The sequence below is a fragment of the Hordeum vulgare genome, chromosome 6H, assembly GCF_904849725.1.
Source record: "Hordeum vulgare subsp. vulgare chromosome 6H, MorexV3_pseudomolecules_assembly, whole genome shotgun sequence".
NCBI classification, from domain to species: domain Eukaryota; kingdom Viridiplantae; phylum Streptophyta; class Magnoliopsida; order Poales; family Poaceae; genus Hordeum; species Hordeum vulgare.
Window position 1 is genome coordinate 167619157 of NC_058523.1, and position 144179 is coordinate 167763335.

Sequence of the window (144179 nt, forward strand, 5' to 3'; positions counted from 1 at the left end):
ACCCAAGTGGAGTGTCAGCTCCCTGAAAATCAATCTTGAGAAATGCCATGAATTCACGCCAGGAACCTGTCATCTTCTGAGTCCCAGTCATCCAAACCAAGGAGCGCTCGTCATCAGGCGAGAAGTGAACCGTGACATAGAACTGGGAACAACATCTGGATCAAAGTCTTTCTTGAAGGAGATGATCTCCTTAATGCCCAGCTTGTCAATCAGAGAGAGAGCGTCACCAAAGTAATCCAGGTTCCGCTGAAGGTGAGCCAAGTCAATCCACTGAACTAGAACAAAACTCTTCTTTAAATGCTTGATGATGTCATGGTACATCCTGCAGTGATCCGTTGTCCAAACATGCTCGACATTCCTGATCACAACCTTCTCTTGGAGATAGTGATTTTGGGTGCGGAACCGCAGAAAATCCTTAGGGGGCATAGTACCAACATTGACCCCCTTGTCCTTGTGAGCGGCCTTTTTGAAGGACTTATTTTTGGGTTGCAGACAGAAAGTGGCGGAGCCCTCTAGAGCTTCTAGATTGCGATAATGCTTCGACTGTGTGTCCCGTGGGGGGTTCGAGCGGCGAGCACCACTTGTGACACAAAACACACATCGAAAAAGAGCGACAGAAAGAGTCAAGGCAATGAACAAAAAGAGGCATAAAAAGTAAACACACATTGCCAAGCAAATGAAAAGAAGAGACAGAGTATCCTCCTGGCGGTAGTACCGCTACCCCTGGCGATAGTACCGCTGGGGTCCAAGCGGTAGTACCGCTACCCCTGGCGGTAGTATCGCTGGGGTCCTGGCGGTAGTACCGCTACCCCTAGCGATAGTACCGTTGGGGTCCTAGCGGTAGTACCGCTACCTCTGACGGTAGTACCGCTGGGGTTTAATTTTCAGATCTGAATATGAAAAAAAACCATAGAGACGGCTACATGGAATTTACAAGGGCCATGGGCTGTGTATGATCACTAAGAACTCCACCACATCCCTAACCACATGAGGATCACAAGTACCATCTAAATAAGGACATTCCTAGTCAAGAGAATGCAAGTTTTAGATCTAATCCAAAAAATAGAAGAAGTGCTTGATCTAAATCATGAAAATCCTAGGGCATGGCAATATAGAAGCAAAGAATCATAGGACCTACACTCCCCTCGAATATCTCCTTCATGTCATCCAAGAACAAAGCACAATATCAAAGACATGGATCCAAACCACCAATGCTCCTAACCCTAGAACAAGAAAACATCAACCAAGAGAAGAAAGGGAGGAGCTTTACCGGGGTCCATGGCACTTGGAGGAGGAAGGAGAAGTGGAGCAAACCCTCCAACTCAACGGAGAGAAGGGGCTCCACGGATAGAGATCCAAATAGGGGGAGTTCGGGGTTGGGGAGGGAGGAGCCACGAGGAAGAAGAAAGAGGCAGGAAAAACGGGCTCCCCCTCCTTTATATAGCCCAAGGGGTACTGGCCAGCGGTAGTACTGCTGTGGTCCTGGCGGTAGTACCGCTACCTGGCGGTAGTACTGCTCCCCCTGGCGGTAGTACCGCTCCCCGTTGGGACAGCCCTAAAAATGTCCTAGTTAGGTCGTGGTAGACTGGGGTCCTGGCAGTAGTACCACTATCCCTAGCGGTAGTACCGCTGGGGTCCTGGCGGTAGTACCGCTACCCCTGGCGGTAGTACCGCTGCAAATGTCACAACGGGTCCTAGGAGATGAGAAGGACGTGGGAAAATGACAAGTTAGTGAAAATAAGAAGATAGCACCAGCAAGATATATTGACTTGTCATTTTGTATCCTTTCTTCCATATGAGAGGAAGGTGGGGGCCTGTGGCCAAGGCCACCTATGTTTGAGACAAAGGTATGACACCGCGAAGAATTATCCTTGGGTTCATGACCAACGCTCGTCTTTGAAGCACAAGTGCCACTTGGCAATGGCTAAAGTGAAAGACTAGATTGATTTATGCATAATGGGGGGAGGAAGAGTTCATTGAGAGAACAACACTCCCCCTATGTCCATGCCTACATCTGGAACAAGTTTGAATGCATAGTAAGGTGCAGCGTCCCTAGCTTTAATCCACATTACTTGAATCAATGATATTTAGCTCATGCCTTAACACCCGGAACCTTGCTTCATCTAGGGGCTTAGTGGAAATATCTGCAAGTTGCTCTTCAGTGTGGATGAAGTGAACCTCAATATCACCTAGCTTGATATGTTCACGAATGAAGTGGTGGCGAATATCAATATGCTTGGTTTTGCTATGTTGCACTAGGTTGAGGGAAATCTTGATAACACTTTGATTGTCACATAGAAGAGGCACTTTCTCACAAGTGACATCGTAATCCTTTAAAGCTTGCCTCATCCATAGCAATTGTGCACAACAACTTGCAGCTGCCACATACTCAGCTTTGGTGGATAATAGAGAGACACTATTCTGCTTCTTTGAAGACCAACTTACCAGTGAGAGACCAAGGAATTGGCATCCTCCAGAAGTTGACTTCCTCTCCACACAATCTCCTGCCCAATCTGAGTCAGAATAGCCTAATAGGTTGAAGTTTGCTCCTTTGGGATACCATAGGCCAAAGTTTGGGGTATGAGCCAAATATCGAAAGATTCGCTTAACAGCCATATAATGACTTTCTTTTGGTGCGGATTGAAACCGTGCACATATCCCTACACTCAACATAATATCTGGTCTAGATGCACAAAGGTAAAGGAGGGATCCAATCATGGAGCGATATACCTTTTGATCCACTGCTTTACCATTGGGATCACTGTCAAGCTTGCATCTTGTTGGCATGGGGAACTTGACCGGTTTGACATCTTCAAGCTCGAACCGTTTGATCATGTCTTGAGTGTACTTGGCTTGTTTGATGAAGGTCCCTTCTAGGCCTTTTTTAATCTCGAACCCGAGGAAGAACTTCAACTCTCCCATCATAGACATCTCAAATTTCTCAGTCATTAGTGCAGCAAATTCTTCGTTGTAAGAAATGTTAGGAGAGCCAAAGATAATATCATCAACATATAGTTGGCATATGAACAAATCCCCTTTAACCCTCTTAGTAAAAAGAGTGGGATCTATCTTCCCAATTTCAAACCCACGATCTTGTAACAACTCAGTAAGATACTGATACCACGCACGTGGGGCTTGTTTAAGGCCATAGAGTGCCTTATTAAGTTTGTACACATGATTGGGGTTCTTGGGATGTTCGAATCCCGGGGGTTGTTTGACATAGACCAACTCATTTAAAGGACCATTAAGAAAGGAACTTTTCACATCCATTTGTTGTAATTTGAAGTTATGATGAGAAGGAAATGCAAGCAACATGCGAATAGATTCTAGACGAGCAACAGGGGCAAAGGTTTCACCGTAGTAAATACCCTCGACTTGGGAGTAGCCTTGAGCCACCAATCTTGCCTTGTTTCGAATCACAATCCCATTGGCATCTTGCTTGTTCTTGAATATCCATTTGGTCCCGATGACATTATGTTCCTCCGTTGGCCTTGGCACTAAATCCCAGACTTGGTTAAGCTCGAAGTTGTTAAGTTCTTCATGCATGGCCATAAGCCAATCCTCATCATCGAGCGCTTCCTGTACCTGTTGAGGTTCACAATACGAAACAACCGCGTGATGCTCACAATAATTCCAAATCTGTTGACGGGTGGATACTCCCCTTTTAAACTACCAAGTACATTCTTCATAAGATGTGACTTGACTCTCAGCTTGTTCGCAATCTTGGCTGCTCGACGCTCCAAGGGTTCTTCATTGGATAACTGGGGAGTATCGACTTGTTTACCTTGCTTGCCCTTGCGTCTTGAGCCTCCACTGGCACCGGCTGTTGGTGCTGTAGAAGGGAATTGTGAGACAGTATCCTCATCATCTTGACTTTCGACTTGAGCAGGTTCACTTGTTTGTCCTTGTACTTGTGGTTGCTCTTGATCTTGATCTTGTGCTTCTACTTGGTCTGGATCTCGTGGTTGCACTTGTTCTTGATCATGAGCAGGTTCGGAGCCTTGGGTGAGTTCTTGAATATCATGGGACACATCATCATTATTGGGCAATTCATCTTGACCTTGAGCTTGTTCACTTTGTTGAGAGTCTTCTCTTTGTTCATCGGAAGCGTGTGGGGCTTGTGGGGGTGATGGCTCCATTTGAGTAGAGCATTGTCCTTCTCCTTCGGCCACAAGGGGTTCCTCAATGGGGAGTATTTGACCAATCCCCATTCTTCTTATGGCTTGGGGAGGAATTTCATCACCTACATCACAAAGACCACTTTGCTCCACTTGGGAGCCATTATTTTCATCAAACTCCACGTTACACGTCTCGTCAATGAGTCTGGTGGACTTGTTGAGGACACGGTAAGCATGAGAGTTTGTAGCATAAACAACAAAGATGCCCTCATGTGCTCTAGAATCAAATTTAGCTAAACGTGCACCTTTCTTGAGAATGAAACACTTACAACCGAATACCCGGAAGTACTTGAGATTGGGTTTGTTTCCAGTTAGAATCTCATATGGAGTCTTGTTCAAGCCTTTGCGGATATAGAGCCGATTGGACGCATGACATGTTGTGTTGATGGCCTCTGCCCTAAAGTTATATGGAGATTTGAATTCCGCCATCATTCTTCTTGCAGCGTCTATCAAGGTCCGGTTCTTCCTTTCTGCCATGCCGTTTTGTTGAGGGGTATATCACTACTGAAATTCAGAAATTTGCCGTCTGCCAAGGCGGACGGCAAAGGGGGCAACCACGGATCCACCCTAGAAGTCCTCCTGTGCTCAGGTAAATCAGCTTGGGGTGGTGGCGGAGACCGTGTAGCCCTACCTCTCCCGCGGCCACGTGTACCTTTAGTACAACATAAATACCAACATGAGTAATAAAATGTATGTAAATACCAATATGCATACAACATGAGTACAACATAAATACCAACATGAATACAACGTGTACCTTTAGTGCCTCTCGGCTTCGCGGGTGGTCGACCTCCTCTCACGGGGGGCGCTCCTTGCATAGTAGAGAGCAACACTCTCCGAAGAGGCGAGGCAGGAATGGAAGTACCCATCCCATCACCCGCCGACGAAGAAGCAGCCGCGGCGTGCTTTCGACCCATTCCCACCATCTTTCAACACGTGTCATGACAAAGAGTAAATGAAATTAGTACAACATAAATACCAACATGACTAATAAAAATTGAATACCTAACATGAACTCAAAATTTATATATAGTCTAATAGTTGAATACCTGACATGAACTAATAACAATCGTCCTCGTCTATATATGCTTCGAGGTCAATAAATGCATCATGATCATCACTATCATCAATAAATGCATCATCATCATCACTATCTAGAAGAACATGTGGAAGGCCACCATTATGTAATCGGTCAAGAAGTGACAGGTCATCCGCAACAGTAACCTCTTCTTCTTCCAGCTCGTCATGTTCGGGCTCAGGGGTTAAGACGGATTCACTGTCGTTGTCTACTTCAATGTTCTGGGTGAAGTAGAGCGGTTCTTGAAACGTTTCTTGGACATACGTGTTTCTTGGACATTTCTGCTCACCAACAATGCAAGGGCGGAGCTCGTCCAACGCACGTGGAGGTCGTCGAACAACTGCACATTGAAATTCACCCGATCAACACAAATATGATGTTTTTATAATTAACATAACTATATGACCTAACTCATAACTATGTGGGTCAGTGTCATCGGGGGTCGAAGGTCACTAGCGTCGGGGATTGGGGTCTTTTCGGTCAACAAGAGGCCGAAGAGGTGTCGGGGCTCGGGGGTTGGGGGTCAGTGGCGTCGGGGGTCGGGGTAGGGGGTCGGGGGTCGAGGGTGAGTGTTGTCGGGGGTCGGGGGTCAGGGGTCGAGGGTCAGTTGCGTCGGGCGTCGGGAGTCGGGGGTTAGTGGCGTCGGGGGTCGGGGTAGCGGGTCGGGGGTCGAGGGTGAGTGTTGTCGCGGGTCGAGGGTCGGGGGTCGAGGGTCAGTGGCGTCGGGCGTCGGGGGTCGAGGGTCAGTGGCGTCGGGGGTCGGGGTAGGGGGTCGGGGGTCGAGGGTGAGTGTTGTCGGGGGTCGGGGGTCGGGGGTCGAGGGTCAGTGGCGTCGGGCGTCGGGGGTCGGGGGTCAGTGGCGTCGGGGGTCGGGGTAGGGGGTCGGGGGTCAAGGGTGAGTGTTGTCGGGGGTCGAGGGTCGGGTGTCGAGGGTCAGTGGCGTCGGGCGTCGGGGATCGGGGGTCAGTGGCGTCGGGGGTCGGGGTCGGGGGTCGGGGGTCGAGGGTGAGTGTTGTCGGGGGTTGAGGGTCACTAGCGTCGGGGGTTGGGGTCTTTTCGGTCAACAAGAGGCCAAAGAGGTGTCCGGGCTCGGGAGTTGGGGTCAGTGGCGTCACGGTCGGGGTAGGGGGTCGGGGGTCGAGGGTGAGTGGCGTCGGGGGTCAGGGGTCAGTGGCGTCGGAGGTCGGGGGATCGGGGGTTTGCGTACTACGGCATCTCCTCCAACTTCATCAGCTACCTGACCGGCCCGCTCGGGGAGAGCACGGCCGCCGCCTCCGCCGTCAACGCCTGGTCCGGCGCCGCGTCCATGTTTCAAAATTTCATTGCTTTTGTCCGGTGGAAGCACACACACCACAACATAGTGCTTCCCACGTCGCTGTGCTCATGAATCAGCTGGACCGGGTCGATCTTTTTTTTTGGGAGGGTACCGGGTCGATCTTCGAAGATAGAATAATGTGCTCAACCCTAAACCTTTTTCTTTTCTAATGACACCACTTTTTTCTTGAAACACATCATCAGTACTCCCGAGTCAAAAAAATATATTGTTTTTTAGCCATTCCGATGAAAAGGTACTATCAGAAAAAAATATTTTTTCTACATAATAAGTATCACATGTGTGACACAGAACACATCGGCGTTTTCAAACTACAAATACCATTAAATAGAAACAAAACCAAAAAAACACATCATGCTTGACAACTAATGTTATCATCCTCGTGTCATTAATTTTACCATAAACAATTAGCATATATAGTATAACCTAACAAACTAATTACCACAAACTAATTACCATGAACCTAAAAATGACAAAAGAGAAAAAAACAAAAAAAAACAGAAATAAATTTACCTAGGGAGGAAGGGCGGTGCAGGGAGGAGGGGCGGCGCAGGGAGGAGGCGCAGGGAGGAGGGGTGCCGTAGGGAGGAGGGGCCGCGCAGGAGGGGCGGTGTAGGAGGGGCGGCGCCGGGAGGGGCGGCGCGGGGTAGGCGGCGGCGCGGGGAAGGGAGGAGGAGCGGCGCGGGGCAGGCGGCGGCAGGCGGCGGCGCGGGGCAGGGAGGAGGAGCGGCGCGGGGCAGGCGGCGGCACGCGGCCGCGCGGGGCAGGGAGGAGGAGCGGCGCGGGGCAGCGGCGGCGCGGGGCAGTCGGCGGCGCGCGGCAGCGGCGGCGCGGGGCAGCGGCGGCGCGGGGCAGTCGGCGGCGCGCGGCAGCGGCGGCGCGGGGCAGCGGCAGCGCGGGGTAGGCGGCGGCGCGGGGCAGGGAGTAGGAGCGGCGCGGGGCAGGCAGCGGCGCAGGGCAGGCCGCGGCGCGGGGCAGCGGCGGCGCAGACAGCAGGCGCAAGGCAGGCGGCGGCGCGGGGCAAGGATTCGAGCAGCGGGCGGGTTGGAGGGAAGGGTTGGAGGGGGGCGGGGGTGCGCGTGGACGTGGCAAGGCTGCCGGGCCTTTGCCGTCCGCCGCGCTCCTAGGCTGACGGCAAAGGCCCACAAGGCCGACGGCAAAGGTCCCGGGGGGGCACCGGGTGGGGGGTTGGATTGGTGGGCCGCCATCACCTTTGCCGTCCGTCGCGCTCCCAGGCGGACGGCAAAGGGCCCCAAGCAGACGGCAAAGGGGAGGGGTGTGTGGGGTGGCGTTTCGGCCGTTGGGGGGGGCTTTGCCGTCCGCCCTCTCTTTGCCGTCCGCGTAGGGCTTCTTTGCCGTCGGCCAGCGGACGGCAAAGAAGTGGCGGACGGCAAAATTATCTTTTTCCATCTGCCACCTCTTTGCCGTCAGCACTGCGACAGCTGAAGGCAAAGAATACCTTTGCCATGTGTCAGTTGACGGCAAAGTCCAAGCAGACGGCAAATTTATGAAGTCCAGTAGTGTATGGTGCTGAATATTGATGTTTGAGTCCCTCATCACCTAGAAACTCATCCAAGGTCTAGTTCTTGAACTCGGTGCCGTTGCCTCTTCTAATCATCAAGATCTTTGCTTCATGTTGACGTTGAGCTTCATTGGCAAAGTTGATGACAGTTTGTTGAGTTAAACTCTTCCTTTTGAAGAAATATACCCAGGTGTATCTTGAGTAGTTGTCAACAATCACCAAGCAGTACTTTCTGCCTCCAAGACTGTCAAATGATGGAGGGCCGAAAAGATCCATATGGAGGAGCTCCAATGGCCTCTTAGTGTAAATGAGAGTCGTTGGACGATGAGCAGTTTCATGAATCTTTCCTTCAATGCAGGCAGTGCAAGCACGATCTTTAGCAAAACTCACATTTGTTAGTCCACGAATATGGTCCCCTGTTAGAAGACTTTGCAAAGATCTCATATTGACATGAGCTAATCGGTGATGCCAAAGCCAGCCCACATCAACTTTAGCCATTAAACACGTCGCGGTCTTAGTGGGTCGCTTTGAGAAGTTTACCACATAAAGACCATTTTCGACATATCCAACATGGGCTACTTTAAGAGTCCTGCTCCACAGGAGGACCACAGTATCAAGGTTAAAGAATGTGGAAAAACCCATAATTGCAAGTTGACGAACTAAAAGTAAATTGTAGGCAAGAGACTCAACAAGCATGACCTTCTCAATAGATAACTCTTGAGAGACGACCACCTTACCAAATCCCAATACCTTTGACAAGGATGCATCGGCGAATTAGACATGGGTGGGCATAGATGGAGAAGGGTGCACATCCACCACTAAGTCCTTGCTTCCGGTCATATGATTTGTTGCTCCACTATCGAGTAACCATGACACCCCACCGGAAGCAAACTCCTCCAATAGATCAAGGCTTGGTTTTAGGTACCGGTTTTTTAATGGGTCCTTTCATGTTAGAGACAAGGGTCTTAGGAACCCAGATAGCCCATTCAATGTACTCATAGTAGGAACCAACAAATCTGGCATAAACATGCCCATCACTAGCACGACATAAGACATAAGAAGAATTGAGTTTGTCGGATGTGTTAGTAGGAATGGTTTTGCCCTTCTTGACGTTTCCATCGTCCACCTTGTTCCTGTTCACCTCCTGAGTCCCCTCACCCTCTTTGACAAAGATGTCCATGAGGGTAGGAGATCATTTGTTCCTGTTCCTCCTTTTTCCTTTTGACTTGGAGGTAAGTCCAAGTCCCTCCTTTCCTACAACACCCTTTTGAGTGCTCAAGAGGTTGTTCAGGCTCTTCTCACCTACTATGCATGCCACAAGGCCCTTCTCAAGTTTCTCCTTTAACTTGGCATTTTCCTCCACAAGATGTACATGCTCACAACAGGGATTAGTTGCACAAGCATTATCAATTAACACAAAGGGAGGACAAATAGAGATCTCCTTGGTAAGCTTTGCTTGGAGTTGATCATGAGACTCTTTCAGAGAGAAATGAACACCTTTCAAGACCTTGTGGGCCTCGTCAAGTGTGTCAAAGTCCACTTTGAGTTTGTCATGGCCAACCCCAAGCGCATACTTCTCAGACTTAAGCATACGAGTAAGAACAATATAATGATCTAGTTTCTTTTGCATTTTAGCGCAGTCATCGTTCTATGACTCCTCAAGAGCCAAACGAAGAGTGCGCTCCTTTTCTAGAGCAATAGATAATTCAGCAATTTCATCGGCATAGTCACGACCGCGTCCCTGAAGCTCACAGATGGTCTCCTCATGAGACTCAATGAGGTCATCGGCCTCACCCAGTTGTTCCAAGAGAGCAACAAAGTGCTTCTTGGATTCTCCCTTAATAGTGCACAGAAACTTGTCAAGATCATGCTCATTAAGTTCCCCAACATCACTATCATCAACACAATTTAACAATGAAGGAGAAGTAGCGATGTTGGTCTTAATGATGGGGATTACCTGATTGATACCTTTTGCCATGAGGCACTTGGTGATGTGGTTCTCGTTGGGGGCGTTGAAGAGAGACACAGAGTTGCCGTTGCCACTGTATCATCATCATCGTCATCATCGGAAGGGTACTCTTCAAGGGCCACCATCCCCTTTGGGTGGGGTTTCTTCACAAAGTTGTTCTTGATTGGAAATGACTTGGTTTTGTCTTTGCGAATGAGCTTGCCCCCGTTGTCTTCACTTTTCTCATAGGGACATTCGGCCATGAAGTGGCTCACGTTACCACAGTTATAACATGTCCTCACTCGTTGCTTTGGTTTGAACCCACTCGAGTTGTTCTTGGTGAAGGTGGGTCTTGAGTTCCTCTTGTTGCCCCAGAATTGCCTTGATGCAAGACCCATGTGCTCATGATAGGCATACTTTGTGTCTTCAGGGCAGCTCTCCTCTTCCTCATCCTCTTCTTCTTCTTCAAATGTTGCTTTTTCTTTTAACGCAAGGTCGGGTGAAGTTGTCTTTGAGCGAACACGAGCAAGTGCATTGTCAGCTGTTTCGTTCATGATTGACATTGCAATAAATTCATCCAACACTTCACTGGAAGACAAGGAGTGGAAGTCTGGTCGCTGACGAATGACAGATGACATGGCTTTATTGAAAGGCATGATGGCTTTGAGAAACTTGCACTTGACCCATGTATCGTCCACATCCTTGCTCCCATGATTCTTGAGTGCCACAGCAATAGCAGTCACCCTCCAATAGAGATCACGAGGGTCCTCGTCTTCCTTCATCACAAACTCATCGGCCTTATCAAGTATCACTTCATAGTTGGATCGTTGAATGCTTGAGCTTCCCTTGTACAGCACCATAATGTGCTCCCAACAATCCTTGGCCAAAGTGAAGGGACGCAAGTGAGGAAGATCTTCAGGTGACACTGCGGACTGGAGAATAAACAGAGCGGAGTGATTGTATTGATTGTCTGCATCCTCTCTTGGAGTGAGGTTGCTTGAATCATGGGGATAATATCCTTGCTCGATGATTCTCCACAAGCTTGTTGAGCTGTGATTCAAATGAGACTTAATAGAAAATACCCAGTTAGCAAAGTCACCTTTCACAAGCTTAGGAGGAGGACCAACAGGGTTAAGACGCGGTGTGGGAATGGGTCCTCCATAGACCATGGGAGGAGGAACTGAGGCATAGGTTCCAGTCCCATCCTTTTCGTGATATGAGGAAGGTGGCATACCTTTAGCCTCTTCCTTAGAGGAATTGGCCTCTGAATCGGTGATGGTGGGTTTAACCACTAACGCCGGTTCGGGTGGACTTTTAAATCCCTCAATTAACTCTTTAAGCATGGTCTTGACTTCGTTCGTCAAGGACGTCTTGAGGGCGTCCATAGCCGTATTCAAGTCGTCCCTTGTGACCGAAGTCAAGTCCATGGCCTCGGGTTGCCCATGGGTAATTTCCTCTTCGCCTTCCATAATCTTCGGGTGGTGAAACCCTTAATAAAGAGACGTGGCTCTCATACCAATTGAAACGATCGATATGGTTGACTAGAGGGGGGTGAATAGGCAACGACCACTTTTTAATTAATCTTAGCAAGTTAGGGTAAACAACATACATGTTCACAAATATAACAACAATGGGGTGAACCGTAATGAAGCTAACAACAAGAGCTACTAAGACAAGTAAGAGATAGACAACAACATAAGCATTCACAAAGTAAAGGTTAGAGATAACCACAAGTGGAACCAATGAAGACGAGGATGTGTTACCGAAGTTCCTTCCCTTTGACAGGAAGTACGTCTCCGTTGGAGCGGTGTGGAGGCACGATGCTCCCCAATAAGCCACTAAGGCCACCGTATTCTCCTCACGCCCTCGCACGATGCAAGGTACCATGATTCCACTATAGGTGCCCTTGAAGGAGGCTACCGAACCATTACAAACAAGGTTGGGGCAAACTCCACGCAGAGCTTGGAGGCTCCCAACAAGACCACGAAGCTTCACCACAATGGAATGTGGCTTCGAGGTGACCTCAACCGTCTAGGATGCTCAAACACCCAAGAGTAATAAGATCCGCAAGGGATTGGTGGGGGAATCAACTTTTCTCTTGGTGGAAGTGTAGATCTAGGCCTTCTCAACCAATCCCTAAAGAATCAACAAGTTTGATTGGCTAGGGAGAGGGATCGGGCACTTTTGATCTTAGGGAGCAACAATGGAGCTTGCGAGGGTAAGAGATGAGGTTACCAACCGTTTTCCCACTCACAGCCCGTGCATGGCGGTACTACCGCTGGCACTCGAGCGGTACTACCGCTGGCTGCAGCGGTACTACCGCTGGCACTCCAGTGGTACTACCGATGGCTGCAGCGGTACTACCGCTGGGCCCATGGTAGTGCATAAGCACTACCGGGCCAACCACCGCCAAGAAAGTCTTCGCAAAAAGGTCCGTCCAAGTACAACCGCTAGGAAGGCGGTACTAAGCTCCTGGAGCAGTACCACCGCTGACCAGGGGCGGTACTACCTCCAGCTAGCGGTACTACCGCTGGCTGCAGGGGTACTACCGCTAGCACTCCAGCGGTACTACCGCTAGGGCTAGCGGTATAACCGCTAGGCACAGCGGTACTACCGCTGAAGGACCATTTGCAAAGAAGAGAAACACACAAAGGCGGGAGCCACTCCAAAGTTGCCGGCAAGGGGGAAAGGAGGTTAAGTGTGCACGTGCAAGATTGATTCCACCCAAACCTTTCCACTACAGTTCCCCTCTTAATAGTACAGCTTTCCTATGACTCAAATAAAGAGAATCGTAGTGTACACCATGCTTCTGTTCCATGAAAGAGGGGGCGAGTCGTCTTGTGCCGTTGACGTGTGTTATCTGAAATCTTAACACACACGGTTAGTCCTTTGCGGTATTGTCATCAATCACCAAAATTACTTAGGCATAAACTATGCCCTAACAATCTCCCCCTTTTTGGTGGATTGATGACAATACCGGATTTGCACAGTGAATAACATGTGAACAAAAAGATAGAGATATATGAAAATAAGGAGCATATGACTCACAGCATATGATGGAAATAAATCTCACACTAGTTCATGTCTCACGTCACAGAAAGCAAAGATAGCAAAATAGAAGCAAACCAAGTTCAAAGCAAACACGAAAGATAAGCAAAGCTAAGCAAAGTTCAACTCTCAAATCAAATCCAGCTCCTAGACTCTCTCCCCCTTTGGCACAAGACACCAAAAAGGGGTACACCTAACGACACAGGTGGTCACTCCTCATCCTCATCATCCCCAGACTCGTCCGTAGCATCTGGATCGTCCTGCTCCTCTTCATTGTCCTCCTCCTCCTCTGCATCAGACCACTGGTAACCTTGAGCCCGCATCCAAGCAGACTCTAGAGTGATTTCGTCCTCTAATCCACTGGAGATGTCAACATCAAGTGTCCTCAGGACACGCTTGTGCCTCTGACGGTTCTCCTTCTGGGCCACGTGCGTCTGATACATAAGCATTCACAAAGTAAACGTTAGAGATAACCACAAGTGGAACCAATGAAGACGAGGATGTGTTACCGAAGTTCCTTCCCTTTGACAGGAAGTACGTCTCTGTTGGAGCGGTGTGGAGGCACAATGCTCCCTAATAAGCCACTAAGGCCACTGTATTCTCCTCACGCCCTCGCACGATGCAAGGTACCGTGATTCCACTATAGGTGCCCTTGAAGGCGGCTACCGAACCTTTACAAACAAGGTTGGGGCAAACTCCACACAAAGCTTGGAGGCTCCCAGCAAGACCACGAAGCTTCACCACAATGGAATGTGGCTTCGAGGTGACCTCAACCGTCTAGGATGCTCAAACACCCAAGAGTAATAAGATCCGCAAGGGATTGGTGGGGGAATCAACTTTTCTCTTGGTGGAAGTGTAGATCTAGGCCTTCTCAACCAATCCCTAAATAATAAACAAGTTTGATTGGCTAGGGAGAGAGATCGGGCACTTTTGAGCAAAGGGAGCAACAATGGAGCTTGGGAGGGTAAGAGATGAGGTTCCACATGATAGTAGCTAGATGGCTTATTCTCTCTCTTGGATCTTCAATACAAAGTTCTCCATGATCTTCATGGATATCTATCCGATGTAATCTTCTTTTGAGGTGTGTTTGTCGAGATCCGAGGAATTGTGGATTTATCATCAGATTATCTATGAATCTTATTTGAGTTTCTTCTGATCTCTCTTATGCATGATTTCATATCCTTGTAATTCTCTTCGAGTTGTGGGTTTTGTTTGGCCAACTAGATCTATGATTCTTGCAATGGGAGAAGTGTTTGGTTTTGGGTTCATACCGTGCGGGGACCTCACCCAGTGACAGAAGGGGTAGCGAGGCATGCATCGTGTTGCTGCCATCAAGGGTAAAAAGATGGGGTTTTCATAATTGGCTTGAGATCATCCCTCTACATCATGTCATCTTGCTTAAGGCGTTACTCTGTTCGTCATGAACTCAATACACTAGATGCATGCTGGATAGCGGTCGATGTGTGGAGTAATAGTAGTAGATGCAGAAAGTATCGGTCTATTTGTCTGGGACGTGATGCCTATATGTATGATCATTGCCTTAGATATTGTCATGACTTTGCACGGTTCTATCAATTGCTCGACAGTAATTTGTTTACCCACCGTGATATTTTCTATTTTGAGAGAAGACTCTAGTGAACACTATGGCTCCCGGGTCTACTCCACACCGTATTTTCAGCTTTACACTTTTTACTTCGTTGCACTCTCCGCCTTCAAATCTCACTTTGCAAACAATCTTGAAGGGATTCACAACCCCTTTGAAGCGTTGGGTGCAAGCTCATTTGTGTTTGCGCAGGTACTATGGACTTGACGAGACCCTCCTTCTGGATCGATGCCTTGGTTCTCAAACTGGGGGAAATACTTACTGCTCCTGTGCTGCATCACCCTTTCCACTTCAAGGGAAAACCGACGCAAAACAAGAGAAGTAGCAAGAAGAATTCATGGCGTTGCTAGGGAAGGACTTTTGTTGCCGTAGCACGCCGCACCTCCCCGACCCACTGCGACCCGCGTCGTCCAACTGTAAGGGCACCGCCCCGACCCACCGCACTCCGCGCCACCGCCCCGTCCTAGCCGACGGGCGACTCAGATAGGGAGAGGCATGGCCACCTGCAGTGGTGACCACTAGTCACCACGCACGACCTCTGACCTCACCGTCATCCCCTCCTAACCCGAGGCAAGCCCCCCTCTAAACCCTAGCCGCCTGCCTCCTCGTTCCTTCTCCAGATCTATGGCCCGCCCCTCAATCGATCTGGGAAAACGGATCTAGGAAATCTAGCTATCTCTCCTCTCCTCTCAATTGGGGAACTAGAGAGTCCCTGAACCTGATACATGGCATGGTGTGGAGGCAACCCGTGGTGGAAATGAGTGGGGCACGGAGGCCAGATCTAGGACATGTGCTGCTATGGATGGTGTTGTGTGGACACCTAGGTGCCGCCCTGGGAGGTGACCGACTGCAATTTGCTGCTACGGTGAGACCGTGAGAGAGTGAAAGAATGACACACAAAGAGAGAGGGAGAGAGAGAAATGTCGTGATATTGGGACGTGGTTGGATGTATGGTTTCTTTTGATTAGATATTATTTTTTATGAGAGAGAAATAGAGAGGTGTTGATTACTGTAATTTCTGATGTTGGTGTTGATACCAAATGTTTATATTTTGATTCATATTAACTTCTGTGATTTGTCTCCACTATTATGTGAAAAATCATGTTCTAACATGTGTCATTTGCACAGCAAGAGCAGACGGAAATAGGAAAATAAAGTGAGGTCCCTGTGTACGATGATGGCCTGCCAATGTTGCAGAAAATAAGGTCTTAGGTGAGCTTTCATGGAACCAAAAAATAATACTTGAATAGGGAAATATAAGGGTCACTCGGGAAGTATGTGGGTCATCGCGGCCACCCAAGAAAAAGAAAATGATTGTGTACTTGCAATAATTTACATTCAACACTTCATCATTATATATACCATTTGTTAAACAAATATTGATGTTTTTTAGTCAAAGAACGGCATAAGTGAAGCTATAAATGAAGGACGTGACGGATAGGAGTTTTGCTCATGTTAGTAATTGAGTGGTAAACTTTTATAGAATGCTAATTCTCACATGTTGATGTCTCTTCCTTTTTACTTATTTAGAACACCATGTATATAGCAGTATTAGCTCTGTACAAGCTACTAAATGATAAAAAAGTTGGAGTCAAAATTTATAAAATCTAATGATTGGATCCACATTAGTACAAGGTCTCTATTCAAGCTTGAGGTTATTTTTTTGAACTGACCATGAGAGTGTTGAAGTTACTCTAATGGAAATGGCAATGAGAATATAGTAGCAACTACTTCGACATGCCAAATTTCTAAAAGTTTAACTCTAATTTACAGAAAAATTTTACTCATCTTTACATTAAAAATTTGAGTGTTTGTTTACCGAATATTATACTTTTGTTTTTTTAACTTATACTCAGTTCCTACAACGCATAAGCGTAACTCTAAAAGATGGTACATGTATCCTAGAAAATGAATGTCTTATTAGTATTGGGAAAATATTGTTATACCTACAGTTACGGTACCAATGTATGACATCTAAATTTAGCAATGAGCAGATACCAGCATCTGCTTGGACATGCCAAATGCCTAAAATTTTAGCTCTACCTTATAGAAACATTTTACTGATCTTTACACTGAAGAGTTGAGTGTTTGTTTACCGAATATTATATATTGTGTTTTTAACTGATACTCTATTCTTGCACCGCATCAGTGTCACTCTAAAAGATGGTACATGCATTCTAGAAAATGATTGTCTTGTTAGTCTTTGGAAAATATTGTTATACTTACACTTACAGTACCAATCCTGACATGTAAATTTAGTTGGCGATGTGGAAATGTGTTAAATAATTTATTGTCAGGTTTTCGTGTCAATCCTACATTTTGTATATGTGTAGCAGCACCCCCACTATCATGGCAGCTAGCACGCCCACTATCATGCAAAATTGTATGTGTGTAGCAGCACCCCAAAGAGAATGCTAGATGATAGCATATATCTATTTGTTCGCTAATTGAACAATCTCAATTGAATATCTCTAAAAATTAAGTAAGCACTCCTGAAATTTAGAACTTGTGTAGGATAAATCACCATAAGTGTGCTGTTCCTAGTAGCTATAAACTAAATCTTCCTATCTTTTAAAGATCAGCCACAAAATAATACTTGGCCATTATTTTTCTGGGAAGCATATTTAGCTGAGCACCACAAATCAAGATTACACCTAGCTCTATTTTTAGACAAACATAGATGTTGCAGTCTATTGTAGCATATGTTTAGTTTCACAATTTTAACCATAGTAGAATACAACATATGCAAATCTCTACTGTATGCCACACAATATTTCATAGCATGCATGAACCGCAACATAAGCAATGTCCTATAAATGGGTTTTTTTAATCATTAAATGATTTTTTAGGATTAAATGGATTTTTGAGGATTAAATGATCAATAAATTGAAAAAGGAATTGCCTCCAGCGGCGAAAGGTGACCATTGTTACTTGTAGCTTCTTGAGAGCCTTTACAATTGCGACTTCATTAGTAGCTTCTGGTTTCACCACACAAAGGGTACTAATTAGCCTTGCGAACCCACTAGTGACTTCATTAAGGACATGCCTTTATCAAGCATTCTTTATATATAAACCATAGTATAAAAATATATATACCGCATGCAATCTATTTCGTGAAAACCTATCATTTTGATGCAAGTTTCACCACTTATGCATGGTTTTTAAGTTATATGTTTCATCACTAGAGCATTCCTATTGTTATTTGTGTAATGGAGAGTATGCATTAACTCTTTAGTTTATGATTATATATGCTACCAAAGACAAACGTGACATCTCGTCGCCTTCTTGTCAATTAAATTTGCTTGCCAAGGAGCTTATTGATCCCCAATAGCAATAGTTGGTGATAGTATATTCTCTTTTCAGAAGGTTTTACCCATGTACTTCCAGGGATGAGTCATTGAAGGAGCGGAAAATTTAGAGCATCAAGTAATGGTGGGTGAACCATTACAACCTCCTTGTTTCCAACACAGCCAAAATGTGAAATTTATACGACTTAATTAATTTTTAGTATGTGAAACCTATATCAACTAAATTCTTCTTATGCTAATAGTCTACATGGTACTTTGATGTTAATGATGCATGCCTGATACCAATTTGATTCTGCATTCAAAACTATGTGAGTGAACTAAGGAAGTGTTGTTTCTTTTCGGGCTAGTAAAGTATCGTTGTGCACTTCTCGAACAACTACCATGGAAGTATGGAACTAATGCTAGCAAAGCTCCATCGTGTAGTTGCTTCAAGGAAAAGATGAATTTTATTTCCCTGTCCATCATTCTTTTCGAATATACTTTGTTCCATGCTTTTTCGAGCTAGTACAGATAGAGATCTAGCCTCTAAGACAAGGTAAATTGTTTCTAATCTACTATATCTTATATGTTCAGTGGTATAATGCTCAGGGTTAAAATCGAAATATATGCAAATGTTCTCAATAGTAACATAATTGTTCGGTTGAGCTACTGAACTTGCTGACACGAAAATGCTCGGGGTTAAAACTAAAAAATTTCTAGTTAACTAAATAAGATATTATAATTGTTTAAAAGTTGTTGTTTCAGCCATACCACATCCTGTTTGTATCATTCATAAGTATATTTTTCTAGTTACACTAAGTACATAAGTGCGAGTTGTTTAGGCCACTACAACATAAAATAATTTACATCATAAAATAATTTGTCATGTTAATGTTTTATATGCTTGCATATGTTCCAGCTTACATCCATATTTGTTTTTCCTTATGCTGAAACTACTGGATACTTTACATCAAGCTAGACCAAGTATGTTCCTTATTGCTTTAGACATTAGTTATCTTCCTGCTGTTATTATACCAGGCGATAGGGCCCCATTAGTTTCTTCAAAGGTGACATGTCCTGATATATTTATTACTCTGTAGAGTGCGTAAAGGTTTTTATTTTATTTTATGACTGTTTGGTGTTTTTATCCAACAAGGCAGTATATTCTTTTGCAGGGACAAATGGCAGAAAATAGCATGGTTGACACCTTGTATTCATACGGAGGTTGATGTAGGCTTGGTGATCGAAGACTTGGTCTCTCCCATGATATTTTGTAGTAGTCCAGTGATAAAACATTTGGTCTCTTAGGATCTTACCATCAAATTGTGTAACTTGTCTCATATGTCAACTTATGTATTTTCTAGATGGTTGTAGCTAACTTGAGCGAAGAAAACAAATGAATCTTTATATATGTTGAATGAATGTATGGATGAATGATATTTTGTGATGAATAGAGGAGTGCAATATTTTGTAGATGCACTGTGTATTGAACATGAATTAAATATTATGAATGTGATTTAATGTTAAAACATATTTTATTTTCACTTGTGCTGAAATGTAGAACCCTAGCAACAAATGTGTTGGTAGAAGAATTGGTCGCCGCACTTTCTATCAGCACATGTTGTATCACATAAACTATCAGCGTAGATATGGTGTCATAGAATCTGTCGGCCTTGGACAGTGTCAGATCAACCGTCGGTATAGATTTGTCTGTCGGTATAAAAATGTATGTCGCCATAGATCTCAGCAACACCGTCATACTATATGTCGGAGTAAGTTGTTGTGTCGGCAAAGACCTTTTCCGGCAGGACTATAGGGGACACCTCTTTTCTGTTGGAAAAGGTCTTTGCCGACAATAATGTGTCGCCTTAGGTGACCTATACCAACACATTGTTTGATGCTGCTTTGAGTGTCGTGCTGTAGTGGCATCAGGGAAAAAACGCTATCGAATTGAATATGCCTCTCCTGCTTTAAAGAGAGGTGGGCGCAATGTAGCAAAATGGCGGTTGGGTGCGGGATAGCAGGGCGGTTGGGCGCTCACCTAGTCAGCATGGCCCAGGACGATGGAGAGGCAAGGCAGGCCAGATGCAGGGGCGGTTGGGCCACAGGCACGGCTGGGCCGATGCGGTGCATGGGTTCGGTGGGCACCAGGCCCATGAGCGGGCGAGTGCAACGTGCAGTTGGGCCTAGAGGAGGCCGCGGTGTGGCTGAGGGGCTGGGCCGGCTCGGCGATGGGCAGATGCATGTTGGGCCTTGGTCAGAGCGGCGGCCCACCCATGCATGAGTGAGGTGCTCCTCCCCTCGTCTGGTCGCCCAAGGACAAGCCTAGCAGTGCGACGACTCAGGACGGCAGCTCCGGGCTCCGACGACACGAGGAGGACGACGGACACCAGATCCATGTTGGGGACGGGCGGATCCAGGCGACATGGCCCTATTCTCGGTGTCGGGCAGAGGTATGAAGGTGCGATGGTAACCGACCATGGGTTCGTGTACATGGGAGAGAGCGAGAGAAGTTATGGGAGAGAGAGAGAAACAAGAGCAGGGAGATGAGGGGCAGCGCAGAGTCCGGCCTAGGGGTCATCGGTGCCGACCGGTCCCGCAGGGTAGCGACGAGCTTGAGGCACGGGCGGTGCCGGTCGGGAGAGAGCTCGAGATCGAGCTCCTCTCAATCTGGAGCAGGGAGCAGTGGGGAGGCGGCGTCGGGCAGCTGTGTGCTGACATGGCCCGCTTCAGGACCGGAGCGGGCCCGTGATGGGCCTCCACGACCGTGGGAAGGTGGAGGAGCTATGCGCCGGCGTGAGCACGTGGCGTGCTCCCAATGGCTGCATGCAGCGACGCACGGGCGGGTGGCGAGCAGGCGGCATAAGTGGAGGTGGCTAGGTTGGCCGACATGGAAAACGAAGTTGCGAGCAGCGGCTGCGGTTAGAACGGCTAGGCTGCCAAATTTGACGAGGGGGTGTCCATTTATAGGTGTTTTGGCTAGGGTTAGAGGATTTTGCCCATTTTCATACCGTTTGATCTCGATAGGACAGTCCAAAAGCGGAGGGGGCTAGCTAGGTTAGTGGGCTGTGTAGGAGATGTTGGGTTGAGATGAGAGGGACAAATGAGCAGATCAACAACAATTTTAAAACAATAAACATCCGAGAAATAAAACGACTATAGTGTCGCTATAGTTTTATCCGTTGGGGTATCAACCAACCTCCGATTGCAACAAAATTTGGCAAGCGGTCTACATACCCGATACCAAGAGAGTGATAACCCACAAGTATAGGGGATCGAAATAGTTTTCGAGGGTAGAGTATTCAATCCAAATTTATTGATTTGACTCAAGGGGAGCCAAAGAATATTCTCGGGTATTAGCAGCTGAGTTGTCAATTCCACCACACATGAAAGACTTAATATCTACAACAAAGTATTTTGTAGCAAAGTAGTATGGAAGTAACAGTAACGGGGGGAAACATGACAGAAGCAGTTTTATAGTTATTGTAACAGTAGCAACGGAAAAGGAACTTAGCAAAGATCAATATGTGGAAAGCTTGTAGGCAATGGATCAGTGATAGATAATTATGTTAGATGGCATTCATCATGCAACAGTCATAACATAGGGTGATACAGAACAAGCTCCAGTTCATCAATGTAATGTAGGCATCCATTCCATATATAGTCATACGTGCTTATGGAAAAGAACTTGCATGCCATCTTTTTCCTACCCTCCCGTGGCAGCGTGGTCCTAATGGAAACTAAGAGATATTAAGGCCTCCTTTTAATAGAGAACCAGACAAAATAATTAGCTCTTAGTGAATAAATGACCTCCTCATAATACGGTAATCACCGGAAAGAATCCCAGTTATTGTCACCCTGAGGGGTGCGGATCATAGCTCGTAATAGGTGTCTAGAACTTGCAAGATAGTATCAACAACACATATATATTAATGAAAACATAAAAGGTTCAGATCTGAAATGATGGCACTCAGTCCCTAGTAACAAGCATTAAGCATAACAAAGTCATAGCAACATCAATCTCAGAACATAGTGGATACTAGGGATCAAACCCTAACAAAACTAACTCGATTACGTGGTATATCACCCAACCCATCACCATCTAGCAAGCCTACAATGGAATTACTCATGAACAACAGAGAGCATCATGAAATTGGTGTTGAAGGATGGTTGCTGATGACAATAGTGTCGATTTCCCCTCTTCGGAGCCTAAATCAGACTCCAGGTCTGCCATCCCGAGGAAGAACATGAGGTGGCGGCTGCTCCGTATTGCAAAACGCGATGAACTCTTCTTCTTACAAAAAATTCTCGCCAAATAGGAATATATAGAAGTGGAAACGAGGTCAGAGGAGCCACAGGGGCCCCACAAGCCAGCGGGCGCTCCCTAGGGGGGCGCCCTGCTGGCTTGTGGCCAGGTGGTGTCCCCTTTGCAGATGATTCTTTTGCCAATATTTTTTATTAATTCCAAAAATATTCTCTGTAAATTTTCAGGTCAATCCGAGAACTTTTATTTTTGCACAAAAATAACACCAAGGCAATTCTGCTGAAAACAGTGTCAGTCCGAGTTAGTTCCGTTCAAATCAAGCAAATTAGAGTCCAAAACAAGGGAAAAATAGTTTGGAAAAGTAGATACGTTGGAGACGTATTAACTCCCCCAAGCTTATACCTTTGCTTGTCCTCAAGCAATTCAGTAAAGAAAAACTTTTACAAACTCCGTTTGATCTTGCTGTTGTAAATATGTCTAACTCATGCTCAGATTATACACTAACCATATTCACAATAATAAGTAGGTCTTATATTTGCTTATATAAATGACATAATCAACTAGCGAGCAATAATGATAAGTCTTGGATGATAACAATTTTATCAAAAAGATCGTAATACATTATGATAAACTGGTATCTCGCTAGCCCTTTCTGAGACCGCAAAACATAAATGCAGAGCACCTCCGAAGAACAAGGACTGACTGGACATTGTAATTCATGGTAAAAGAGATCCAGTCATACTCATACTCAATATAAATTAATAACAAAGCATACAAATGATAGAGGTGCTCTCTAACTAGTGCCCTTTTATAAGAAGAGGATGACTCAATAATAAAGTAAAATTGATAGGCCCTTCGTAGAGTGTTGGGGATATTACCTGCGGTATAACCCGCCCTAGATGGGTCGGGTCATCAAAAGGGCGACTCAACCGTTGGTAGTACATCCCTTGGCCCAGGAGCCGGATGGCGGTTCAGGAGCTATACAGAAGATAGACTGCCAAGGAGGTTTCTAGTCTTGGAAAGCACGACGACTTAGAGATAGGGAAAGCTACAATTTGTAGCATAGCTAGGACTCTTGTAAACCCTAAGGCCTCGACCTGTATATAAAGGCGAGTCCGTGGGAAAGATAGGGCAAGTTAGAAATCATCGAGCCAGGTCAGGTGAGTTACGCCCTCCTTGTAATCGAAACCATCATCAATCTACACAAAGCAGGACGTAGGCTTTTGCCGCCACACGAGGGGCCGAACCTGGGTAAATCTGAGTCTCGCTTTCGCTCACCATCTTTGAGTCGCCACCAAGGTGTGATGGCTCCATCTTTAAGTCCTTTCACGAGGACATCTGCCGTGACAAAACCACGACAATTGGCACCCACCGTGGGCTAGCGCACGGTGGAGTTGAGTTCTCAAAGGGAGCCCTACCAGGGTCAGAAAGCTATGCGGTCGGCATCATGATGAAATGCCGCTGCGGAAGGTACTACATCGACAACTCGCTGTGGGGGCCAGAAGCCAATTCAGTCGAATCTGGTTACAGAGTCCCCTTCGGCAAAATCAACATCTTCATCAGCATGATTGGAACACCCGTGCATGAGCCGGACATCTCCACCAACATCGTCGAGCCGGCTAGGTACATCCTCCCCATCACATGACAGGATAGGAGTCGTCGTGCTTTCGTCGGTTTTACGCAGGGAAATAATGTACAAGACGAACCGGTGGCCCAGGAGGTTACACCCGTCAATTCTAACGGCAAGTCATCCATAGGCAAGACAGATTCAATCCATCCTCTTCACGAAGGACAACTCGGAGGGTTGTCACTGGCAATGGACCCCGAGATCCTTGAGAGATCCCATCGACAAAAGCGCCATCTATATGGCAGGGGTGGCACATCTTCAGCAAAACACGACTGGCAACAATGAGACCGGCGGGACGTCGAAAACCCCGACTCAAGCCATGGCGGAGTTAGCGAGAGAGGTCACCAGGCTCATGGAAACTGCCGTGACACCCGAGAATCAGGAGTCGATCAACGCCGAGCTGGAGAAGCTACGGGAGGCAATGGCCAAAGCTCAGCGGGACATGGAAGCAGAAGCCGCCAGGGTAGAGACGCAGCAGGCTGCGATCGCAGCAGAGACGGGACGGCTGAATGCCGAAGGCTGGCGGCTCAAGAGACAACAACATGCATCCGACGCCGTTCACCAAAGGAGACACCACGGATGCATCCCGGTCGACTTACACCCAACTCGCCTCTTCGACACCTCGCGCACCCCTAGGGCAGGTCTTGATCGACCTTACAAGCTGTTCCGAGGGGAGGTCCGGTTCAACCACCTAACCCGCCGCCGCCTCAACCAATGTATGCCCATGCGACTCGTTTCCAGACGCCATGAGGCCACTTCTCAAATCCCGTGGATAATGTGCTGGCGTCAACCCGCCATCTGGAGTCCCTCCCGATTTATGGAAACTCCCCGGCCGAGATAGAGGCGAGAAACGCCATCGAGATGCTAAAGACGGTCGTAGTCCAACACGCGCAATATTCTCATAGCCTCGATCGGTTACACTCCACGCCCCAGGCGACTCACACCAGAAGTCGCCACGAGGACTTACCCGCAGTAACCAGCGGGCAACGGCACCTTCCTCAAAACGACCCACTTGGGATGCCCGACACATGAGCCCAAGACATTGTCGACGCAGCGCGAGCCACGCGTCAGATGGAAACGGCAGCCACGGTGGGTCAGGGTTATCCGGCTTACACCCAGACGCCTCCCCCGCCTCTCGACGCCGGAGGCAAGCACATTGGAGTGTCATGGCTCGCACCCGCTCTACGCAATGAGCGGATGTCGAAGGACTTCAATGGACCCGGGAAGGTGCCTAATTACTCGCCAGATCTCGAACCAAGGTCATGGATCGAGAGTTACAAACTTGCGATGGACATGCTCGACGTAAATGAGGCAGTTTGCGCCAAGTATTTCACTATGATGCTCGAAGGAACGACACGTGCATGGTTAAAAAGCTTACCGCCTAACTCCATCAACACCTGGGCAGAGCTAAAAGACCGCTTCATCAAGAATTTCAGAGGGACTTGCAAACGCCCGATGACCATTGTTGACCTGCAACACTGCGTTCAGCGGCCGGATGAGTCGGCCCATCATTGGACTCGGTGAGTCGCATAAGTTATTCATTCATCAGAGGGCATCTCGGCGGCTCAGGCAGTGTTGATCCTGGAGAAAAACTGTCATTACGAGCCTCTGGTACTAACGCTGGGGCGACTTAAGCGAAAAGTACACGACATGGCCGAGTTGATGGATACCCTCACTAGATATGCCGAGTCAGATGATACGAAGGATCCTAGAGAGGACGACGACAAAGCTATCACCGCTAGGAAGGGCGAGTCGTCGAAGGGCCATTCTCAGTTTCAGGGCCGGGGCAACCACCATCATGGTGGGTAAGGCAAAAAGAGACAACAGGAAGGTCCTACAGATTTCATAGCTAATACCAATACCGGCAACGGAAACCAGCGGCAGAAGAAGCAGGGCTTCAGTGGGAAGAAGCCACGTAATTATCACGAGATGCTCAAAGGCCCTTGTTCGCAGCATGCTACGGCTGAGGGACCGGCGACTCACTCTTGGGAGGATTGCTACATGATGCATGAGTTCTGGGCCGAGGCGCTCAGAAGAGGTCAGGGCGGTGATCAGGGCTAGCGACAGGAGCAGCCCGGCGCGCCCGGGTCATGCCACGGCCCGTTCGGCGGCTTTCCTAACCTGGGACCACACGGCAAATCGCAACCCAACACTCGACAATACCAAGTTCACAACCAACAGTACAACCCGCCAGGAGTGTTTCAGCAACCACCTCCGCAAGGGGATCTCCAGCGACAGGATGATCGTGACAGTTTCCAGAATAACCCTAAGCAATTGAACAGCAGGCAGTACCATGTGTTTACCACCAGCACGTGCAAACGGGATCAGAAGGTGAAACATAGAACCTTCAGCGTGGTTGAGCCGACACTCCCCAGGTACCTTCACTGGTCTGAACATCACATAACCTGGAGCAGGGAGGATCACCCACCTCGAGTGGATAACCCTGGCGACTTGGCTTTGGTCGTGGCTCCCCAAGTCACAGGATACACCCTTGCCAAAGTCCTCATGGATGGAGGCAGCAGCATTAACATCCTATACTTCGATACTTTCCGACGGATGAATCTCTTGGAGAAAGACTTGATGCCATCATCCACGGTCTTCCACGGCATCGTCCCCGGTAAGTCGGCATATCCAATTGGGCGGATTAAACTTAATGTGGCTTTTGGCACAAAATCCAATTACAGGAGCGAGTCTCTCATGTTTGAGGTGGTCAAAATCAAGAGCCCCTACCACGCATTGTTTGGGAGGCCGGCTTATGCCCGGTTCATGGCTCGCCCATGTTACGTTTATCTCAAGCTCAAGATGCCTGGTCCTAAGGGACCTATCACAATCAGCGGAGACAGGAAGATAGCTCAAGAATGCTAAGAGGGAGACGCAGCTTATGCCGAGTCGGCTTGCGCGACCGAAGAGCTCAAGTTTCACCAAGCCAATGTTGATCCGGCAGACATGACGCCGCTCAAAAGGCCAACAATCAACTCTGAGCCGCCCCTCAAGTTTAAACCGACAGACGATACCAAGGTCATAGACTTCACGCCCGGCGACTCCACCAAGCAGTTCAGTATTGGGACGGGTCTGGATCCCAAATAGGAAAGCGCGCTCATTGAATTCATCCGTGAGAATCGGGACATCTTCACATGGAGACCTTCTGACATGCTAGGTGTACCGAGAGAATTCGCTGAGCACCATCTTAATACTGACCCAATGTAAAGCCAGTCCGGCAGTACCTCCGCAGGTTTAATGAAGAGAATCGTAAGGCGATCGGAGAGGAAGTCGACTGGCTTTTGGCCACCGGGTTTATCATCGAGGTTTTCCATCCTGAATGGTTGGCTAACCCGGTCCTGGTGCTCAAAAAGAACGACACTTTCCGCATGTGCATCGACTACACGGACCTCAACAGATCCTGTCCGAAGGATCCCTTCGCCTTTCCCCGCATTGATCAAATCATTGATTCAACAGCGGGTTGCGAGCGTTTGTGTTTCTTGGATTCTTATTAAGGGTACCACCAGATCAAGATGGCGGTGGCGGACCAGGAGAAGACCTCCTTCATAACCCCTTTCGGAGCCTTTTGTGACGTGTCTATGCCGTTTGGGCTCAAGAGTGCGGGGGCGACTTATCAGCCTTGCATCCAAAATTGTTTGCATAACCAGATCGGTTATAATGTCCACTCTTATGTGAACGACATCGTGGTCAGATCTCAGAAGAAGGCGTCACTCTTGGAGGATCTCAAGGAGACTTTCGACAACTTGCGCATCTACGAGATGATTCTTAATCCCACCAAGTGTGTGTTTGGTGTTCCTGCAGGAAAGTTATTGGGTTTTTTGGTGTCGGAACGCGGCATTGAAGCTAACCCGGACAAAATTGAAGCAATTACTTCACTGGGGAAGCCGGCTAACATTAACCAAGTCCAGTGCATGGCGGGTCGTTTCGCAGCTCTAAGCCGCTTTATAAGTCGCCTCGAGGAGAAGGCCATCCCTCTCTATCAGCTGCTCAAGAAAAATGATCAATTCATACGGACAGACGAAACCAACGAAGCCTTTGAAGCCTTGAAGCAACAATTAGTTAACCCGCCAGTATTGGCGGCTCCGATGGACAAGGAGCCTATGCTCCTGTACATCACGGCCAATTCCAAGGCAGTTAGCATGGCAGTGGTTGTCGAGCGGAAGGAAGAAGGAAAGGAATATCTCCAACGACCAGTGTATTTTATCAGCGAGGTCCTACGCATTGGCAGAAGCTGGTCTTTGGGGTGTTTATGGCAAGTCCTAAGCTGAAGCACTAATTCCAGGGACATCCCTTCATGGTCGTCAGTTCTGCCCCCTTGGCGGCATCATACAAGATCGAGAAGCAACCGGATGGATTGCCAAGTGGGCCATCGAGTTAGGGACCCATCACGTGCGGTATACTCCCCATACGGCCATTAAATCTCAAGCACTAGTGGACTTCATCAATGATTGGACCGAGTTGCAAATCCCAGAGGATAGGCCCGATCATACCTATTGGACCATCTATTTCGACGGATCCAGGCAACTGAAGGCTCGGGGGCTCGCGTGGTGATAACTTTGCCTCAGGGTGACAAATTTTTCTATATCCTTTGGCTCATGTTCCCATGTACCAACAATGCAGCAGAGTATGAAGCCTTGCTCCATGGATTGCGACTCGCCAAAGAGATGAACCTCACGCGAGTCAGATGTTTCGGCGACTGACATTTGATGGCACAACAGGTTTCTGGCACCTGGCATTCAAGAGATCCCTTAATGGCGGCTTACACGCGAGCTATGTCAGATGTAGCGGGTCATTTTCATGGCTATCAAGTGGATCACATCGACCGGCGACTTAATGAAGCAGCGGATGCTCTTTCCCGTCTCGATTCACGGCGTAAGCCGGTTCCTCCCAATGTCTTTTTGGATGTATTACATAACCCTTCGGTGAGACTACCTTTAGAGGAAGACTTGGCGGTGCCGGACCCCGAGTCTCAACTCGTGGCGGCTCTTCGTGCTACTCCGGATTGGGCGGCTCCCTATGTGGCGTATCTCACCCGAGGCGAGTTACCCGCAGATGAATTATTGGCTCGCCAAATCGTCCGTCGGTGCAAATCCATGGTCATACACAACAGGGAGTTTCCCAAACGAAGCACTCCAGGGGTATTTCAAAGGTGCGTCTCTCCTGAAGAAGGATGTATGATCCTTAATGAGATTCATGCAGGCGACTGTGGTCATCATGCTGGGTCACGATCTTTGGTTTCTAAGTCCTTCAAACATGGGTTCTATTGGCTGACGGCTCATGCAGACACGGAGGAGATAGTTCGCAGATGTGATGGTTGCCAAAAAATTGGACGTGAGATGCACGTGCCGGCTCAGGAGTTGTGGATGATACCAATCACTTGGCCGTTTGAAGTCTGGGGGCTTGACATGTTTGGCCCTTTCAGGATGTCGTCCAATAAAAAGACTCACCTATTGGTGGCAATTGACAAGTTTACTAAGTGGGTTGAGGCAGAGCCCGTTAGTAGCTGTGATGCAGATACGGCTGTCAAATTCTTGAAAAAAATGATTTTCCGGTTTGGAAACCCTCATAGTATCATTACGGACAATGGTACTAATCTATCGAAAGGTGCAATGCAAGAGTTTTGCAGTCGAGAACATATCCGGCTTGATGTTTCTTCGGTCGCACATCCCCAGTCTAATGGGCAGGTAGAAAGGGCGAATCAGGAAATATTGCGGGGAATCAAGCCTCGGCTCATGGTACCTTTGGAATGTACTCCAGGGTGTTGGGAGGAAGAATTGCCCTCAGTGTTATGGAGCATCACGACCACTTCAAATCGCTCCACGGGTTTTACTCCTTTCTTTCTGGTCTACGGGGCAGAGGCAGTGTTACCAAGCGACATCAGACACGATTCACCGTGAGTCACCGCCTATGTGGAATAGGACAACGAGTTGGCACGACAAGACTCGCTGGATGCTTTGGAGGAAGAGCGTGACTTGGCCGCGTCACGGTCGGCGATCTACCAACAAGACTTGCGACGCTATCACAACCGCCATGCGAAGAGGCGGACTTTTCACGAGGACAACTTAGTGCTCCGGTCGATTCAAGATCACACTGGTATGCACAAGCTATCACCTCCATGGGAAGGACCGTTTGTCATCAGCAAGAATCTTCGAAACGGCTCATACTACTTGGTGGATCTTCGCCCAGATCTGCCAACTAAAGAGGTTGAGACAACTCTCCCTTGGAATATAGCCCACCTGCAGCCTTACTACACTTATAGCCATGGGCTCCTTTCTTTTTTCCAAATTTCAGAAATTGTAATCCATTATTTATAAAAGCAATAAAGCCGGCACCCACGAACTTCGGGGTCCTTTGCCATTTCAGCTTCTGGAAAGCATGAGTCTTTATTGTTCTATGAGTCATCCAAACATGGACGCTATCAGGGCCAAAGAGCATAAGTCGCCATGCTGCACTTATTTCAAAACTGGGCCCTGGTAAGCCAAAGAGGACCAGTCACCATGTTGCACGGTTCAAACATAGGCACCTTATATGATTTTGAGAATTAAGCCGGCTTACTTGGGGGCTACTAGTTCCCAAGTCGTTTTGAAGTAAGAGCGTACACGCTTCTGCAATCCTATGCCCGACTTTTCCTAAATCATAGGTCACTTAGGGGCTTCCACTCACTGAGTTTAGCCTGAATACCCTCTTGGCTATTAAAAAATTACCGCATTACAAATGGTTGTACTGGACTATGTGTTGGACAAGTCGCCACATGGACCTATGTACTCTGGGCGAGTCAATCCGTCATTTGGACCATGAACTCGCCTTGGTTAAAACATAAAAGGTATCGGCCGGAGCCACACGTGGAAAATAGAGAAACCATTGGTTCACTAAACCTGCTTCACTGAAGCTTGACTCGCGCCTGATCAGCCGGTCTAAACAATATAGGCCGTTGCAAAAGCCTTCTAGGGGTAACACTAGAGTTTTGCAAACTCGTCTTGTCCTATCGTCGCTCATTGAGCCGACGAATTTTATTTTTTGATGGCACGACCACAAGGTTCCATAATATCATTGAGTCGGCTTTTGTTCATAACTCGTCACCACTCATTGGGCCAGTTTTTAACTCCTATTTGCCATAACCCAAAGGGCTGGTTTATCTTTTGCCATAACCCCGGGGGCTGGTTTATCCTCTTCCATAACTCACTGAGTCGGCTTATGTTTTTCCTGACACACAGTTTGAAGGCTTTTATGTCAAACTGTGACACTTCCTCGTTTATCAAAGCTGAAGATTTTTAAAGTGTGATTCATGATACACTAAAGGGATAAGTTATTCAGAGATGTCAATCAAAAGGCACGAGTGACAGATTGTTTCCCTACAAAATCTAACAAACTATTACATGGCTCACATGGCCAAGTCGGCGTCATCCCCCGATAAAGAAAGGATCAGATCGTCTTTTAAAGGCAGTGGTTACATCTTGAGAAGACTCAAGCCACCTCCGGGTCACCTTGCCTCGAGCTCTCTCCATGTTCAATTTGTAAGTCGCCTAGTTTCCATTTACACTTGGATAAGGCAACGAACTCATCTTCATCATTACGGAAGAGGGATAGATCTACGTCAAGATCAAAGGGAGTCTTGGGCCGGCGAGGAGCCAAGCTAGTAATTTCGTACGAGGGAGGAGTCACCTTCCTGTTCTTATCATCATATGCGTCTTGGTATTTCTTTAAATCCAAGCCGGCTTCCAGCTGAGTCGCCACAAAGAGGGATTCCTTGATTACTCGGTGGTAGTCCTCCTCGGTGAACTCCGACCCATCGTCTTTCAGTTTAGGATAGCCAGCAGCTACCTCTTCTGGTTTCAGCTTCGGAGCATAGGCCAAACACTGGCTTAGGGTATTCACGGCTCCCTTCCGGGCGGCTGATCTCTTCAACTCCTCTATTTGAGGAGGCAACGTGGACAGGTAGCTGAGCATGATCTTGATGGATTTAATTAGCGCTTAGCTGCCCATCACTACTTTAATCGTCAGCACCCTCCCTGTATATAACTGCTCGGTGAAGGTATACATAGCTTTTAGTCTCAGCATGCAGTCATCTTGGAGATTGGCGGCTCGTGAACCTACAAAGGATACATCCGTGTTTGTTAGCCCTGGGAAACTAGACTGATTTTTCAATGAAGAGGTTTAATACTTACCAAACATGGCCACAGTCATGTTGGAGATGCGTTTTTTCAAGCCGGGGAGCTCTTGCTGGGCGGCTTCCAGTTTTCCCTCGGCTTGCTCAGCCCGCTTCAGGATGGCGGCTTGGTCGGCTTTGGCCTTATTTTCCAGTTTCTCGTGATGAGACTTCATTCTTTCTAGATCAGCAAGAACCAAGTGATATTTCTTCTCAGACTCAGACCATGCATTTTGTTGTTCGGCTAGATTCTTCCTTAAGTCGGCTAAGGCTGACTAAGTCTGGATCACAGATTCCTGCAAAAAACAAATTGGGGAGAGAAGTTTCAAAACAATTGCAAGCAATATTCCTGACACTTGGGGGCTAACGTATGATTCTATTCGAAGTCATACAAAATTCAAGACCCGACTCATCTTTCAAAAGATGACCCGGCCCTTGGGGGCTACAGGTTGAAGATTTTTTCTAAAATACAAGACCCGGCTCATCTTTCAAAAGATGACCCGGCCCTTGGGGGCTACAGGTTGAAGTTTTTAACTAAATACAAGACCCGACTCATCTTTCAAAAGATGACTCGGCCCTTGGGGGCTTCAGGTTGAAGTTTTTAACTACATACAAGACCCGACTCATCTTTCAAAAGATGACCCGGCCCTTGGGGGCTACAAGTTGCACTTTTTAACTAAATACAAGACCCGTCTCATCTTTCAAAAGATTACCCGGCCCTTGGGGGCTACGAGTTGAAGATTTTAAACTATATACAAGACCTAGTGCATCTTTCAAAAGATGACACGGCCCTTGGGGACTATGGACAGATACGGGTATGATAGACATTGCAACAAAAATAATTTCATCAAGCAAAGACTAGTCTATTGGAAGGCTAATGGGTGGAAGAGAATACATAATAGATGTACCTCATGTTTAACTTTCATCACGTGGATCAAGCTTTTGTTCATTTCGTAACTCGTCTCTAGGCGACTTGCGAAGCTAGAGCAGTGTTGATCAAATTCCAGCTTCTCATACTGGGGAAGTTTCAACTTACTGACATCTTGTTCGGTGGAAGGATGGGATTCCTTTGAGGTGTGCTTATATAACACCGCCGCCGTAGGTGTGGAGTAGCTAGTACCAGTGATTATGATGACATTTGGGTCTTCACTTGCCTTGAGAGGGCTCGGTGGGTTAACCTTGTCAGCAATTTCCTTCAAAATGCCTGGCGAGTCATCCCGGACGTCGGGGATATCATCCAGAGGAACATCATGAGCCGCCACTTGGTCCTCATCAAGCTATGGGACAGAGGCGCTCATGCCTAAGACCTCAGTCGTCTTAGGAACAGAAGATGAGTCACCAGTCTTTCTTTTCTTTGCTTGTGCTCTGAGATGAAGGCACCAAGATTAGGGAAAATATCATTATTGGGAAGAGAAAGAGTTAATAAAGGAACTCACCCTTGTACACGAATCATTGGCGGGAGAGCTGACATTGCTGAGTCACTAGATGAAGGGGGATAAGTCTGAAAGAATAAAAGTTTGAAGACTCAGGGAGTTGCGAATCGCATTTTCCACAAGGAAGAGTGTGTTTGAACGAGAGTATACCTCGCTTGTGCGCTGCCGACCGGTTTTCTTCTCAGGCAACCCGAAAATTAAGTCGCGAGAGCGGCTCCGTGTTTTGCGCTTGGGAGGTTATGTGCCTTCTTCAAAAGGAAATCAGGGTCCATATAAGCATCTGGGTGAGAAATGGGAACTTTCCCACTCATCCGCCTAGCTGGCCTAGGTGAAGAGGAAGTTGAGTCAAAAGAAATGGAAATTTCCTCAACCGCATCATTTTGGCTCTCGTCATCGTCACCCCACACATAAGGACATAGGGTCTAAGCATGAGTTGAAACATAAGGATGATAAGTAAAGGGGAAGTTTTACCTCTGACTGTTCTTCTACAGCTTGTGACTCGCCGACAATGGATGAATCCTTGACGGTGGCTTTGCCTTTGCTTGCTTTCTTCTTCTTCTTTGGTGGTGGTTTGGTGTTTTTTTGGGCTCGCCAAAGGGATCACTTTTCTGATGGACAGAATAAAATTTCATACCCGGAGCGTTGGCACGTGTATTTATAAGGTAAAGGAAGGCGGCTCGGATTCTTACCTGCGGAGCCGGGTTGGAGCGGCAGAAGGCCTTAAGCCCGATTTTGGCACAATCTTCCAAAGACTCACCGGTTAGTTTCTTAATTGTCCCAACAATGTCCTTCTCTACAAGTTTTTTTATGGTGGAAGCATTGCGGATGGTCCATGCTACCATCGTATTCACACATCAATCCGTCCCGGCGACTCAGAAGAAGAATGTTCCATTCCAGCCAGCAATAGAACAGATCAATTCCAATGAGCCCGATATTGGTCAAGGACCATAACTCGGAGAAGATGGGAATGAACTCTGATTCTTCTTCTTCTCTGAGCTTCTCGGGTAGCTTCAAATCCTTGGGCAGGCGATCTTCTCTATAACCCGGAAGTGGGTTCTCCCCAGTAGGAGAGGTGTCGCGACAGTAGAACCATGACTCGGCCTAGCCTTTGGGATTTCTGGGCAGAAGGACTGATGGAAACCCACGATCACGGCGTCTTTGGATGTTGACCCCTCCGAGATCATGATTGGGTCTGGTAGAGAATTCAGTCTAGCGATTCAAATGAAAGAAGTTCCAGAACAAAGGAACTGTGGGCTCTCTTTGCAGGTATACCTCGCAAAACACTTGGAACTGGCAGAGATTGCTGATGGAATTGGGTCCCAGATCTTGAGGATGAACGTTAAGAAAATGCAGAGTGTCTCTGAAAAACTTTGACCCGGGCGGTTTAAAACCTTGTTCAAGATAGTCGGTGAAAATGACTACTTCTCCTTCGGCAGGGTTGGGGATCAACTCGCCTGGGGAGGTTCGCCAACCGATGACTTCCTTACTGTCGAGGTGACCCGACTTAACAAGTTTCCCAAGAATAGCATCATCAATCTTGGTTGGTAACCAATCGCATTTTGAAACAATGACCATGACTACAAAAAAAGAGAGAGAGGAAACAAGGCGGTTCAGTGGGGACCATGAAGTACGGTAACTCCCCAGTTCGGGATCTACGTTGTCTCTGTGAAGGATTTTATGACTCGCCATTAGGTGGCAAAATATGGATGTGAAGGCATTCTAACTCGCCAAATGGGTGATTTATGAAATATCTTTAAAGTATTGTGACCTGCCCCTCGACCAAACAAAGGGCGTAGCGATGGTGATAATCTAACTCGCTATGGTGGAAAGAACTGAGCGGCGACTCTCAAAGGTCTTTTTCCTTAGGGATATTCCCAGGAGGAGGACAAACATGTTTCTAAAAACGGGCAGTGAATTGCGGATCTACGGGCGGATCAAATTAAAAGGATAATACTTGATAAAATGGCGAAGGCTATGAATGCAAAAGATGCGACAGTACTATTGTTTGGATCTACGGAGTAAAAACTTAAAGTGGCGGAGAGATGCAATGAGGTTACCATGATTTTCTACTGCAAAGATCTACCCCAAGAATATGAAGCAGATCCGGAGTGAAAAGGAACGTTCGTTGCATTTCAAAGCTAACTTGCAGGAATAATGGCGTTCTCAGTCTAACCCTATTGGGGAAATGCGTTTACCTAGGAGAGGAGAACGGCGCCAGAGATGGACGCGGAGAACCTCGCGCCTTCAGTTGGCTCGGGGACGCCCAGGAAGCCACGACTAGTGATGAAGCTTCGGGGGCCGGTGAGGAAGCCGAGGCGCTGGCATGAGGGAGAAGAAGGATGCGAGGAAGACGAAGGTTGCAAGGAGTCCGAAGTGGGGTAGGTGACGGTGCCCCCACTCCCCCCTGCGGCTATTTAAAGAGCCAGAGCAGGAATCGAGGCGGCCAGAGCGGGAATCGAGGCTGCCAGAGCGGGGATCGAGGCGATAGATCGAGAATCTGCAAAGATGGCGCCTGGATTTTTGGGATAAGTAAATGTGGAGCAAAAGATCCGTTGGGTGGTTACGGCATTAAAATCCCGGAATTAAAGGGATAAGGTGATGTCATCAAAGATTACGTGGCGGGTCAAACAAATTCATGATGAATGGTGGCTTATCATTCGTCAAAAAGTAAGGGTGGTATAAGTCGCCCCAAGTGGGTGAAGGTTTATTGGCGTGAATGAATTCAAGACAATCTGGGGCCTAATGTTGGGGATATTACCTGCGGTATAACCCGCCCTAGATGGGCCGGGTCATGAAAAGGGCGACTCAACCATTGGTAGTACAACCCTTGGCCCAGGAGTCGGATGGCGGTTCAAGAGCTATACAGAAGATAGACTGCCAAGGAGGTTTCCAGTCTTGGAAGGCACGACGACTTAGAGATAGGGAAATCTACGATTTGTAGCATAGCCAGGACTCTTGTAAACCCTAGGGCCTTGACATGTATATAAAGGCAAGTCCCTGGGAAAGATAGGGCAAGTTAGAAATCATCGAGAGCCAGGTCAGGCGAGTTACGCCCTCCTTGTAATTGAAACCATCATCAATATACACAAAGCAGGACGTAGGCTTTTACCTCCACACGAGGGGCTGAACTTGGGTAAATTTGAGTCTCGCTTTCTCTCACCCTCTTTGAGTCGCCACCAAGGTGTGATGGCTCCATCTTTAAGTCCTTCCACGAGGACATCTGCCGTGACAAAACCACGACACAGAGGGAAGCATTTATTTATAGAGGTGCCAGAGCTCGAGCTTTTAAAACAGGGATGAATCAAAATTTTGTGTGGTATGCTATCATTGTCAACATAGTAAGTAAGGGATCTCAATATCTTCCATGCTAAATACATTATAGGTGGTCCCAAACAGAATAGTGAAGTTTTTACTCCCCCTCCACCAATCGATTACACTCCACGGCGGGCCGAATCCACGGGTACCGTCCATACAAAAAACAATCCAGGGGGAGTTTTGTTTCATTATATTTGATTTCACATTTGAACATGGAACTGGGCATCCCGATTACTAGCCACTTTCTCATGAATCATAGTGAATCAACACATATCTTTAGAATAACCCACCTAGCATGGAAGATACTGACAGCCCCTAGTCGCTTCATGAGAGATTCGGGCATACTAAACAAAATATTTATTTGAAGGTTTAGAGTATGGCACATGCAAATTTACTTGGGACGACAGTTAAATACCGCATATAGATAGGTATGTTGGACTCAAGTGGAACAATTTTGGGTTTATGGAAGTGGATGCACAAGCAATATTCCCGCTTAGTACAAGCTGAGGCTTGCAAGAGACTGGGAAGCAACCAACTAGAGAGTGACAATAGTCATAAACATGCTAGATTAACCAACATTGAATGCAAGCATGAGTAGGATATAAATCGCGACGAACTTAACATCATAGAGTCTATGTTGGTTTTGTTTCAACTACATGCGCGAACATGTGCCAAGTCAAGCCACTCGAAACATTCGGAGGAGGATATCATCCAACCATATTACATCACAACCATTTTAATATGCATGTTGGCACTCAAGACAAACCATTACTCACTCCTAGCTAATTAAGCATGGCATAATTAACTATAATCTCTAATCGTCATTGCAAACATGTTCAATCCATAACGAGGTGAATCTAGAATGATGATCTAATCATATTTACAAAAAACAATATAGCTTGAGTTCATACCAACCTTTATCCATCTCCGTCACTTCATCCTATATCGTCATTATTGCCTTTCACTTGGACGACCGAACGGTGTGGAAAATAATAATAAGAGTGCACATGCATTGGACTAAGCTGGAATCTGCAAGCAATAACTCAAAGCAAAAGACAAGGTGGTAGGGGCTCTCTGATAGATAAACGATAATGAATATGAGAGCCACTCAGCATGTCATCGTGGTCTTCTCCTTATGACCCAAATAATAAAGAAAAACTATTTACACGGGAAAGCCTGCAACAAGCAAAAGAAGAACGAAAAATCTTGTTGGGTTTTATTGCAACACTATGATACGTCTCCAACGTATCTATAATTTTTTATTGTTCCATGTTATTATATTATATGTTTTGCATGTTTTATATGCATTTATATGTTGTTTTATATTATTTTCGGGACTGACCTATTAATCTAGAGCCTAGTGTCAGTTTATGCTTTTTTCCACATTTTTGAATATTCCAGATAAGGAATATTAAACGGAGTCCACACGGAATAAAATCTCCAGAACATTTTTCTTGGACTAGAAGACACGTAACAGACTTGGAGTAGGGGGCAAGGCAATTGCCGGGAGGCCACAAGCATGCAGGAAGCGCCCTGGGGGTGGCCGTGCCCCCTTGCTTGTGGGCCCATGCAAGTCTCCTAGCTCTAATTCGTTGCCTATAAATTCTCAAATATTCATGTATCGCCAAAAATAGCCATGGAAATACTTTTACGCCATTGGGAGCCTCTGCTCCCGAGAGTGCCAATCTGGGAGCCTTTTCCGGTAATCTGCGGGAGAGGGAAATGATCCCAGAGGGCATCTACATCAACTCCATTGCCCCTCCGATGATGTGTGAGTAGTTCACCACAGATTACAGATCCATAACTAGTAGCTAGGTGGCTTCTTCTCTCTCTTTGATCTTCAATGCCATGTTCTTCATGATCTTCATGGAGATCTATCCAATGTAATACTCTTGCAGTGTGTTTGTCGACATCCGATGAATTGTGAGTTTATGTTCATATTAGCTATGAATATTATTTGAGTCTTTCCTGAATTCTTATATGCATGATTTCATATCTTTGAAAGTCTCTTCGAATTATTTGTTTGGTTTGGACAACTAGATTGGTAATTCTTGCAATAGGAGAAGTGCTTAGTTTTGGGTTCAATCTTGCGGCGTCCTCATCGAGTGACGGTAGGGGTAGCGAGGCACGTATTGTATTGTTGCCATCAAGGGTAAAAAGATGGGGTTTTCATCATATTGCTTGACTTTATCCCTCTACATCATGTCATCTTATTTAATGTGTTACTCTGTTCTTCATGAACTTAATACTCTAGATGCAGGCACGAGTCGGTCGATGTGTGAAGTAGTAGTAGTAGATGCAGAATCGTTTCGGTCTACTTGATACGTATGTGATGCCTATATGCATAATCATTGCCTTAGATATTTTCATGATTATTCACTTTTCTATCAATTGCTCGACAGTAATTTGTTCACCCACTGTATTATTTTCCTTTATGAGAGAAGCCTCTAGTGAAGCCTATGGCCCAGGGTCTATTTTCCATATTATATTTTCAGATCTATAAACCAAGAATACCAAAAATACTTTTCTGCAATTTATTTAATTTTTCTTTACTTTCAGATCTATCAATATTTTATATCTATCTCTATTAGATCTCATCCTTGCAAATAATTGTGAAGGGATTGACAACCCCTTTATAGCGTTGGGTGCAAGTGTTTGATTATTTGTGTATGTACTACTATTGGGGACTTGCTTGTTCCTCCTACTTGATTGATATCTTGGTTCTCAACAAACTGAGGGAACTACTTATCTACTTCGCTGCATCACCCTTTCCTATTTAAGGGAAAACCAATGCAAGCTCAAGAGGTAGCAAGAAGGATTTCTGGCGCCGTTGCCGGGGAGGATACATAGCAAGATCATTCCTAGTACCCATCACAAAATCATCTCTTGCATTTACTTTCTTTGCCATTTGCCTCTTGTTTTCCTATCCTCCACTTCTAAAAAGATTTTCAGGAAATACCAAAAAGATTTGCCCTTTTTATTCGCCCTTTTTTGTTCGTCTTTTTGTTTGCTTGCTTGTGTTCTAGATTGCTTGCTTTGTCACGATGGCTCAAGAGAATACCAAGTTAGTTGATTTTCCACTACTAATAATAATGATTTTATTAGTACTCCGATTGCTCCCGCCACTAGTGCGGAATCTTGTGAAATTAATGCCGCTTTGCTCAATCTTGTTATGAAAGAACAATTTTCTAGCCGTCCTAGTGAAGATGTCGCATCCCATCTAAATAATTCCGTTGAGTTGTGTGATATGCAAAAGAAAAAATATGTGGATAATGAAACTGTTAAATTAAATCTATTTCCTTTCTCATTATGAGAGCATGCCAAAACTTGGTTTTCATCTTTACCTCAAAATAGTATTGATTCACGGAGTAAGTGTAAAAATGCTTTTATTTCGAAGTACTTTCCGCCCGCTAACATTATCTCCCTTAGGAATGATATAATGAATTTTAAGCAACTTGATCATGAGCTTGATGCACAATCTTGGACAGGATGAAACTAATGATTAGGAATTGCCCTGTGCATGGTTTGAGCTTATGGATGGTTATACAAATTTTTTACGCGGGATTGAATTTTTCTTCTAGAAATCTTTTAGATTCAGCCACGGGTGGTACTTCTATGGAAATCACATTAGGAGAAGCTAGTAAACTCCTAGATAATATTATGGCAAATTACTCTCATTAGCATACCGAAAGATCTCCTACTAGTAAAAAAGTGCATGCTTTGGAAGAAATAAATACTTTGAGTGGAAATATGGATGAATTAATGAATTTTTTTGCTTGTAAGAGTGCTCCTATTGATCCCAATGATATTCCTTTGTCTTCTTTGATTGGAAATAATAATGAATCTATGGATCTAAATTTTGTTGGTAGGAACAATTTTGGCAATAACGTGTATAAAGGTAATTTCAATCCTAGGCCTTTTCCTAGTAATTACCCTAATAATTATGGTAATTCCTACAACAATTCTTATTGAAATTATAATAATATGCCCTTATATCTTGAGAATCACATTAAAGAATTCATTAGCTCTCAAAAAGGTTTCAATGCTATGATTGAAGAAAAATTGCTCAAGATTGATGATTTGGTTAGGAACGTTGATATAATTTCTCTTGAGATTGATTCTTAAAAAATTAGATCTATTCCACCCAAGCATGGTATTAATGAGTCTTTAAAATATACGAGAATTTCTATTAATGAGTGCAAGGAACGAATCCCTAGAATACGTGCTAAGCATGAATGGCTTGAAAAAGTGTTTTCTCGTGATAATATTGACGAAGATCAAAAAGTGATTGGTGTGACACCTATTGAATCTTTGTTTTATAGCATAATTCTTGAAAAGTATTGGACTCTATATGAGTCAACTTTAGCGAAAAGGCGTCCCAATGATTCGGAGTTCATAGATCTTAGTGATAAGATTGATAAAAGTGGGATGGAAGAGGTCAAAACTTTAAATAGCAATGAGCCCGCTCTTTTAGATTTCAGGGATTTTAATTATGATAGTTTCTCTTTAATTGATTGTGTTTCCTTGTTGCAATCCATGTTAAATTCTCCGCATGCTTATAGTCAAAATAAAGCTTTTACTAAACATATTGTGGATGCCATGATGATATCTTTTGAAGAGAAACTTGAGTTGGAGATATATATATACCTAGAAAATTTAAGATAAGTGAGAACCTACCATTAAGATTGAAATCAAAGATTATGAGTGCCATGCTTTGTGTGATTTGGGTACTATCGTATCCACAATTCCAAAAACTTCATGTGATGTGTTGGGATTCCATGAATTTTATGATTGTTCCTTAAATTTGCATCTAGCAGATTCTACAATTAAGAAATGTGTGGGAAGGATTAAAGATGTTCTTATAGTTGCTAATAGGAATTATTTGCCCATAGATTTCATTGTCCTTGATATAGAATGCAATCATACATGTCCTATTATTCTTGGTAGACCCTTCCTTAGAACGATTGGTGCAATTATTGATATGAAGGAAGGTAATATTAGATTCCAATTCCCATTATGTAAAGGCATGGAGAACTTTCCTAGAAAGAAAATAAGATTACCTTACTAATCCATAATGAGAGCTACATATGGATTGCATACTAAAGATGACAATACCTAGATCTATTGCATTATGCCTAGCTAGGGGTGTTAAACAATAGCGCTTGTTTGGAGACAACCCAATTTTATTCGTTTTTCTTTTTTTTCTGTTTTTGTGTGCTGCACACATTATTACCTTTGTAATAACTGTGTTTTCTTGTTTTAATTAGTGTTTGAGACAAGTAAGACCTTTGGAATGGTCTATGGTGTTTGCGAGTTCATTTTGCTGAAAAAGAGAAAATTTCGCTCTCAGTCAAGGAATTTTACAAATTCACTAGAACGTGCTTTCGATCTGAATTTTTTACAAAAGACTGGTTTACAAATTTCCCAGATCTTCCTAATTTTCAAATTTTTTGGAGTTAAAGAAGTATTCGAAGTAAACAGACTGCTATAGACTGTTCTGTTTTTAACACATTCTGTTTTCTTTGTGTTGTTTGCTTATTTTGATGAATCTATGGGTTGTATCGGGGGGTATGAACCATGGAGAAGTTAGAATATAGTAAATATTACATCAATATAAATAAAGAATTTGTTCACAACAGTACCTAAGTGGTAATTTATCTTTCTTATACTAACGGATCTCATGAGTTTTATGTTGAGTTTTGTGTTGTGAAGTTTTCAAGTTTTGGGTAAAGATTTGATGGACTATGGAATAAGGAATGGCAAGAGACTAAGCTTGGGGATGCCCAAGGCACCCAAGACATATTCGAGGATACCAAAGAGCCTAACCTTGGGGATGCCCAGGAAGGCATCCCCTCTTTCGTATTCAATCGATCGGTAAATTTACTTGAGGCTATATTTTTATTCACCACATGATATGTGTTTTGATTGGACCGTCTTGTATGATATGAGTCTTCACTTTTTAGTTTTCCACAAAAATCATTGCTGCACACATCTTTTGAGAGAGAGATACACACTGAATTGTGAATTTATTAGAATACTCTTTATGCTTCACTTTTACCTTTTGAGCTAGGCAATGTTGCTCTAGTACTTCACTTATATCTGGGTTATAAAATTATTAAACTCTCGTACTTCACTTATATTGTTTTGAGAGTTCTTTAAACATCATGGTAATTGGTTTAGGCTATGAATTTAGTCCTAATATAATAGGCATCCAAGAGGAATATAATAAAAACTTCCATATTAAGTGCATTGAATATGATGGGAAGTTTGATTCCTTGCATATAGTTTTGAGATTTGAAGATGGTGATATGAGAGTCATGCTAGTAAGTAATTGTGAATTAGAAAAAATACTTGTGTTAAAGCTTGTGATTCCCGTAGCATGCACGTATGGTGAACCGTTATGTGATGAAGTGGGAGCATGACTTGTTTAATGATTGTCAACCTTTGTGTAGAGGTCAGGATCGCGCGATGGTTAATTCCTACCAACCATTCCCCTAGGAGCATGCATCTAATACTTTGTTTTGTTAACTAATAGGCTTTTGCAATAAGTATGTGAGTTCTTTATTACTAATGTTGAGTCCATGGATTATACGCACTCTCACCCTTCCACCTTTGCTAGCCTCTCTAGTACCGCGCAACTTTCGCCGGTACATTAAACCCACCTTCCTCAAAATAGCCACCGTATATTTCCTCAAAACAGCCACCATACCTACATATTATGGCATTTTCATAGCCACTCCGAGATATATAGCCATGCAACACCACTGTCCCTTTTTTATGACGCACACCATCACTTCCATATTGCTTGTAGAGTCATACTTTGTTCTAGATATTGAGTTGTAATTTTTGAGTTGTATGTTGGGACCCCGACTTACGAGTCGAGATTGCCGAGTGAACGTTCTCAGTGATCCCAGAGATCAATGCTCACCGAACACACAGATACCGAATAAAAGAGTCTTACATCCAAGTACCGAATTATTACATCACATGACCGAATGGTCAAGTTCACAACGTAGGGCCTAAGGCCAAATCATAATGATACAACTAATAGCGGAAATCATAGGGGCTAAGTGTGTGCCCATGCCATCAAGCCTACACCGACAGGCATTCTCACTCGGAAGCGTCCTAGTTCACAGGGGCGTCTCCGAAGACGTACTCATCTCCAAACTCCGGTCCTTCCATGTCTGGTCAATAATATAAACAGTGTCAAGCCAATGAGTACTTTTGAATGTACTCGCAAACAGCCCATGATATGAACAATGAAAGTGAAGGATAACAATAACATGCACCTTTAGTGGAATTCATCTTGGTGGGATGATCATGAATATGCATCAAGTTAAAGAATTACATTTGAAGAACAGATTACAAATATCAATATATCTGCCGAGGGCTGAACCATCCGGGTTCACCCTATATGCCAAGTCACCAAACTTGGTCATATCACTACTTTCATAATAACTCCTTTTTCATCACCACTCACACAAACTTGGTTTATGCGGAAATAATTGGACGTAGTTTAAGCAGCACCACCCAACTATCCTTGACCGTGGACACGGCTATTCGAATAGTTTTACACTCTGTAGAGGTAGTACGTTGGACCCACGAGATCGGGTAAACTTCCATGTCATCCACGACTCGCGGTATATAACATACCCGAGGTAAGAACCCGATCAATGCCTTTCCCCTGACGATACTAGACAAAGAGGTCCACTCGATTGGTACCCAACCCACATGTTGTACGTCTTACGAGAATCGAACTCTGGACAGTATCAACCATGCGGGGACCAACAGTGTGCCTGGAACACATAAAAATGGCATAGTCGTCCTACCTGGCACGACCCCATAACGAGAGTGACCACACATCACTCCCGCCACTAGTAATGTGGCTCTTTTCTAGCACCGACCAGAGTAATCAACATAGCCCCGTCCCATAAGGGGTAACGTGGTCGTACATGTATGGTTGGGACGGTCGACACATCATAAATCTAATCCCATTTCCGAAACCATACTCACACAAATACCTGGTGCACCACTTCATGAAAAGTGGCCACCTAACTCATCATCACCCTCGGTCATTAGTGGCACCTGACGGGGTTTTCATAAATCTTTGATTTATACCAACAACATGCTCATGCTATTTACTCTAGCATTACTTGTCAACATGATACTAGCATGATCCTCAAAGGGGGTAGGATCAAGCTCAATGCATGTACTCCGGAGGAGCCATCGGTAACATCACCTTAGTGATTTACCGACACTTCTGGTAATATGCAACGGAAATACTTTCTATCTTAACATGCAATATAACATATGCTCAGTCATGGTCAAAGGGTTGCTTGGATTGGTCAGCTAGGTATCCGGGTCTTCGAGGTCTTCCGCTCTGATTCCCTCATCACACGGATTTTCTATCATCGTCAAAAGAACAAATAAGAAATAGCTCACTCAAAAACAGATCACAAAGTCATTTTAGAAATGTTCTTTATTACTGATAAATCTAAGTTGTTATTTTGAAAAATATTTGCCTCTGATTCCAATGAAGAAACATTTTTAAAATCAACCAAACAGAAGCAAAACTATTCCAGTTTAGTCCTTTTTATTATTATAAAATAGAATACTTGCTAAAGAATTCACCCAATGGCCTCATTAAATACTACATATTTTTAGAAGAATATTAGTGGAAAAATTATATTTTTATACTGGTTAAATATTTTTATAAATCTTTGAAATCAGATTTTAAAAACAAAACAAAAATGGGCTAAGTCCCTGGCCTGGCTTGGCCTGGAACTGGTTCGGCCCAAGGCCAGCCGACAGCCTCCCTAGGCGCGCGCGTCGTCAGGTTTTAACCTGACGTGCGGGGCCTTGCGGTCAGCGACTGCGGTCAGCGAGGGGGAGAGAGCTGGGCCACCGACAGGTGGGGCAGACCTCTCGGGTTCGTCTCCTACCTCTGTCCATAGAGGAGGAGGAGCACGTCGGCGAGGTAGCCAACGTTCTCAAGTCCCAAGGAGGACAAAAATGGGTTTGGCTCGACGCCGCCTACCTGCTGGTGGTCGGAACAATGATGGAGAGGCACGGGTTCGCCGGCGACAAGGAGGCCGCGGCGGAGGATTTTCGGGAGGTGGTCGAGAGGGTATCTAGGGGCACAGAAATTCTTGGGAAAGTTGGGGGAAAGCTTCGTGAGGTCGACGGGATCAGTTTGGTGGGTCGAGGAACGCAGGAGCCGTCGTGTAGCCAGAGATCGATCGGAGCTCCAAGGAGGAGGGGCCTCAGTCGATCTCGAGCATCGGGGCTCTGTTGGCTTGCTGGGGTGGCTAGGAGGTGCTAGTGGTTGTGGCGAAGCTTTCTATGGGGTGCTGGAGCAAAGGGGAGGGCTATAAATAGGCCCGCAATGGTGAGCCGATTCGGGAGCGCCGGTGACTCACCATGGCGCGCATGGGGGTGCAGAGAAGAGTGGGGTGGAAACCACGGTCTCAGGACGTGATTTTGGACTGCCAGAACCATCTACAACAGAGGGAGAGAGGAGTCGAGCATCAGTGGCCGCGCAAGCTTGGCCGGTTCTGGTGCGCGCGGGCACGCGTCACAAGCTCTAGCGCGGGAGAGGAGGGGCCGTGATGGTCGCTCGATGCAGAGGGGTTGTCGGGGAAGAGGTTGGACACCTCGGTCAAAAGGTGCTCGACAGTGGTTTGGGGTAGTTGCACCCCACCACTGGTGCTGCAACTTAACAGGTTTGGCTTTCGTGCTAAAACCTGGGTTCACTAAGTTTGAGCTTCATTGGACAAGTTTAGCTTTGTAAACTTGAAAACACCATTATTTGACCAGATCTGTCCCTTCCAAAGAGAGTGTGGGCAAACTAAGTCCCACAAATCCCATTTTTGGTGTGGAACCCTCATTTGAGGTATTAGGCACCCATGCAAAGTTTCAGCATCATAGGACAAACTTTGCTATGTAGAGTTGCTCTAACTTCAATGTGGACAGAAGGGGTTTTAGGGTTATTTGGGGTCCTTAATCACCTTGGATCAAAGTGAAACTTTATGTGGACACCAAATATGGCTTGGGGATACCAGTGGAATTTTCTAGGATTTTGTTGAGAATATTTACTTTGGAAATATTTCAAAAGGTCAAAATAGACACAAATGGTTCTCAGGGTTTTACTCAAATAATAATAATATAATATAGGGTTAAAAATCTTATGTATGGAAAATATATGTCCTTCTGATCATCTCCAAATTTAATCAGATTTTTCTAAGGCGAAAAGTATTTTTCCATGTAGGAATACCATTTCTGGCCTCAGAAATGGATATGTAAATAAATTAAGGAAACAATACTAAAAATAATTATATTGTGGTTTTGGAGGACTAAAATAGAGTAAGAATCAGATCACCAACTTTGAGTAGGAACACCCCTTGCCATCAAGGGAATGTAGTGCAACTCAAAGTGGGGTTTTACCTTAATCAGAAATCAGGAAAGGTTTTTGGAACAATTCAATATTATGAAATGGGTTTTTTATCATCACATGATCAACACCCAAGCATACAATGACAAACATGGCACTCACATCATTAGTTTTGAGAAAAATTTAACAAGCTCGGGTTTTTGCATTACATAGAAGTGGAAGTAAAAACAGGGTGTGACATTGTAAGTAAATAAAAGTATGATGATTTGCATTATTAGAGCATTGTCCCGTAGGAGAAAAAGGATGATGGAAGCCATGATTCCCTCATAAGTTGGGATGAGTCTTCGAACTTTACAAAACCAGCGAAGCCCATATAAAAATCAAAGAGGCAAAAGAAGCCCACACAAAAAAATAGAAAAAAAAGGAAAAAAAATAAAAAAAATGAGAGAAAGAGAGAAGGGACAATGCTACTATCTTTTTCCACAGTTGTGCTTCAAGGTTGCACCATGTCCATCATAGACAATCTCCTATGTTGTCACTTCCATATAACTAGTGGAATTACATCTTTTTCACAACCACTTAGTTTTCTTTTTGAGCATTCATACACTTATAGATCTAGTGCATTTGTTGCATGGCAATCCCTACCCACTCACGTCAATATTTATTGATGGGAATCTCCATAGCCCGTTTATATGACTAGTTGATGTGGGACTATCTTCTCCTTTTTCCTTTGCAACCTCCAACACATTCTACTCCACCTATAGTGCTATATCCATGGGTCACGCTCATGTGTTGCGTGAGAGTTGAAAAGGTTTGAGAACATAAAAAGTTTGAAACAATTGCTTGATATTCATCAGGGTTGTGCATGATTTAGATACTTTGTGTGGTCAAGATGGAGCATAGTCACACCATATGATTTTGTAGGGATAACTTTCTAAGACCATGCTATTTCGAAAGGAAGCAATAACTTATTAGTATGCTTGAAGTATTATTGTTTTTATGTAGATATAAACTTTTTTTTGAGTCTTATGGATCTGAATATTCATGCCAAAATAAGAATATTACATGGATAAATATGTTAGGAAGCATTCCACATCAAAAATTATGTTTTTATTATGTACCTACACGAGGACGAGCAGGAATTAAGCTTGGGGATGCTGATACGTCTCCAACGTATCTAAAAATTTTATTGTTCCATGCTATTATATTATATGTTTTGGATATTTATATGCATTAATATGCTGTTTTATATTATTTTTGGGACTAACCTAACATGTCCAACATGTCCAACATGTATGTAACTAGGAAAGAAACCTTCATAAGATTTAGGTGCAAATTTAGATCGACGATGCTTATAAAGAATATAGCACTTAGAGATGAATACTCGAAAGTATCCAACTTGGGGTTTGTTACCGGTGAGTAGATCTTATGTTGTTTTAACTAGAAGCTTGTGCAGCTAGAGTCTGTTTATGGCATGCCAAGATGTTTCTACGGCTTCTTCCCAAAAGTGTCTTGGAGTCTTGTATTCGTCAAGCATCGTTCTCGCCGTCTCTATGAGCATCCGGTTCTTCCTCTCAACAACTCCATTTTTTTGAGGTGTGTACGTCGCCGAGAACTCATGTGAGATACCTTCTTCATCAAGAAAAGTATCCACATTAGTGTTCTTGAACTCCATTCCGTTGTTGCTCCGAACCTTCTTGATGTTCACCTCAAACTGGTTTTAAGCTTTCCAAGCAAAGTTCTTAAAGATGATTTGTACCTGCGACTTATCAATGAGAAAGAACACCCAAGTAAATCTAGAAAAATCATCAACAATAACTAGACCATCGAAATTTCCACCGAGGCTCTTGTAAGCATTGGGACCAAAGAGATCCATGTGAAGGAGCTCGAGGGGTCTTCTTGTGGTCATGATGTTCTTCACAGGATGACTTCCTCCAACCTGTTTTCCTTGTTGACAAGCACTACAAAGTCTATCTTTGTCAAAGATAACATATTTAACACCAAGAATATGATCACCTTTGATAAGTTTGCCAAGATTACGCATACCAACATGTCCAAGCCTTCTATGCCATAACCAACCTTTAGAAGATTTTGCAACAAGGCATGTACGGGGTTCGGAAATGTTAGAGAAATCAACAATGTATAGATCACCTCTACGGAAACCAGTAAAGACGATTTTATGATTGTCGCTACGAAACACTCGGCATTCAGATTTCATAAATAGCACATCGAAACTAAATTCTACTAGTCTAGATACAGAAAGAAGATTGTAGCCAAGGGATTCAACAAGCATGACATTCTGAATGGAACTGTCACGAGATACGACCACCTTACCAGGACCAAGTACCTTACCTTTGCAGTTGTCTCCAAAAGTCACATACTTCCGAGGTCCACGGTTTGGTGTAATCTCATGGAACATGTATTTATCTCCAGTCTTGTGATCTGTGCATCCATTGTCGAGAGCCCACTCCTTACCACCAGCCATGTAGTCTTTAAGGTTAGCCATAAGACTAGGACTCTTCATGGTCTTCTCATACTCGATGTCAAATTCTTCATCTTCATTGTAGTAGACATGCTCCACAATGTCGTCATCGGATGAAGTTCCCTCATCATAAGAAACAAGAATTTCATCAGAAATTTGACTATGACAATGTTCAAGTTTATGCATTCGAATGGCTTCAATAATGATATTGTTAATAGTAATGAAATCTCCTTTAGCACGCATGAGGTCACGAAGCTCAAATAGGCATTTATCAAAGTTAGGATCGGTTGGCTTCATTTTGTGAAAAGCAATGCATTTGAGGAAAATGATATCAAGATTATTCGATGAATAATTTGGATATCTTTCCTCTAAGTTTTTTCACAAAGTATGGGCACACTCAAAGTTTTGCAACTCATTAAGCATGTTTCTTGGTAAACCTCTAATTATAAGATTGACAATGTTAAGGTTACCAAGCATGTTAACTTCATCATCATGATAAGGATGTATGGGGTCATTGGGAGGCGCATAGGGATATTCAATATAATTGCGCAAATGGAACTCATCGAATATAACAAGCATTTCGTCTTTCCATTGTCTAAAGTACTCCCCATCAAGAATAGGCACTCTACAACTAAAAATATGGGATCTACTCACATTCGTCTTCCTCCAATGGCTGTTAAACCAAGGTTTTGGAGACCTTGCTCTGATGCCAATTAAGGTATCAATAGAAGATGTGTCTATAGGGGGGTGAATAGACTACTTGTCAAGATAAAATTTCTAGCCTGACCCAATTTCTAGGAGGGTAGAAATCTAGCAGTTCTAACAAATCTAGAGCACCCTACACATGCTAGTCAACATATATGGCGGCGGAAAAGTAAAGACTTGGCACATGTAAACGAGTAGAGTTTAGGAGATCAAACACAAGGGGTTGACAGAGTGATTTTTGGCATGGTTCCGATAGGTGGCGCTATCATACGTCCATGTTAGTGGAGACTTCAACCCATAGAGGGTAACGGCTGCGAGAGTCCACGGAGGGCTCCACCCACCGAGGGTCCACAAAGAAGCGTCCTTGTCTATCCCACCACGGATTTCATCCACAGAGGACTAGCCTTACTCAAGGTAGATCTTCACGAAGTAGGTGATCTCCTTGCCCTTACAAACATCTTAGTTCAACTCCACAACACGAAGTAGGAGGCTCCCAAGCGACACCTAACCAATCTAGGAGGCACCACCCTCCAAAAGGTAATAGATGGGGTAGATCAATGAACTCCTTGCTCTTGTGCTTCCAAAGATAGTATCCTCAACACAAATCTCTCTCTCACAGGATATAAATGGGTGGGAGAGGTTGATTTAGTGGAAAGCAGTTTGGGGAGGCTAGAGGTCAAGTTTCAAATGATTGGATTGGAATATCTTGGTCTCAACACATGAGTAGGTGGTTCTCTCTCAGAAAATGGATCTAGAAATGAAGTGTATGTTCCGAGTGCTTCTTCCACGAATGAGAGGTGGGTGAAGGGGTATATATAGGGAGCAGCCAAAATCAAACCGTTACACACAAAAGTGCAAACTCGGTGACACCGAAGTGGACAACTCGGTGGTACCGATTAGCTCAAAGGTGTGAACTTTTGAATCTCGGTGAGACCGATATATAGAACTCGGTGTCTGTAACACCCTTTGTTCAGCTTTCCTAACTAATTAACTTATTTCAAAAATTAGTACCAATTAAAAAATTTGTGAGTGCTTATGATGCTTGAAGTGACTGTTGTTTGCTTGCTTGCTTGTATGCTTGTGTTTGATTCTCACCAATTCCCATTACTCTCGAGACTCACCTCCTCATCCCAAAACTCCTGCCTAATAATCATGCCATGTGTTTAGGACCAAAAACTATTTTTACCAAATATTATTTTTACCAAAAAGCATTTCTTTGAATTAAGCTTTCAAAACCCCTCGGATGGGATTTGTACTACAAGTCCTCAAATTAGGGAATTTATTTTGCACCAACTATTTTATTTAAAACCAATTATCAAAATGACTTCCCAAAACCACGATATTATTATTTTAGAAGTCATTTTACAATTTTATTTAAATGCCTTCCTGTGAGGCCAGAAATGGTCTTTATGAAGGAAAGTTATTTTTATTGCTTTAAAAATATTTGAGAAAGTTTAGGGAAACTCAGTGGACATATATATTCCATATATATGAGTTTTAACACATGGTCATGTTCAAAATATTGGGCAAACCCCTCCAAAACCCTTCATTCCTATGTCAAGCTTTTGGAATATTTCTATAAGAAATATTCTCAATAAATTCCAGTAAAATTCCAGCATGTCACCTATGATATGTTTGATGGTCTTGCCAAGTTTCATCTCAATCCAAGTTGATTTGTTTCCCGTAATTATTCTAAAACCCTATATGTCCAGATCCAAATTTGAGCAACTCTACATTGTCAAGTGTCTTCAATTGTTATCAAATTTGGTAGACATGTTCAGATACTCCAACAATGAATCCACACCAAGTGGTGCATCAAGGAGAATAGAAGCACTTGTCCCAAGCCCCTCAAAACTCTCTCTGTTGATTGCTGACCTTGGGAAACTTTACATTATAGAGTTTCTCCAATTCACCCCAAACTTTTTGGGCATGCCTTAATGCTCAAATAATGCCCCCAGACCAAATATTGGCTTTGTGGGATTTGATTTGAATGGTTTTGTAAGCAAAAAGCCATTTCTGCCCATCTCATGGGTTTTCCAAGTCTACATTGGAAAACTCCACAAAATCCCAAATTTGGTGTCCAAGCCTATTTTCATCCATTATTTGATCATGTTAAGTTTCATATCAGTTGAAGTTCATATGGTTGCTCTCGCACTCACCAAACACCTTGTGTGCACTCACTTTATTGGCTACTTTGGCCCCTTCCACTTTTACCCTTGAGCTCAACTTTCTACCACAGCCCTATATTGTTACATTTTACCTCCAGTAGCTTTGACTTGGCCTCTGGCCAATTATTGGAGGGAGACTCTATGTAACTATTCCTCATTTTACCCTTGGATCACCACTTTTACCCCTCTTGCCCCACTTCTGCTTAAGCCAAAATCCCCACCTCTTTCCACAGGGTCCCTAGCATCCCAAAGCATTGTTTCAAACCAAGATATGGCATGCTCATGTGGAGAAAATGACCAGCACATCTACAAGTTGAATTGTGGCTGAAATATAGCTTTGCACAACAAGTACTAGCTAACCTCCTTTGCTTGAGCTTAAACTTTGCAGTGGTGTAGTCCTTCCATACCAGATGCTGCTAGACATGGTTTCACCCCAAGTTTCCCCCTCTGAAAACCACCTTTGCCAGCCCCAAGTTTCCTGCTGGAATCTTAACCAGAGACAAAACCAATTCAGACCAGCCGCATATGCAACCAAACTCCAGAGTCTCCTGCCTGCATGTGTGCCCTACGTGGTGGACATGTTTGACTAGTCATGGGTGCCGTGGAGACATGAGTGGTCGCGGTGACCATGATGGCAGCATGAAATAGCGGTCCTCTACCTCTTGCTCTCTTGTTGCAGCTCGTTCCCGGCCGTTGCAACGTGTCTCTGAGCACCGGGGGATTCCATTTGACTGGTCCAAGTCCTTCCCTACGCGTGCATGCAACCGAGTTTCCCCAGGGACGCGTCTTCCCCGTGCCCCGGGAGCTCCCAAGCTCACCCTTCGGTCGCATCTCCATTTAGGGCCTCCCCGAGCCCCTGGTGTTTTCCTCCTCAACCCCCAACTCCTCCTAGCTCCCAGAAGCCTCCGTGACCCAACCGTGGGAGCCCTCAAGCTCTCCTCCTTCTCCTTCAACATCCATGGCACCGCCTCGGCCTCCCTTGTGCCCGAGCCAACCAGCCCCCCTCGCCTCAGGCCTACCCTTCAGCCGAGCCCCTGCTGCTCCCCCATCCTCCTAGAATTGTTAGGGCCCCTCCCCGAGGTCACGTCATGCCCCTTCGCAGCGGCCGGAGCTTCTAGTCACTCCTCACGGCAGGTCGCTCGCCCCGGGCATCCCCTAGGCCGCCAAGACCACCCCCAGGCTCAGCAGGGACCAGGGCACCAGCCCACACCCTTGGCTCGGCAACTGGGCTAGCAGGTGTCGGGAGTCGCGGCGGTCAGCGCCCCCATCTACCCATCGCGAGGAAAAAGATGAAGCATGGAGAGTGGAGAGAGAAAGCCGGCGGGACCCGCTGTCAGAGAGAGGAGCCTCGGGCCTGCGTGGTTTAGTGGAAACGGGTTCCCCATTTATCGCCTCCCCATGGCGAAGGTGTACTGCCCAGAAGGCGCCTTCGGTGTGGCCTCCTCCCTGGCCAGACCGAGCCTCTGGGCCGACCCAATGGCCATCTAGTACCTGAGCGCATCTTAAGCCTAAGTAATCCCCTGTCCTTTTTCTTTTTCTCGTAAATTCAAAAATCAATAGAAAATTCATTTTAACTCCAACTCTAATGATTCAAATTTCTACAGGTTCCTAAATTCAAAAGCTATCCAAATATGTGCATGGCACATTTTTCCAGAGCAACTTTGTGTGGTGTATTTATTTAAATTCAAATCTGGATATATTTAGCCCCACTTTGTGAAATTCCTAGAGGATCCAAATCAACTCCAAATGGAGTGATTCCAATTTCCACACACTTATTACATCATACACTATTCTTGAAGCCTTGGTCAACATTTTTGCATGCCATATTTCTGTTTCCATAAATAAATAGCCCTCTTTTGCTATTTATCCAATATTAGAAAATCCATAGAATATTCACCTTAACTGCAAATCCACTGAAACAACTTTCTAAATATTTATAAAATTGTTCTCTGTTAAATGAGTGCCTCCACTAATTTTTACCATAATATTTTCTATGAGCTTCATAAAGAATCCCCTATTCCTCCTCTCATCCATTCAAAAATCCATGATGGTCCAATTCTCCTCTAACAAGCTTGTGGTATTTTTTTGATGACCAGAGAGGTCCAAGGAAAATACAACTTCCATTTTTATAACACCTTTGTTTCTACTTTTTGTGTGGCTTATCGTGTTGTTTCCGACATTCGTTGACGGAGTAGGTGGAGTACTCGGAGTTGGACCGGAAGACCTCGAAGACTCTGAGGAATTATGTGAGCAAAGGCAAGTAGCCCTTTAACCATGTGTGCGCATATGTTATATTGCATGCTAGTGTAGCAAATTTCCGTTGCATGTGATCATAAGCACTAGTAAATCATTGAAGTGATGTTACCGATGGCTCCTCCGCAACACTTGCATTTTGAGCATGATCCTACCACCTATGAGGGTCACGCTAATATCATGTTGAAAAGTAAAGCTAGAATAGTAGTAGCATGAGCATGATGTTGTTTTAAATCAAAGGTTTATTAAAACCCCGTCGGGTGCCAGTAATGCCCGAGGGTGATGAGGAGTTAGGTGGCCACTTTTGGTGAAGTGGTGGACCGGGTATTTCGTGTGAGTATGGTTTCGGAAATGGGAATAGATTTATGATGTGTCGACCGTCCCAACCTTACATGTACGACCACGTTACCCCTTTATGGGATGGGGCTTTGTTGATTACTCTCGTCGGTGCTAGCAAAGAGCCACGTTACTAGTGGCAGGAGTGATGTGTGGTCACTCTCGTGATGGGCTCGTGCCAGGTAGGGCGACTATGCCGTTTTTACGTGTTCCAGGCAAACCGTTGGTCACCGCATGGTTGATACTGTCTAGAGTCGATGCTCACAAGACGTACAACATGTGGGTTGGGTACTGATAACCCACAAATGTAGGGGATCGCAACAGTTTTCGAGGGTAGAGTATTCAACCCAAATTTATTGGTTCGACTCAGGGGAAGCGAAAGAATATTCTCAAGTATTAGCAACTGAGTTGTCAATTCAACCACACCTGAAAGATTAGTGTCTGCAAGCAAAGTATCAGTAGCAAAGTGGTATGATAGCAACGGTGCCAGAAACAGGTCTGTTGACGGCAGACTATTCCTAACTTGTTGTATCAATGGCGCCAGTAAAGTGTTGCAGCAAGTAACAGCCAAGTAGCAAGTAACAGCAGTAGTGACAACAGTAGCAAGGAACAGCAATAGTGACAGCAGTAGCAAGAAAGAACAGTAGCAGCAGCAGAAGTAACAGCAGTAGCAACAGAGTAACAGCAGCAGCAGTAACAGCAGTAGCACCAAAGTAACATAGCAAGGACCAGTAGTAAAAGACTCGTAGGCATTGGATCGGTGATGGATGATTATGCCGGATGTGATTCATCATGTAACAGCTATAACACGGAGAGATAAGTAACTAGCTCCCGTTCGTCAATCTAATGTAGGCATGTATTCTGTATGTAGTCATACGTGCTTAGGGAAAATAACTTGCATGACATCTATTGTCCATCCCTCCCGTGGCAGCGGGGTCCTAATGGAAACTACGGGATATTAAGGTTCTCCTTTTAATAAAGAACCGGACCAACGCATTGACACGCGGTGAATACATGAATTCCTCATACTATGGTCATCTCCGGGAGTGGTTCCGGCTATTGTCACTCCGGGGTTGCCGGGTCATAACACATAGTAGGTGACTACAACTTGCAAGATAGGATCTAAAACACACATATATTGGCGACAAGATAATAGGTTCAGATCTGAAATCATGGCACTCAGGCCCTAGTGACAAGCATTAAGCATGGCAAAGTAGTAGCAACATCAATCTCAGAACACAGTGGACACTAGGGATCAATCCCCGTCAAAACTAACACTATTACATGACAGATCGCATCCAACTCATCACCATCCAGCAAGCCTACGATGAGATTACTCACGAACGGTGAAGAGCATCATGGAATTGTCGATGGAGGAAGGTTGATGATGACGATGGCGATGATTTCCCCTCTCCGGAGCCTAGAACGGACTCCAGATCTGTCCTCCAGACAAAGAACAGGAGGTGGCGGCGCCTCCGTATCGTAAAACGCGATGAATCCTTCTCCTTGATTTTTTTCCGGGCGAGACGGAATAAATACAACTGAGTTTGGAGGCGGTGGCGCCACGTGGGCGCCACAAGCCCTCACGGCGCGGCCAGGGGGGTGGTCGCGGCCTGTGGGCTTATGGCCCACTTGTTCACCTCCTCCGGTGGATCTTTGCGCAGGTATTTTTCATTAATTCCAGAAAAAATTTCCGTAAATTTTCAAGTCATTCCGAGAACTTTTATTTCTGCACAAAAACAACACCATGGCAATTCTGCTGAAAACAGCGTTAGTCCGAGTCAGTTCCATTCAAATCATGCAAGTTAGAGTCCAAAACAAGGGCAAAAGAGTTCCGAAAAGTAGATACGACGGAGACGTATCAACTCCCCCAAGCTTAAAGCCTTGCTTGTGCTCAACCAGTTCAGTTGACAAACTGAAAGAGACAAAAGAAAAACTTTGAAGAACTCTATTTGATCTTGTTGTTGCAACTATGTCTAACTCATAACCAGAATTTCAGCAAGATCACAAGCAAACCACATAAGCAAATGACATCTAGGTCTCACCGTAAACTCATATCAATGGCATAATGAACTAGCGAGCAAATAATAATAAGCCTCAAATGTCAACACTTCAATCAAAACAACATGAAGCAGTATGAACAGGTGGTATCTCGCTAGCTCTTTCTGAGACCGCAAAACATAAATGCAGAGCACCTTCAAAGACCAATGGCTGACTAAACATTGTAACTCATGGCAATGAAGATCCGGTCACAGGCATACTCAACATAGTTAAAAGCAAAGCATAAAATGACAGAGGTGCTCTCTAATTGGTGCTTTTATAAGAGGAGGATGACTCGACAGGAACATAAATAGACAGGCCCTTCGCAGAGGGAAGCATTGATTTGCAGAGGTGCCAGAGCTCAAGCTTTTAAAATAGAGATAATAATTTTGGGTGGCATGCTTTCATTGTCAACGCAATGACTAAGAGTTCTCAACATCTTCCACGCTACACATGCTATAGGTGGTTCCCAAACAGAAAAGTAAAGTTTTGACTCCCCCACCACCAATCAATCACACTCCACGGCTAGCCGAATCCTCGGGTACCGTCCATGCCAACATCAATCCTGGGGGAGTTTTGTTTGCAATTATCTTTTCGATTTGAGCACGGAACTGGGAATTCCAATTACCGGCCCCTTTCTCGTGAATGATAGTGAATAAACACATATCGAGGATAACACGCCTAGCATGGAAGATACCAACGCCCCCTGTCACCACATGAGCGGTTCGGGCATGCAAAACAGATTATTTCTTGAAGGTTTAGAGAGTGGCACATGCAAATTTATTTGGAACGACAGGTAGATACCGCACATAGGTAGGTATGGTGGACTCACATGGAACAATTTTGGGTTTATGGGAGTGGATGCACAAGCAGTATTCCCGCTTGGTACAAGTGAAGGCTAGCAAAAGACTGGGAAGCGACCAACTAGAGAGCGACAATAGTCATCAAAATGCATTGAGATTAACTAACATTGAGTGCAAGCATGAGTAGGACATAAATCACCATGAACATGAATTTCATAGAGGCTATGTTGATTTTGTTTCAACTACATGCGTGAACATGCGCCAAGTCAAGCAACTTGAATCATTCAAAGGAGGATACCATCCTATCATACTACAACACAGTCATCTCAAAATTCATGTGGGCATCCAAGACAAACCATTATAAGCTCCTAGCTAACTAAGCATGGCATAAGCAACTATGATCTCTAAGTTGTCATTGCAAACATGTTTCTCTCACAACAAAGCTGAATCAGGCATGATGAGATAGTCATATTTACAATAACAAAATAGATCGAGTTCATACCAGCTTTTTCAGGCTCAGTCACTTCATCATATATTGTCATTATTGCCTTTCACTTGCACGACCGAACGATGTGAACAATAATAAGCGTGCTTGTGCATTGGACTATGCTGGAATCTGTAGGCAAACACAAAGGAGAAGCCAAAGTAATATGGCTCTTTGAAAGCTAAACAGGTATGCATGCAAGATCCACTAAACATTGTAACCAATATCTTCTACCTTGACCCAAAGAAAAAGAAAACTATTTACACGGGAAAGCTCCCAACAAGCAAAAGAAGAAAAAGAAAATATTTTTGGGTTTTCTCAAACTAGACAGACACACGAAAAGAAAACTAGAAAAAGAAAATAAACTAGCATGGATGATACAGTGGCAAAGTGTGAACACAAACGAACAAAGTGAAAGCATAAGCAAGAATGTAAAGTCGGTGAGAACACGTACTCCCCCAACCTTAGGCTTTTGGCCTAAGTTGGTCTACTCCCAAGGAGGGAATTAACCAGCTCCGGGGTACTCCGGAGTGGACTAAGGATGCCACTGCTGTGTGAGCTCTTCTGGCTGCCACTGATAAACTGGCGTCTGGTACTCGACTGGTGGCTCGGGCACGGGCACATGTGGTTGGGCTAAGCCCCAATATGCGTAGATGTCCGAGGGCATAATAATGTACCTACCTGCATGAAGATTGAACAAAGAAGGAGCAGGCAAAGTAATAGTCTCACGAGTACCCTGACTAAATACCAGGTTATAAATCATCCTTCTACTTATATCTCTATCAAGAAAGTCATGGCGAACAATGCTATCGTAATCTAGATATCTCTCGGGAAGAAGAACCTCTTCTTCTTCCTCCAGTCTAATGGGTATCTCAAAGTGTCTGGCAAGACGGGTAGCATAGATACCTCCATAGACAACACCTTTAGAACGGTTCAGGTTCAACCGTTGAGCTACTATAGCGCCCAAGCTATAAGTTTTATCGTTATAAAGGGCTTCACGCAAGACCGCAAGATCTGGGGAACTAAGTGACCTAGCTTTCCCACGGCCAATCAAACATTTTCCCACAATTAATGAGAAGTACCGAAGCACGGGAAAATGAATGCTAGCAGCTCTAGCACAAGACACTCCTCTCTCCTCTCCTACAGCAATTGTACCGATGAAAGCTTCCAAGTCCCGTGGACGAGGTTCATGAACATCCCCAACATAAGGTAATTTGCAAACATTGCAAAAATCGTAGAGTGACATGCACTGGGGGATATCATAAAGTTTGAACTCAACCATAGGAGGATTCTCCCTCGGATAGAAGTTAAAGCTTTGTACGAAGATATTAGTGAGGAGGAGGTATTGCAGACACTTATCTTCAACGAAGGCGGTAAGGCCTGCGTTTTCCACCAGGTGATAAAAGTCCTCATAAATTCCAGCGCGCGTAAGAACACGTCGCTTGGCCACTCGCACGCTCGAACTTCTGCGACTCGAGGGACCAGATACTTGGGCTTCTACTCACTCCCATCATCCTTGGGGTCACGGCTTGAAGAGCCTCTTAAGAACCTCCTCATCTTTTCCCTTTTCTATCTCTGGAAATTTCTGAAATTTTTAGTGATTTTAAGGAAAAGTGAACAAGGCTCAACTAAACTCATAGCAACTACTCCACAAGTGCCTAGAGGCCATATTATGCATCAAAACTACATGGGACCAGCTAAAATCAGCATGCAAAGCTCAAGAACATGGTCACCAAGGCACCAAAAATACGCGGAGTATAAGGCACTAGAGCAAAAACTAATTGGACCAATGGAGGAGTCACTTACCAAGGAGTAATTTCCCCAAAACAGCTCGGAGAATAGTCCTTTGAGCAAAGAGATCGAAAATCCCAACAAGAGGAGCAAGAACACGGGTTTGAGCTGCGAAACGATTTTTTCTGGAGGTAGGAGAACCACATGAGAGCAAGAATGAGTGGAGGGGGTGCCTGTGGGCCCCATAATCCTAGGTGGCACGGCCAGGGGGTGCCCGCGCCCCAAGGGCTTGTGGCCCACTTGTGCAGCCCCCAGACAAGCTCTTTGTCTCAGAATTTTTCAAAAATTCCAGAAAAAATCATACTTGATTTTCAGGATGTTCGGAGAACTTCTATTTTCGGGGTGCTTTTCTACCGGACGCTAAAACGGAAAACAGGGAAAAATAAACTAAACCTATCATTTTTCTTCTAAGCAACCGAAAGTGAAAGCTTGGAACAGAGGTTTGTGACTCCTCGATTCATCCATCTCATGGTCATCGAAAGAAATCCGTCAGTGAGGTTGATCAAGTCTCCTTGACAAACTTTTTCGACTCGCAAAAAGAGAACGGTGAATTCTCGAATTGTCACTAGGTCACCTCAATGGGGATATGTATTTCCCCAACAAGCAAATCGTACTTCATCTTGACACGAGGAATAGGGTATTCAAATCTCCCAATAAGAATCAATGAAGTTTTTTCGATAGCATTGATGCAATGTACTCGATATTGTTTCTTCGGAAAGTGCACCGTATGCTCATTACCGTTGACATGGAAAGTGACATTGCCTTTGTTGCAATCTATAACAGCCCCTGCAGTGTTTAAAAAGGGTCTTCCAAGGATGACCGCCATGGCATCGTCCTCGGGAATATGCAAGATAACAAAGTCTGTTAAGATGGTGACGTTAGCAACCACAACAGGCACATCCTCGCAAATGTCGATAGGGAAAGCAGTTGATTTGTCGCCCATTTGCACAGAGATTTCAGTGCGTGTCAACTTATCCAGTTCAAGTCTATGATAAAGAGAGAGATGCATAACACTAACACCGGCTCCAAGGTCGCATAAAGCAGTTCTAACGTAGTTACCTTTAATGGAGCAAGGTATAATGGGCACACCGGGATCACCTAGTTTCTTAGGAGTTCCACCCTTGAAGGTATAATTAGCATGCATGGTGGAAATCTCAACCTCAGGTATCCTCCTCTTATTAGTCCCAATATCTTTCATGTACTTAGCATACGGAGACATTTTGAGCATATGTGTCAAACCCATTTGCACAAAGACAAGTTTGATCATTTCAACGAATCGCTCAAAATCCTCATCATCCTTTTTCTTGGATGGTTTGGGAGGAAAGGGCATGGGTTTCTGAACCCATGGTTCCCTTTCTTTACCATGCTTCCTAGCAGCGAAGTCATTCTTATCATATATCTTATTCTTAGGCTGTGGGTTATCAAGATCAACAGGTTCAATCTCCACATCCTTATCATTTCTAGGTTGAGCATCGACATGAACATCACTATTGATATCATCATTAGGCTCATGTTCATCACCAGATTGTGTCTCAACATCAGAGATAGAGACATCGTTTGGACCCTCAGGTGTAGCAGCAACAGGGTTGATAGCGTGCAAGTTCCTATCATCTTTCTTCTTCTTTCTAGGATGACTAGGTGCATCAGTGCTAACTCCTTGAGAATCTTATTCAATTCTCTTAGGATGATCCTCGGGATACAAAGGTTACTGGGTCATTCTACCGCCTCTAGTGACGACTCTGACAGAATTGTCATTCAACTCATTGAGCAAGTAATTTTGAGCCTTAAGTACTTGTTCTACTTGAGAAGTAACCATAGAGGCATGTTTACTCAGAAGCTTAAGATCATTGACATTTCTGTCCACACAAGCACTTAAATGACTATGCATACGAGCATTCTGTTCCAATTGTCTGCTAACATAATCATTGAAACTTTGTTGTTTGGCAACGAAGTTATCAAATTCATCCATGCATAGACTAGCAGGTTTATGAAAAGGAATATCACTCTCATCAAACCTACGCAGAGAGTTTACTTCTACTACCTGTATCGGGTTATCGAGACCATGGATCTCTTTGATAGGTGGTAGATTTTTGACATCTTCAGATTTAATGCCTTTCTCTCGCATAGATTTCTTAGCTTCTTGCATATCTTGAGGACTGAGGAATAGAATACCTCTTTTCTTCGGAGTTGGCTTAGGAGGTGGTTCGGGAATAGTCCAAGCATTCTCATTGCACAAGATGTTATTTAGTAGGATCTCAACTTGTTCTACAGTTCGTTCCCTAAAACACAACCAGCACAACTATCTAGGTGGTCTTTGGAAGCATCGGCAAGTCCATTATAGAAGATATCAAGTATTTCATTCTTCTCAAGAGGGTGATCAGGCAAAGCATTCAGTAGCTGGATGAGCCTCCCCCAAGCTTGTGGGAGACTCTCTTCTTCAGCTTGAGCAAAGTTGTATATTTCCTGCAAGGCAGCTTGCTTCTTATGGGTAGGGAAATATTTTTCAGAGAAGTAGTAGACCATATCCTCGGGGCTACGCACACAACCAGGAGCAAGAGAAGTGAACCAAGTCTTAGCATCATCCTTTAGCGAGAAACAAAACAGCTTGAGGATATAGTAGTGGCGGATCTTTTCCTCAGTAGTGAATAGGGTGGCTATATCGTGTAGTTTGGTAAGATGGGCTACAACCGTTTCAGACTCATAACCGTGAAAAGGATCTGATTCGACCAAAGTGATTAACTCAGGGTCGACAGAGAATTCATAATCCTTATCGGTCACAAAGATAGGCGAAGTAGCAAACTTTGGGTCGTATTTCATCCTAGCGTTGAGAGATTTTTATTTCCACTTGAGCAGCAGTTTCTCAACATCATAGCTATCCTTACACGCAAGAAAATCCTCGGCTATCTCTCCCTCCATAACATAGCGCTCAGGCATAACAGGCAATTCATGCATAGTAGTAGGTTCTACTTCAATAGTATCAGCAGTTTTAGAAGTATCATCACGTCTAACAGCAACTCTAGCAATTTGTGCATCAAGGAATGCACCTAGTGGCAAAGCAGTATCAAGCATAGCATCATCAGGAATAGTATCAAGCATAGCATCATCGGGCATAGTATCAAGCATAGCATCATCATAAGCATCATGGGCAGCAGAATTAGCATCATCAAGCACAGGCGACATATCAAGATTTCTAGCAGCAGGCGATGTCGCAAACTTACTCAAAACTGAAGGTGAATCAAGTGCAGAGCTAGATGGCAGTTCCTTACCTGTCCTCGTAGTGGAAGGCAAGATTTCAGTTCTTGGATCTTTCGGATTCCTCATAGTGATCAGCAGACGTCAAACCAAAGTGACTCAGAGAATATAGTTGTGCCTCCCCGGCAACGGCGCCAGAAAAAGGTCTTGATAACCCACAAGTGTAGGGGATCGCAACAGTTTTTGAGGGTAGAGTATTCAACCCAAATTTATTGGTTCAACTCAGGGGAAGCGAAATAATATTCTCAAGTATTAGCAGCAGAGTTGTCAATTCAACCACACCTGAAAGATTAGTGTCTGGAAGCAAAGTATCAGTAGCAAAGGGGTATGATAGCAACGGTGCCAGAAACAGGTCTGTTGACGGCAAACTATTCCTAACTAGTTGTATCAATGGCGCGAGTAAAGTGTTGCAGCAAGTAATAGCCAAGTAGCAAGTAACAGCAGTAGTGACAGCAGTAGCAAGGAACAAACTAGTGACAGCAGTAGCAAGTAATAGCAGCAGCAGCAGCAGAAGTAACAGCAGTAGCAACACAGTAATAGCAGCAGCAGTAACAGCAGTAGCAACAAAGTAACGTAGGAAGGACCAGTAGTAAAAGACTCGTAGGCATTGAATCGGTGATGGATGATTATGCCGGATGTGATTCATCATGTAATAGCTATAACACGGAGAGATAAGTAACTAGCTCCCGTTCGTCAATCTAATGTAGGCATGTATTCCGTATGTAGTCATACGTGCTTAGGGAAAATAACTTGCATGACATCTATTGTCCATCCCTCACGTGGCAGCGGGGTCCTAATGGAAACTGCGGGATATTAAGGTTCTCCTTTTAATAAAGAACCGGACCAACACATTAACACGCGGTGAATACATGAACTTCTAATACTATGGTCATCTCCGGGAGTGGTTCCGGCTATTTTCACTCCGGGGTTGCCGGGTCATAACACATAGTAGGTGACTACAACTTGCAAGATAGGATCTAAAACACACATATATTGGCGACAACATAATAGGTTCATATCTGAAATCATGGCACTCGGGCCCTAGTGACAAGCATTAAACATGGAAAAGTAGTAGCAACATCAATCTCAGAACATAGTGGATACTAGGGATCAATCTCCGTCAAAACTAACTCGATTACATGATAGATCTCATCCAACTCATCACCGTCCAGCAAGCCTACAATGAGATTACTCACGAACGGTGAAGAGCATCATGGAATTGTCGATGGAGGAAGGTTGATGATGATGATGGTGACGATTTCCCCTCTCCGGAGCCCAAACGGACTCCAGATATGTCCTCCGGATGAAGAACAGGAGGTGGCGGCACCTCCGTATTGTAAAACATGATGAATCCTTCTCCCTGACTTTTTTCCGGGCGAGACAGAATAAATAGAGTTGAGTTTGGAGGCGGTGGCACCACGTGGGCCCCACAAGCCCTCACGACGCGGCGAGGGGGGTGGTCGCGGCCTGTGGGCTTGTGGCCCACTGGTTCACCTCCTCTGGTGGATCTTTGCGCATGTATTTTTCACTAATTCCAGAAAAATTCTCCGTAAATTTTCAGGTCATTCCGAGAACTTTTATTTTTGCACAAAAACAACACCATGGCAATTCTGCTGAAAACAACGTTAGTCCGGGTTAGTTCCATTCAAATCATGCAAGTTAGAGTCCAAAACAAGGGCAAAAGAGTTCGGAAAAGTAGATACGACGGAGACGTATCACGTACCAATCGAGTGGACCTCTTTGTCTAGTATCGTCACAGGAAAGGCATTGATCACGTACTTACCTCGGGTATGCTATATACCGCAAGTCGTGGATGACATGGAAGTTTCCCGGATCTCGTGGGTCCAGCGTACTACCTCTGCAGAGTGTAAAACTATTCAAATAGCCATGTCCATGATCAAGGACAGTTGGGTAATCCTGCTTAAACTACCTCCAGTCGTTTCCGCATAAACCAAGTGTGTGTGAGTGTGTGGCATGGTGTTAAAATGAAGTAGTTTATATGACCAAGTTTGGTGACTTGGCATATCGGGTGAACCCGGAGTGTTCATCCCTTGACAGATATGTTGATATCTGTAACCTGTTCTTCTAAATACCATCTAGCTTATGTTGCACATCCATCTATGATCATGTTTATTTACAGTTAAGGTTCTAACCACCAAATACTGCATATTACTGGTTACCATACCAACTGCATTATCCATAGCATGGGCTGTTTGCGAGTACATTCAAAGTACTCATTGGCTTTCCACTTGTTATTTCATTGACCAAGTATGGGAGAATAGGATATGGTGAAGAGAAACTCGGTGACGTTCTTTCGAGCTAGGACGCTTCCCAGTCAAAATGCCTATAGGTTAAGGCTGATGGCATGGGTTCACGCTTTCGGCCAATATTTCCGCTATTGGTCTGGTTTGGTGTGATGGCCCTCAAGGCCCTATATATGTAAGACTTGACCACAATGGTCATTTATTGTATCAAACGGTATGTATGGATGTAAGACTCTTGTTATTCAGTTTTTGTGTGTTCGGTGAGCAATTATCTATGGGATCACTGAGCACGTTCATTCGGCGATCTCGACTCATAAGTCGGGGTCCCCACAGTGGCACAAAAAAGGTGACTAACGGTGAGATGGCCAAACTCGGTGGCACTGATACTCAAACTCGGAAATTCCGTTTTTTTGTATCTTGGCAACACAATGTTGGTCACCTAAACTCGGCAACACCGATGCAGTTTCGGTTGCACCATTTGGTGGAAATGGCTAGGGTTCTGTCTGAGATCAAAACTCGGTGGGTACGATGTGGCAATTTTGGTGACACCAAATTTTTGTATGTGGAACTTCAGAGAGTGGATATGTGGGAAAAATGACTCGGTGTTTTGGTGGCTAACTTTGAGCATTTGAGCAGTCAGTTCATTTTACTACCTCATCCCCTTTTAATAGTATTGTCTTTCCTATGGACTCAAAAGTGATTTCTCACGAATATAAAATGAAGAGTCTTCTAGCTTGAAGCATGAGCCAATATTATTCCTTTCTTGCATCCAGGGGTGTCTCCACACAAACCTTTAGTCATAACTCTTCATGGACTAAACCTGAAATATCTAGGTAAAAGTGTTAGTCCCAGAGGCAATGTTTGTTTTCATGAATTATCAAAATCATCAAGGGTGCATAGGTTCTTCCAGATGCCTATATGCATAATCATTGCCTTAGATATCCTCATGATTATTCGCTTTTCTATCAATTGCTCGGCAATAATTTGTTCACCGATCGTATTATTTTCCTTTATGAGAGAAGCCTTTAGTGAAACCTATGGCCCCGGGTCTATTTTCCATATTATATTTTCAGATCTATAAACCAAAAATACCAAAAAATACTTTGCTGCAATTTATTTACTTTTGTTTTACCTTCAGATCTATCAATATTTTATATCTATCTCTATCATATCTCATCCTTCCAAATAACTCTGAAGGGATTGACAACCCCTTTCTAGCGTTGGGTGCAAGTGCTTGATTATTTGTGTAGGTACTACTATTGGAGCCTTGCTTGTTCCTCCTACTGGATTGATACCTTGCTTCTCAACAAACTGAGGGAAATACTTATCTTCTTTGTTGCATCACCCTTTCCTCTTCAAGGGAAAACCCAGGCAAGCTCAATAGGTAGCACACTACAACTTACACAAACTAGAAGGTAAAGCTAGAACTAATTTTTTTTGGATTTTCTTAAGGTTAATGAAACACACAAGAAGAAAATAAAAAGGAAGAAATAAACTACCATGCATGGTACAAGGAAAAAGTATGAACACCGACAACTAGAATAAGTGTGTGAACATGAATGTAATGTTGGTGAGAAATACGTACTCCCCCAAGCTTAGGCTTTTGGCGTAAGTTGGTCTAAGGCCATGGCTGGAAATAACCCTCTCCTGGATACTCCGGAGGATACCGAGGGTTCCATCGGTTTGCGAGCTCCTGCGGCTCCCACTGAAAACTGGAACTTGATATGGATCGAGGGCTGGTGCAGGTTCAGGTTCTGTGGGTTGCGACAGGCCCCAATATTTGTAAATGTCCTCGGGCATAATAGTGTACCTGCCTGAATGAATATCGAACAAAGAAGAAGCAGGCAAACTAATAATCTCACAAGTACCCTGACTAAATATGAAGTTATAAAGCATCCTCTTATCGTTAACTTAATAAAATCATGTGCTACCATCCTATCATAATCTAAATATCTTATAGGAAGTAACATTTCCTCTTCCTCGTCAAGCCTAATAGGTATCTCAAAGTGTTTAGCTTAACGATATGCATAGATACCTCCAAATATAGGGCCCTTCGAACATTTTAAGTTCAACCATTGGGCCACTATAGCGCCGAGACTAAAAGTTCTATCAGCAAATAAAGCATGGCGCAGAATAGCGAGGTCGGGAGCACTAAGGCTTCCGCTCTCGCCACAACCAACTAAACACCTCCATGCAAATAAGGAATAATAACGTAGAACAAGAAAGTGTACGCTAGCCGCTCTTGCCTTTGACACCCCTCTCTCTTCCCCTACAGTGATTAGGGAAATAAAATCCTCCATGTCTCTAGGACGTGGTTCATTGATGCTGCCCTCAAAAGGTATTTTGCAAACATTGCAAAAATCGTAAAGTGACATTTCCTTAGGCACATCATATAAATGAAATTCTACCATGGGAGGATTCTTCCTAGGATAGAAGTGAAAATTTTGCACGAAAGTATTAGTAAGTAGGAGATACCGGTCACACTTATCGTTGAGGAATTCGGTGATGCCTCCATTTTCTCCTAGATAGTAGAAATCTTCATAAATTTCGGCCGCCCTTAAGAATGCCTGATGACGAGTTGATGGATATACTTCTCAGACGTCGTTGGTTACCTCAAGTGGAAGGTGGAGATGTAGTCAGCAGCAGATTTCCCTTACACGGGGACTGTAAGGTTTATCGAAGCAGGAGGACTTCGAGGATCAACAAGTAGGTGTCTGCTGCTCTGGCGCTAGCAAAAGACGTTGACCTGCACACACAACAAATAACTTTTCTCCCAACGAGTTTAGAGAGGTTGTCAATCTCTCCGGCCTTGTAGTTTGTAAAGGATCAAAACACAAGCGGGAATAGTGATAGTGATCGCAACAGAAAAGTAAACAGAAGCAGTAAATGGTGGAGGTGTAAACAATGGTGGTAATATGGACCAGAGTCAGGTGATGTTCGCTAGTGATGTCTCTCTCCCAAAATACGATAAACAACTATGCATGGGTAAACAAATTACAGCTGGACAATTGACAGAATAATAAACGCACCGCAATGCTAATCATGCTATCAGAAATTTAGAGGCTCAAAAGTAATGAGCAGTACGCCAAGACAAGTAGACCGTTTATTCACCAACATCTACTTACTAATCATCCACCCTGAGATATCTATCCAGAATATCTCAATGGTATTAAGTTGCGAGCCCCACCCAGAGTGTAAACTCAAAGCAACGGACAACTGCATTAACGAACTTTGCGTAAGGTAAACAATACTTGCAACCGCGGTCACAAGCATCATTGTTTTCTCCCTGGTGGCAATATCACATATCCTAGTCTCATGTTTCTGTCACTCAAGCTAGACATCAGGGGGCATGAACCCACAATCATGCATAACGCCCCTTCTTGGAGTTAAATCTACTACTCGGCCAAAGCAATAAAAAGCAACGGAGAACATGCATGAATTACTAAAGAACATAATATAAAAGGATAATCAAATATATAACGCATCACAATCCGAACATAATCTTATAATCCATCGGATTCCAGCAAACCAAGCATAGCAATAGCAGGAAAATTACATAGATGCCTTGATCATGTAGGGCAGCTCATAAGGGCTAAATATTGAAGCACAAGATTGGAGAGAATACATCACATAGCTACTGGTCATGGACCCATGGTCCAAGGAGGACTACTCACGGCATGTCCGGGAAGCGCCCATGGCGGTGGAGAAGCTCCCGGAGGTCAATCCTTCCTGCGACAGGGTACCGGGAAGAGGTCTTCTGACACTCCCAATCTCGGAAGCGTTGCGGTGGTGGAATGATGGAGAAATTAGCGATTCTGGATCTCCTGGAAGGGTTTCCTATTGGAGAGGTATATATATAGACCTAAGGAGGGCACCAGAGGGCGTGGGACCCACCCAGGCGACCTGGTGGTGCGACCAGGGGGTAGGCCATGCAGGGAGGCCGCCTGGGCAGGCCCTGTCTCCCCTCTGGCCATCTTCGTGCTTCGTGAAGCTTTCGTCATGCTGATTTTTATTTTTTTTCTCAGGATCTTTAGGGTTTTGTAAATTTGAGTAAAAGTCCCTCCAAAAAAGACATCAACAGAAAAAACTGGCACTTGGTGCACTCAGTTAGTTGGTTAGTCCAAATATGTGTAAAAAGGTATGAAAGTGTAGCAAAACATATAACAATGTCACCTAAAAGATCATGGAACAAGCACAAATTATAGATACGTTTGGGACGTATCAACATCCCCAAGCTTAATTCCTGCTCGTCCTCTAGTAGGTAAATGATAACACAAATAATCTATGTGGTGAGATGCTAACACACATATAAGAACTTGAAAGTAAAGCAAGTAAGATATGCAATTCAAGTCAAGAGAATAACAAGCAAGAGTCTATATTTAGTATTGAAAATGGCAAAGTAAGAACATAAAGGTGCAAGAGTTCTCGCTGTCCGTAACTCGAATGTCTCCAAATGGTGTTTGCGTGCAAGAAGTGGGAGATGGGTTTAGAGCATAAAAATATTTTGTAGTTTAATTGAGAACTCAATCTACTAAAACTTCACACTTGGTCTCCTTCGGAATCTTATTTTGACTCATCCCCAGACCACTAGTCAAGCACAAGTCAAAATGATCCTCTCCCTTTCGACTTTGAGCACTCATGCAATGGATGAGCGCAAGCAAGATATGTTGGCACTTAGCATGGCAAAGAGAATAATGATGGGGAAGGAATACAAAAAAGGTGTGAAAGGCTCATATCAATGAGGACAACCATAGGCGAGAGAAAGCCAAATGATAGATATGATGTGAGGAGTAGGGATTGCCATGCAACGAATGCACATATGAGCTAAGGTAAGCTCTCCAATGGAACTAGTGGGGGTGCATCCAACTTGCTTGCTCATGAAGACCTAGAGCTCATTTGAGGAGGCTCGTCACTGGAATATACAAGGCAAGTTCTATAGTGTAAGGGTCCCCACATAGTTATGCATGAATAATAATCTCTATGGAGTACAAATATAACAATGGAGTACGAGTGTGGATCTTTCAAAAGGAATAGTAGTGTTGCTCCCTTCTCTCTTTTTATTTCTTTATATATTTTTATTTTTTTTGTGGCCTCTTTGTATCTTTCTATTTATCTCTCATTTGTCCTCTTTGGGATCTTTTCATTTGTCCTCTTTGGGATCTTTTCATTTGTCCTCTTTGGGATCTTTTCCCCACTTAAGGGCAACACTCTATGTTTTACAAGAATAAAAAGAAGATCTTCACACTTTATAAGAAATACTCATCATAAAGAAAATGAAAACTATCATGATGTATGCAAATGTATGCGTGTGCGAGTGTAGCAGGATATGCAATGAAACTAGCGGGTCATGTAGCAATAATAAGGGCAAGGCCCAACTAGCATGCGGCTCCTCGATCAAGCAAAAGCATGTATGAAATGAAGATCAAGTCATGAGATGGTGGATGTTGCATGGCAATGTATCTCAGAAAGGCTATGGAAAAGCCTTAATAGGTAGGTATGGTGGGTGTTTCGAGGAAAGATATAATGAGGCTTATGATGACAGAGCGTATCATGCCAAGGGTTTGGATGCACCGGCGAAGTTTGCACCAACTCTCAAGATGAGAAATGGCAATGCACGGTACCGAAGAGGCTAGCAAAATATGGATGGTGGAAGTGCCAACAATCGAATACTCACATTAGTCCGAAGAACTCAAGCACTTATTATCGGTAACTCTCTATCTAGTCAAGAGATCCACAAAGAGAAAAGTACCCCAAGGAGGATTGTTTGGGGGTTTGGTTTGTCCTTGCGCATCCTCGGCCCATGGTAACGTGAGTGTACTCTATATATTCCAACCCCTCATAGGTTAGCGATCAATCTAGTAGGTAGAGTTCTCAACTATTTTATTTTGTTTTGAAAAACACACAGGTTTCCCGAAATACGACACATATCACTAATAGTCTCAAGCTCTTGGCACCAATAGTCCAAACATTACTCAAATCAATACCTCAAAACTATTGCAAGTTACTACTATACTTAAATAGCAACCTCGGTTACCTACTCATGCAAGACACACAACTCAGTGCAACAAGCCAACTCTCTAAACAAGATAAGCATGATAAATCAAGAGAGTTTCAAAAGAAACCTAAATAAAAGCTCTTAAAAAGATAAAGCATGAAAACTAAGAGCTAAGCATGAAAGCAACTATGAAAAGATAAAGAACACACAAAAAAAAGATAAGCATGAAAACCTATGTTGTGTTCTAGGGTGGAGTGGAGCGTGTTTCTCTCCCAAACAAACAAGGCCAGGTTAAAACTTGTTATGAACAGCAAGAAAAACTAAAACAAAGTAAAAAAAAGTAAAGAGCGGGACGCTCCAAGCATAGAACATAACATATGAAGTGATAAAGATATAGCATGGACAAGGACAAACTGATGATTGTTGATGGAGAAGGGGATGCACGGGGGCATCCCCAAGCTTAGACGCTTGAGTCTCCTTGAATATTTCTTGGGGGTGCATGGGGGCATCCCCAAGCTTGAGCGCTTGCCACTCTTGGATCTTCTTTCATCATCTTCCATCACATACTTGAAAACTCCCTTCATACGAAACTCATCATAAGCTGATTAGAGTGGTTAGTGCCCATAATAAAATAATTTATTCTCTACTTGAAATAAAGATTTTCAGGAAGAGTTATTGTTTCTAAAGATTGCCAAAAGGTTTTTGCAAATAAAAAGCAAGTTTAAGATTTGCAAAATGATGAAAGCGCAAAACAGGGCAGAATCTGGGAAAAACAGAACAACAAGTAGTAAATAATTTTTTGGGGGCACTTCTGCCACTCAAATCATAAAACTCGGAACAGATGACAGAAAGACAATTATATAGAGCATACTTTCGAAACAATTCAGATCAAAAAGATAATCTGGTGATGTTTGGCGAATTTTTCCGTCAAGCAGACAGACTCTGTTTCTGGACAGCATGTCACATTTTTTAACTTTCTTGCAATCGGAGGCTAAAACTTGGAACAATGCTTGAAAATAAAGATACAATGATGTTTCTACACTAGTAACAAGCATCAAGACCACTAAAACTGAAAGTAAAAACTCAAAGTAAAGATAACAAGGGTTGTCTCCCGAGAGCTCTTTCTTATAGCCATAAAGATAGGCTTAAGATTTTAATGATGCTCTCGTAGGAATAGGAGTTGTAGAACAAAAGAGAGCATAAAGAAGCAAATACCAAACAAATTTAAGTCTAACATGCTTCCTATGCATAGAAATATTGCAATATAATAATTCATTGAAGCACAAAGCAATAAGCATAGGAAGGCAAAACAAGTGCAGCTTCATAACCTTCGACATAAAGAGGGGAAACTTCTTACTTTTTAGATATTTAGAACCATGTATCCCCCTCTCATTATAAATTTCAGTGGCATCATGGATGAAATCAACAATATAACTATCAAATAAGGCATTATTTCCATGATCCATAAGCATAAAATTATCATTACTCTTCTCATAAGCTAAATCTTTCTTATTAGGAATGGTGAGAGTAAAGCAATCATTATCATCATGGTAATCATCATATTTAGAAAGCATAGTATCATCAAAGCAAATTTTCTCCTCAAAAGTTCGGGGACTAAAAATATCATGTTCATCAAACCCGTCATCCCCAAGCTTAGAGCTTTCCATGTCATTAGCAATATTGATATTCAAAGAAAGCATACTAATAACATTGCCACCATCATAATTGTTATGCAAATAATAAAGTTCCAAAGGTTTTTTAATTTTCTCCTCAAACACTTCATGTCCTAGTTCAAGATAAAGTTTATAAAGATCTCTCATATTTTTGTTGTTTTCCATTAAGCCTAACTAGAAAGCAAACTAACAAGACTAAAAGCAAAGGTAAAAGATAGCATGCAACTCCCCTATCTTGAAGACTGGAGTCCCCGACAATGGCGCCAGAAATTTGCTTGATGTCGAGTTGATGGATATACTTCTCGCCCCTCGTTGGTTACCCCAAGTGGAAGGTGGAGATGTAGTCAGCAGCAGATTTCCCTTACACAGGGACTATAAGGTTTATCAAACCAGGAGGACTCCGAGGATCAACAAGTAGGTGTCCGCTGCTCTCGCGATAGCACAAGACGTGGACCTGCACACACAACAAATAAATTTGCTCCCAACGAGTTTAGAGAAGTTGTAAATCTCTCTGGCCTTGTAGTTTGCAAAGGATCAAAACACGAGCGGGAATAGTGATAGTGATTGCAACAGAAAAGTAAATAAAAGTAGTAAATGGTGGAGGTGTAAACAATGGTGGTAATATGGACCAGAGTCACGTTATGCTCACTAGTGATGTATCTCTCCCAAAAGATGATAAACAACTATGCATGGGTTAACAAATCACAGTTGGGCAATTGACAGAATTATAAACGCACCGCAATGCTAATCATGTTACTAGAAAGTTAGAGGCTCAAAAGTAATGGGCAGTATGCCAAGACAAGTAGACAGTTTATTCATCAGCATCTACTTACTAATCATCCACCTTCAGATATCTATCTAGAACATCTCGCTGGTATTAAGTTGCGAACCCCACCCAAAGTGTAAACTCAAAGCAACGGACAACTTCATTAACGAACTCTGCGTAAGGTAAACAATACTTGCAACCGCTGTCACAAGCACGGTTTTTTTCTCCCTGGTGGCAACAGCACATCCCCTAGTCTCATGTTTCTTTCACTCAAGCTAGACAACACGGGGCATGAACCCACAATCATGCATCTTGGAGTTACAATCTACTACTCGACCAAAGCAATAAAAAGCAATGGAGTACATGCATGAATCACTAAAGAACATAATATAAAAGGATAATCAAATATATAGCTCATCACAATCTGCACATAATATCATAATCCATCGGATCCCAGCAAACCAAGCATAACAATAGCAGGAAAATTATATAGATGCCTTGATCATGTAGGGCAGCTCACAAGGGCTAAACATTGAAGCACAAGATTGGAGAGAAGACATCACATAGTTATTGGTCATGGACCCATGGTCCAAGGAGGACTACTCATGGCACGTCCGGGAAGCGTCCATGGCGATGGACAAGCTCCCAGAGGTCAATCCTCCCTCCGGCAGGGTGCCGGGAAGAGGTCTTCTGACGCTCCCGGTCTCGGAAGCGCTACGGCATCGGAATGATGGAGAAATTCACGATTTTGGATCTCCTGGAAGGGTTTCCTATGGAAGAGGTAAATATAGGCCGAAGGAGGGCACTAGAGGGCGCGGGACCCACCCAGGAGACCTGGTGGTGCGGCCAGGGGGCAGGCCGTGCAGGGAGGCCGCCTGGGCAGGACCTGGCTCCCCTCTGGCCCATATTCGTGCTTCGTGAAGCTTCCGTCACGCTGATTTTTATATATTTTTCTTGGTATTTTTGGGGTTCTGTAAATTTGGGTAAAAGTCCCTGCAAAAAAGACATCAACAGACAGAAACTGGCACTGGATGCACTGAGTTAGTAGGTTAGTCCAAATATGTGTAAAAAGGTATGGAAGTGTAGCACAACATATAACAATGTCACCCAAAAGATCATGGAACAAGCAGGAATTAGAGATACGTTTGGGACGTATCAATGCCTCACTTGGCTATTCACATGGTCGTACTTCCGCGATGCGAGGAATATTGTATCTAGGCTTCTCATTTTTCATTTTCTTTAGAACCCTGGCTTGAAGAACCTCTCAACAATCTCCTCATCTTTTCTTTCTCTGAAAAATAAATCTGAAATTTTTAGTGACTCCACATAAAAATGAATAAAACTCAATCAAAACTTATAGCAAGTACTCCCTCAAGTTCCTAGAAGATAAATTCTACATCAAAACTACTTGGGACCCTACAAATTTGACATTCAGGCTCAAGAAAAAGGTCACCACAGCAGCAAGATTTTGCAACATAGAAAGCACTAGAACGAAAACTAATTGGACCATTGGGGAGTCACATACCGATGAACAATGCCCTAAAATAGTTTTGCAAATGGAGCTTTGAGCAAGGAGATCGAAAATGGCATCAAGATGAGCTAAAAACTTGTTTGAGCAATGGTGGGATTTTTTCTGGAATAAGACGGAGTGGATGGGTACTGGAATAAGTGAAGGGGCCCCATGTGGGACCCACAGGCCAGGGGGTGCGCCCAGGGGTGGTCACGCCCTACAGGCTTGTGGCCCACTCGTCTAGAAAATCATAATAAATATTCCAGAAAAAATCATACTAAATTTTCACGATGTTCTCAAAACTTTTATTTTCACATCATTTTTCTATTGCATGTATAAAACGGAAAACAGAGAATTACTAGCTTTTTTACAAAATTGAAACTAAGGAACAAACAAAAAGTTGGGTAGAGAAGGTTGTGCTTTCTAAACTCGTCCATCTCATGCCCGTCAAAAAGAATCCATCAATAAGGTTTTTCGAATGACATGGAACCGGAGAACTTTCGAATAACACTAGGTTACCTCAATGGGGATATGCATGTCCCCAACAATAAGTATATCATATTTCTTCTTGACTGTAGGAAGAGGGTATTCAATGTCTCCAATAGTAAATGTTGGAATTTTTTCAATGGAGTTGATGCTATGAACTTGAGATTGTTTCTTCGAAAAGTGTATCGTATGCTCATTACCATTAACATGAAAAGTGACATTGCCTTTGTTGCAGTCAATAAGAGCCCCTGCAGTATTCAGAAAGGGTCTACCAAGGATGATCGAAAAATTGTCGTCCTCGGGAATATCAAGAATAACAAAGTCCGTTAGGATAGTAACGTTTGCAACCACAACATGCACATCCTCACAAATACCGATGGGTAAAGCAGTTGATTTATCAGCCATTTGCAGAGAGATTTTAGTAGGTGTCAACTTATTCAAATCAAGTCTACGATATAAAGAGAACGACATAACACTAACACCAGCTTCGAGGTCACATAAAGCAGTTTTAACATAACTTCCTTTAGTAGAGCAAGGTATAGTAGGTACTCCAAGATCTCCTAGTTTCTTTGTTATTCCACCCTTAAATGTATAATTAGCAAGCATGGTGGAAATCTCAGCTTCAGGTATCTTTCTTTTATTTATAACAATATCCTTCATGTACTTAGCATAAGGAGACATTTTCAGAATATCAGTTAAGCGCATACGTAAGAAGATAGGTCTCAGCATTTTAGCAAAGAGCTCAAAATTCTCATCATCCTTCTTATTGGATGATTTAGGAGGAAAGGGCATGGGTTTCTGAACCCATGGTTCTCTTTCTCTACCATGCTTCCTAGCAATAAATACTCCTTTATCCTATCTCTTATTCATAGGTTATGGGTTATCAAGATCAATGGCAGGTTGAATCTCCACATCATTACCATTACTAGGTTGAGCATCGACATGAACATCATCATTAATATCATTACTAGGTTCATGTTCATCACCAGATTGTGTCTCAGCATCAGAAATAGAGATATCATTTGGGTGTTCATGTGACTCTATAATAGGTTCACTAGCAGCATGCAAAGTCCTGTCATCATTCTTTTTCTTTTTATTAGAAGGACCAGGTACGTTAGTATTAACTGTGTGAGAATCTTGCTCAACTCTCTTAGGATGGCCCTCAGGATACAAAGGTTCCTTAGTCATTCTACCACCTCTAGTCACAACTCTAACAGATTGATCATTGTTCTTACTAATCATCTCATTGAGCAAATCATTTTGTGCCTTAAGTACCTGTTCTACTTGAGTAGTTACCATGGAAGCATGTTTACTAATAAGCCTAAGGTCACTGACAGTTCTACTCATATAATCACCCAAGCAATCAAGCATGTAAGCATTATGCTTCAATTGTCTACTAACATAGGAATTGAAATTTTCTTGTCTAACAACAAAGTTATCAAATTCATCCAAGCATTGGCTAGAAGACTTATTATAAGGAATGTCACCTTCATCAAATCTACGAATAGAATTTACCTCTAATACCTGTGTCGGGTTATCAAGACCATGTATTTCTCCAATAGGTGGTAGATTCTTAACATCTTCAGCTTTAATATTTTTTTTCTTTCATAGATTTCTTTGCATATTGCATATCTTCAGGACTGAGGAATAGAATACCTCTTTTCTTTGGAGTTTGTTTTGGAGGTGGTTCGGGAATAGTCCAATCAATATCATTTCTCAATATATTATACAATAGTAGTTCAGCTTGTTCAACAGTTCTTTCCATGAAAACTCAACCAGCACAACTATCTAGGTGGTCCCTAGAAGCATCGGTTAGTCCAATATAAAATATATCAAGTATTTCATTTTTCTTGAGAGGGTGATCAGGCAAAGCATTAAGTAAGTGCAGAAGCCTCCCCCAAGCTTGTGGGAGACTCTCTTCTTTAATTTGCACAAAGTTAAATATTTCCTGCAAGGCAGCTTGTTTCTTATGGGCAGGAAAATATATTTTAGAGAAGTAGTAAATCATATCCTAGGGACTATGCACACAACCAGGAGCAAGAGAATTAAACCATATCTTAGCATCACCCTTTAATGAGAACGGAAACAGCTTAAGAATATAGTAATAACGAATCTTTTCCTCTTGAGTAAATAGGGTGGCTATATCATTCAATTTAGTAAGGTGTGCCACGACAGTTGCAGATTCATAACCATGAAAAGGGTCAGATTCTACCAAAGTAATTAACTCTGGATCGACAGGGAATTCATAATCCTTATCAGTAACACACATAGGTGAAGTAGCAAACTTGGGATCATATTGCATTCTAGCATTCAAAGGTTTTTCCTTCCACTTGCATAGCAATTTCTTAAGATCATCTCTATCCTTACAAGCAAGAAAGTCCCTAGCTACTTCCCCTTCCATAACATAACCCTCGGGTATATTAGGCAATTCATATCTAGGAGAGCTAGGTCTAGCACGTGAATTATAGTGTTCAGTTTCATCAGATTCAGCAATATCATCAGTTTGAGTATTCACTCTAGCAATTTGTTCAAGAAATTTACCAAGTGGCACAGTAGTATCAAGCAAAATATCATCATAAGTATCATGGATAGTAGAAGTAGCATCATCAATTACTTGCAACATATCACATTCAGTAGCAGGTGGTGGTGTCGCCAATTTACTCATAACAGACGGTGAATCAAGTGCAGGGCTAGATGGCAGTTCCTTACCTGCCGTAGTAGTTGAGGGGTAGATGTTGATTTTAGCGTCTTTCAGATTCTTCACTGTGATCAACAAATATAAATTCCAAGTGACTTAGAGAATAAATCTATGCTCCCCGGCAACGGCGCCAGAAAAAGGTCTTGATAACCCACAAGTATAGGGGATCGCAACAGTTTTCGAGGGTAGAGTATTCAACCCAAATTTATTGATTCGACTCAAGGGGAGCCAAAGAATATTCTAGGGTATTAGCATCTGAGTTTTCAATTCAACCATACTTGAAAAACTTAATATCTGCAGTGAAGTATTTAGTAGCAAAGTAATATGGAAGTAATGGTAACGGTGGCAAACATGAGAGTAGCAGTTTTGTAGTGATTGTAATAGTAGCAATGGAAAAAGTAACTTAGCAAAGACCAATATGGGGAAAGCTCGTAGGCAATGGATCAGTGATGGATAATTATGTCGGATGGCATTCATCATGCAACAGTCATAACATAGAGCGATACAGAACTAGCTCCAATTCAAAAATGTAACGTAGGCACGTATTTCAAATATAGTCATACGTGCTTATCGAAAAGAACTTGCATTACATCTTTTGTCCTACCCTCCCGTGGCAGCGGGGTCCTAAGGGATACTAAGGCCTCCTTTTAATAGAGAACCGGACCAAAGCATTAGCACTTAGTGAATACATGAACTCCTCAAACTACGGTAATCACCGGAAAGAATCCCAGTTATTGTCACCCTCGGGGATGCGGATCATAACTTGTAAAAGGTGTCCATAACTTGCAAGATAGGATCAAGAACACATATATATTCATGAAAACATAATAGGTTCAGATCTAAAATCATGGCACTCGGGCTCTAGTGACAAGCATTAAGCATAGCATAGTCATAGCAACATCAATCTCAGAACATAATGGATACTAGGGATCAAACCCTAACAAAACTAACTTGATTACATGATAGATCTCATCCAACCCATCACCATCCAGCAAGCTTACGATGGAATTACTCACGAACGATGGAGAGCGTCATCAAATTGGTGATGAGGGATGGTTGGTGATGACGATGGCGTCGATTTCCCCTCTCCTGAGCCCAAATGAGACTCCAGATCTGCCCTCCAGAGGAATAACAGGAGGTGGTAGCGGCTTCGTATCGTAAAATGCGATGAACACTTCTCTTTGATTTTTTTTTCTCCCGGGATAGGAATATATAAAAGTGGAAACGAGGTCGGTGGAGCAACACGGGCGCGGCCTAGGGGTGTCGCGCCCTGCAGGCTTGTGACAAGAGGGTGGCCCCTCTCCGTTTGATTCTTTCGCCTGTATTTTTTATTGATTGCAGAAACGTTCTCCGTAAATTTTCAGGTCAATCCGAGAAATTTTATTCCTGCATAAAAATAACACCAAGGCAATTCTGCTGAAAACAACGTCACTCCGGGTTAGTTCCATTCAAATCATGCAGATCAGAGTCCAAAACAAGGGCAAAGAGTTTGGAAAAGTAGATACGTTGCAGACGTATCAATCTCTTATTAGTGTAGGAGAGTTGTAACAGCCCAGAACCGACGCTCCAGAAGATTCCCCTTTTATTCCGTTGTCATTGTGTTAATTATTTGTTTGTTGCATTCATCATCGCATCATTCGCATCATCCGCATTGAATCGGTACTCTGTTGCCGTCTGTTTTCAAAACTTGCATCCGTTATTAGTTGTCGGTTCTCTTTGTTTTGTCGTTCACTTTTTTAAGACCAACCACACGCACATGCGCCCACGACATCATTAGGAATGTTGTTTTTAAAGGTGTGTATAAAAGGTTTTCGGATTGGGTTGAAACTTGGCGTGCAGTCTTGTTATATTGTAGGTAGGCCACGTGTCAATTTTCGTCGCAATCGAAGTTCGTTTGATACCCGAACCGTTGAACCTATTGCGACAATATAGCTGGTCAAACATGAGGCGCTTCGATATTTTAAACTCTACCGTCGGGTTGCCCGTTTTCCCTCTCTTCTATGCCTAGCACCTCTCCACAGTGCACCGAGCTGCCCGCAACCTAGTCCGAAAACTTTCCCCGGACCCGAACCGGGCGGTCGTGACTGTTGGATCCGGATCAACCCCGTTTACCCCAAATCATCATCGGTTTGTCAAATGAACTTACTAACATAATTATCTCGACCATCCAATCTAAATCAAAGGGTCATCCCTAACCTTAAGCAGATATTCCCTAGTTTTCCCTGCCGTCGCCGCGGCAACTTTTCTCCCACCTCAGGTTTGCCACCGAGCCAACCAACGCCGTGCCCTCGATCCAAAATCCCATGGCCTCGTCCTGATCCAATGTAGTCGCACCTGTCGTCCTCGCCTGCGAACACCCCGCCGTTTGATTCGGGATGCGCTGGCACCACAGCTCCTCCCGTCCGCCCTAGGAGCTCGCGCCCGATGCCTCCTCACGCTAACGGCGACCGGCGCCGCCGCGAGCGACCGAACCAGGCCAGTCGCATCACCCCTCTTCTTCTTCTCTCCCTCTCTCTCTCATGCCCTGCTCTCTCCCTCCCATGATAGGAACAACCATGGTGCTCCTCCGTCGAAGCTCGTCACGTCCGTCCTCGTCTTTCGCGTCCACACGCATCGCTGCCGCACGGAATCGTCGCTGGAAAGCCACCTCCGACGGACCTGCGAGACCCTGTCTCTTCCTCGAGTTAAGCCGCGCAAGAACCCATGGAGGCGTGCGTCCTGTCTCTCGTAGGTGAGCAGCTCTGCAGCTATGCTTCGTCCCGGCTCCCTTTCTTTCCACCTCTGCTCCTCTCTCTCACTACACTTCTCTCTCCCCCCATTTCTCTTTCTACAAGAGCTTCCGAGCCGTGGACGCATGGCCGCCGTCTATGTGAAGCGTGCCATGTCCGGCCTCTCGTCGTCGGCCACCGGAGCCGCAGCCATCTCCGCTGGAGTAAGCATGCATCCTCGACCGTGGCACGCAGCATCTCTGTTTCCCATGTTCTGTTTGGTTCGGTCAATGCCAAAGTACCTGTCATGTAGCGCAAAAACCTGTGATTTTTCACATTCGCTTCGTAGTCTGTCTAGTCAGCGCTTTGGTCTGGAACCACGTGATCGTGGGTTCGAGTCACCATGGATGCATTATGTTTTCACGCATTTTTCCTTCACCCGCAAATTAGCTTTTGTCTTTGCTTCAGTTAAAATGGAATCCATGTTCGTTCACACACAAGTAGCCAGCCCAACTGATTAGCATTCTGGATTCAGTCCACGAGGTCCTGCGTTTGATACCTAGCGCCCCAATATATTTTCCATACTTTCTTTTTCTTTTTTTCACCCACGCACACACGGTCACTGGCCTGATCCAATCCTGGGTTGCTGCATTATGGTGCAATTCGGTCCGGTTGGTTTTTTTCGGTCGTGGGAATTTCTCCTTTATCCAGCAATTTAGAAAATGTCATGTTTTAAAATTGGTCATATCTTTTAAATTGTTCGTCGCATGCAAAAACAGTAGATATGTAGAACGTGTAGAATTTCGTGTAGATTAATATTTTCCGACGCTCATGCATATTTCAAACTATTAACCTTGTTGTTTGCCTCGTTTTGCGTGATGCCATGCTAAATCGGTTTAATTCGTAGCTAGTTAACCGTAGCTCCGTTAGAGATGAGCTATATATGTAAATCGACTAGAATGACGCTTAGTTTCACGTGCTCCACTTTATTTTGTCGTTTAACAAACATAAAATATGTTTAGGTCAGATCAGAACAGATTTTGAAGTTAATGTGTGGGGTCATTTCGGAAATGCTATATGATGTTTCTGGCCTCATTTAAAATGCCTAGATAGGTAGTTTATTTGTGATTCATCTTTTGCCATGTTAACAACATTTTGAAATTTCCATGTACCTAAACGGGAGTGAACTAAATAATTCGTATGTGGAGTTTCGTGTTCACTTAATGTGTAGTGTTTGATTGTTGTGAATTGCCATGCCATGTCGTCCATAATTGAAATGGACATGCATCATATTAGGTTGTGCATTATGTCGTGCATTTGTTGTGGTGTTATCGTGTGTTGGTTGTTGTTCTGGTTTGTTTCTTCTCGATAGAGTTCCGAACCGCTTCGGAATGTGAGGATTCATTCGAGTACGTCGGTTCATTTGTTTCATGGATTCGTTCTTCTTACAAGCAGGATCACAGGCAAAATGACCATTTCCCCAGATACCATTACAATCATTGACATGCTAGTTGTTTCTTTTCTATAGCTATGACTTGTTGCCTACCACTTAATTCTCAGCCTCCCAACATTGTCATCAAAAGCTCCTAACATTTCCACAATCCAGCAAGCCACTGTTTAGTTATGTTACCGCTTCCTCAGCCTTTTGATAGCGTTGCTAGTTGTAGGTGCACGTGCTTCCATTTGCCAACATGGGTTCCTTGTTATATCACCATATTATTGCTAATAAAATTAATTCACCTATATACTTGGTAAAAGGTGGAAGGCTTGGCCTTCTAGCCTGGTGTTTTGTTCCACCTTTGTCGCCTTAGTTTCGGCTACCGGTGTTATGTTACATAAATGAGCGCTCCTAAGATGCTTGAGGTTGTTATGGGGACCCCCTTGCTTTCATTTTGTGATAAAACTGGTCTGGCAAGGCCCAACATTGATACTATATTGGCCCAACATAATAATACTGATAATTGATTGACGCATAGGGAGTTAGCGCTACCCGAGGAGTAATTTAACATAATACAGGGGGCAGTGATGATGGTGTTGGTCCCAAACTAGAGCACCGTGCGGGCTACCTAGGGCAACCGTGGACTTCAGTTACTGTACGCTTAGCTCATCCGTCGTGTCCTGAGAATGACATACGCGGCTCCTATCGGGATCGTCGACATGCTGGGCGCCCTTGTTAGACTTGTTTTACCTTTCTCAAGCGTCTTGTCCATCGGGATTCCGGTGATGCTTTGAGCTATCTCAGAGTTGAGGTTTTCTACTAAGGAATACGAGGAGATCACGAGATTCGTGGTCGAGGTTTTCTATGCAGCTTGTGGTAGTTTGTGATGGACTAGTTGGAGCACCCCTTCAGGGTTGAATCTTTCGAAAAGCTGTGCATGCGGTTATGTGGCAAACTTGGAAACTTTGCTTAAGATGCGGTTCTAGATAACTTGACGTAAACTTAATTAAAATATGCCAACTGTGTGCATAACCGTGATTGTCTCTTCTCTTGAGTTTTGTATCCGGAAGAGGACACGGTGGGGTTATGTCTGACGTAAGTAGGTGTTTAGGATCGTTCATCTGATTATCAGTAGTTCACGTCCACTATGCGTAGATCATCCTCCTCTTTTATTCTTTTACTCGTGAGTTGGCCACTCAAATAAATGCTTAGTCGCTTGCTGCATTGCTAGTCTTGATACCTTTGAAAATGAGATTTATGAGTCCCTGTGGCTCACAGATTACTACAACACCAGTTGTAGGTACAGTTAAAGCAATACTTTGACATGAGCGCGGTGATTGTTCTATTTGGAGTTTCTTCTTCTTCTTTATCGATCCAGGATGGGTTCCAGGTCGGCAGCTTGGGATAGCAAGGATGGACGTCATTCTTTTATCTGTTGTTTTCGTTCATAGTCAGACCATACTCTTCTACATGGTGATTCAACAAGCTAATGTATTGATGTGAACTTTTTGTAGCTTGTGGCGAGTGTAAGCCAATTCCATATACTCATCTCTTTAGTACATGTACTTGTTATGATATCCATTCTTGCGAAACGACGAGATGCGCTTCTATCCCTATCGCGGCCCTCGTGCCAAAATAAGGATAGGATCGCACATTGGGCGTTACATCCACCATATCAACCTCTCCTACCCATGCATATTCTATGAAAGAGTGACTTTGCGTTGAGGAGACTATCTTTAGAATCACAAGAGCAAGGAGTTCATTGATCTACCACATCTATTACCTTTTGGAGGGTGGTGCCTCCTAGATTGGTTAGGTGTCGCTTGGGAGCCTCCTACTTCGTGTTGTGGAGTTGAACCAAGATGTTTGTAAGGGCAAGGAGATCCCCTACTTCATGAAGATCTACCGTGAGTAAGGCTAGTCCTGCGTGGATGGAAGTCGTGGTAGAATAGACAAGGCCGATTCATTGTGGACCCCCCGTGGGTGGAGCCCTACGTGGACTCCCGCAGTCGTTACCCTCCCTTGGTTGAAGTCTCCACTAACATGGACATACAGTAGCGCCACCTATCGGAACCATGCAAAAAATTGTCGTGTAAACTTCATGTGTTTGATCTCCCTACCTTACTCCTCTACTTTACACTTGCATGTTTTACATTCCGATGTTATACTCTTAGAACTGCATGTGTAGGGTGTACTTGACTTGCTATAACTTCCATTGCTGCCTCTCAACTAAAATTGGGAAAAGGCAAAAAATTATCTTGTCAAGTAGTCTAATCACCCCCCCTCTAGACATACTTTCGATCCAACAAGTGGTATCAGAGCTCTGGTCTCCATTGCATTGGTTTAACAACCTTGGAGAGTATGGCGTCTAGTGAGGGAAACTATCACTGTACATGTCCATACTTCGATGGCACTAATTTTGCTAGTTGGAAGCATAAGATGAAAATGCATATTCTTGGTTTTAATCCTCATGTTTGGGTCGTTATTCGTGTTGGTGTGCAAGTTAAATTCTTTGGAGAAGGACATGAACTCGATCGTGATGCGACAGCTGATGAACTCGAGGTGTTGCAACTCAATGCTCAAGCCTACGACGTCATCTTCAACTGTCTATGCCCCAAAGAATTCAACAAAATCAGTCGTCTTAAGAATGCAAAATAAAGTTGGGATACTTTGATTGATATGCCCGAAGGTACTAATTCTGTCAGAGCATCTAAATTGGATGTGTTTCAAAGTCATCTTGAAAAGTTCAAGATGATGGATGGTGAAGGTGTCCTGAAATGTACTCTAGGCTAGCTCGCATCACCAATAAGATTGCCGACTTAGGAAGTGAAGATATGACCGACAAATTCATCATCATGAAGATACTTAGAGCTCTCGATGGCAAGTATGACACAATGTTCACATTGATCTAAATGATGCCAAAATACAAAGATCTCAAGCCAACTGAAGTCATTGGTAGGATTGGTAGGACAAAGATGAGCTGCACAACAAGTCAAGCGGTGCTTACAAAGCTTCATGTGATGCTCCCGCTACTTGAAAGGACAATCTTGTCACTGATGAAGAGATAAGCCGCATGGACAGAAAATTCAACAAGTTCTAAAAGAGTAGAGGCAAAGAGAGAAGCTCAAGCTGAAGACATGATGAGAAGCGTTCGTCTACCTGACCGAAACTGCTACAATTGTGGGAAGCCTAGACACTACTACAATGAGTGCTCGGCTCCCTACAAAAGAAGAGAAGAGTCACCTAGAAGACGAAGCTCAAGAGATGAGTCACCTTGCAGAGAGAGAAGGAGTAGAGAAGATTGCTATGAACGAAGAAACTCACGAAGAGGTGAGGAATCGAAGAAGAAGGACAAATAGACCAAGAGCAGCTCAAGAAGAAGACATCAAGCTCATGTTTGTGAATGGATTTTTGGCTCCGAGTCTGATCACCACTCCGAGAGAATCTATCACTCCAACACCGACTATAGTCAAGATGAAGGTGTTGCCAGCATCACAATTGTTTCCTCCAACTTCTACGACTTATTTCATTCACCAAATGAGGGAGTCGGAAACTGCTTCATGGCTAAAGGCCCCAAGGTATCACACCCCGAGTATCTTGATTTTAATAGTGATGAGGATGACTTGTTAGGAGAAGATGACTTGATCTTTGATAAAACTAGTGATTGCAATGAAAATGAATTTGCTAATTATCATGCTAGTCAAGAGAAATCGAATGATGATGATAAGAAAGAAATTGAACGACTAACTCAAGAATTAAAAACTCTTAAGTTAGCCCATGAGACTACTCTAGAAGAACATAGAGAGCTTGCAAGAACCCATGAGAAGCTACGCTTCGAGAAGCTCAACTTGGAGCAGGAGCATGAGTTCTTAAAAGCGATCAATCATGATCTTCGAAAGAAGAGTTCTTCTTATCTAGCCAAATGATTACTTTTGTCCAATTTTGTTCCACATGTTAAACCCAGGAACACTAGTAACAAAGGCAAGAAAGTTTCTTCATCTAGTAACAACAATGCTAAAGCTAAATCCAATAATGTTGTTGCTAGTAGCTCTAATGATTCCACTAATGATTCTCTTAGCCAATTTACACTTGAGCAAGAAAATGATTTATTGAAAGGGATTATAGAGAGAGGTGTCTTCAAGAGTCTTGCCAGAAGTAAGCAATTTGAGGAAATTGTGCGCAAGCAAGGAGGACATTGGAAGAATCAAGGTGTTGGCTACTTCACCATCAATGGAGATGATTGGGAAGAGAAGGTCCATACCCCATTCCTAAGTTTGTTCCCTAAGAAGAGAAGTATGATCCTACTCCTCCTGAAGGAACAAGCTCACGAGATGGCCTTCTACCACAAGACCACAAAGGCAAGGAAAAGCTTCAAGATGACATTGACCTATTTGAAGAAGAACCCCAAGCCAAGGTCAAGTGGGTTCCCAAGGACATTACAATCTCTACCTCAACTAGTGCTACCACAACTCCAAGGATTCCCATCAATTTGGTGTGGATCCCTCATACGTCTCCAACGTATCTATAATTTTTTATGGTTTCATGCTATTATTTTGTCAAAATTTGGATGTTTTGCATGCCTTTTATATATTTTTTGGGACTAACTTATTAACTCAGTGCCAAGAGCCAGTTCCTGTTTTTTCCATGATTTTGACCCCTTTCACAGGACGATTTTGAACGGAGTCCAAACGGAATGAAACTGCCAAAAAGATTTTTTCCGGAACAGAAAAAGATCGGAGAGCCACAGAATCAGGGCAGGGGGCCACCAGGGACCCCACAAGCCCTCACGGCACGTCCAGGACGGCCCGCGGCCACCAGGCTTGTGGGCTCCCTGAGGCCCCTTTGCCCTAGGTTTTGCGCCTATATATCCCCAAAAATTCCACAAAAAATCAGGAGATCATCGAAAGTACTTTTCCGCTGCCGCAAGCTTCTGTCTCCACAAGATCCCATGTGGGGCATGTTCTGGTGCCCTGACGGAGGGGGATTCGGATACGGAGGGCTTCTTCATCAACACCATGACCTCTCCGATGATGCGTGAGTAGTTCATCATAGACCTACGCGTCCATAGCTAGTAACTAGATGGCTTCTTCTCTCTCTTGGATCTTCAATACAAAGTTCTCCATGATCTTCATGGAGATCTATCTGATGTAATCTTCTTTTGCGGTGTGTTTGTCGAGATCCAATGAATTGTGGATTTATGATCAGATTTTCTATGAATCTTATTTGAGTTTCTTCTTATCTCTCTTATGCATGATTTCATATCCTTCTAATTCTCTTCGAGTTGTGGGTTTTGTTTGGCCAACTAGATATATGATTCTTGCAATGGGAGAAGTGCTTGGTTTTGGGTTCATACCGTGCGGTGACCTCACCCAGTGTCAGAAGGGGTAGCAAGGCACGCATCACGTTGTTGCCATCAAGGGTAAAAAGATGGGGTTTTCATCATTGGTTTGAGATTATCCCTCTACATCATGTCATCTTGCTTAAGGTGTTACTCTGTTCGTCATGAACTCAATACACTAGATGCATGCTCGATAGCGGTCGATGTGTGGAGTAATAGTAGTAGATGCAGAAAGTATCAGTCTACTTGTCTCGGATGTGATGCCTATATGTATGATCATTGCCTTAGATATCGTCATGACTTTGCGCGGTTCTATCAATTGCTCGACAGTAATTAGTTCACCCACCGTGATATTTGCTATTTTGAGAGAAGCCTCTAGTGAACACTATGGCCCCCGGATCTACTCCACACCATATTTTCAGCCATACACTTTTTACTTCGTTGCACTTTCCGCCTTCAGATCCCACTTTGCAAACAATCTTGAAGGGATTGACAACCCCTTTGAAGCGTTGGGTGCAAGCTCGTTTGTGTTTGCGTAGGTACTCTGGACTTGACAAGACTCTCCTACTGGATCGATACCATGGTTCTCAAACTGAGGAAAATACTTACTGCTCCTTTGCTGCATCACCCTTTCCTCTTCAAGGGAAAAACCAACGCAAGCAAGTCTCCGTCAACGTGTCAATTTCTGGCGCTGTTGTTTGAGAAGTAGCAATCCCCAAGAGGAAGAACTAGGAAGTTCTCGAGGGGTGACTCCGCCAGTGAAGTTCACTTATTCCTTTTGGCAAGAACTATATGCAATGAACCTCAACCATACGCATTAGATCAAGGAGTCACACATTTCCTCAAAGGTAAGCAAGGAACAAGGTAATTAATGCATCTTTGGACATCATCCATTTGTGTTTCACTCCATTTCCATAGATATTCTTGCATATGTTCCTTTTTCTTTGGGACTAACCCGTGTAGGTGAGAAGAGTAAGAAACAACAAGGACTGCTCCCAATTCAAGATGATCTTCATCAACTTTGAGCATCCACTACTACTTCACTTACTTGAAGTCTTCTATGACAAAACCTAAGGTTAGTTGATCCATCTTAGGGGGGATGTCATATCGAGGGGGAGCTTTACTCTAAGACTTGAGTATAAGCATCTCCTAAGGATATGAACACATTAATGCTTATGTAAAATTGGTAACCCACTTGTGCTTAACGATGACTATGACCTATGATCAAGTATTCTTACTTGGCTCCTATGTCAATATACTCATATATAGATGGCCTTTGTCATTGCCCAAGTGCTTGATAGCTGCTAGGATGTTTGTGCACGTTCACCATGTTCTATTTGTCATTCTTATTGTGTGAGCATGTTGGTATGCATGTGTTTGATCATTCGAGGACATCCAATTGTTGTTATTTGGCTCTTGATTTATCTTTTGCCAATTGGATGGAAAAGAATGCCTAGGACCCTTCTCTAGCTATCTATGCTATCTCATCTCAAGTTCTATTCATGCTTCATCACAAAACTTGAACAAACACTTGTCGATCCCTGTGTGTGAAGGTGCACTCGGAGTTCTGTATCGTCAATGGCTCACTTCCAAAACATCTTTGAAAATCTCGGTGAGACCAACTTCACAAAATCGGTTCCACCGAATTTACAAAGCTGATCTGGTTTTCCATCTCGGTACCACCAAAATCAGGGTTACACCGAGTTTCCCTGTCAACTGACAGTAGAGGAACTCGGTGACACCGATTTCATATTCTCTATGAGACTGACAGCGAAAGGGTATATATTCCAGCGGACCGAATCTTTGATTTCAGTTCATCAAAGTCGTTTCATCCCAAACCCTACACTGCCCCGTGGACCGCTGATCATCGCCCTTGACTCCCCGTGCGTCTCCGCCGCTGGGAATCACCGTCGTCAATGGATTCTTCACCGCCATCATCACCATAGCCGGACCGTCACCGAGTTAGGGTACAGATCCGCCCCTTTCTTTTGTGCCTCCCCAATCTATCTCGTGCGCATTAGAAGTTCTATCTACAAGCCACAACGTGCAATCTTTCCATCCACCAGATGGTCCTATAGATCAGAGAACGAGGAAGTTTTTAGGATTAGTCGTTCATAGACCTCATCTCGGTGACACCGATTTGCAAAAGTCGGTTCCACCGATTTTGAACCTAGGATTCCTAAGAATGAACTCGATGCAACTGAGTTGTCAATATCGGTTCCACCAAAATGATGACCAAGTTTTTGTAAAGGAGTTCATCTGTCTCGGGGACTCTGAAAGTTCAAACTCGGTGCTACCGAAATGTGATCTGCAACAAACTAAAACTAAGGATTTCCTTATTCAAATATTTTTTCAAAAACATCTGAATTTTGTGAAGCTCAACCATTTGGTATTTCCTATATCTACTTCACAGGTTTTGTTGTTTGTTGCTGAGTTCCTATTTGTCCGCCATGATGTCTAGATCAGATGATAGCGAGAATGATTTCACAGAAAAAAGTGTTGAGATGAACTCAGGCACTAGCCTAGAGAAGTCTGACTCTGACCCTGGATCCTATAGCTCACATGGCTTGCCCAAGGCAGCCACCGGGTAGAGGAAGAAACTGAATTCCGACGAAGAAGACTCGGACTTTATGCTGGAGGAAACTTTAGCTCTTCCTAAGGCTCCAAGGAAGACTGTGAGGAAAGAGTATGCTAAACATGTTGATGTAAGAGCACCTGAATCTACAAGGCAGAGCACAACACTTTCCAGTGACAAACTTGCCAATAATGCTGGTGTGAAGAGGACGAGCAAGCGTACATTACATCTTGTTGGGAGAAGGACTTCCATGTATGAAGACCCTGGAGAATATGCTGGTGAAGATGAGATCCCAGCTCCTCCTCCTAAGAAGAATCTTATGGCTGATGCCATGAAATCTGCTCCTCAGCCTCCTGCCAAGGCAAAGAAGATTGTAGCTCGGAGAAAGACTACAAAGGACATTCCTCCAGCAGCCAAGGAGAAAGGCCCTACATCTAGTGCCCCTGCTGCAGAGGAGGTAGAATATGAGAATGCGGCAGTTCTCAAGAAGCTCAGACCAACCCTGCGAATTCACAATGCTGCTCATCTAGTAGCAGAGGATATGAAGAAGAGGAAGGGTACCGGATTGAGAAAGTGGAGAGATGTTGACCCATATGCTGTTAGAACAAGAACTACTGTTGATCCAAGGTTTCACACCAAGGAATAACAAGATTTTTATGAGACTGTCTTGTTTGACAAGAGTCCAGCTGTCAGTGATATGAGGTATGTTGGCTAGGAATATATTAAGGAGAATGAAGACTTCTTTCCCCATGTCTCAGAAAATTTTAGGTTAGTGGACATTGAAGATTTTGTTGGAAAGGAGATGACCGCATGGAATGATGAGCTCATCATGCAATTTTACGCAACTGTTCATTTCTACGGATATCTTTCCTTGGTCTGGATGACTGATGGTCACATGTACGAGTCTACGATTGATGAGTGGTCCACGATAATTGGTGCCCCAAAGCAGGAAGATCGAGATGTTGATGTGTATTTTGAAACAAAGAAGAGCCACAACTCTATGGACAATATGTACAAGCCAATTCCTTGCAATTATTAGGCTAGTCACAACATGGGCTTAGTGTACTTTTTACAAGCAGGAATTCCCAGTACTAACACTATTCTGAGAAACACCTTGATGCCTAAATCGGGTGATGATAAGATGATCAGAGGACACTCCATCAACCTACTACACCTTTTGGACACCCACACCAGATCGAGAGTGATGGACTTGTTAGTAGCGACTATCCGGAGGGCTGCTGCTGATCAGAAGAGATCGTGTGGATATGCCCCTTACATTCAGATGCATATCAATGCCAATCTAGGAAAGCATGTATATCTACTTGATCGTCCCCATCTACCTCTTCAGCCAGAGTTTGAAGACAATGAAGTGGTAATGGATGACAATGATCCCACCTCGGCTGCAACAAGAATGGCGGCAGAGGCAACACAAGTTGAGGCTGCTAGAAATAGGCCCCCACTAGTTCCAAAGCTCAAAACTCAAGCTGAGCAAATGGCATTTCTAGTTAGCTATGTCCAAGGCATGGAGAAGAATATCTAGGAGATACTGCAAGGTCAGAAAAGCCTTGAGAGAGTCGTGTTAACAAAGTTCCATGACATGGATGTGAAGGTTACTAAGTTGACCACTATAGTCAAACAGCTTCAACATGAAGTTGACTCAGTGGAGATCTCGCGCTCATATGATGAAGATGATGATGATGATGAAGAGTCTCCTCCTCCCACTATCACACGGTTCAACACTCATCTTAGATCAGCTGTTGTTCGTGCTCAGGAGACAAGACAGACATCTTTAGCTCAAGCATGAGCACCTTCAGCACCAGCTCTAGCTCAAGCACCTCCAGTATCAACTCCTCCAACTCTAGGACACTCAGTAGATGCCTTCATGGACGCTCTTCTGTCGAATCCGTCATCAGCTGCAAGAGGGACAAGTAGTTTTATACTTTCTGAACTTATTCGTAAATTCTTGCCAAGGGGGAGAAATGTATAGATCATAGACTTTGAGAGAGAGAGAGAGAGAGAGAGAGCTTTTGACTTTATTTGCCCTCATTTGATTTCAAAACTTTGGTATTTTGGATGACTTTATCCTGTTATATGTGTTTGATCATACGCTTTTGCTTGGTTGATCCTTCATTATTATCTTTTTAGCTATCTATGTGATGATACTTCACTTATCTTGTTGGTGTCATGTACATTACTATTCATTCTTATCTGTATGCGCACCACCAAGATGTATGTGACATCGAAGAGTGACCATGATCCTAATTGATTGTGCATTTGCATTCAAACACAAATTTAAATAATGCACAAATTTAGGGGGAGCTCTTGCTTTTCACATACTTCTCAAAGCGACGATGCTAATCATTGATTATATCTTTTGTCGAAGCTTTGATCTATATGTTTTTAACAATTACCAAAAAGGGGGAGATTGAAAGCACAATTGCTCCCAAGGGTGGTTTTGATAATTGATCACAATATATGCATCATTGGACTAATACGTTTCCAAGTATATTTCAGAAAAGTTCAAAATATGTTATGGCTAATGGCTTATGTGCAGATGCCCCTTGATGCAAGAAAGGAATAATATCGTATCAACATTCAAGCTAGAAGACTCTTTATTTCATATTTGTGAGAAATCACTTTTGAGTCCATAGGAAAGCCAATACTATTAAAAGGGGGTGAGGTAGTAAAATGAACCGATTGCTCAAAATGCTCAAACTTAGCCACCAAAATATTCAGTGATTTTTCCACATATCCAGTCTATCAAATTCCACATACACAAATCCGTTGTCACCAACTTTCACATATCGGACCCACCGAGTTTGACCCCACCCAGAAACCCTAGCTATTCCCACCAAATCGGTGCAACCGAATCCATATCGGTGTTACCGAGTTTGGGTGAGAAACTTTCGGGTGCCTCGATACACAAAATCGGAATTTCCGAATTTGAGTATCGGTGCCACCGAGTTTGGCCATCTGACCGTTAACCGCCTTTCCGGTGCCACCGAGTTTTAGATATCGGTCTCACCGAGATTCAAAAGTAGCTACCTTTGTGCTAATCGGTACCACCGAGTTTTTCACTTCGGTGTCACCGACTTTGCCACTTGGTGCGTAACGGTTGGATTTTTTGTGTTGCCTATATATACCTCTTCACCCACCTCTCACTCATGGGAGAAGCACTCAGAACACACATTTCATTGCTAGATCCATTTTCTGAGAGAGACCCACCTACTCATGTGTTGAGACCAAGATATTCCAATCCAATCATTTGAAACTTGATCTCTAGCCTCCCCAAACACCTTTCCACCAAATCAACCTCTCCTACCCATGCATATTCTATGAGAGAGTGATTTTGTGTTGAGGAGACTATCTTTAGAAGCACAATAGCAAGGAGTTCATTGATCTACCACATATATTACCTTTTGGAGGGTGGTGCCTCCTAGATTGGTTAGGTGTCGCTTGGTAGCCTCCTACTTCGTGTTGTGGAGTTGAACCAAGATGTTTGTAAGGGCAAGGAGATCGCCTACTTCGTGAAGATCTACCTCAGTAAGGCTAGTCCTCCGTGCATGGAAGCCGTGGTGGAATAGACAAGGACGCTTCTTTGTGGACCCTTTATCTTGTCAAGTAGTCTAATCACCCCCCTCTAGACATACTTTCGATCCTACAAATACCAATTACGGCAGTACATCTGGACTCTCTCCCCAGTACTGGGTGACGCCAAACTCCTCTCAACACAAATAATATTGAAGCAATTTTGAACATCCTCTGTCCTGAGATAGTAAGGAAACTGAACGATAGCTACTGTGACAAGAATCCCCTGGAGCTCAACTCCTCGACAACACGAGGCACCAGGAACAAAATCCTGGTCACAACGACATCGTAGTGGTTCCAAAATAATCGCGTGATTCTGAAAAAATTGAGTGAGAAGAGGAGTAGAATTAAAATCCCGAAGTCATAATTCCTCACCAGAGTATAGAAGAAGAGTAAAAAGAATCCAACTCTCTGATATATAACTAGACTCAAAGTAGTTTCTCGCTAGACTCAACTCGGCCAAGTTCGATCAATCAAGGGGGCTCCTAGATCGGTACTGCTCTGATACCAACTTGTAACACCCAAGATGCGATCCTATCCTTATTTTGGCTCGAGGGACTCGACAAGGATAGAAGCGCATCTCGTCGTTTTGCAAGAATGGATATCGTTACAAGTACATGTATAGAAGAGATGAGTATATGGAACTGGCTTACATTCTCCACAAGCTACAGCATGAACAACACAATACATACAATATATTCAATCACCATGTAGAGGAGAAGGGTCCGACTATGGAAGAAATCTGACGATAAAAAGAACGACGTCCATCCTTGCTATCCCAGGCTGTCCGCCTCGAACCCATCCTATATCATTAAAGAAGAAGTAGAAGAAACTCCAAATAGAACAATCAACGCGCTCACGTCAAAGTATCTCTTTACCTATACCTGCAACTATTGTTGTACTAATCTGTGAGCCAAACAGACTGATCAAACTCATTTACAAAGGTAACATGACTAGCAAAGCTTAATGGGTGAGGTATGGTTAAGTGGTGAGGCTGCAGCAGGAAACTAAGCATTTATTTGAGGTGGCTAACTTACGAGTACAAGAATAAGAGGGGGTGATCTACGTATAACAGACGTGAACTAATAATGATATCAAAATGACCCTGAACACCTACTTACGTCAAACAAAACCCCACCGCATCCTCACTCAGATACAGAGCTCACGAGAAGAGATAGTCACGCTTACACACACAATTGGCAAGTTTTAATTAAGTTTACTTCAAGTTTGCTATGACCGGGTGTTAAACAAAGTTTCCAAGTTGCCACATAATCGTAGGCACGACTTTCCGAAAGATATTAACCCTACAGTGGTGCTCCAACTAGTCCATCACAAACTACCACAAGATGCGTGAGAGACCTCGACCGGGAAAACCCGTGATCTCCTCGAATTCTTGGTGGAAAACCTCAACCTCAAGATAGCCCAAAGTATCCTCGGAATTCCTCACACAAGATTTCTAGAAAGGTGAAACAAATCTAGCAAGGTCGCCCGGCGTGTCGATGATCCTGATAGGAGCCGCATATCTCGTTCTCACGACCCGACGGATAAGCTAGTGTACAGTGGCCTAATAGAAATCACCCAAGTTGGCCTTGGTTGGCCCCGCACAATGCTCTGTTTAGGACCAGCACTATCATCACTAGCCCTCCCTGTTTTATGTTGAACTACTCCTCGGGTTCATGACGCCCTATGTTTTAATAACGATGTTTAGTATTATTATGTTGGGCAATTATAGTACCAATGCTAGGCCTTGCCAGATGAGCTTTATCCCAAAACTTAAGTCAAGGGGGTCCCCATAACACCCCAAGCAGGTTAGGAGTGCTCAATTATGGAACATGACATCGGTACACAAGTAACTATGGCGGCAAGGATGGAACAAAACACGAGGTTAGAAGGCCAAGCCTTCCACGTTTTACAAAGTATATAGGTGCATTAAATTAAATAGGAGTAACATGGTTGAAAGCACAATTCCTCCCTACGGTGGTATTCATAATTGATAACAACATATGCATCGTTGGACTCATGTGTTTTCCAAGTATATTTCAAAAAAGTTCAAAAGATGTTATGGTTTAAGGATTTTGTGGAGATGCCCCTTGATGCAAGAAAGGAATAATATTGGCTCAAGCTTCAAGCTAGAAGACTCTTCATTTTATATTTGTGAGAAATCACTTTTTGAGTCCATAGGAAAGCCAATACTATTAAAAGGGGGTGAGGTAGTAAAATGAACTCATTGCTCAAATGCTCAAAGTTAGCCACCAAAACACTCAGTCATTTTTCCCACATATACACTCTGTCAAATTCCACATTCAAAACTTCGGTGTCACTAACATTTCCATATTGGACCCACCGAGTTTCACCTCGGACAGGAACCCTAGCCATTCGCACCAAATCGGTGCAACCGAAACTTCATCGGTGCTACCGAGTTTGGCTGACCAACATTCTGTTGCCAAGATACACAAAATCGGAATTTCCGAGTTTGAGTATCGGTGCCACCGAGTTTGTCCATCTGACCCTTAGTCACCTTTTCGGTGCCACCGAGTTGTATATATCGGTCTCGCCGAGATTCAAAAGTTCACACCTTTAGTGCTAGTCGGTACCACCGAGCTTCCAACTTCGGTGTCACCGAGATTGCTCTTTTGTGTGTAGCGGTTGGATTTTGGCTCCTGTCTATATATACCGCTTCACCCACCTCTCATTCATGGGAGACACACTCAGAACACACACTTCATTTCCAGATCCATTTTCTGAGAGAGAACCACCTACACATGTGTTGAGACCAAGATATTCCATCCAATCATTTGAAACTTGATCTATAGCCTCCCCCAAAATGCTTTCCACCAAATCAACCTCTCCTACCCATGCATATTCTGTGAGAGAGTGATTTGTGTTGAGGAGACTATCTTTAGAAGTACAAGAGCAAGGAGGTCATTGATCTACCCCATCTATTACTTTTTGGAGGGTGGTGCCTCCTAGATTGGATAGCTGTCACTTGGGAGCCTCCTACTTTGTGTTGTGGAGTTGAACCAAGACGTTTGTAAGGGAAAGGAGATCGCCTACTTCATGAAGATCTACCATGAGTAAGGCTAGTTCTCCGTGGACGGAAGCCGTGGTGGGATAGACAAGGCCGCTTCTTTGTGAACCCTCCGTGGGTGGAGCCCTCCGTGGACTCCCGCAGTCATTACCCTTTGTGGGTTGAAGTCTCCACTAACATGGATGTACGATAGTGCCACCTATCAGAACCATGCCAAAAATCTCCGTGTCAACCTCATGCGTATGATCTCCCTACCTTACTCCTCTATTTACACTTGCATGTTTACTTTCCATGGCTATACTATTAGAACTGCATGTGTAGGGTGTACTTGACTTGTTATAACTGTCGTAGCTGCCTCTCAAGTAAAACTGGGAAAAGACAAAAAAATTATCTTGTCAAGTAGTCTAATCACCCCCACCCTCTAGGCATACTTTCGATCCTACAATGGTGATATAAAATATGTCAAGAGGTCGAAAACAACTTATAGCATTTCCGAAATGACCCCATGTGTTAATTTCGAAATTGATCCAGATGAACTAAACATATTTTATATTTATTAAACAACAAAACTATAGTGGACCATGTGATTCTACACGTGATTCTAGGTTATTTGCATATATAGATAACCTAAAACGGAATTACGATTCCAAAGATATGAGCAACACAAGATGATATGCCACGGATGCAAAATGCAGGCAAAAGACAGCCACAAGCATGTTAAAACACGGATGTACGAGATATTATGAAACTACATGAAATTCCAGGCAAGTTTAAATGAGGTCGGAACAACGAATAACAATTCCGGAAAGTCCCCATATGGAAATTAAGACTCGGTACTATTCTGCCTATAACATAATTTTAGAGTTGTTAAACAGCACGTTAAATGCCACCATGTTATTCTACACATTTTTCTAGGCAAGTTATATATGTGGATCGTTTTAATCGGAGTTGTAGTTAATTAGTGATGAAGTAGATCATTTTAATATGCCATCTATGCAAATTAAATACATGCAACAGGTTAAAAATATTAACCATGTATAAAAGTGGCATAATGTGAAACTACACAAAATTCTGGACATCTTTCATGTTGAAATCATTTTAATCCGATGCACGATTAAAGAGTTATTAGCATTTTAAAATGATGCTTTTTTCTATAATTCAGAAATTCACTAGATAATTGTTTAAAACCGCAACAGGGAAAAAATCTATCGAGCCGAATGTGCGTCTGCTGGACTACACACAGGTGGGTGCAATGTAGCAAAATGGCACTCGGGCATGGGATAGCAGGGCGGCTCGACGCTCACCTAGTGGGTCTGGCCATGGTTAGTGGAGAGGCTAGGCAGGTCGGATGCGGGGGCGGCTGGGTTGAGGCGGTGCAGGGGCTCGGTGGGCAGCTGGCCCGTGAGCGGGTGAGGCTGGTGGGCCAGGGCGACGTGCAGCTGGGCCTGGAGGAGGCCGCGGTGTGGCCGAGGGGTTGGGTCGGCTCGGCGATGGGCAGAGGTGCGCTGAGCCTTGTTCAGGGTGGCGGCCCACCCCTGCACGAGCGAGGCGCTCCTCCCCTCGTCCTACCGCCCGAGGACAAGCCTGGCGGCACGGCGACTCACGACAGCAGCTCCAGGCTCCGGCGACGCGAGGAGGACGAGGGACACGAGATCCATGACGGGAACGGGCGGATCCGGGCGGCAGGGCTCCATTCGCAGCGTCTCGTAGAGGTATGGAGGTCCGGTGATCACTGGCTGTGGGGACCCCGACTTACGAGTCGACATCGCCAAATGAACATACTCAGTGATCCCAGAGATCAATGCTCATCGAACACACAGAAACTGAATAACATGAGTCTTACATCCATTCATACCGTTTGATACAATAAATGACCATTGCGGTCAATTCTTACATATATAGGGCCTTGAAGGCCAACACACCCAACTTGACCAATAGCGGAAATATTGGTCGAAAGTGTGAACCCATGCCATCCGCCTTAACCTACATGCATTTTGACTGGGAAGCGTCCTAGCTTGCAGGAACGTCACCAAGGTACTCTTCACCATTTCCTGCTCACTCATACCTGGTCAGTGAAATAACCAGTGGCAAGCCAATGAGTACATTAGATGTACTCGCAAACATCCCATGATGTGGATAGTTTAGTTGATACGATAATAAAGTAATATGCAGCCTTTGCCGGAAAGCAAGTTTTGATTGTGAATAAACATGATCAATTACGTGTATGGACATGCATCATAAACTAGATGGTATTCATAAGGACAGGTCACACATATCAACATATCTTCTGAGGGCTCAACACTTCCGGTTCACCCGATATGCCAAGTCACCAAACTTGTCATATCCTCTTACTCAGATAACACACACACACACACACACACACACACACACACACACACTTGGTTTATGCGGAAATGACTGGACGTAGTTTAAGCAGCACCACCCAACTGTCCTTGACCGTGGACACGGCTATTCAAATAGTTTTACACTCTACAAAAGTTGTATGTTGCACCGACGAGATCCAGGAAAGTTCCGTGTCATCCAAGACTCGCGGTATATATCATACCCGACGTAAGTACCCGAACATTGCCTATCCCCTGACATCACTAGACAAAGAGTCCACTCGATTGGTACCCAACCCACATGATGTACGTCTTACGAGCACCAACTCTAGATTGTATCATGCATGCGGGGACCGACGGTGTGCCCGGAACACGTAAAAACGGCATAGTCGACCTACCTGGTACGACCCCGTCACGAGAGTGGCCACATATCACTCCTGCCACTAGTAATGTAGCTCTTTGCTAGCACCGAGCAAAGTAATCAACAAAGCCCCTGTCCTATAAAGGGGTATCGTGGTCGTACATGTAAGGTTGGGACGGTCGAGACATCATAGATCTAATCCCGTTTCCGAAATCACTCACACAAAACATTCCCGGTGCACCGCTTCTTCACAGGTGGTCACCCAACTCAACATCATCACCCTCGGGCATTAGTGGCACCTGACGGGGTTTTCGCAAAACCTTTGATATCAACTTTGTGTTACCATCATCATGCACATGCTCTTTCTATGCAAAGCACTACTGTCTACTTGTCATTATCTTATCAGCGTGACCCTCAAAAATGATAGGGTCATGCTCAATGCAAGTGCTCCAAAGGAGCAATCGGAAACACCATGCTGGGATGCACCGATCATCCTTAACTATATGCATTGGAGTAGGGTAACCAATGTTTCATGTATAGAAGTATTTTCTTGGACATGGTCAAAGGGCTGCTTGCCTTGCTCACATAAGTCTTCGGGGTCTTCCAGGTCTTCCGGTCGAACTACGAGTATTCCGTCTACCGTCAACTATCGTCGGAAATAATCACAGTAAGCCACACAGCAAGCAGAACAAAAGTGCTATATAAATGGAAGTTTTATTTTTCTTGGACCTCTCTGGTCATAAGAAAAATACCTGAAGCTTCCTCTAGGAGATTTGGACCATCGGGGATTTTTAATTGGACGAAAGGAGGAATATGTGATCCTTAAAGAAGCCTAAAAAAATGATTCTGTTAAAAATGAGTGGAGGCACTCAATAAACAAAGCATGATTTTAGAAACATTTCGGAAGTTGTTTCACTGGATTTGGATTTGATATGAATATTCTAGGGATTTTCTAACATTGGATAAATAGAAAAAATGAGCTATTTATTTAATGCAACGGAAACATGCCAGATAAAAAAGTAGACTAAGGCTTCAAAAATAAGACAAGATATAAGAAGGCTCTCGAAATTGGAATCACTCCATTTGGAGTTGATTTGAACCCCATAGGATTTTTGCAAGGTGGGGCTAAATATATTTAAATCTGCATTTGGATATTAATACCTTATAAAAGTTGTTTGGAAAAATGTGCAAAGCACCTCTTTGGATAGATCTTGATTTTAGGAACCTGCAGAATTTTGAATCATCAGATTTGGAGCTGAGATGAATTTTCTATGAGTTTATGAAGTGTTCAGATGATAAATAAATGGAGAAGGGGTCACCAGAGGGCTATTCTACGCCCACTGGCACTGTGGAGGAGCTGGGCCGGCCCAGTGGCTCGGTCTCGCATGCAGGAGGCCACGTCAAAGGCGCATTGCACCAAGTGCGCCTTAGCCTCGGGGAGGCGGGCTTCAACGCGGCGCCTCCACTTGAACGGGTGACCCCGGGCCTCTGTCTCACCGACACGCGGGCCCCGAATGTTGGGCATGTCTTCCTTCTCCCGCTCGATCTGAAAGCAGGCGGGGGAGGCAGGGAAGCCGGTGGAGGGGCTGGCTCCAGCGGGTCTAGCCAGCTCCTCGGCGGTGCTCCGGCCACCACAGGCTCGGGGGAACCTCCCGCACCCGACCAGGGGCTCGGCTCTGTAGGGGAACTCCTGGGGCGGGGGGGCCCTCGGCCATGGCGGAGGCCGACGTCGGCAGACGCAGCGGGGGTGCTCTGGCTGCCGCGAGGAGAAAGGAAGGTGCGGGGCAGCTTCATGGTGGTGCAGGCCTACTCTGGAGGAGGTAGGGGAGAGAGAGGAGAGGTCGGCCACCTCAATTTGAGACGAGGTGGAGGCGGCGTCATGGCGGCCAGGGGAGGAAGAGGAGTGCGTGGGAGCTCCAAGAGGGGTCCTGGAGGTTGCTAGGAGGGAGGAGGGACTGAGGGAGAGCCAGAAAGGGCTCGGGTGAGGATATAAGCGAGGGGTGACACGGAGCTCTCGGGTGCTCTCTGGCATGGGGGAGCACGCGTCACAGAAGGAGCTTGGAGGCAAGCTGGTGTCCGGAAGGGGTTGGACTAGTCAAAGAGAGGTCTGTGGCGCGGTGAGACAAGCTGTAGCCGTCTGATTCGAGCTGTAGGAAGGAGACAAGGTACAGAGCACAGTTCTTGCACGCTAGGGTCATGGTCACCACCCCACTTAGTGTCCTGGGCCACCCCTTGCCCAGGCCAAGGTGTCAAGCATTCAAGGCATGCGTGCCACGGAGCACTGCTGGAGTCTGGACTCAAGTGGATCAGTTTGGACTGGGGTTTGATTGTGGTCAAGTTTGCAACAGCAAACTTGGAGCTAAGAAAAGTGATTTTCAAATGGGCAATCTTGGGGAGAAACCATGTCTAGTAGTGTTATCTATGCAAGAACTGCAATACTGCTAACTTTCAGCTTGGGAGGTGGAGTGTAGCTTGTACTTGCAGTTCAAAGCCACATTTCAGCCAGAAATCAACTTTCAGATGTGCTCCTCATTTTCCTACATGAGCATGCCATATATTGGTTTAAAATGATGCCTTGGGATGCTAGGGGCTCTCCGGAAAGAGGTGGGGGCATTACCTCAAGCAGAGGTGGGGCAAGAGGGTTAAAAATGGTGTTGCCAAGGTAAAAATGAAAGGTAGCTACATGGGGTCACCCTCCAATAATTGACCAATGTCCATGGCAAGGTTATTGGAGGTAAAAGGTAACTAGAGAGAGCTATGGTAAAAGTTTAAGCTCAAGGATATTAGTAGAAGGGGTCAAAGTAGCAACTTTGGTGAGTGCACACAAGTTGTTTGATGGGTGTTAGGCCTACCAGATGGACTCCAATTGATATGAGACTTAACGGGATCACATAATAGATAAAAAAAAGCTTGAACACAAAATTTAGGATTTGGTGGAGAAGGTTTCCAATGTAGACTTGGAAAACCCATGAAATGGGCAGAAATGGCCTTCTGCTTACAAAACTATTCAAATCAATTCCCACAAATCCAATATTTGGTGTGGGGGCATTATTTGAGCATTAAAGCATGCCCAAAAAGTTTGGGATCAATTGGAGAAACTTTATAATGTAAAGTTCCCCAAAGTCAGAAATCAACACAAAGGGTTTTGAGGGGCTTGGGACAAGTTCTTCTATTCTCCTTGATGCACAACTTAGTGTGGATGCATTATTGGAGTATGAGAACATGTCTACCAAATTTGAGCACAATTGGAGACTCTTGTCAATGTAGCGTTGCTCAAATATGGATCTGGACAGATAGGTGTTTTGAATAATTAAGTGAATCGAAGCAACTTGGATTGAGATGAAACTTGGCAATATCATCACATATATCATATGTGACATGATAGAATTTTATAGGAATTAATGGAGAATATTTTTTATAGAAATATTCCAAAATCTTGAAATGGGCAGGAAGGGTTTTGATGGGTTTTGCCCAATATTTTGAACATGACCATGTGTCGAAACTCATATATATGGAATATATATGTCCACTGAGTTTCCCTAAATTTTTTCAAATATTTTGAAAGCAATAAAAATAACTTTCCTTCATAAGGGACCATTTCAGGCCTCTCAGAAGGGTATTTATATAAAATAGTAAAATAATTTTTAAAATAATAATATTGTGGTTTTGGAAATTAATTTTGATAATGGGTTTTAAATAAAACATTTGGTGAAAAATAACTTCCTTAATTTGAGGACTTGTAGTACAAATGCCAACTGAGGGGTTTTGAAAGCTTAAATCAAGGAAATGCTTTTTGATGAATATAATATTTGGTAAAATAGTTTTTGGTCCTACACACATGGCATGACCATTAGGCAAGGGTTTGGGTTAAGGAGCTGAGTTTGGAGAGTAGCAGGAGCATTCGATTCAAACACAAGCAATAGGCAAGCAAGCAAGCATCACAAGCATTCACAAAACTTTTATTTCGTCCAATTTTTTTAAATAAATTAATTTAGTCAGGAGAGTTAAATACAGGGTGTTACACTGGTTGTGGGTTCCTGGACATGGGAAAGAGATGGAGAAGTTATGGGAGAGAGAGAGAAACAAGAGCAGGAAGGAGAGGGGCGGCACGGGATCGGGCCTGGGTGTCGGCGGCGGTGGCCGGTCCATCAGGGTAGGGGTGAGCTTGAGGCACGGGTGGCGCCGGTCGGGAGAGAGCTCGAGATCGAGCTCCTCTCGATTTGGAGTGGGGAGCAGCGGGGAGCCGAAGTCAGATAGCTACGGGCTAGCACGGCCGCTTCGGGCCCACAGCGGGCACGTGATAGGCCTCCAGGGCCGTGGGGACGTGGAGGAGTTGCGTGCTGGTGTGGCACACTCCTAATGGATGCATGTGTCGGCACAACGGGCTGTTGGCGAGAAGGGCATCGCCAAGTGGTGGTGGATGGGCTTGGTGGCGTGGAAAATGAAGCTCGGGGCGACAGTTGCAGTTAGGGCGGCTAGGCTGCCACAATTGGATGAGGGGGTGTCCATTTATAGTAGTTTTGGCTAGGGTTTGGGGATTTTTGCCCGTTTTCGAACCATTTGATCTCGATCGGACAATCAGGAAGCGGAGGGGGGGGCTAGCTCGGTTAGTGAGCTGTGTAGGAGGTGTTGGGCCGAGATGAGAGGGAGAAATGAGCTGCTTGACTACTATTTTAAAACACCGAACACCCGACAAATAAACTGGCTATAGTGTCACTATAGGTTTATCCGTTGGGTTATCAAACGACCTCCGATTATGAAGAAATTTTGCACGCGGTCCACCTACCCGATAACTAGACCGCGCGCCAACTTTCAACCCAATCTGAGACAGTTTTATACACACTTTTAAAAACAATATTTTAATGATGACGTGGGCGCATGCGTGTGTGGTTTGTTTCGAAACGGACAATTACAAAACAGAGAGAACTCGCAACTAACAACATATGCAAGTTTTGAAAAATGACGGCAACAGAGTGCCCATGCAATGTGCATGATGCGTATGATGCAATGATCAATGTCACAACCAAATAAATCACACGACGACAATGGAATAAAAGGGGAATCTTCTGGAGCGTCGGTTCTCGACTATTACAATATATCTTTGCAGCAAATGTTTAGTAGCATGAAAAAAAGTAGTAGCAATAACAGTAATAGCAGCAACTTGGAAGTAGTAGTGACAATGACAACAACAATAGTAACTTAGCAAGATTCAGTATGCGTAAAGTGTAGGCACATGGTACAATGATGTAAAGATATGGATGACTTCAATCATGTAAGAGTTACACACTAGAGCGGTAGGGAACTTGCTCCAATTCATCAATATAATGTTGGCATGTATTCTGTATATAGTCATACATGCTTGAGATAAGAACTTGCATGACATCTTTTGTCCTACCCTCCCATGGCAAAGGGGTCCTATTGGAAACTAAGGGATATTAAGGCCTTCTTTTAATAGAGAATGGGAACAAAGATTAACACATGATAAATACATGAACTACTCAGTTTACGGCAATCACCAGAAAGAATCCCAATTATTATCACACTGGGGTATGCAGATCAAAACACATAATAGGTGCATACAACTAGGAAGATATGATCTAAACTATTTTCATATTCAGAGAGAACATAATAAGTTTCGGTCTGGAATCATGGCACTTGGGTCCTAGTGACAAGCATTAAGCATAGCAAATTCATTGCAAAATCAATCTCAAAACATAATGGATACTAGGGATCAAGCCCTATCAACTGAACTCGATTACATGATCAATCTCATCCTAACCCTATCACTGACTAGCAAGCCTACAAAGGAATTACTCACTCCCGGTGGTGAGCATCATGGAATTGTTGATGGAGAAGGGTTGGTGATGAGGACGGTGATGAATCTCCCTCTCCGAAGCCAAAAATAGGCTCCACATCAGCCCTCCGGAGGAAGAACGGGAGCTGGCGGCAATTCCTTCTCGTAGATCGTGATTAAGTTTATCTCTGATTTTCTCTCCGATTTATAGGACTGGAAATAGGGTGGGCGGAGGCTCATGGGCCTCAGCACACAACGTAGCGTGCCCAGGGGGCGCGCCCTATTGCTTCGTGGGCCACATGCAGCCCCTCCGATGGGTCTTTGCTCCATAATACATTATAAATCATAGAAAAAAAGAAAAGTTTCATCCAATTCCAAGGACTTTTATTTCTGCACAAAAATAAACACCAAGGCAGTTCTGCTAAAAACAACGACAGTCCGCGAGTTAGTTTCGTTCAAATCATGCAAATTAGAGTCCAAAACAACACCAAAAGTGTTTAGAAAAGTAGATACATTGGAGACGTATCAACTCCGCTAAGGTTAACTCATTGCTTGTCGTCAAGTAATTCAATTGATAAGATGAAAGTGATAAAAAAAACTTTTACAAACTCTTTTGTTCCCATTGCCATATATATACTTAGCTAGTGTATAGGTTTTCAGCATAAATCATACATAACCATATCCATGATAACAATTAAACATCACATTTATTGATGACAATACATAACCAACTAGTAAGAAATAATAGGGTATCTCACATGCCAACAATTTGTCAAAACAATCAAGATATAATATGATGATAGGGTATTTTGCTAGCCCTTTCTCAGACTGCAAAACAAAAATGCATAGCTCCTGTGAGACTCAAGGAGCGACTAAACATTATAATTCAGGGTAGAAGAGATCCAGTCATGCGCACGTTCAACATTATCTCGACTAAATGCATAAGAATGACAATAATTCTCTTTGGTCTCGTGCTTTCAATAAGAAAATGATGACTGAAGAACAACATAAAGGTGAATAGAAAGGCCCTTCGCAGAGGCAAGCATTGATTTGTATAGGTGGGAGAGCTCAAGTTTTAAATAGAGTTGAAACTGTAATTTTGGGTGGTGCACTTTTTGTTGGGGAACGTCGCATGGGAAACAAAAAATTTCCTACGCGCACGAAGACCTATCATGGTGATGTCCATCTACGAGAGGGGATTTCCGATCTACGTACCCTTGTAGATCGCACAGCAGAAGCGTTTAAGAAACGCGGTTGATGTAGTGGAACGTCCTCACGTCCCTCGATCTGCCCCGCGAACCGTCCCGCAATCCGTCCCACGATCCGCCCCGCGAACCGTCCCGCGATCCGTCCCACGATCCGCTCCGATCTAGTGCCGAACGGACGACACCTCCGCGTTCAGCACACGTACAGCTCGACGATGATATCGGCCTTCTTGATCCAGCAAGAGAGACGGATAGGTATATGAGTTCTCCGGCAGCGTGATGGCGCTCGGGAGGTTGGTGGTGATCTAATTTCAGCAAGGCTCCGCCCGAGCTCCGTAGAAACACGATCTAGAGGAAAAACCGTGGAGGTATGTGGTCGGGCTGCCGTGGCAAAAGTTGTCTCAAATCAGCCCTAAAACCTCCGTATATATAGGGGGAAGAGGGGGAGCCTTGCCTTGGGGTCCAAGGACCCCCAAGGGGGTCGGCCGAGCCAAGGGGGGGAGTCCTCCCCTTCCAAACCGAATCCGACTAGGTTTGGAAGGAGGAGTCTTTCCCCTTTTTCCCACCTCCTCTTTTTTTTCTCTTTGATTTTCTTCCTATGGCGCATAGGGCCTTCTGGGGCTGTCCCACCAGCCCACTAAGGGCTGGTGCGCCAACCCCAAGGCCTATGGGCTTCCCCAGGGTGGGTTGCCCCCCCCCCGGTGAACACCCGGAACCCATTCGTCATTCCCGATACATTCCCGGTAACTCCGAAAACCTTCCGGTAATCAAATGAGGTCATCCTACATCCTATATATCAATCTTCGTTTCCGGACCATTCCGGAAACCCTCGTGACGTCCGTGATCTCATCCGGGACTCCGTACAACATTCGGTAACCAACCATATAATTCAAATATGTATAAAACAACGTCAAACCTTAAGTGTGTAGACCCTGCGGGTTCGAGAACTATGTAGACATGACCCGAGTGACTCCTCGGTCAATATCCAATAGCGGGACCTGGATGCCCATATTGGATCCTACATATTCTACGAAGATCTTACCGTTTGAACCTCAGTGCCAAGGATTCATATAATCCCGTATGTCATTCCCTTTGTCCTTCGGTATGTTACTTGCCCGAGATTCGATCGTCAGTATCCGCATACCTATTTCAATCTCGTTTACCGACAAGTCTCTTTACTCGTTCCGTAATACAAGATCCCGCAACTTACACTAAGTCACATTGCTTGCAAGGCTTGTGTGTGATGTTGTATTACTGAGTGGGCCCCGAGATACCTCTCCATCACACGGAGTGACAAATCCCAGTCTCGATCCATACTAACTCAATGAACACCTTCGGAGATACCTGTAGAGCATCTTTATAGTCACCCAGTTACGTTGTGACGTTTGATACACACAAAGCATTCCTCCGGTGTCAGTGAGTTATATGATCTCATGGTCATAGGAACAAATACTTGACACGCAGAAAACAGTAGCAACAAAATGACACGATCAACATGCTACGTCTATTAGTTTGGGTCTAGTCCATCACATGATTCTCCTAATGATGTGATCCCGTTATCAAGTGACAACACTTGCCTATGGTCAGGAAACCTTGACCATCTTTGATCAACGAGCTAGTCAACTAGAGGCTTACTAGGGACAGTGTTTTGTCTATGTATCCACACATGCACTGTGTTTCCAATCAATACAATTATAGCATGGATAATAAACGATTATCATGAACTAAGAAATATAATAATAACTAATTTATTATTGCCTCTAGGGCATATTTCCAACAGTCTCCCACTTGCACTAGAGTCAATAATGTAGTTCACATCACCATGTGATTCCAACGAATCCAACACCCATATAGTTATGGGGTCTGATCACGTCTTGCTCGTGAGAGAGGTTTTAGTCAATGGTTCTGAAACTTTCTGATCCGTGTGTTCTTTACAAATCTTTATGTCATCTTATAGATGCTGCTACTATGTGCTATTCGGAAATACTCCAAATATCTACTCTACTATACGAATCTGTTTCACTACTCATAGTTATTCGGATTAGTGTCAAAGCTTGCATCGACGTAACCCTTTACGACGAACTTTTTAACCACCTCCATAATCGAGAAAAATTCCTTAGTCCATCAGTTACTAAGGATAAATTTTGACCGCTGCTAGTGATTCAATCATGGAATACTCTCTGTACCTCTCAACAGACTTTGAGTCAAGGCACACATCAGGTGCGGTACCCAGCATGGCATACTTCAGATTCTACGGCCAAGGCATAGAAGACGACCTTCGTCTATTCTCTTTATTCTGCCGGGGTCGGGTGTTGAGTCTTACTCAAATTCACACCTTACAACGCAACCAAGAACTCCTTCTTTGCGGATCTATTTTGAACTCCTTCAAAAACTTGTCAAGGCATGCATCTTGTTAAAACTTCTATCAAGCGCTTTCGATCTATCTCCATAGATCTTTGATGCTCAACGTTCAAGTAGCGCAATCCAGGTATTCCTTTGAAAACTCCTTTCAAACAACCTTGTATGCTTTACAGAAATTCTACATTACTTCTGATCAACAATATGTCAACCACATATACTCATCAGAAATTCTATAGTGCTCCCACTTACTTCTTTGGAAATACAAGTTTCTCATAAACCTTGTACAAACCCAAAATCTTTGATCATCTCATCAAAGTGTATATTCCAACTCCGAGATGCTTGCACCAGTCCATTGAAGGATCGCTGGAGCTTGCATACTTGTTAGTATCTTTAGGATCGACAAAACCTTCTGGTTGTATCACATACAATGTTTGCTCAAGGAAACCATCGAGGAAACAATGTTTTGACATCCTATGTGCAATATTTCATAAATAATGTATCACCTACTAACATAATTCTAACAGACTTTTAGCATCACTATGAGTGAGAAAGTCTCATCATAGTCAACTGTTTGATCTTGTCGGAAACATCTTTGCGACAAGTCGAGCTTTTCTTAATAGTGACTTATCAACATCATCGTTTGTCTTCCTTTTAAAGATCCATATTTACTCAATAGTCCTATGACCATCAAGTAGTTCTTCCAAAGTCTACACTTTGTTTTCATACATGGATCCTCTCTCGGATTTCATGTCCTCCAGCCATTTGTCGGAATCCGGGCCCACCATTGCTTTCTCCATAACTCGTAGGTTCACTGTTGCTCAACAACATGACCTCCAAGACAGGGTTTACCACTATGCAGTAGTACGTGACCTTGTCAACCTACGAGGTTTGTAGTAACTTGATCCGATGCTCGATGATCACCATCATCAGCTTTCACTTCAATTGGTGTAGGCGCCACAGGAACAACTTCCTGCGCCCTGCTACACACTAGTTGAAGTGATGGTTAAATAACCTCATCAAGTTCTACCACCCTCCCACTCAATTCTTTCGAGAGAAACCTTTCCTCGAGAAAGGATCCGTTTCTAGAAACAAACACTTTGCTTTCGGATCTGAGATAGGAGATGTACCCAACTCTTTTGGATATCCTATGAAGATGCATTTATCCGCTTTGGGTTCGAGCTTATTAGACTGAAACTTTTTCACATAAGTGTCGAAGCCCCAAACTTTCAAGAAACGACAGTCTATATTTCTCTAAACCTCAGTCTATACTGTGTCATCTCAACGGAAATACGCGGTGCCCTATTTAAAGTGAATGCGGTTGTCTCTAATGCATAACCCATAAACGATAGTGGTAATTCGATAAGAGACATCATAGCATGCACCATACCAAATAGTGCGTGGTTATGACGTTCAGACACATCATCACACTATGATGTTCCAGGTGGCATGAACTGCGAAACAATTTCCACATTGTCTTAACTGCGTACCAAAACTCGTAACTCAGATATTCATTTCTATGATCATATCGTAGACAGTTTATCCTCTTGTTACGACGAACTTCACTCTGAAACAAAATTGAACTTTTCAATATTTCAGACTTGTGATTCATTAAGTAAATACTCTTGTATCTACTCAAATCGTCATTGAAGTAAGAACATAATGATATCCACTGCGTGCCTCAGCACCCATTGGATTGCATACATCAAAATGTATCACTTCCAACAAGTTACTATCTTGTTTCATCTCAATGAAAACAAGGCCTTGCTCATGTGGTATAATTTGTATGTCACTAGTGATTCAAAATCAAGTGAGTATAAAGATCCATCAGCATGGAGCCTCTTCATGCAATTTATACCAACATGACTCAAGCGGCAGTGCCACAAGTAAGTGGTACTATCATCATTACCTCGTATCTTTTTGGCACCAATATCATGAACATGTGTAACACTACGATCGAGATTCAATAAACCATTGAAGGTGATTATTCAAGCAAATAGAGTAACCATTATTCTCTTTAAATGAATAATCGTATTGCAATAAACACGATCCAATCATGTTCATGCTTAACGCAAGCACCAAATAACAATTATTTAGGTTTAACACCAATCACGATGGTAGAGGGAGTGTGCGACGTTTGATCATATCAACCTTGGAAACACTTCCAACACGTATTGTCACCTCGCCTTTAGCTACTCTCCGTTTATGCCGTAGCTTTCATTTCGTGTTACTAATCACTTAGCAACCGAACCGGTATCCAATACCCTCGTGCTACTAGGAGTACTAGTAAAGTACACATCAACATCATGTATATCAAATATACTTCTTTCGACTTTTGCCAGCCTTCTTATCTACCAAGTATCTAGAGTTGCTCCGCCTCAGTGACTGTTCCCCTCATTACAGAAGCACTTAGTCTCGGGTTTGGGTTTAATCTTGGGTCTCTTCATTAGTGCAGCAACTGTTTTGCCGTTTCACGAAGTATCCCTTCTAGCCCTTGCCTTTCTTGAAACTTAGTGGTTTTACTAACCATCAACTATTGATGCTCCTTCTTGATTTCTACTTTCGCAGTGTCAAACGTCGTGAATCGCTCAAGGATCATTGTATCTATCCTTGATATGTTATAGTTCATCACGAAGCTCTCACAGCTTGGTGGCAGTGACTTTGGAGAACCATCACTATCTCATCTGGAAGATTAACTCCCACTTGATTCAAGCGATTGTCGTACTCAGACAATCTGAGCACACGCTCAATGATTGAGCTTTTCTCCTTTACTTTGTGGACAAAGAATCTTGTCGGAGGTCTTGTACCTCTTAACAAGGGCACAAGCATGAAAACATAATTTCATCTCTTTAGAACATCACTTATGTTCCGTGACGTTTCAAAACGTCTTCGGCGCCTTGCTTCTAAGCCATTAAGTATTTTGCATTGAACTATCCTGTAGTCATGAGAAACGTGTATGTCGAATGTTTCACACCATCCACAGACGATGCTTGAGGTGCAGCACACCGAGTGGTGCATTAAGGACATAAGCCTTCTGCGCAGCAACGAGGACAATCCTCTGCAAAGTTTGCTACTATCAACTTTCAACTAAATTTTCTCTAGGAACATATAAAAACAGTAGAGCTATAGCGCAAGCCACATCGTAATTCGCAAAGACCATTAGACTATGTTCATGACAATTAGTTCAATTAGTCATATTACTTAAGAACTCCCACTCAAAAAGTACATCTCTCTAGTCATTTGAGTGGTACATGATCCAAATCCACTATCTCAAGTCCGATCATCACGTGAGTCGAGAATAGTTTCAGTGGTAAGCATCTCTATGCTAATCATATCAACTATACGATTCATGCTCGACCTTTCGGTCTGATGTGTTCCGAGGCCATGTCTGCACATGCTAGGCTCGTCAAGCTTAACCCGAGTGTTCTGCGTGTGCAACTGTTTTGCACCCGTTGTATGTGAATGTTGAGTCTATCACACCCGATCATCACGTGGTGTCTCGAAACGAAGAACTGTCGCAACGGTGCACAGTCGGGGAGAACACAATTTCGTCTTGAAATTTTAGTGAGAGATCACCTCATAATGCTACCGTCGTTCTAAGCAAGATAAGGTGCATAAAAGGATTAACATCACATGCAATTCATAAGTGACATGATATGGCCATCATCACGTGCTCCTTGATCTCCATCACCAAAGCACCGGCACGATCTTCTTGTCACCGGCGTCACACCATGATCTCCATCATCATGATCTCCATCAACGTGTCGCCATCGGGGTTGTCGTGCTACTCATGCTATTACTACTAAAGCTACGTCCTAGCAATATAGTAAACGCATCTGCAAGCACAAACATTAGTTTAAAGACAACCCTATGGCTCCTGCCGGTTGCCGTACCATCGACGTGCAAGTCGATATTAACTATTACAACATGATCATCTCATACATCCAATATATCACATCACATCGTTGGCCATATCACATCACAAGCATACCCTGCAAAAACAAGTTAGACGTCCTCTAATTGTTGTTGCATGTTTTACGTGGTGACCATGGGTATCTAGTAGGATCACATCTTACTTACGCAAACACCACAACGGAGATATATGAATTGCTATTTAACCTCATCCAAGGACCTCCTCGGTCAATTCCGATTCAACTAAAGTTGGAGAAACCGACACCCGCCAGTCATCTTTGAGCAACGGAGTTACTCGTAGCGATGAAACCAGTCTCTCGTAAGCGTACGAGTAATGTCGGTCCGAGCCGCTTCGATCCAACAATACCTCGGAATCAAGAAAAGACTAAGGAGGGCAGCAAGACGCACATCACCACCCACAAAAACTTTTGTGTTCTACTCGAGATTACATCTACGCATGAACCTAGCTCATGATGCCACTGTTGGGAACGTCGCATGGGAAACAAAAAATTTCCTACGCGCACGAAGACCTATCATGGTGATGTCCATCTATGAGAGGGGATTTCCGATCTACGTACCCTTGTAGATCGCACAGCAGAAGCGTTTAAGAAACGTGGTTGATGTAGTGGAACGTCCTCACGTCCCTCGATCCGCCCCGCGAGCCGTCCCACGAACCGTCCCGCGATCCGTCCCACGATCCGCTCCGATCTAGTGCCGAACGGACGACACCTCCACGTTCAGCACACGTACAGCTCGACGATGATCTCGGCCTTCTTGATCCAGCAAGAGAGACGGAGAGGTAGATGAGTTCTCCGGCAGCATGACGGCGCTCCGGAGGTTGGTGGTGATCTAATTTCAGCAGGGCTCCGCCCGAGCTCCGCAGAAACGCGATCTAGAGGAAAAACCGTGGAGGTATGTGGTCGGGCTGCAGTGGCAAAAGTTGTCTCAAATCAGCCCTAAAACCTCCGTATATATAGGGGGAAGAGGTGGAGCCTTGCCTTGGGGTCCATGGACCCCCAAGGGGGTCGGCCGATCCAAGGGGGGGAGTCCTCCCCTTCCAAACCGAATCCAACTAGGTTTGGAAGGAGGAGTCCTTCCCCTTTTTCCCACCTCCTCTTTTTTTTCTCTTTGATTTTCTTAATATGGCGCATAGGGCCTTCTTGGGCTGTCCCACCAGCCCACTAAGGGATGGTGCGCCACCCCCAAGGCCTATGGGCTTCCCCGGGGTGGGTTGCCCCCCACCCCCCGGTGAACACCCGGAACCCATTCGTCATTCCCGGTACATTCCCGGTAACTCCGAAAACCTTCCAGTAATCAAATGAGGTCATCCTATATATCAATCTTCGTTTCCGGACCATTCCGGAAACCCTCGTGACGTCCGTAATCTCATCCGGGACTCCGAACAACATTCGGTAACCAACCATATAACTCAAATACGTATAAAACAACGTCGAACCTTAAGTGTGTAGACCCTGCGGGTTCGAGAACTATGTAGACATGACCCGAGTGACTCCTCGGTCAATATCCAATAGCGGGACCTGGATGCCCGTATTGGATCCTACATATTCTAAGAAGATCTTATCGTTTGAACCTCGGTGCCGAGGATTCATATAATCCCGTATGTCATTCCCTTTGTCCTTCGGTATGTTACTTCCCTGAGATTCGATCGTTAGTATCCGCATACCTATTTCAATCTCGTTTACCGGCAAGTCTCTTTACTCGTTCCGTAATACAAGATCCCGCAACTTACACTAAGTCACATTGCTTGCAAGGCTTGTGTGTGATGTTGTATTACCGAGTGGGCCCCGAGATACCTCTCCATCACACGGAGTGACAAATCCCAGTCTCGATCCATACTAACTCAACGAACACCTTCGGAGATACCTGTAGAGCATCTTTATAGTCACCCAGTTACGTTGTGACATTTGATACACAGAAAGCATTCCACCGGGTCAGTGAGTTATATGAGCTCATGGTCATAGGAACAAATACTTGACACGCAGAAAACAGTAGCAACAAAATGACACGATCAACATGCTACGTCTATTAGTTTGGGTCTAGTCCATCACATGATTCTCCTTATGATGTGATCCCGTTATCAAGTGACAACACTTGCCTATGGTCAGGAAACCTTGACCATCTTTGATGAACGAGCTAGTCAACTAGAGGCTTACTAGGGACAGTGTTTTGTCTATGTATCCACACATGCACTGTGTTTCCAGTCAATACAATTATAGCATGGATAATAAACGATTATCATGAACTAAGAAATATAATTATAACTAATTTATTATTGCCTCTAGGGCATATTTCCAACACTTTTCGTGTCAACGTTACGACAAAGTTTTCAATATCTTCCATGCTAAACTCATTATTGGCAGTTCCCAAATAGAATTGTTAAGTTTACTCCATACCACCATCCATACACAAACCATGGCTAGCCGGATTCACGGGTGCCCTCCAACATATAAAGTGTCCCAAGGAGTTTTGTTTAATTTAATTTTGGTTATGCTGGACTGGGCATCTTTTTTACCGACGTCTCTCGTGCAAGGAAGACTAATAAACGACCGTCTTGAGAATACCTTACTTAGCATGGAAGGTATCGACTGTCTCATCGCTACATGAGCGATATGAGTGCATAAAATAGGTGTTTGTTTGAATATTAGAGGTGGCATATGCAAATTTACTTGGAACGACAGGGTAATACCATATATAAGTAGGTATGGCGGACTCATGTGGAACAACTTTGGATTAGGAATTTGGATGCACAAGCAGCATTCCCACTTAGTACAGGTGAATGCTAGCAATAGATTGGGAAGCGACCAGCTAGACAACGAAACAGTCATAAGCATGCATTGTGAATAATTAACATTGGACATTGGCATGAGTAGGATATGAACACTCTGAATTTAAACATCATGAAGGTTCCATTAGTTTTGAATCAACTGCATGTTTGCACATGGGCCAAGTCAAACCGCTCGAATTACTCAAAGGGAAGTACCATACTACCATATCACATCATAACCATTTTAATGCATGTTGTCGCATAAGATAAATCATTATCAACTCCAAAATATTTAAGCATGTCATTAGAAACTATAATCTCTAATTGTCATCATAGACATGTTTACTCATGATATGATGAATCAAGATTGAACGAGCTAAACATATTTACAAAAAGGGAAAACAAGAAGAGTTCATACATGTATCCTTTGTCGGGATCACTTCGTCAAATATCATCATTATTGCCTTTCACTTGCACGACCGAACGATGTGATAATAATAAAAGTTCAAGAGTGTCGTGAACTAAGTTGGAATCTGCAAGGTACTTGTGCAAAGTAGAAGACATGATAATATTGGCTCTTGATTAGATCAACATTAATGCATAAGACATCCACTCAACATTTTTGTCGTGGTCTTCTCCTTTCGTTGAATCAAATAAAAGAAAATAAATTCAGAGGAACACATTGAAATATTTTTGGAGTTTTTGTTTTTTCTCGAAGAAATCAAACAAGCAAAGGACAAACAAAAGTGTGAAAACTATCTACACAGGAAAGCTCCCAACAAGTAAAGGAAATCTCTTTGGGTTTTCTTTTAATACTACAACTAATTAAACTAGAAATAAAAAAACTAGAAGACGCAAGAATTATTTTTTGGTTTTCTAGAGTTTTTCAAACACACAAGAAGAATGCAGAAAAATAAAACTAACATGGATATACAATGAACAAGGATGAACACCGATAGTTTATATGAAGTGTGTCAACATGAAAGTAATGTCGATGAGAAATATGTACTCCCCCAAGATTAGGCTTTTGCCTAGCTTGTTGATCAACATTGATAATATCCATCAGGTCCGAGAAAGTATTGTTGTTGATGCACTTGAGCGTCCCATGCTTGGGCCTTTGCCTCTACCGCAGCCAGCTCATTTCGGTAAGCAATTATATCCGTCGGCATGACGGTATATCCCTGCGTGTCAAGAAGGTGGCAATGCAATAGTATTGAGAGTCTTATCGTTGGAAACTAAGTTGTAAAGAATGTGATGTGGGGGTTCAGGTTCATTAATGAACCGGTGATCTAACATAGACTTCTGATTGAGATAAACCTCAGTGAAGGGTAATTAGTTGGACGTGTGGCAACATTGAAATGCTTCGCTAGATGGGTGGCACAAATACCACAATGGATTTTGCCCTTAATCTGGTTAACATGCAAATGGCTTGCAACGATAGTGCCTATGCCATAGGTATTATCATCGTAAAGTGCACGACATAAGATACCGAGGGTGGGGGCACTGAGACCACCACCCTGAGTCATAGAGTTAAACATTTCCCTGCAAATAAAGCAAAGTAGTGCATAGAAGGAAAATGTAAACTAGTGGCCCTAGCTTTCAACACGCCCCTCGTTTCTCCCACCATCAAGTTGAGGAGAAATTCCTAGATCTCCTCGGTTCTAGGTTCATGGATTCTCCCGTCAGAGAAATCAGGCAGATTTCTCAGAAATTAGAGAGTGGTATTTCATGATGTTCAGCATATAAATCCAAAACAAACCATGGGAGCATCGGCCGTACTGATGAAGTGAAAATTTTGCAGAAAGGAGTTTGTAAGGAGGTAGTATTGTTCACACTCATCTGGGAGGAAGTTGGTCAACCTGGCATTTGCAATGAATTACAGAAAATCTTCTTGGAAACTTGCCTCGCTCATGAAAGGTGTATGTGGCCATTCACACGGCCTAACCTCCATGTTGCGAGGGATGTTGATATCTTGGTCCGGAGTCCTGGCAACAACTCCTTTGGATATCCGTCTTGAAGAACCTCTCCTAAACAAATTCATCTTTCTAAAACTTTGCAAGATTAATAACAACTACTCATAAGGATGCCTAGAGGACATATCAAGCATGCCCACTACTTGGAACTCAAAGAATTAGACATGCAAGCTCATTTTTAGTAGCATCAACTGTAGCAAAATATAAACCACTAAAGCAAAAAACTAATTGGAGGAATGGGAGAGTCACATACCAATGAGTAATTCCTCAAAACAGTTTCATAAACGGAGTTTCGAGCAAAGAGATCGAAAATTTCAGTTTAGGAGGAAGAACATGAGAGAGAAAGAGAGAGAGAAAGATAGAGAGAGATAGTGAGAGAGATAGATCAAGAGAGATAGGGAGAGATCTAGGGAATTTTTGCTGGAGCAAAGGGATGGCATGGGCTAAAGAGATAAGGCAGGGCGGCTATGGGACCCACCACACAACGGGGCGCACCGAGGGGGTGGGCGCGTCCTGTTGCCTTATGGCCCACAAGTTCCCCTTATTGGTGTATTTTTAGCACCAAAAATTCTTAAATAATCCATAAAAAATCATGTTCAATTTTTTTGGCATGGTGAGACTCTTTATTTTGGGTTAGTTTTTCATTGCGCGAGAAACTCAGAAAATAGGATAATCATGGCATTTTATTTTGTTGAACTAGAAAATAAAAGAGAGCAAACTAAAAACACACAGAGTTGTGCCTACTAAATTCATCATTCACATGTATTTAAAAAAGGATCCATTAATAAGGTTGATCAAGTCTTATTAATAATTGTTTCCTATTGACATGAAACCGATTATTTTTCTTATGACACTATGTTATGTCAATGGGGATTTGCATATCCCCAATAATAATAATAATATTTCTTCTTGGAAGTAGGAAGAGGAATTTTGAAACCTCCAATGGTGACCATAGCAATTGGCTCAATGACATTAATATCATTAACCAAATTTTGCATCTTCGTAAAATGTACGGTATGGTCTTTGCCGATGACATGAAAAGTGACCTTGCTTTTGTTGCAATCAATAAGAGCCACTGCGGTATTTAAAAAGGGTCTACTAAGGATGACCAACATGTTGTCGTCCTCGGGCATATTAATAATAACAAGGTATGTCAAGATAGTAACATTTTCAACCACAACACGAACATTCTCGTAAATTCCAATAGGTAAAGCGATGGATTTGTCAGCCATTTGTAAAGATCTCTCAGTACGTGTAAGCTTATTCAAATCAAGTCTCTTATATAAAGAGAAAGGCATAACACTAACACCAACTCCTAAATCATATAAAGCGGTTTTAACATAATTTCTTTTAATGGAGCAAGGTATTGGGGGTATACCCGCATCTCCCAACTTCTTAGGAACCTCGCCATCTAAAAAATAATTAGCAAGCATAGTACCAATTTCAGTTTCAGGTATTTTTCTTTTGTTGGTGATAATATATTTCATATACTTAGCATAAGGAGGCATTTTCAAAATATCAATCAATCGAGTGCCCAAAAAGACAGGCCTAATCATTTCAGCAAAGCGCTCAAAGTCTTCCTTCTCCTTACTTTTAGAGGGCTTACGAGGGAATGGCATGGGTTTTTGAACCCATGGATCTCTTTCTTTCCCATGCTTTCTAGCAACACAAAATTTCTTCTCATAATGTTTATTTTTAAGAGGTAGGTTCTCAAGATTTTCAGCGGGTTCTATTTTCACTTCATTAGCACGTGATTCATTAGTATCTTGTGGAGCATCTAAGTGAACATCATCATTGTCATTATTGCTATCATCATCACTAGGTGAATGCTCACTACGAGATTGTGTCTCAGCATTAGAAATAGAAACAACATTATGATTCTCAGCAGGTTTTTCCATAACACGTCCACTAGGAGCTTGCAAAGCCATGTCACTTTTCTTTTTATTTTTATTTTTCTTCTCGGTAGGACTAGGTGTATCATTCTCTGAGAATCCCATTCTATTCTTTTAGGATGACCTTCGCGAGAAAGAGGTTCTTGAGTCATGCGACCTCCTCTAGACATTACTCTAACAACATTATCATCCATGGTATCATTCATATCACCAAGCAAATCTTTTGTGACTTAGCAACTTGGTCTAGTTGGGTGTGAACCATAGAAGCATGTTCACCTAGACCCTTAACATCATTAGCAATTCTGAACATAAAATCACTCAAATGATCTATCATCAATTCATTATATCATTATGTCTTAATTGATCCTTGACATAATTATTAAAATGTTCTTGCTTAACAATAAAATTATCTAATTCATACACGCATTGACTAGGAGTCTTAGTATAAGCTATATCACTTTCATTAAAGGTTCTGAGAGAATTTACCTCTACTACGTGTGTCGGCGTATCAAGTCCAGGTATTTCTCCAATATGTGGTAATTTCTTGGCATCTTCAGTTTTAATACCCTTTTGATTAATAGATCTCTTGGTTTATTGCATGTCTTCACGGCTGAGGAGTAGAATACCTCCCTTATTTAGAATAGGTTCTGGTGGTGGTTCGGAAAGTGTCCAATCATTGGCATTTTGCAATATGTTATTCAATAGTTCTTCAGCTTGCCCAACAGATATTTTCATAAAAATAGAAGCAACAGAACTAACTAGGAAATTCCTAGAAGCATCGGTTAGTCGATTATAAAAGATATCAAGTATTTCATTTTTTAAGGGGATGATCGAGCAAAGCTCTAAGTAACTCGAGAAGCCTCCCCCAAGCTTGAGGGTGATTATCCTCTTCAATTTGCACAAAGTTAAATATTTCCTCTAAGGCAGCTTGTTTTCTTATGAGCATGAAAATATTTTTCACAGAAGTAATAAAGCATATCTTGGGGACTACACACACAACCAGGATCAAGAGAAAGGAACCATTCTTTAGCCTCACCTTTTAGCGAGAAAGGGAAAAGCTAAAGGTTGTAACAGTAACGTATATTTTCCTCATTAGCAAACAAAGCAGCAATATCATTCAATTTAGTGAGATGTCCAACAATAGTTTCAAAACCATGGAAAGGATAAGATTCTACTATAGGAATCAACTCAGGGTCCATATAGAATTCATAATCTTTATCAGTAACGAATATAGGAGAAGTGGAAAATTTAGGATCACGTTTCATTTTCTCGATCATAGATTTTTTTTCTTTCAGTTTGCACAGTAGTTTCTTCAGATCATCTCTATTTTCGCAAGCAAGAAAGTCCCTAGCTACTTACCCATCCATAACATAAACTCCATGTACATAAGGCAATTCATATTTATTGGAGAGCGAGGTCTAGTAGGTGATTCAAGATCTTCATCACTTTCAGCCTTTTCAAGTTCCTTAGCTTTAGCAATATGAGGACCAAGTAATTCAGTGAGTGGCACAGTTTCACTTTTATCAAATATACTAGTAATATCCTCATTAATTTTATAAGTAGTATCATCCAGTTCAAGCGATATATCAGAACGAACAAGAGGCGGTGGTGTAACAAGCTAATTCAAAACAGTAGGTGAATGAAAAGCAGAGTTAGATGGCAGTTCCTTACCTCCTCTCGTACCAGAGGGGATGATCTTGGTTCAAGTATCTTTCACATTCTTCATACAAGCAATTGGATATCCTTGAGTTAACACAATAAATATAGCTTTGCTACCTGGCAATGGCGCGAGAAAAAGGTCTTGCTAACCCAAAGTCATAGGGGATCGTGAGAGTCTTCCTCGGTAGTATTTCACCCTAATTTATAGATTTGACACAAGGGGAGCCAAAGAATATTTATAGGTGATGACAATTGAGTTTTCAACTAAACCACGCCTTGGATATCTCTCTACAGCAATGGTTTAGTAGCACGGCATATAGTAGTAGCAATAACCGTAATAGCACAAACTTAGTAGTAGTAGTGACAGTGACATCAGCAACGGTAACTTAGCAAGATTTAGTATATGTAAAGTGTAGGCACATGGTACAGCGATGGAAAGATATGGATGATATCAATCATGTAACAGTTACACACTAGAGCGACACAGAACTAGCTCCAGTTCATCAATATAATGTAGGCATGCATTCCATATATAGTCATACGTGCTTGCGATCAGAACTTGCATGATATCTTTTCTCCTACCCTCCCTTGGGAGCAGGGTCCTATTGGAAACTAAGGGATGTTAAGGCCTCCTTTTAATAGTGAACTGGAACAAACCATTAACACATGATGAATACATGAACTCCTCAAATTACGGCAATCACCAGAAAGAATCCCTATTATTGTCACCTTCAGATATGCAGATCAAGACACGTAATAGGTGCATACAAATTGCAAGATAGGATATATACACTTTTCATATTTAGAGAGAACACAATAAGTTTAGGTCTGAAATCATGGCACTCGGGTACTAGTGACAAGCATTAAGCATAGCAAAGGCATTGCACATCAATCTTAGAACATACTGGATACTAGGTATCAAGCCTATCAACTTAAGTCGATTACATGATCAATCTCATCCAGACCCTATCACTGACTAGCGAGACTACAAAGGAATTACTCACTATCGGTGGTGAGCATCATGGAATTGTTGACGGACAAGGGTTGGTGATGACGACGGCGACAAATCCCCCATCCCCGGAGCCAAAAACAGGCTCCACATCATCCCTCCACAGGAAGAACGAGAGGTGGTGGTGACTCCATCTTGTAGATCGCGATGAAAACTTCTCTATGATTTTTTCTCTGAATATGTGAATTTATATGACCAGAAATACGGTTGGTGGAGGCTCGTGGGGCCCACCATACAATAGGGCATGCCCAGGGGGTGGGTGCGCCCTCTTGCCTCGTGGGCCACAGGAAGCCACCCTCCGGTGGGTCTTTGCTCCATAGTTAATTATAAATCACAGAAAGAAATCTCAAAAAGTTCCGTCCAATTTCGAGAACTTCTATTTGTGCACGAAAATAACACCAAGGCAGTTCTGCTGAAAACGGTGTTAGTTCGCGTTAGTTTCATTCAAATCATGCAAATTAGAGTCCAAGACAGGAGAAAGTGTTTGGAAACGTAGATACGTTGGAGACGTATTAGTATGTGTCTTCCCCATTGCTCCAATTAGGTTTTGTTCTAGTGTTTTATATTTTGCAAACTTTTTATTGTTGGTGACCATGTATATGAGCTTACATATCCAATTTGTATGGTTCAAAGTATTTTTGATGCATTTTATGCCCTCTAGGTATTTGTGGGAATAAATGATATCAATTTTATTGACTTCTGTTTACTTTCACTTTGAGGGAATAAATTTTTTAGAAATTTCCAGAAAATGTTTAGGAAAATATTCCATGGTGGTAATTCAAGCAAGAGTTTCACAAGGTCAGCAATTCGTGAGCCGTACCTAGAACCTTGGAGGGAAGCTCTATTGAAACCGTGTGAATGGTCGTTTGAGGAATTCATGAACAAGGCGAGCATCAAGCAAGAATTATACATCTACCTACATAATACAGGTTTGACGGACTTCCTATCATACGAGTGCCCAGAATTATGTAACCTCACCGACTCATTCATACTGAGGTTTGAATTTGTATCTCATCATTCCACTTATGATGTTATATTTGATCTATATGGTGAATCATTTCGCATGAACTTTGAAGAAATTTGCACTGCTTGTAAAATACCTTGTTGGGGCACTTGCATTGAACTTCAGAAGAGAGATTACTATGAATTTCTCATGAGCCTCATTCAGGAAGAAACTAGAAGAATAACACACGCTATACTAGGCAACATCCATTTCCCTGGAATCTATTATTTTGTCCAATTTATACGAAGATGCATGAATGGTAAACATGACTTGAGCACCCTTTGCATGACTGATCTGAGTATTCTTAAGACTGTTGTGCGCGAACATAGAGCACTTCCTATTGGATCCATCGTTGCCCGTTGTTTACACCTTAATTCCAAGATTGGGGACTTCAATGGTGGAACTTATGCCACTCGCTTAGCTGCTCATTTGGCGGTGGACATAAAGGAAAATGACCCTATGTTACCACCCAGTTATCTTGATTATCATGCTATGGAGCGCCACTAGTTTCTGGAGAGAGGTGATATACCATTTTGATAAATACTAACCTTTAACACAACGATGTTTATCATATTACCTTGCCTGCTCATCCATTCTTCATATTTCAGAGGTATTTCATACTTGACGAAGAAATTGTGCGTACAGAACCACAAAGAAGACTGCCCGTTGGAATGCGGCATCTAACCAAGCACTCGTGATAGCAATGGAGTACAACCCCAACTACTTCTCGCGGTTTTATCCAGACCAGTCGTAGCCATATACCAAGTTAGGCCAAAAGCCTAAGCATGGGGGAGTACGTATTTCTCACCGACATTACATTCGTGTAGCACACATTCATTCAACTTGTCGGTGTTCATCCTTTTTCATTGTATATCCATGTTTAGCTTTATTTTTGCTCTTCTTTTGTATGTTTGAAAAACTTTTGAAAACTCAAAAAAATTTCTCTTTTCATTTTGTTTTTTGTTTCTTGCTATTTTAGTTTGTAGTACTAAAAATAAACACAAAAATATTTTATATTCTTCTTGTGCTTATAGCGAGCTTTCCCCGTGTAAATAGTTTTTCTCGTTCTTATTTTTTCTTATTTTCTATTTATCGCTTTCTTGAGAAACGCTAAAAACTCCAAAAACACTTCAATGTGTTTATCTGATTTATTTTCTTTTCTTTGACTCATTGTAAGGATAAGACTATGTTAAGATTGCAAAATGGCTCTCGTATGCAATATCATTCATCTAACAAAGAGCCAATGATACCCTATCTTATCCTTTATAAAGTTGTTTCGTAGATTCCATCTTAATCCAAGGCACACTTGCAATATTATTATGTTCACATCATTCGATCGTGTACCTGAAAGGCAATGATGACAATGATTTGATGAAGTGATCGTGGTAAAGGAAATCGGTATGAACTCTTCTTGTTTTTTGTTTTTGTAAATATGTTTAGCTTGTTCGATCTTGATTCAGCATATTATGAGTAAACATGTTTGTGTTGAAAATTAGAGATTATAGTTGCTCATTGATACTTGTGATTTGGGTTGGGTTCTCCGTGAAGAGGAAGGGGTAATTGAAACACAATATGGGTAATTATTTCCCTCAGTTAAGAAACAAAGGTTTATCGAACCAATAGGAATATCAATCCTCAACCGTCTTCAGCGGCTACACACAATAGAGCAAACAACTTGCACCCAATGCGGGAAAGAGGGTTGTCAATCCCCTTGATCTCGTTATTTGCAAGAAAATGAGGTGTGTTGATAAATGTAGACAATTGCAAATTGCAAAATAAAATAAAAGACAAATAAGAACAACAAGGTAAAGATTAGTTTTGTGAATATATAAGTGAATAGACCCGGGGGCCATATTGTTCTCTAGTGCCATCTCTCATGAACGCAACATACGGTGGGTAAACAAATTACTATTCGGCAATTGACAAAAAGCCGGATACTTATGCAATTTTCACACCAATGATCATGTGTATATAGGCATCACATCCATAAGAAAATAGGCTGATTCCTGCCTCCACGTGCTACTATTACTTGACTTAAGGAGCACTTCTATGCTTGCCTCTCTACATATTAAGTTCATGACAAACAGAGTAATGCTTGGAGAATGATGACATAATGTAGACAAACTAAACTCAATCAATATGAATAAACCACGCAGTTTTATCCTTAGTGGCAACAACACAAAGACGCATATTGTCCCCTTCTGTGATGGGGATATAGAAACTCGTCAGGTTGAACCCACTACAATGCACCCCTCTCACTGAAGAAATACCGAACTACTTGACCAAAGCAATTCAATAGATTGGAGAGAATTATAAAGCTATGATGATCATGCAAATAAGAACCATAATAATTTCATAGATGACTCAAATACTTTTCATGAATAATATGAACATAAACCCACAATGCATCGGATCCCAACAAACACACCATACAAAACAATTACATCGGATAGATCAAAGTGAAGATGTGATAACCATTGTATTGAAGATCAAGAGAGAGAGAGAGATAGCCATCTAAATACTAACTACATGTAACAGCCCAAGTGCTTTTCCTTCGCCTTTTGTAATCCTTTCCTTGTTTGGCAACTCTGTTGAGGCAATGTTATGGATGTGAGGCTTGTGGCATTGTCATTTCATGTGCATCTCATGCATTATGCATATCTTATTTATTTTCTTTCCCCTTCTGTCTTGATTGGTTGATCTTGTGTTGGATGCCACCTTGATGATCATGTGGTGATGTGTGGTTGTTATCTTGTGCATGTGAGTGGGTGCAACAAAGCCATTAAGAACCTTGGAAGCACCATGGTTCAAACCTCCCTATTCAAATATTTGTTTACTTGTGTTTTCCAACTTGTTTAAAAATCCTATAAAAATGTTCGATCTTTCCTCTCAATTCTTGTGAGTGGAGAAGTGGAGCTCTTTTATTTTCTCCAATCACTGGCATTTGTTTTTATTGCAAAATAGCCTAGGTTTAATAATAAAGCAGATAATTTTGCCTTGCCTAAAAATAGTCAAACCTATTTTATTAAATAGGTTATATTATTTTGTTTAGCCAAGTATTTTATTTTATTTAAAAACCCCTTCTTATTTTCTGTGGGACTTGTGTGGTTGTCTGGTTATATAAATAAAGTCAGAGGGTTTTATTTTGGTTAAGTGAAGTTAGAGCCAGGCCAGCCTTTAGGCCCAATAGCCATTCGGTCTAGCCCAGTAGCGCATCCCTCTTCTCCTTCCTATCGACTTCAGTTGTACGAAGCCATAGCCACCACCAGATCAAGTTCCTCCTCCATCAGATGGCTGGCTCGCATCCCGAGGGCCATAAGAGCCACCCCAGCCCTTCTCCAACCCTAGCCCTCCATTGCTCTCCCTCCTCTCTTCCCTAGCGCCGCCGGGGGCGAACCCGAGATGCTCCACGCCATGGCCGGCTCGAGCAGGAGCTTTGGTTCATGGTGATCCGGCGCTCTTCTTCCTCTCCGTCAGCACCAGGAGCAAGAGGACGCCAAGAAGGTTCCATTTTCGCGAAGAGAGGACGCCAAGGTCGACCACCTCGACGTCCATGACAGCGGCGACTTCTTCATCTCCGGCGAGCCTTCTTCCGCTCCGGCTCGTCATCCTCTTCATCTTCGGCGCCGGATCGGCTCCCTATCCCTAGGTGAGCGAAGTTCCACTCTCCTATTCCGTTGTTTTCCTCTCTGGCCGAGGCCCGCGTCGCATGTAGCTCGCCGGTGCACTGCTCTATTGCGGGTGCAGCAGCAAGTAGCAGTAGCAGTTTCAACATCACGTAGCAGCAGTAGCTTCAGCGTCAGGTAGCATCAGCAGTAGTGTAGTGCGGCAGGCAGCAGCTTCGTAGCGTGGGGCATCCCCTTTTGTTGCCAGTGTTGCTCGTCGCACAAGCAGCAGCAGGCAGTGGAAGCAACAACTTCAGGTTGCAACGCCGGCTTCAGTTGCAGTAGGGCCGATAGCTCCTGTGTGACGTCTTTCCTGCGAATTGGATGGAATGGGACGTTGTTCGACAGAATGGCTCGGCAGCGACACTTTTGAGCGAGTAAATAGCTCCTGTGCGACATGGCCCTTAAGCTGAACTGATATCCTCATTAGCTGTTATGGGTTGGACCCACAACGTATCCACGTAAGCGCGGGACCCACCACTTGTCCAGTAAGCGCGGGACCTACCTCGTCGCGGCTAGAAGCGATTCCGCCCGTGTCCGTCCGTCCGCCGCCGCCCATTGCTTTCCCCTTTCCCCATTCTTCTTCTTCCTCGGGTCTCCGGCGACCTAGTGCAGATGTCCACCTCCTCGGCCACGCAATCAAACTGGCGTCAGTATGGTCCAGTGATGCTCACAAGGTGCCCTAACTGCCCACGCCCAGAGCCTCTCAAACGGTTGGTGACTAAGACGGATGAGAATGGAAATCTTGGGCGGGAGTTTGTGAAATGCTTGAGCAAACCAATGGCAGGAAGGGATGGCAAGGTTAGATCTCGGTTCTAAGCCCGTTCTTTCGCTGTTGTTTGCTTTGATTTCTCCATATTTTGTTTTTTCTCCTCGAATTTGAGATTTAGGGTTCATTTTGTGGTTTGCAGATCCTGAAGAAATGCACACATTTCGAGTGGATTGATGAATATGTTCACAGGACTAATCTGAGGGCTACATTGATTCTAGCATGTCCGCAACCTGGGAGCTCAATTTGGGCGGGGTGCCGCAGATGGAGAATTGGGGGAGCTCGGACAGAGGGGCGGGCAGAGTTGTGCCGATGGCGAGGTACTTGGAGTCTGAATTGACCGATGAACTGAAGAAGATAAAGAAAAATCAAAGGGAGATGATCGATTTGCAGAAGCAAGAAAATATGATGGCAGTGTTTTTTTATTGCTGTGTCATTGCTCTGTTTATGTTTTACTTGCTATTCATCGTCATTAGAGGGGGCATTTAGGTCTGTCCAGTGTAGACGATGTGATCTGTGCGCCATGACAAGTTCATGTATCTTAAATGAATTAGCAGTTTGGAACACAAATTATTCAGTTTTCATGTTGTGTTTCCTCTGTTTTTTGTTCTTCAGTTAACAAAGTACACACCCAAATTCAGTTTGCAGTAAAAAAAAACAAAATTGGGCTGCCGAGTGCGAGACCAAAGAAAGTTCAGTTTGAGTACAAAAAAATTATTCGTGGGCTGGCGAATAGATGTTGGGACCAAAATAAAACGACGGCTTATAACCAGGCCCAAAGGTGTAATTTACAAAAGGTACTACTGATTTCAATAGGAATAACCAGGCCCAAAATTATTTGACTGGTCATCTATGATTTTCAATAGGAAATAAAAACGACGGATTATATACAACAATCCAAGTTCATTTATTTTAACATGGTTGAACATCTAATCTGATTTGTATTATTTACAAACATGGCCTAAGCGGCCTGCAAGATACAAGTGTAAAATCTACAGAGCAAGTACTACACGGGGCAACTACACTTGAGGAACGTCGTGCACGTCTCCTGACTGCTCCTTTTCTGGGGCTTACTCGCTTGAGAACGACTGTGATGCATGGAATAGTGGCTGGAACAGGTTCTGGCTGCTTCTTTTCTGGCCCTTACTCGCTGTTCTTTTCTGCATAATCGCCTGTTCTGGCTGGAACGGGCCCGACTGGAACAGGTTCTGGGTGCCAAACTGGAGCCCCTTGTCATTGCGGCTGCGCTCCATTGTCCCCCCCTCCATTGCTGCCTTGCTGCTCCGGGCCCTGCTGCTCCTGGGTCAACCAAACGAGAGATTAGTTCCTGGTGAATGGTGACAAGATAAACACAGAACCATGAATGGTGAGAAGAAAGGATCAGCCCAATACCTGGTGCACTGTGTCACGGTCACTGATAAATATATAAACTTACAGATATCCCCAAATAAACACATAGATGTGCACAACATAGATAAGATATAAACGGGCCCGATATAAACACGGGCATCACATAAACTGGCACAACAGTACGTAGGGCACAATAGTACGGGCGATTACAATAAACTTACAGATAAGATAGTGTTTAACATTACAGATACGATAGATAAGAAAGATTAAACTACGATAAACCCGACATGGAGGGGCGACGGGCACGCGTCTTCACTCCTCGTCGTCGGCCGGCGGGAGGTTGTAGGGGAGGGTGTGCATGGCGTGCTCATTGGGCCAGATGCTGTCGAGGTCGGTGAAGATGTTGTAGGTGGTGAAGCAGATGAACTCGCACCCGCCAAACCAGACACGGCCGAGGAGGTGATACGCGTCGTAGAGGTTGCGGAAGCGCACCATCATGCCCGTTCCTCCCATGCGAGACTCGTCGATGGTGAACATCTGCGGAGTTCCCACAGGGAGGTGGCGATAGAGGGCGCGAAGGAAGAGCCCCGCGAACTCCCGTCCACCCCGCCAGCGCGACATGGCCCAGACCCGGAGCTGGTTCTCCACGATGACCCCAGCGGGGTACATCCTTTCCGGCCTGGTGTCGGGCGCTTGGAACGTCGGGCCGTGGAACTCCATGCCGGGGATTGCGGTTTCTTGGATGTGAGGAGGGCAAGGAGGAAGATGAAGATGTGCACGGGGCATAGGAGGGTTAAATAGCAGGTTTTGTGCTGCGTCGGTTGCGGTTCGTCGATTCAGTTGCAGCAATTAATGGATGCCGCCCATTTGCGTTTGCCTATTGGATCAAAGGGTGCGTCGCCGATTCACACACTGCGTCGAGGACTGCATCGAGCACGCCCGCCATTCAAACTTTCGTCGGTGCACCGCGTCGAGCACGGCCCCCTCATATTCAGAGCCCATTCAGACTGGGCTGCTAATGGCTCTGATGCGACGCGTGCATGCATACAGAAAAACCGACGCGTGTCATGCAACAAAGAAGCACACGAAGTCAGAGGCGCGTACGCCACATCCATGCACCGATTCATTTCCAATCGTCGGATCTTCACCGAACTGACTAGATCCAACGGACAGGCCCTCACTCGGGCCCTCGATCCAAACCCCCGCTCGCCAGCCAATCAGCACACGCGGATCACGGGCGAATCACAAACATGTCGGGGTCAGATCCAACCGCTGACTCAGCAATGATCGACGGCTATAAACATGTCGGGGTTTCGGATGGGGTTTCCGGGGTTATGGGGTTTAGGGTTGCAGTGAGCTAGGGTTGAGCACAAAAAATTCAAAAAAAATCAAAAAAATATGAAACTTTCTCCCACTGTCTACTGATGCAACTACGTTGCTATAAAAAAATTGATTCATGTTATATCCACGTTTAAATGAAAAAGATTCACAATTCATGTTATTAATGGAATGATCTAAGGTAGAGCATAAGTAATTCAAAAACAATTTCAAAAAATACAAAACCAGCGCACATTGTGTACTTATTCAACTGAGTTGCTATAAAAAAATGGAAACTTGTTATATGCAAAGTTTAAAACAAGAATTCACACGTTCACGATATCGACGAAATGAGCTAGGGTTGAACATAATTAATTCAAAAAAAATCAAAAAAATATAAAACCAGCACACATTGTCATTTTACATCACATACTTAGGAAACAAAAATATAAACTTTGATTTTGAGTCGGTCAACGTTTTTGTGAAAAAGTTGACTCTTTTTCAAATGAGCACAAATAATTCAAAAAAATCAAAACTTGTGCCCATAGTCCTATTATGTTGCATAGCAATCAAAAAAAATATATAAACATGGTATATATACAATTGCAGGAACATGCCTTCAAGAAGATGGGATTTTGTTACAATGTAAAATGTACTATGGAGGGGTTTAGGATGGGGTTTTCGGGGTTTAGGGTTGCAGTGGGCTAGGGTTGAGCACAAAAAATTCAAAAAAAATCAAAAAAATATGAAACTTTCTCCCAGTGTCTACTGATGCAACTACGTTGCTATAAAAAAATTGATTCATGTTATATCCATGTTTAAATGAAAAATATTCACACAATTCATGTTATTGATGGAATGATCTAGGGTAGAGCATAAGTAATTCAAAAAAATTAAAAAAATACAAAACCAGCGCACATTGTGTACTTATTCAACTGAGTTTCTATAAAAAAATGGAAACTTGTTATATGCAAAGTTTAAAACCAAAATTCACACGTTCACGATATCGACGAAATGAGCTAGGGTTGAACATAATTAATTCAAAAAAAAATCAAAAAATATAAAACCAACACACATTGTCATTTTACATCACATACTTAGCAAACAAAAATATAAACTTTGATTTTGAGTCGGTCAACGTTTTTGTGAAAAAGTTGATTGTTTCTCAAATGAGCACAAATAATTCAAAACAAATCAAAACTTGTGCCCATAGTCCTATTATGTTGCATAGCAACCAAAAATATATATGAACATGGTTTATATACATTTGCAGGAAAATGCCTTTAAGAAGATGACGTTTACCCTACCTTATGAGGTCGTTTGTCACACATTTTTCATGACCATGGCTCTAACTTAACAAAAGAGCTCAGAATGATGACATAACAACCATATTTGAGTTGTTGTGGTAGCATTGAAACATCATACCCGAGTCAAAAGTTCAACTTACTCCAAATTTGAATTTAAACCGAAATTTTTATTTTTCATCAAATTTGAAATTCAGTTTGAAAACAATAATAATCAAACAAGTTTTGATGGAAACATGTGGGTACATAGTGCCCAACAAATTTTATTACATGCCATAAATTTCAAATGATCAACAGTTCTATCTCTTCCAACCACGCCGTGTACCCTTCTTCGCCTTGGCATTTCTTGTTTTTGGTTGTAGTGCACACACAAGTTCACTGATCATCTTGATTTTCTTCACTGGACTCGATGCTATCGCCTCATGAAACTCGATATCAGCTTCGGTTTCGACAATTTCGACACTGTGCACAGCTTCTGTTTCAGTTTCGACAGTGTGCACAACTTCAGTTTCAACAGTGTGCACAGCTTCAGTTTTGACAGTGTGCACAGCTTCAATTTCGTCACTTGCAGCACCAAACTATTCCATCCACTGACTTGTTTGCCTTCTGCTGCCACTCACTCTTGCTCTTTTTGTTGGCCAACACTGTTCGACAACAATAGGCTGACTTGGAAAATTCCTCCTGGAAACAACAAAGCATGCCACATATTTATAATTTAAACAAAATCAGAATATGAACAAACACAGATAAACAAGCACATACTTTCTCGGATTAGGAGGAGAGAAAAGGCATAGTCTTGATCCCTCTCTGTGCCCAAGTATTTGGCACCTTTTGCATCTGTTTTTGTTACCCTTTTGAGCCCTTTTTGGCTTTGCATCTTTCTTGTCCTTCTTGCCCTTCTTCCTACTCCCACCTTTTTCAAACAATGCTTTGAATCTACTCTGTTTAGGTCTGTCTGCCTTTCTTTTTGTTAGAGGAGGACACATGGAATATTCAAGCGGCACTCCTGGCCACTGTTCCTGATTTGTAAGAGGTGGAATTGGAGTTGCATATGCAGCTCTGAATTTTGCTACCGAATAATACTCATGCAGATATGGATGCATATTTATCTTTGGTTGGCCGGCTAAGAATAGAATGGCATGATCACATGGTTTACCAGTGGCCTGCCATTCGAGGCAACTGCAATCATGCAATTCAGTGTTAACAACATGCCTCCTTCCAGTCTTGTTATCTCTAACTTCAGCACCCTACAGTGATGATTTTTCAACAGACAAATGTATAAGACCTCTGCTTCTGTTGACCACCTGTTGCACCACTGCTGGAAGTTTATCACCTTGCAGACAATCAGCAATCTTTTTTCTCAATTCCCACAGCCGCATGAGCATGATCCTGATTTGATCAACCATGTCATGCATAGGCAAATCTTTTAGCTGCTTCACCTTGTTGTTGAAACTTTCTGCCAAATTGTTGTTGATATGGTCACATTTGATGGCAGTGTTGAATCCTGACCTGTACCATAATAAAGAATGGTAGGTGTTCAACCATGTACCAAACTCCTCACATGTTGCCATTACCTTACTAAGATGATATGAATGTGTCTATTTAGTGTAAGATCTTGCTGCTGGCCACATTCTCCCAAATTCATATCCTCTGAATTTTTTGATCAAATTCATCCACAAATGGCCGAAGCACTCCCTTTGCTCAACATGTGGGAACACATTTTTAACTGCATTTTCTAGACCTTTGCATGCATCTGTGTGTATTGCCAAAGGTGACACTGGCCCTAAGCATCTTTTCAACTGCATCATGAACCATGTCCATGAAGCCTCTGTCTCTGACTGAAACAAGCCAATAGCAACTGGAAACATCCAGTTATGTCCATCTAGAGCATTACATGCTGCCAACTGACCATTCCACTTGCCTGTCAAAAATGATGAGTCTATGCTCAAATATGGACGACATCCTGCTTTGAAGCCATCGATGCAAGGCTTTAAAGCCATAAAAATTTTGGAGAAATAAACCTTGCCATCCTCTGATACCTCAGTATCTATCTCGACAACACTGCGAGGTGACCTTTTCTCCACCTCTGCTTTGAAATTGAAAAGCAGCCTAAATGTGTTTGCCCAATCACCATACAAATTCTTCATTGCCCTTTGTTTAGCCTTCCACACTGTGGTATAATGCAATTTAATGGGGTACAACTTTTCCAAGTCTACTTGGAGTCTTTTTGCAGTAGTGTTGGGTGTTTTGGCCAAAATTGGAGTTATCTTTTCTGCAACCCAAAATCTGTGATGTCATGCTTGATTTTTTCTGTGAACTTGTGAGACAAGTATGTTTATTAGGGATTTGGTTAACCCTAACAGTACTTCCATCAGGCTGCAGTCTAGCAGATATGTACCACTTGCAAGCCCTCCTACCACTACCATCAAAACCTCTGCACTTAGCATACAACTTCTTTCTATCAGTCCAAACTGTCTTGGCATCAAACTGATGTCTGACTGCATAAGTCTTGAAAGACAACCTGAACTCATCCATGTTTAGCCACAACTTCCCCACTCGGATGACAGGGTTTTCCTTGTCATACACATGCACTAGCTCTTCATCATGTGCATCATCTACATCATCTGCAGCATCTTTCATCAACTGTTCATCTACATCACTCAATTCTCTGTCATCATTATCACTTGTATTAGCTTCATCCCTCTCCTCCTCATCTCTGTCATCGACTGGAATGCCAAATAGTTTGGCCATCTCAGTATCAGCAATTGGTGCAATGACCAAATCAGTAGGCTCCTCCAACTCAACTGCATTCCAATCAACAACATTAACATTTCCCTCTTCTACATGTGCATTAGCTCCATCAGCTATTACTGTTAGATCCGTAATAATGGGAACGATATGCCTCTTTGAAGCCCAATCATCATCTGCCTTCTGCATAGCCAAGTGTGACGGCACATAACCTACCTTCGAGTCAATATTCAGATCAACGAGCTCAGCAAAAAAATCAGCCCTGAGGCTTGCCCAGCCCTCTTGCCTATCGATTTCAACAACAATATCTTCACTATCTTCAATTCTGACATACTCTCCTTTGAAATCATCATACCGCAATAGTGAAACCTCTTGCTCTGGACCCCAAAGCATAGTTTCCCCAATTTTCTCCACCAATTTCCTCACTGCCTTCTCTTCCATCGACTTTATCTCAATGGGATCAATTTCTGCACAATCAACCTCCCATTTCACAATTGTGTCTCTCTGGATGTTCTCAATGCTACCATCAACTAATTTTGCCGTCGATGGAAAGAAATTGATTGCAAATTCAAATGTTTCAGCATCATTCCCTCTGTTATAGGCGGGCGGGCAGCGTCAGACAGAGCAAAGATTGCCTTCAATCGCACTCACAAAATGGGCGGAAGGGAGGCGCATTACCTGTTCGAAGCTGAATCTGGCGGCTCCTTCTCGACCTGACCACGGGCTCCTCTCACCACGCCGCCCCCTCTCACCTTCTATCGATTTCACCAAGCAAAACAGAGAGCTCAGATCTACAAGGCGGAGGGGATTGGGACTAGAGTATCGAATTCACTCACCACCATGGCCGCCGCCGCCGCCGAAAGGGGGCTACACCGAGAAAGAGGGCTCCTCCACCGTAGCCGCCGCCGGAGCTGAAGATGTCGGGCAGTTTCCGACAGCTCTAGTCGGGCTGTTTCACGAGATGCGATGCTAATTAATTTGGGCCCAAATTAGGTAAGACATGACTTAACGCAAATTGGACTAGTTGACTAAGGTTTTATCGCATGTGTGGCCGTGAGCTATTTTCTCCCTGCAAACCGTCGCATGAGAGCTATCTCATCGAAAGATGTCGCACTGCTTCCAATTCGCAGGAAAGACGTCGCACAGGAGCTATTGGCCCGTTGCAGTAGGTGCATAGATGCAGTGAGTTCCCCTCTCGTCGTGCTTGTGTCGGGAATGGAACCCCCAGGGCCTCTGCATCATCCGCCGGTGTTTATCCCCGCCGTTGGTAGCGTGTGTGCTCACTGGTGTTCGCCTCTTTTTCGGTCACCGGAGCAGCAGTGCAGCGCAGAGGGGCCTGCTCAAAGGGGCAAGAACCCTTCTCTGTCAGATTCGTTAGTGTAGCATAGTGTTGTTGTGCTGTCTATGTGGTGTGCCAGATCGTGGGTTCGATCCCCGGCTCCCACCCCCCCACTTTTATTTGTTTGTTTGTTGGTGTGGTATGGTAGGTGGTGCAGATCATATTCATGTGTTTTTCTCCTCTATTGTGCAGTTGTGATAGGGTAGCCGAGTGGTGGTGTGGTGTGGTGTGTGTGTTGAGGTGGTGGGTTCAAACCCCCACCAGGCCCTTTTTAATTTCGTGAGGAGTGTGCTCCTGTGTTTTGCCCCCACCAGGCCCTTTTTAATTTCGTGAGGAGTGTGCTCCTGTGTTGTGTGTGTATGTGCCACTAACAAGTGGGTCCAGGGCCCACATGTCATGCACTACGGACCTGGTATCTATGACAAGTGGGCCCTGGCTGTTAGTTTAGTGTTCTTTTTAATTTTCCCTTTATTTATTTCTGTTGTGGTGATAGATTATGTGCCACTAACAAGTGGGTTCAGGGCCCACATGTCATGCACTAGGGACCTGGTATCTATGACAAGTGGGCGCTGGCTGTTAGATTAGTGTTCTTTTTAATTTTCCCTTTATTTATTTCTGTTGTGGTGATAGATTCCATCTTTGGAATAATTCCTAATAAGGAATTTGCTTATTCTGGCATATGCCAAATTGGGCAGGCTCAAGAACAGCTCATGTTCTTGACTATATGTAGTTTTGATCCTGTGTAGATTTTCTGTTGCTGTTTGTCAAGCTTTTCTATATGCAAAGGTGGCATGATGATATATGGATTTGGGGTAGAAAATCCCAATGAATCCAATGGTGTTGTTGGTTTCTGATTTTGAGCATTTTTGTAGAAAGTCCCCTTGTGGTGAGGTGGCAATAATTTTATCGATGTAGGGTTGATTTTTGTGCTTGTTTGGAGCAGTGCATACATGCATCATATTGTTGCATCATTTTTTATGGTATTTATTAGTTGTTTGTTTCTTTTCGGTAGTTACCGGGGTCGGAAACAAGTTCGAGGAGTCCGGAGAGTTCGTGCAGGAAGAACAAGAGCAGTTTCAGTCTGAAGATATCACACGCAAGATGATCGTGACCTTGACACCGTTTCTAGCCTTGTTATGCTTAGTGTTACGTTTCCTTCGTTCCATCTCCGCTGCCTACCACATGTTATATAGGCCATCAAACATGGCCATGAAACCTCAAACACTTCCCCTCCTAGCAAATATTGGTTGGCTAGGTTAGGCTTGCTCAACCACTAATTGTTAGCATTGCTAGTTGCAGGTGCCAGCTAGTCCATGTGATAACATGGGCATTTGATATCATCATATTATCTGCTATTTAATTAACGCAACTATATACTTGGTAAATAACGGAAGGCCTAGCCTTTTGCCGGGTGATTTGTTCCATTGTTGCCGCCTTAGTTTCGGCTACCGGTTGTTTTATTCCATAACTGAACACTCCTAACACGTTCGGGGTTGTTATGGGGACCCCCTTGATAATTCGTTTTAGATTAAATCTTTTTCTAGCCAGGCCCAACTTTGGTGTTAACTTGCTAATAACTTAAAAAAACATAGGGAATAGCTACCCCTAGGAATTAATCAACAACCTTGGCCAATGCTCCTCATGAGTGTTGGTCCAAACCGGGCGATGTCCGGCGCCCCCTGGTCACCCAGCGTTTAGCCATCCCGACGTCCTGCCCATTAGTCATGTCCTGAGAACGAGATACGCGGCTCCTATCTGGTTCATCAACACGACGGGCGGCCTCGTTAGATTAGTTTTACCTTTTACGAGCTATTTTGCACATTGGGATTCCGGTGAGACTTTGGTTCTTCTCAGAGTTGAGGTTTTCCTCTAAGGAATTCGACGAGATCCCGAGTTTCGTGATAGAGTATTACCATGCGGCATGTGGTAATTTGTGATGGACTAGTTGGAGCACCCCTGCAGGGTTTAATCTTTCAGAAAGCCGTGCCCACGGTTATGTGACAAACATGGATATTTGGTTAACATCCGGTTCTAGACAACTTATAGTAATTCTAATAAAACTTGCCAACTATGTGTGTAACCGTGACTGCTTCCTTCAGATCTCCTTCTCTGATCGAGAACAAGGTGGGGTTATGAGTGACGTAAGTAGGTGTTCAGGATCACTTAGTGATCAACCTGGTCTTCGACCGTCTTGCATAGACCGCATATTTAATTGTTGCTCATCGTAAGATAGCCACCATATATGCTTAGGATGCTGCAAACGCAAACACTTAACCTACCTCACCCATTTAACTTAGTTAGACTCAATACCAAGGTCATGAGATTGCTGAGACTGTTGGGGAACGTTGCATGGGAAACAAAAAATTTCCTACACGCAGAAGACCTATCATGGTGATGTTCATATACGAGAGGGAGATCGGATCCACATACCCTTCTAGATCGCTAAGCGGGAAGCGTTAAGAAACGTGGTTGATGTAGTGGAACAGCTTTGGGATTCAAATCACTGTCGTCCCACGATCCGTCCCGATCTAGCACCGAACGGATGATGCCTCTGCGTTCAGCACACGTACAGCTCGGTGACGATCTCCGCCTTCTTGATCCAGCAAGAGAGACGGGAAAGCAGATAAGTTCTCCGGCAGTGTAACGACGCGCCAGTGATGGTGATGATCTATTCCTGCACGGCTCCGCCCGAGCTTCGTAGAAAACTGATCTAGAGGAAGAACTATGAAGTAGAGGTTTAGGGTTGCACGTGGCAAGTATATATAGGAGTGAAAGGATCGAGATGGTTGACTAGAGGGGGGGTGAATAGGCAACGACCACTTTTTAATTAATCTTAGCAAGTTAGGGTAAACAACATACGGGTTCACAAATATGACAACAATGGGGTGAACCGTAATGAAGCTAGCAACGATAGCTACTAAGACAAGTAAGGGAAAGACAACAACATAAGCATACACAAAGTAAAGGTTAGAGATAACCACAAGTGGAACCAATGAAGACGAGGATGTGTTACCGAAGTTCCTTCCCTTTGACAGGAAGTACGTCTCTGTTGGAGCGGTGTGGAGGCACAATGCTCCCCAATAAGCCACTAAGGCCATCGTATTCTCCTCACGCCCTCGCACGATGCAAGGTACCGTGATTCCACTATAGGTACCCTCGAAGGCGGCGACCGAACCTTTACAAACAAGGTTGGGGCAAACTCCACACAAAGCTTGGAGGCTCCCAACAAGACCACGAAGCTTCACCACAATGGAATGTTGCTTCGAGGTGACCTCAACCGTCTAGGATGCTCAAACACCCAAGAGTAACAAGATCCGCAAGGGATTGGTGGGGGAATCAACTTTTATCTTGGTGGAAGTGTGGATCTAGGCCTTCTCAACCAATCCCTAAAGAATCAACAAGTTTGATTGGCTAGGGAGAGAGATCGGGCACTTTTGAGCTTAGGGAGCAACAATGGAGCTTGGGAGGGTAAGAGATAGGGTTCCACAGCTAGAAGAACCCTTTATATAGTGGGGGGGGGGAATCCGACCGTTTTCCCACTCACAGCCCGTGCCTAGCGGTACTACCGCTGGATGCCGCGGTACTACCGCTAGCACTACAGCGGTACTACCGCTGGGCCCCTGGTAGTGCATAGGCACTACCACCGCCAAGAAAGCCTTCGCAAAAAGGTCCGTCCACGTACAACCGCTAGGCAGGCGGTACAAAGCTCCTGGAGCGGTACTACCGCTGACCAGGGGCGGTACTACCCCCAGCTAGCGGTACTACCGCTGACTGCAGCGGTACTACCGCTAGCACTCCAGCGGTACTACTGCTAGGGCCAGTGGTACGACCGCTAGGCCCAACGGTACTACCGCTGGGGGACCATTTGCAAAGGAGAAGGAAACACTAAGGCGGGAGCCACTCCAAAGTTGTCGGTGAGGGGGGAAATATGTGAAGTGTGCGCGTGCAAGATTGACTCCACCCAAACCTTTCCACTACGGTTCCCCTCTTAATAGTACGGCTTTCCTATGACTCAAATAAAGAGAATCGTAGAGAACACCGTGCTTCTGTTCCATGAAAGAGGGGGCGAGTCGTCTTGTGCCGTTGACGTGTGTTATCTGAAATCTTAATACACACGATTAGTCCTTTGCGGTACTGTCATCAATCACCAAAATTACTTAGGCATAAACTATGCCCCAACAATCTCCCCCTTTTTTGTGGATTGATGACAATACCGGATTTGCAGAGAGAATAATATGAGAACAAGAAGATAGAGATATATGAAAATAAGGAGCATATGACTCACAGCATATGATGGAAATAAATCTCACACAAGTTCATGTCTCACGAAAGATAGCAAACAAGAAGCAAACCAAGTTCGAAGCAAAACACGAAAGATAAGCAAAGCTAAGCAAAGTTCAACTCTCAAAGCAAATCCAGCTCCTAGACTCTCTCCCCCTTTGGCACAAGACACCAAAAAGGGGCACACCTAACGCCACAGGTGGTTACTCCTCATCCTCAGCATCGCCAGACTCGTCCGTAGCCTCCAGATCGTCCTGCTCCTCTTCATTGCCCTCTTCATCCTTAGCGTCAGACCACTGGTAACCTTGAGCCCACATCCAAGCAGCCTCTGGAGTGATGTCGTCCTCTGATCCGCTAGAGATGTCCACATCAAGTGTCCTCAGGACACGCTTGTGCCTCTGACGGTTCTCCTTCTGAGCCACATGCATCTGATACTGGCCCTTAGCCTGCATACAGAAGAGAGTCTTCATCTTATCCTGTAGTTTCATGGCCCAAGATGGCATGGCAGAAGAGCGGGACTGAGAGGCGGTTCCTCTGTCAGCAGCAGTCTCTGTGTCAGTGTCCATGTGCTGAGATGAAGTTGATGGGTTGGCCCATTTGTCCTTGACGCGAAGCTTGACAGGATCGTGCACAATGTAGTCAGCCTGAATGTATAACTCCTCCTGCGGATAGGTGTCTTGCCACTTCTGACGGATATAAGAAAACAAGTAGGGCCCTTAGATGGGCACCTTGCGCATCATGATGCAGTTCCAGAGCTCAATGAACATCACATCAGAAATATCAAGAGGGGAAGACTCCTTAGTTATAGCCTCCTCACAGAGCAGTAGCATCTCAGCCAGAGAGCCATGTACCTCGTCGAAGTTGCCAATGCGAGGAAAGAGGGTGTTGCGGAAGATCCGATGCATGATGTCCAGATGCCTGGGGAGCACACCTTTCTTCACATAGAGAAGCTGCAATCTTTCATTGGCGGAGGCCCTATCGGTGGGAGCTGCAGCATGAGGACGCGACCCAAGTGGAGTGTCAGCTCCCCGGAAATCAACCTTGAGGAATGCCATGAATTCACGCCAGGAACCGGTCATCTTCTGAGTCCCAGTCATCCACACCATGGAGCGCTCATCATCAGGAGAGAAGTGAACCGTGACATAGAACTGGGCAACAACATTGGGGTCAAAGTCTGTCTTGAAAGAGATGATCTCCTTGATGCCCAGTTTGTCAATCAGAGAGAGAGCATCACCAAAGTAGTCCATGTTCCGCTGAAGGTGAGCCAGGTCAATCCACTGAACGGGGACAAAGTTCTTCTTGAAATGGTTGATGATATCGCGGTAGATCCTGCAGTGATCCCTTGTCCAAACATGCTCGACATTCTTGATCATAGCCCGCTCTTGGAGATAGTGGTTTTGGGTGCGGAACCGCAGAAAATCCTTAGGGGGCATGGTGCGAACGTTGAGCCCCTTGTCCTTGTGAGCGGTCTTCTTGAAGGCCTGCTTTTTGGGTTGCAGACCGGAAGTGGCGGAGCCCTCTCGAGCCTCTGGGTTGCGATAATGCTTTGACTGCGTGTCCCGTGGGGGGTTCGAGCGGCGAGCACCACCTGTGACACAAAACACACACCGAAAAAGAGCGACAAAAGGAGTCAAGGCAATGAACAAGAGAAGGCAGAAAAGTAAACACACATTGCCAAGCAAATGAAAAGAATACACAGAAAAATCCTCCTGGCGGTAGTACCGCTACCCCTGGCGGTGGTACCGCAGGTGTCAGAGCGGTAGTACCGCTACCCCTGGCGGTAGTACTGCTGGGGTCCTGGCGGTAGTACCGCTACCCCTGGCGGTAGTACCGCTGGGGTTTGATTTTCAGATCTGAAATATGAATAGAACCCATAGAGATGGCTGCAAGGATTTTGCGAGGGCCATGAGTTGTGTATGAACACTAAGAACTCCACCACAGCCCTAATCACATGAGGATCACAAGTACCATCTAAATAAGCACATGCCTAGTCAAGAGAGAGCAAGTTTTAGATCTAATCCAAACATAGTCCAAGTGCTTGATCTAAAACATGTAAAACCTAGGGCATGGCAAAATAAAAGCACAGATTCATAGGACCTACACTCCCCTTGAACATCTCCTTCATGCCATCCAAGAACAAGGCACAATATCAAAGACATGGATCCAAACCACCAATGCTCCTAACCCTAGAACAAGAACAACAATCAAGAGAAGAAGGAGAGGAGCTTTACCGGGATCCATGGCACTTGGAGGAGGAAGGAGAAGTGGAGTAAACCCTCCAACTCAACGGAGAGAAGGGGCTCCACGAATAGAGATCGAAATCGGGAGAGTTCGAGGTTGGGGAGGGAGGAGCCGCGAGGAAGAAGAAAGAGGCAGAAAAAACAGGCTCCCCCTCCTTTATATAGCCCAAGGGGTACGGGCCAGCGGTAGTACCGCTGTGGTCCTGGCGGTAGTACCGCTACCTGGCGGTAGTACCGCTGGCTGCAGCAGTAGTACCGCTGGGGTCCTGGCGGTAGTACCGCTCCCCCTAGCGGTAGTACCGCTCCCCCTGAGACAGCCCAAAAATGTCCTAGTTAGGTCGTGGTAGATTGGGATCCTGGCGGTAGTACCGCTGGGGTCCTGGCGGTAGTACCGCTACCCCTGGTGGTAGTACCGCTGCAAATGTCACCACAGGGCCTAGGATAAGAGAAGAACGTGGGCAAATGACAAGTAAGTGAAAAAGAAGATAGCACCAGCAAGATATACTGACTTGTCATTTTATATCCTTCCTTCTATATGAGAGAAAGGTGGGGGGGGGCGGTGGCCGAGGCCACCTATGTTTGAGACAAAGGTATGACACCGCGAAGAATTATCCTTGGGTTCATGACCAAAGCTCGTCTTTGAAGCACAAGTGCCATTTGACAATGGCTAAAGTGAAAGACTAGATCGATTTATGCATAATGGGGGAGGAAAAGTTCATTGAGAGAACAACACTCCCCCTATGTCCATCTCTACATCTAGAGCAAGATAGAATGCATAGTGAGGTGCAACGTGCCTAGCTTCAATCCACATTACTTGAATCAATCATATTTAGCTCATGCCTTAACTCCTGGAACCTTGCTTCATCTAGGGGCTTAGTGAAAATATCTGCAAGTTGCTCTTCAGTGTTAATGAAGTGAACCTCAATATCACCTAGCTTGATATGTTCACGGATGAAGTGATGGCGAATATCAATATGCTTGGTTTTGCTATGTTGCACTGGTTTGAGGGAGATCTTGATAGCACTTTGATTGTCACATAGAAGAGGCAATTTGTCACAAGTGACACCGTAATCCTTTAAAGTTTGCCCCATCCATAGCAATTGTGCACAACAACTTGCAGCTGCCACATACTCAGCTTCGGTGGATGATAGAGAGACGCAATTCTGCTTCTTTGAAGACCAACTTACCAGTGAGCGACCAAGGAATTGGCATCCTCCAGAAGCTGACTTCCTCTCCACACAATCTCCTGCCCAATCTGAGTCAGAATAGCCAACTAGATTGAAGTTTGCTCCTTTGGATACCAAAGGCCAAAGTTTGGGG

General features: G+C 43.9%; 1 long non-coding RNA gene across 1 annotated transcript; it reads left to right on the top strand.

The window, feature by feature from the left end:
* The first annotated feature begins 81099 nt into the window (after positions 1-81099).
* On the top strand, positions 81100-82083 carry LOC123403207. The gene is made up of 2 exons (XR_006611430.1): positions 81100-81609; positions 81713-82083. It is a non-coding gene; the product is annotated as an uncharacterized LOC123403207 (long non-coding RNA).
* Positions 82084-144179: the final 62096 nt, after the last annotated feature.